The sequence below is a fragment of the Notothenia rossii genome (genome assembly GCF_949606895.1).
Source record: "Notothenia rossii genome assembly, chromosome: 9".
In the NCBI taxonomy this organism is placed as follows: domain Eukaryota; kingdom Metazoa; phylum Chordata; class Actinopteri; order Perciformes; family Nototheniidae; genus Notothenia; species Notothenia rossii.
Window position 1 is genome coordinate 73895140 of NC_136907.1, and position 144179 is coordinate 74039318.

General features: G+C 40.6%; 6 protein-coding genes across 19 annotated transcripts in view; 3 read left to right on the forward strand and 3 right to left on the reverse strand.

Annotated features, from left to right (window-relative positions):
* Nucleotides 1-8688: 8688 nt before the first annotated feature.
* Nucleotides 8689-72037, forward strand: LOC307020181 (zinc finger E-box-binding homeobox 1-like). 6 transcript variants are annotated; one of them, XM_079651385.1, is made up of 10 exons: nt 8728-8820; nt 10235-10431; nt 21328-21489; nt 50374-50556; nt 61311-61499; nt 62748-62950; nt 64373-64499; nt 64777-66548; nt 67153-67327; nt 68777-72037. In XM_079651385.1, the coding sequence occupies exons 3-10, from the start codon at nt 21474-21476 to the stop codon at nt 69514-69516; spliced, it is 3405 nt and encodes a 1134-aa protein (XP_079507511.1). In that variant the 5' UTR covers nt 8728-8820; nt 10235-10431; nt 21328-21473; the 3' UTR covers nt 69517-72037. The 6 variants fall into 6 exon arrangements, with proteins under 6 accessions (XP_079507507.1, XP_079507508.1, XP_079507509.1 ...); XM_079651383.1 differs by lacking the exon at nt 10235-10431 and having other exon boundaries at nt 8695-8820; XM_079651386.1 differs by lacking the exon at nt 10235-10431 and having other exon boundaries at nt 8695-8820; nt 21328-21469.
* A 7484-nt stretch (nt 72038-79521) lies between these two features.
* LOC307020187 (tripartite motif-containing protein 16-like) lies at nt 79522-82289 on the reverse strand. Its single transcript, XM_079651392.1, has one exon. The coding sequence runs from the start codon at nt 82209-82211 to the stop codon at nt 80547-80549; it is 1665 nt and encodes a 554-aa protein (XP_079507518.1). The 5' UTR covers nt 82212-82289; the 3' UTR covers nt 79522-80546.
* An 11007-nt stretch (nt 82290-93296) lies between these two features.
* LOC307020198 (uncharacterized protein) lies at nt 93297-112496 on the reverse strand. Of its 9 annotated transcripts, none has more exons than XR_013802791.1 (6): nt 111777-112114; nt 110423-110488; nt 106205-106270; nt 102909-103049; nt 101519-101584; nt 93297-96995 (listed from the first exon to the last, which is right to left on the reverse strand). XR_013802791.1 is itself a non-coding variant. In XM_079651410.1 (6 exons), the coding sequence occupies exons 1-5, from the start codon at nt 111828-111830 to the stop codon at nt 100312-100314; spliced, it is 276 nt and encodes a 91-aa protein (XP_079507536.1). In that variant the 5' UTR covers nt 111831-112114; the 3' UTR covers nt 93297-96995; nt 99344-100311. The 9 variants fall into 9 exon arrangements, 6 of the variants coding, with proteins under 6 accessions (XP_079507536.1, XP_079507532.1, XP_079507531.1 ...); XM_079651410.1 differs by lacking the exon at nt 102909-103049 and adding an exon at nt 99344-100335; XR_013802790.1 differs by lacking the exons at nt 102909-103049; nt 106205-106270 and adding an exon at nt 99344-100335 and having other exon boundaries at nt 111777-112117.
* A 3992-nt stretch (nt 112497-116488) lies between these two features.
* On the forward strand, nt 116489-129257 carry cryz (crystallin, zeta (quinone reductase)). The gene is made up of 8 exons (XM_079651412.1): nt 116489-116726; nt 118726-118878; nt 120054-120217; nt 121015-121066; nt 125065-125214; nt 125844-125945; nt 127305-127400; nt 128668-129257. The coding sequence occupies exons 1-8, from the start codon at nt 116622-116624 to the stop codon at nt 128827-128829; spliced, it is 984 nt and encodes a 327-aa protein (XP_079507538.1). The 5' UTR covers nt 116489-116621; the 3' UTR covers nt 128830-129257.
* Nucleotides 129258-136818: 7561 nt separating this feature from the next.
* On the forward strand, nt 136819-139041 carry LOC307020191 (tripartite motif-containing protein 16-like). Its single transcript, XM_079651395.1, has one exon. It carries the CDS (start codon nt 136850-136852, stop codon nt 138164-138166), a length of 1317 nt encoding a protein of 438 aa, XP_079507521.1. The 5' UTR covers nt 136819-136849; the 3' UTR covers nt 138167-139041.
* A 4715-nt stretch (nt 139042-143756) lies between these two features.
* Nucleotides 143757-144179, reverse strand: part of LOC307020186 (tripartite motif-containing protein 16-like) — a 2497-nt gene continuing 2074 nt past the window's right edge. Inside the window, exon 1 of the mRNA XM_079651391.1 lies at nt 143757-144179. This exon is cut by the window's right edge and continues 2074 nt beyond it. The gene's annotated coding sequence lies outside the window, so the exon portion shown is untranslated.

A 144179-nucleotide genomic window follows, 5' to 3' on the forward strand; every position in this document is an offset into this window, starting at 1 on the left:
AATGAAATATGGCCCACAAATGAAACGTGTGCTTGTCGTATATTGTACTTCTTAACTATAAATGTGAAAATATATTACACAGTAGTATTCATGTGTAAGACCAATTTTCAAATAAATTCAGTCAATTAAAGTTGGAAACGTTTTCTAACAAATCTTAGCTAATAAGAAAAAAGCACAATTACTTATTTAACATGCTTGAAATACACCCCTCATGTTCCCTCTTACTATAATCAATCAATCAATCAATCAATCAATCAATCAATCAATCAATCAATCAATCTGAGGCTTCTGTTTTAAGGGATGAGCTGCTAACACTCACAAGCATCATTTACATACATTTGTTTGATTTTGCTGACTTATGCTTATGAAGCAATGTACCTCTAGTGAGTGGCCCAGCCCTTCGTATATTTTTCTGTATGTGGCCCTTGGTGAAAAAAGTTTGGACACCCCAGCTCTGTGACATGTCTCCATGCTTTAATGTTCAAAAAGCTCTTTATTTGTCTCATACTGCCTCTTCTGCAGCACCTCTTTTCACCCTCTGTCTGAAACCAGAGCCCAGTCTGCTCTGATTGGTTAGAATAGAATATCTTTATTGTCATCACGTATCAGTGTAACGAAATACAGTTGGCATCTCTCACTGCAGTACATAAATAAGAACACATCCATAAAAGCAGAGACAGTTAGCTGGCCGGCTCTGTTGTGATTGGTCAACCGCTTAGAGATATCCCGCCCATTGGCTCCCTCTGGAGTCAACACAGGGATTTGAGCCTTTGTGGACCATTTACATGCACTAAAACCTATAATGCACTACCGGAAAGGGAAAACCCCAAAAAGCAGAATAGGGCCCCTTTAAACAAGTCAAATGTTTACATCTTGACATCTGCAGGTTAAAGTAAGTGAGGGAAAGGTTGTGGTCAGAGGAACAACAGGTATGAGGTATATGAGGTATGATTACAAGGCTTGAAAACTTGACTTAATGTACTTAGTTAATTTTAGATTTCTCTGCTTTGTGTCCCCAATTCATATTCTAAAGAAACAATCTGAAGCGGAAGTCAGTGTGTTTACGACTTACTGAGTGTTTTATCTTGTGATGAGCGGTTGTGTACATTTTAAGGTCAAGAAGGTGAGGAACCACTGCACTACAGGAAGCAGAGTTTCCTAGCATTAGGCTCAAAATGGACACTGTGGTAATAAGGTCAGCGGGGTCTGTAAGCAGGAGGCTTTTGTTCCATATGGAGTTGGGGGTGGGCCTTAGTCATGTGACTTCCATGTGTCCGGAGCTGCACTGCTGCAACAAATGAGGTCAGCCTCCAGGTATGGGCTCAAACAGCAGGCAGCGCCTCAGGACTAGCACACACACACACACACACACACACACACACACACACACACACACACACACACACACACACACACACACACACACACACACACACACACACACACACACACACACACACACACACACACACACACACACACACACACACACACGCAGGCATGCAATGAAAACACACGTCTATGCATGAATACAGGCTTGCATACACACAGTGTGTCTGGTCCCAGTGGAGATGAGGAGATGCAGGATGACATCAGTCGCTCCTGCATGTGACTCATTACAGTGGCTGATAAAGGCTCATCCACTATCACTGCACAGGGAGGGAGCTAACAGGCTATCTCTGCACACATCACCTGAACTGGACATGGAGGTATTGATCAGCGGTGTGATGTGAGGAGACTGATGGTCACTGCACAGGAAATTAATGTTGTGCAAGAGGAAAGGGGGTGGGGGAGGTGATGGTGCGTCATTCACAGTGAGGTGTTGATTTGTTTGGTGGGTGGGTGAACATTTCGTATGTCTTTGTATATCTGTGTGGTTTCTATTCTTGAAGGAAATACTAATATCAGTAACCTTTTTTTGTTCACTATGATGAACAAAAGAAACAAGCTGACAGATACAGCAACAAATGTAACCAGGTTATATGGATTCAATTGGAGAAATGAAGCCACACTAGCTTTCCTTTTGAGTAATGTTCATTCCTTATTCCCTGTTTAGTTATTGGGCACCACTTCCGGCGCTTACATGCACAACAACCTATATAACACACTACAGGAAAGACCCCTTCAAAAAAATCAAATAAAAGGCAAACAAGTTCCATAGGACTGCAGAGTTGGGTGAGTTATATCTTTCTGCAATATAAACAGCTCGCATAACAATGAATACAATGTTTAGTTTAAGGATATGGTAAAGCCAGTTAAGTTATGGGTCATGTGAGGCAGACTTTATATTTAAGATATGACAAAACATGTTTAAACATTGTTATTTCATCCAAAGAAATGTGTCCGATTGTTTATTTGAATAAACTAATGTGCATGTTAGGAGTTTCCTCTTGTTACCTTTTACCTGCTTTTGCAGACTGTTATCACACACAAACACACACACACACAAACACACACACACACATGCACACAAACACACACGCACACACACACACATACCACGTGTACATCACTTCAGGGGACATTACATTGACTTACATGCATTTCCTGGAGACTTATCCTAACCTTAACCATAACCAACACATGCCTAAACCTAACCCTAAGCCTAACCAAGTCTTCACCCTAAAATGAATGACTCCCCACACGCACACGCACACGCACACGCACACGCACACCAGGTACAGTGGTCAGCTGAATGACCCCTGGTTTACCTGTCTGCAAGGCAAACAAAACACAACATCCCTGCAGACTTTGCCCCCTCTTATCTCAGGTGACAGGATGAAATGAAACTCCGATCGAACAGTCTCAATCAATGAGTAATCATTAAAACAGTACTTTGCATGGTAGGAAACCAGCTTTTGGAACTACCTAAGGTTGTTTTTATTGTATTAGACAGACTTGTGAGTCACCTTCTTAGTCACCAATTCAGCCAGATCAGTGTTTAAAGCTTTTAAAACTGATCTGAAGCTAAAAAACAAACCCCTTTATTAACTTTGTCTTAAATTAAACATTCGCAGCAGAGAGTTTCCTTTATGCCAGGTGCATGCCCTTCTCTTTATTCATAATGCCATGCAACGTATCATTAATGGGGAGGGTGACACGGAGAGAGGATGAATTACCTGCTCTCTCCTCCTGCGTTATAAACCCAATGTGAGGACTCACCATTATCAGCTCCCCAGCCTCTCATACCGACAAGTGATTTGTGCCGCATTACTCATCCTGACACAAAATTACATTATTCATCTGTTAGCCACAGCCTCTCTGAGCTCAACTACAGAACAATAGAGCTCAAGCTAATTGATTTGTTGGGAGGATATGTTACTTGTTTGGGCAGATTAACATATCTGACACAGAGCGATACTGTACCTTTGTACCTTGCTTGTTCTAGCTGTAACTTACCGATTGACAAATCCAAGTAAAAGACTGAGACCCGTGCAAACACGCTACAACGGCCCACAATACTTACAGGAGAAACACGCAGCACTTTCAAAAACAATGTGCAAATACATAAACATAAATCTGTCAAAACAGATGCAAATGAAGAAACATCTTCACTAACTTCACAACACATGCGCAGCGTTTAGAAAACATTCACCAACTTGACGAAACATACGCACACTAAACACAAGTAAATAAAAAAACTCTAAGAAGCTCGGAAAGAACGGAAACAGGGACACTCAAAATGTCTGCACACAGCTCGGACAAGTTTCAGTGTTGGTGTTTTTAAGCCCCTTGCGCGATTTTTTATTTTGAAGTGTTTTGTTTATGCAGCGCTTGTAGTAAACCTTGCGCATGTTTCGTCAAGTTGGTGAAGACGTTTCTTCATTCGCATGGGTTTTGACATATTTGTGTATTTTTGATTACATCATTTTTTTAAGTGCTGCGTGTTTCGCCTGATCGGGCCGTGTTTGCATCGGTCGGCCACCGTGCTTCCCCCATGTGCGCCTCTTCACTGTCATCTGTATTTGAGAGCCAGACTACCAAAAAATAAATATCTAAAAAACAGGTCTCAGTGCAGCAAAATCCTTTCATCTACACTTACAGGTTTAGGGGTTAAATCCCCTGTATATCTCAGTCAGATCCATAGATTCAGTCTTACGCTAGAACCCCTACCTGACGCATGACAAAGAAACCGCTGAGGGAGGAATAAAGGGGCTTTTAGCCCGAGGGGTCACCTCTTCTTCAAAGAACAATGCTCATTGGCTGACAGCTTACTGAGAAGGATTTTCCATCTGAAATACAAATTCACTTACAAAAGAGGTGGAACAAATCCCTCTGAGCACAATATTCATGTCAATACCGAATTAGCATTAAATAATGACCTCCATTTCCTCTTTTGCTTCACGGGCAGCAGGGCAGCTGAGGCCTGTAGAGACGAGGCAATGCAGCGGGACTCCCCAGATAGGACAGGACTTTCCTTCATATCCTGCCAGTGGGAGATTCAATTAAAGCATTACAGAGGTGGAGGTGGGGGTGGAAGTAGAGTCGGAGGTATGGGGGTCAGTTCAAGCTGATAGGTGGATTGTCTTTCCACAAAATAATGTGTGTAGAGGCTGAGGGGAGAAAGATTCAAATGCTTTATTGTCATATGCACAAAAGTCGCAGGGCTTCTACTACAATGCAAAAATACAATATACCTAGACATACAAATCGTGCAAGAGAACGGTGTAAGAGGCAGAGTGATGCAAGTAAAATGCATATAAGCAGAATATATACTGGTAAAATATAGTAAGATAACACAATATCAGAGTATAAGATGAAATACTTATTCAATAATGTTATTTCTTTAGCATAGTCGTGTACTTATCTGATTTTTATTTTATTAACGTGTGCTTGCCTCTTCATTTTATATGTTAGTCTACTGACTTTATTTTTGGCTTGTTGTATTGCACCACATGTTTTCCATCACTCATGTTGTCACCTAGAGTCAGACGACTGGAAACAGTGAAGCCTTTTTTAACTAAATGCTTTAAATCTCAAGCTTTCTGTTTCGTCCCGTGTTCCTCCTCACAGTGTCGGGGTATGAGAGGAGTGCAGTTGGCTTTGAGACGCTGCAGCAGCACCTGGTGTGTCTGAACTGGAAACCTGATCACCAGCAGGTACAAGAATAGCTCGACGGGACCGTTAAAGGCCACTCCCTGACCTGCTGTGAACTGTCATTGAACTTCTGTTCCTGCTGAGGACCAACTCCTGCTCAGTGTGGGCGACGTCTATGTACACTTTTTGATTAAATCGTCTTGACATTTTGATAACAGATAGATTTGAACATGTTGCATTTAACAGTGTTACGCCGCGTCCACACGGAAGTGTGCGTTGACGCTTGCCGGCGGGCGTGTCTGAAGCTCGACCAACAACCAATCACTTGAATCTCCCGCCCCGGACACACAAGCACACAGTTTGATTGGCTAGAGCTTGTACTGGCATATGATTTGATTGGCTGACGCTTCCGTCGAAGCTTGAAAAGTTGAACTTTTCTCTACTTTTGAAGCGAGCAACAGAGGCAAAGCGAAGCGACAGAACCACAATGCAATTCGGCAAAGCGTGACGTCACCCCATTCAAAGTGAATGGGAAGCAGCATTGAAGCTTCAACGCACGCCGCTGTGTGGACGGGCCGTCAGGGACCAAGCAGTAAGGCAACGGGACACTGGAGTTGTTACAGAAACTGGGTTTTGGACTACCCAAAAAACATTATAAACTGCAAGATTAATAACTAGGCCTATAAAAAGGTCAACCGGAAATACCTCTAATAAATAGCACAGCAACTTAACAGGTGTTAACTCAACCAACCGACCTGCCACAGTTACAAAACAAGGAACATATAGAGAACCGCAGTGACTCGTCCTAAAACCCGGAAGTAAGTTAGCAGTTTTACCACTGCCGGTTCCTTCGACAAAAAGCAATGGGATTTTGGAAAATAGCTGGAAATAAGGTCTGTGTTTGAAACAAATTGAAGAGACAGATCACGTTTTGTTCTACGACATTAAATACATCAGCAGTGACCCCACTGGTGATTTATGAAGAGTTGACGTGTCTGAAAAACGATGGTTGTTACCAAGTGGCTGAATAGGACTACAGAAGTTGTCGAGGCCGTTGTACGTCATTACGCCGAACACGTAAACACTCCTGCTAAGTTAGTTTGCCCTGTTCTGCTTGAAAGCAAGTACCTGCCTCCTGCAAACTGTTAAAACAAACGCTTCAACTTGTGCAATTTTGAATCTGTACATTTTTAATATGGATCTTAAGTTGGCGTGACGTTGAAGCAGCGACCCTGCTGTAGTTCATTTATAGTATAACGTTAGCATTTTGCTTCTGGCGACTAGATTTATGATTAGAAAATTATAAAAGTAGGGTAGACATGTGGATGTTATCCGGCTGAACAAAACGTGATCCATCTCTTAAATGTGTCTCAACCACAGACCTTATTTTTCCAGCTATTTTCCAAAATCCTATGGAGAAATTGTATTGGTTTTTGACGAAGGAACCGGAAGGAGTTTACTTCCGGGTTTTAGGTCACTGCGGTTCTCCATATAGAGGCTTGGTCAAACCAAACAGAAAACAAGGGGTAATCAAGACTATCAGAACAAACCCAAATCCCCCTTTGACATGGAAGCATGTGTTTTGTCCCAATTTGTCCCAATTGGCTCCTTGCAGTTTTTAACAGTCCTCTGCCCTCAGCCACGCCCCTTTACTGAACCAGGAAGTAACCTCACCCAACGACAACGGTAACTCAAAGACAAAGAAAGTCATTAATACAAACAAACACTTGAGTTAGCTGTGCTAGAATGTGTGACAATATATAAATGATAATATATATCTACTATAATATATAATTGTACTGCAACTGAAATTAAGAAAGAACTACTGGAGGTGAAGTGCAGTTTAATTGTTTTACCAGGCGTGACTGTGGCCGTCTCAAACAGACATCAAATGCAATTTGCATCTAAATAATGGTGATAATCCAAAAAACAGAGTAACCCCCCTGCTGCATAATGACAAATTTTATTTATATGTATTTTACTATACTATACTTCACTATACTGCACTATATACTATACTTTATTGTAATATACTGTACTATGCTATACTATACACTATACTGTAATTTATTTTATGTTATACTATACTAGACTATAGTGTACTATACTATATTTCTGTATGCTGTAGCTTCTATACTTGCTATACTATACTACTAATGCAAGGCCTATATTTCATCCGATGCAGATTCCTTTGCTTTCACGTTAAAACATATATCTTCATACACACACATATAAATACATATCTTTGTTAATACATATATGAATATATTTCTTCATTCATATATGTGTATCTAGGAGACATTTTGTCTAAAGACTAATTTCACTTTTAATGCTTTTTATGTATTTTTCTATTAATCCTTCTGGACACATAAAAGCAGCATTAGTACTATTATTAATTAATCATTGAATAAGTTAATGAATAAAAAACATCTACCTCGAATGGAATACTTGTACATTTCATTTTCATTTAATACCCTTTGGTATTTTTTACGTTGTATAATAGCTGCTTTAAAGAAAGCCTCCTCAATGAGATTATGTCACATTGACATTTAAATGGCCCTTCAGCTCTACTCTCATACTCATCTCTACATTTCGCCCCGTGGAGAGAAACCTCTCTGTAATATTTTCCATTTCTGCAGATGTCATGAGGAGCAGAGACAGTCACTGTCAATAACACTATTAGAGTAATCTATGAAATAAGTCATTCTGCATAATGTGTTTACTTTTGGTACTCTAAGTATACATGAAGCTAGGAGGAGTTTTACTTATAAAAAGGTATTTCACCTGTAGAATTTGCTGAATTGACTGCTTCGTCAATACTGTTATATGCTCATTTACTTTCTTTATAATGCATACTTATTTACCAAAGATGTAAACGTATCTAAAATTAAACAGTGATGTGAAGTAACTAAGTACATTTACTCAAGTACTGCACTTTAGTAAAATTTTGAGATACTAGTAGTTTTGTATTTAATGTTGTTGCTACTTCGTACCTCTATTCAATTACAATTCAGAGGTAAATCGTATACTCCACAGCATTTATTTAATACCTTTAGTTACTTTGCAAATTTGGATTAATGATGAAATGTAATCAACACTTAAATCAGACATTAGTTAACTTACACCTGGAGTAAATTCACAAGCTACCCTGCAGTATACAAAGTCATTAAAACTAGCTGCATCTTTACCAGCTTTGATAACACTTTAATGATCAATAATTACAAATAAAACATATTTAATATAATATTTCAAAAGTGCCCATTCTGCACAATGAGTACTTTCACTTAAGTATATGTTCGTGCTAAAACTTGAGTACTTTTACTTGAGTAACATTTGCAATGCAGCACTTTTACTTGTTACAAAGTATTCCTACACTCTTTTACTCAAGTATAAGCTATGAGCACTTCTTCCACCTCTGTATTTAATGTATTCGTGAGCTTGTGTCCCGGGACGTCCCTGACAGGGCGGGAGGACCACAGTTTGGAAACAACACACACCCATGTGCGGCCAGTAGGAGGGGCCACGTGTTGAGGTGTTTTCAGAAGGTGATGCCGTAAAGGCGGACGAGTGTGTCGCAAACCAGGTGTTTTTGCGGGGAGAAGGTGATGTCGTAAAGCGGACAGGGGAAGGGAGGGGTGAGGAAGAGGAGGGGGGAGACAGCAGGAGGAGGGAGGAGGGAGGAGGTGACTAGCGAGCGGCTGCGCTTCAGACTCAGCGAGAGGATCATGGCGGATGGCCCCAGGTGTAAGCGCAGAAAACAGGCTAACCCGAAGAGGAGCAGCGGTAAGTAAAAAACTCCTGCCTAATCTTTGCTGGGTGATCCATGCGGGCGAATGGAGAGCTTTTCACTCGGTTAACTACTTCTGGTGACTTTTGGGGAGTGAGTTGGACCACGTTTCGAGGAGTTTTGTGCAGTATTATATCCCAGGGTGGTGGTGTACCGTTATACCTGGCTGCTGGCTGCTCTCTCCGCCTAGCGGTGCATGCATGGCTGACAAGAGTGAACCGTTATCCGGCACTTATAATAACCCCAAGGAGCGCTTGGTACTTGTATTATTAGTTTACTTCACTTTTCCTATCTTTGTTTCTCTACTTTTCGGCCACTTTTGCAGCACTTGGCGGCAGGTTGCGGGGCTTTACGAATAACAACGTGGCCCGTTAGAGTGCAGTTTGTACTTTAGTGCGTTTTTTTTTAGGGCGAGGTTGTTGCTGCTCGCTCGGCCCCGGACGCTGCAGTTTGTCCCTCCTGGTCAGTATAGTTCACTTTATCTGTTTGTTTTGATGGCCGGATGGTGGATGCATGGGATTATTTGCATGGGGTTTGGTTCTATGCTGCTGCTGATGGCAAAGAGATGGGATGTTTATTTTATCTCCACTTCACCCCTCCCTGCCACAACTGCAGCACCACATGTTCCCTTAGTTAAGGTAAGAGTACAAAATCATATTATTAACCTTGCTCAAGTAGTTTTTTTGGTCAAATATATCTTTATGCATGCATTTCCTCATTGCCTGCACCAGTTTAGCTTCAATAATTACATGTTGTTGTTGTTGTTTAGCGTGAGTTTTCTTTGATTGTCTTGCAAATCGCTCCTATTGCACATGTGCTGCTGTTTCTTTTTGCACCTGTTAATTCGGGATATCAATGCTGAAGATTAATGTTGTTTGCTGCATTTTGGTCATTATAAGCAATGCTTTTGGTTTTGTTTATCAGCATAGCTTTCGATTTTGCCTTACAAAACGATGGACTTTTAGTATATATATTTGTCTGTCAGTGTTGGCATTATCGGATCCTATTTTGTTGTATTTGTATCGGCTGTAATATAGTTGTAATAACATCACCTACAGGGAGTAGTTATTATAAGAATGATTTCAGAATAGGTGTTGCGGAGTCTGAACATCTTTTCACACCATAAACTATTTTTTAAATCCACCTGCGATGAAGTAAAGATATAAAAATATAATCTAGGCGTGGTTTTTGTACATTTACACAACCCTTTTTAACAAGAGACCCTCATTGGTCGGTTCCTTACCTGTGCTCCCCCTCTGACATCGTATGAGCCAATAAAAAAAGTAAAGGGATATATTTATATATTTGTACACACCGTTATGAGGCATAATGTGTGTGAGCCGAGGGGCTGGAAAGCACCTTTTTTTTCTCCTTCTGACGACACGACGGTGACTCTGTGCGTCCGTACAGGAGCCATCATCATCATCATCATCCTCATCATCATGTTTACCTGAACGCGGATAACGGGGCTGACAAACGGCCTAGAAATAAACAGAAATAACACCTGCGGCTCTCGATCGTTACCGGAAGAGGATTTGCTCGCCGTTCCCTAAAGCCTCTGTCTCGGTAGGAGCCAGGAAAACCGCTCCAAATGTCAACTTGTGCAGGTAGAGATGATTTTTGTGTAGTTTTTCTCCGTGTGTGCCATGCCAGCTTCGCATGGACGCTCGCCTGGTTTTATTCTCGCGGGATTTATCTCCTCGACACACATTTCTGACCCACTTGTGCACGTTTTATCTCCGCTTTTATGCTTTTTTTCTTATTGTGTATGGATTGGTTGTATGGTTCCTGCAGCTCGTGTGAGTCTGCACGCGCAATGCTTGGTGCACAAGGTGGTTATTCCTGTGCTATTCCTCCACAATAACAGTGCTTAAAGGGCTCACCGTCAAACCTCTCGTTTCCATCTATTGTGTTGCGGTAATTCGTTATACAATTTCCTGAGCGGTGTGCGGAAGGGAATGGCGGTCAGTACCATTACTGCAGTGAAGGCGGGGTTGCTGTTTTTTTTTTTTTCCTGGACCGGAGACAGCCAGGTACGCAAGGTGATGCAACACCTATAAAGGTGTATTAAAACCGAATTCTCCGTGATATCCTTGCAAAGTATACGCCTCACATGCTCGATAGGAATATTCCTGAGAGTGACGGTTTGTTAATTTCCCCCCAAAATACCATGATGTTGTGAAAGGAGCGTGTCCGTGTAACGGGGCACAATCAAGATGGCAAAAGGTGCTGTGATTCAGTGCGCACCGCTTTCATCTTCTGCAAGTGAAAACTCCCTTCTGTTCGTTTCCTTCTACACCTGCCTCAATTCAATCATGTTTTTTATTTACTTATTATTTTCCATCCACATGACACAGACTCCTCGCTCACAGCCTATCCTGTAATTTTCAAAATAGCTCATGTGCCCAACATTAGCCTGGCTGTGCTAAGGTACCATGACCTCCAGTCTGTCATCACCATTATGTGGCAAACAGCTGCTATTATAATCTACTCTACCGTCCCAAAAGCTGCTGGAGATCCTACACACTTTCTATTCTATTACTAATAACACGTTTTCACTTTGTGCAATGTTTGGAAAGTGAGAAAACATACTGTAGGAAGGACCTTTTGTAAGAATAATACATTTTACTTGACATATTTTAATGCTTCTAGTCACCATGCAGCCAAATCTCCTAATTAATATCTTATTCCCCAATAACTGTCATCTTCTCTTAATTATTGAGTCATCATGTTGTCTATAAAATATCAGATGATGGGGAAAAATGCCTAATATTTATATATTACAAAGAAAAGCAACCTGTCCTATATTGATTTTCAAAGAAAGCTAATTATCTTCCTACATTTATTTACTTAGCTTTCTTCCTACTTACATATCTGGGGCCCAACCCCTTTCCACATTTACATTGTTAGCTGAAACGTGTTTTAACATAATGGCTAAATGTGTAGACATTATTAGACATTACAAATATTACACATACTTGTAAAGCTTTCCCCAAATTACAGCACATTAACCACATTAATTCATTAAATAAGAAAGACAGACAGCGGGACAATACAAGGTTAAACATTTGTTTTTATCTAGAACGCTGTGTGTGAAGGGCACTCTGACTAACATACTTTTTGGGTCCAAACCACAGTGTCAACGTTTTACATGCATTTTATTTTCTAGTTTAGTTTCACTTTGCACAATTATGTTTTAGTAAACCAGACCTGTTAACAAATCATCAGGTATTGTTATCAGACGGATTACGAAATCTGCTAGTTAGAGGCTAAAAAACACATCTAGATTAAACATTATTCATTCTTTCTGCTGAATATTTGTATCATGCATGCACAGTGCCAATCAGGTGTTGACACCAATCTCCTAACACCTATAATACCTTTTGTTCTGGACTCCGATACTATATCATCTCATTCATATTGAGCCACACTGCAGTGAAATTAAGAGGTGACTGAGACACATATTCAGGTGTCTTAGTGTTGTTTTTGTGTGCCACCCAAGTCTAAATGGCAGTGTCCTCCCATATCTAAACGCCTTCCCTCACCTGTCTGCATGTTATTGATAGATGCAGTCAGTTAGCTTTACTCCACCTCTTTACAGAGATGATTTCCCTCCAGGCAGACACTGTAAACATGCTGCTATGAAAGCCCAGTAAAGGATGAGTGTCATGGAGCTATAGGTCTGCAGAGACCCTCAGCAACCTTCACCAGACTAAACACTTTCCACACATCATGCATGATTAGAGTGAGTGGTAGCAGGATGCGCAGTACTTATAAAACTGTTATTCCTTTGTTTTTTAAGTAATGCTTGTATGGAAATCCTCGCGGAGGGGAAGTCGTGGATCTGTTTTTATTCTCAGTGCTTGATGAACTTGTTTTTAGCTCCACCTCATGTTGGTCGTCCGCAGTAAATGGCAGGTGTCGGCCCTCCATGCGCCGCCTGTTGCTGTTGCCACTTTGGTCACGGCTTCGTCATCCAACGCCTTTCCTCTTGCTTTAAAGTTCCCCATGTTTGTGTATGTGTGTGTAGGAGTGCGCACTCAGCTGGGCTGTAATCTTACACTGCAATTTAGGGACTACAGGAATGCAGCCTGGTGTTAACATACCTTGACAGGATAAACACAGCGGCTTACAGCCTGCCAGGCCTTCAGCAGTGCCTGTCCCCCGACCTAATATGGTTTTGGTAAAAGATCTGATTCAGATTACTTTATTGTCCGTTAATGAACATAACATGGACATTTGTGTTAGGACTGTAGAGTTGTCATAAGTCAGGACATTAAGTCCCATGTGGAATTATCTTTAGTTATCCATGTGGAGTTATCTTTGGTTATTCAGAGTCACTAAAAGTTGCCTTGTTTGTAATCTTGAGGTCTAAAAAACATGTTGAATGCATTTCCTTCGACATGCAAAGATTCGTTTTCGAAATCTTGCATTGTTTAGATTTAATGTACACTATAAGTGTTCTTCTTTTCTGCCTTTGCTGTCCCTTTGCTGCTGATCTTGGCATCTTACAGCCACTTCTATCAGTTGAATAGTGTGAAACCCCTGGCAAGAATGTATATTGCCTGTGTACAATTACAAAACAGGGATCTGCTGATATAGCTCCCTAGCCTTACAGAAGGGCAAAACATCCACAGGAAACCTTAAAGTGTCCCTGTTTTGGTACCAATTACTGTTCTGGAGCTAATGCTGTGCTAAAAATAATTATAGCGTTGCATAACAATGCTCTAGCCGAGCAAATTGCAGATTTACATTTGGTTATATTATATGGAGTATTCTCACTGGTCGGGACATCAACAGACAAGTGTTTACCAACGACTCGGTTCACTCATTGCTGTTTTATATAACTTTCATCAAGTCAGAGAAATTGATATGAAAGTGCTTTGAATGGCAGTTTTAAAGGAACGCTCTCTTCTCTTTGGTGATAGTCTCTTTGATCAGCTTGCTGTTGTTTGATGCAACAAGATGAGTAGCATTTCCTCTGTATGCCGGGTTTCATTCAGCTCCCCTCTGTAGATGCTGTAATGCTCTATTATTGCTCTGCATGTTGTACAAGCAAGCTTAGCATCATCTTATAAGGACTATCGCTCTTCGACTGAGCGTACTGCTTCATATCAAGACATAATGTGGGCGTCTTGAAGGGTAAAATATAAATACTTTAGCCTGTCTTATTGGTTTGATCTCTGAATGGATGAACCAGTTTCTTAGGGTCACCCTTAGGTGCTCTATTTGCAGCTGTTGTGCCGCAGAGGAGTCGTGTGAGCGTCCTGCCTCTGAGGTATTATTCAGCATTTATGTGAAGCCAACAGGTTTCCGCCATCGGCTGGTTCACTCTGGTACACTCATGAGATTATTCTGATAACAAAGAATAGATGCTAGTCATCACATTTAGCAAATGCTAGGAAGCAGAATCTAACACAGGATTATGCTTATTAATAGCCAAATGTATTTTTTACATGACTGCTCATTCTTGAATTAGGTGTTTTGTTTCTGGTGTAATGTGAATCTATGTATGCACAAGTGAAGCGTTGTTGTGTATTAGTGAGAGGGCCGAGGGAAATGGTCCTGAGTGCTATTAGTGGTGGTGGTCAACAGTAGCTGTTAATTGATCCATGACCAGTGGTCATTCATGTTACTTTCTCCTTGTGCTGAAGAGCCTGGGGCTGTGTGTGTGTGTGTGTGTGTGTGTGTGTGTGTGTGTGTGTGTGTGTGTGTGTGTGTGTGTGTGTGTGTGTGTGTGTGTGTGTGTGTGTGTGTGTGTGTGTGTGTGTGTGTGTGTGTGTGTGTGTGTGTGTGTGTGTGTGTGTGTGTGTGTGTGTGTGTGTGTGTGTGTGTGTGTGTGTGTGTGTGTGTGTGTGTGTGTTTCCCTTGCACAAATAGGCCTGTGGAATGACAAAGCACTACAGGATGTCTTTAGCGAGTCAGCATTAACCCCTCCCATCGCCTTCTACGGTCCAGAGGGGGAGGTGCGTCCGAGCTACTGATGCTGCTGCTGTGATTAATGGAGCAGTGTGTGTGTGTGCGTTAGTGAGAGTGTGTGTGTTGTGTGTGTTTGCATCAAGGTGGGAAACTGCTACTTTCCTCCAGGCTTTGCATAACAACAGAGGCCTGCTTGTTTGGATTTACATGCATTAACACGGTGGCTGTTAGGGAAAATCAGGGCTCCTGCTGATGCTGTTGCATTTTAAATGCATGACGTCGGGCGATAAAGGCACCTTGGAACATGAAGCGTGAAAATTTGAGGCAGGTGAACCAAAACAGCCTAATAAAAGCATACAAGCACATTTGAAACATGATTAAACAATACAGCCTCTAGCAGGTTAAACAAAAATAAATAACGCACTCAGAGCCTGGATTATTTTATCCATCATGCACTACACAGCAAGCTTTGGCATGATTCAACTATTCGTAACTGAAAGTGATATTTAATTAAACAAAGATGAAGAAAACCGTATCAATTTAACATGTCTGATGGATTTTAAAGGCCGAAGCGGAGAGTTTGTCAGTATAGAGACACAGTGACATAGATTTTCACAGCACTAATAGACTTTGTTACACCAGCAGCCACACTCACTTCAGAAACTAAACCACATATTCCGAAAGTAGCCCTCATCCAATTAGTGAAAACAGCAGCCTGCTGAGGCGTGCTTGTTGTTGTGCAGGTGTGATTTGCCTCTGCTACTCATGAACACTCAACATGGGAACTATTTTTAGTCGAGGTGGAAGGGAAATGGTTTGCTGCCCTCTGATTTGATACGAAACTGAGAGCAACCAATATTATCGTACAGGCCGCTCTGCAGCGAGGAGCCCGACATCGGAAACATACGTCGCTAAAAGCTAAGTGGCTTTTGAAACTAAAAGTATAAGTTGTCTTACCACCAGTGTTGACAACAGAGGTTTAGAGGAATACACAATCCCCCCCAAACAAAGCCACACAGCCTCCCAGTCCTGCACAGAGAGGTCAGAGGTCAAAGGAGCAGCCCTGGAGCTTCAACACCACATGTGCTGAGGAACTCTGTGACAAGGAGATGCTCAGCAGAGTTTCAGAATGTGGCATATTTTATCAGAGAGCTGCGTAAAGAACAAATGCATCTAAGTTCAACAGTTTCCCAAATTGATAAAATGGTCTATCTAAACCGGCTAATCCAATGATAAGAAACCATAGAAAGCTTTGTGTGCATCGAATCACACACAACAATGAAAGCTAACTGTGTCTTTATGGCAAATGTTCCTTTTTCAAATATAAATCTACAATTTTGTACATTTTAATCATTAGTAAACGAAAGGTCAAGGGCCAGCATGAGCACACCTAAATCAATTAAGAACACTTTAATTGTGCAAAGTTTACAACACCAGAATAGAAGTACAAACATAACAGCAGCTGGATTTTGAAGACATTGAAAAAATATTGTTACCCAATACAATAACAAATATTAGAGATAATGTCAAACCACAAGACAGAGTGCTTATTGTCTGTGCTTTCTGGTTGATTAGAGAACAACATGGCTGCCTGTTTGTTGCTATGAATCAATGAAATGCATTCAGAGTGTATAGCCGCTTCGCCCAAAGAGTTGTGTAAAAGATCCACTTTCTGTAAAGTCTGCCATGGTAGATTAAATAATATCACAGCAAAGCCAAATCCTCCTTTTTAACTCACAATGCCGTTTAAAATTGAGAGTTTGCCACGGCCACCTACGCTCGAAAGAAAGCCAAATGTGGAAGCAGAACTGAAATGTACCTCCAGTGCCACTCGTGCCTAAAATCTCAGAGGAACTGCCAAACTCGTATTTTTCTTCGAGGCGGCCTATCCCATTTCCACAAGTAACCTGCTCTGCTGTTGCCTCTCATCATTCCCATTCTACCACCTGAATATTCATGTTGTTCGAGAGGCTCCCCCTGAGAAGCTAACAGCTAACACTTCAATCGACAATGTGGCGCTAAGCAAGGCTGAGCTGTGAAGACTGCCGTTTATTCTGCTGCTGACCACCATCACACCTCACACCTTGCATGTGTGTGTGTGTGTGTGTGTGTGTGTGTGTGTGTGTGTGTGTGTGTGTGTGTGTGTGTGTGTGTGTGTGTGTGTGTGTGTGTGTGTGTGTGTGTGTGTGTGTGTGTGTGTGTGTGTGTGTGTGTGTGTGTGTGTGTGTGTGTGTGTGTGTGTGTGTGTGTGTGTGTGTGTGTGTGTGTGTGTGTGTGTGGGTGTGTGTGTGTGTGTGTGTGTGTGTGTGTGGGGGGTGTGTGTGTGGGTGTGTGTGTGTGGGTGTGTGTGTGTGGGTGTGTGACATGTGTTAAAACCTCCATATGTGTGCATTCGCGTTAGTATTTAATGACTTGTGAGATTGTGTGTGCACATCTCTCTGTATATTTTGCACATTACTGTTCATCGCTATCAATTTCAAAATCTGAAATTCTAGTTTTTTGTAATATTCGTACTTTAGTTTTTGTGTATTTATATTTTATGTAAAAAAAACTCTTAATTTAGTTTTTAACATTTGTTCTTTTTTTCAGGAATCAGAAGTCCTTTATTTCTGATTTTTTTTTAATAGTTTTTATATGAATTTTTTTGCTCCTTTTTGCACAAAATGATTCCTCTTACTTGTGATTACCATTATACTCCAAATTAAAATCCTTTTATGTGTACTTGGCTAATAAACCTGATTCTTATTCTGATGCAGGCCAGAGTGTGTGAAAAGAAAGAGTCCCATTCAAAGTCCTGTGTGTGTGGGAGAGGGGGAACGCTCTTTCACACCCAGCCGGTGGGAAACTCCTCTCCCTCTCCTTTGGTGGTACAATTTGCATATCCTGCCATCCTCCATTCTCTTTTTTCTCCTGCCGCCTGAGAGGCAGAACAGAGGAACTCAGTGGAAACGCAGCCCGAAGCTGCTGCCTGCGGATGTCGTACTGCAGAGACTAAGTCGAGCCCTAATCCTGCGCATGTTGGTCATTGAAGTGCCGCTCGCCTGTGATAGGCTACTCGCTTTCATTCGCTTCCATAAAAATTGGGACACATCTCAAAGGTAAACCGGGAAAAAAACAGATGTAGAAAAAAGCTGCAACCGAGAAAGGAGCGGAAAATGAAACAATTTAAAATAAAAGGAAAAAGTACTTAGCTAAAGCCCAGTGTCACATAGCTCTAGTTTTTATTTTAGAAATAGTTTCTTCAGGCATTCAGTGCCTTTATTGAAGAGTTGAGGGAGACAGAGGGGAAGTGAGTGAGCAATAATATACCCTATCTTAGTTGCTGTAGTGAAATATTATTATTCATCCTTGTAAAAAGCCATGTCTATATTCACTTAAAGAACACAACTGAGCTTTAACAACCACAATGTACACAGAGAACAATTAATGACAACTATATGGCGATCAATAAAGGTCCATGTCATCTATGTTGATAATCAGTTCATCTTTTTAACCCTTGGATGCCCTTAGAGTGACTGGACCCCACACTCTTCCATAAGTGGGTCAAAAAGGACCCGTATTAGAATAATATGTGTTTTATGCCATTTTTGTCATTTTGGTTAAGAAAAATCACTTGTATAATATTTAGTATTATGTTTTGTTCACTAGAAATATTTTATATTTAAGTTTTCACTATTTTTTTTTTTTAATTTTTGACCCACTTATGGAAGCTTGGGGAAGTAATACAAAAACTAAAATTTCTTAAAATGTAAATTTAAAATGTGAATGGCATGATATCCAAAACATGTTTTTTGAGGAATAGCTGGAATATGAAATGATAATTGTTTTTAATTACAAAGATACTTCAAGAAAACCACCTCACCGGGTCCAAAAAGACCCATTTATGCATCTAAGGGTTAAGCAAAAATAAAAATTATAAATCCTTAATATTTTTATTTTTCTTCTTTTCTGGTCTTAACTAATAGAACATTGACTATTTGGGGTTTTGGTGTTTAGTAGAAGTTCTGAAGATATCATATTGGGCATGAGGCGACTAAAATGGGTGTTTTCTGACTATTTATAAACCTAAAATGAATTGATTAATCGAGAAAAAATGATTATTAGTTGCAATCAAATTCTCTTGAGGGTTAAATCTACTAGGTCTAGGTAATAGGTCATTCTACGTATTTCTAATACTGGTGAAAAATGTGCAACAAAATAGAGAGTGGACCCACAAATGTAAATACTTGTCACTTAAAGGAAATTCATCTTTAGTTACTTGAACTTTCAAATAAGTTTGAACAATTCTCTGGTTGGATTTCTTCAGTGTGTGCTGTCTCTGCCAGGATATTCTTCGAACCGCTTCTTAATCTAAAATAGCACAGAATACAGTAATGGAAAATCTTTCTTTAGGCCTGTTCCATGACATATCCATTTTAGAGCGTACCCTGCTCGAATGCCTCTTCACGGGAACACGATTATTTTCATTGGAACATTATGTATTCAAATAACTGAAAGAACCACAGCGGGTTATTTATCCTGATTCTACATTACATTACTTTAGCAAACCAAAGCTATATAAAACCGCGGTCGAGACCAAAGGATTCTTCAGAGAGTGCACATTATTTATGATTGAATGATGCTTAAAAAAGAAAGGTACGAGGCAAACTCCCAGCATCCCTCAGTGGTCTCAGGAGACATAAATCAGGAGGTGGACAGGTGGGTTATGAGGCTTCTGGACTCTCTAAAGACCCACCAGAGACTTCAATGGGCACAGCAGCAGCGGGACAGGTGGGGGGGGGGAATATAACATGAGATTAGAAGCACAGTAGAGTGATTTATTCTCCCCTTTAACACTGTAAATACTCCAATCGGATTATAAAATGAGGAGAGTGACTCAGAAATTGCAGTTTTTTAATTAAAATATCTGAAAGAATGAACATTTGGACAGAAGTGATAATATATAGCATGTTGCACTATAGAAAGAGGTCTAATAACCACACTCTGCCAGAATTATAAACCTGATACTTATACATTAAATCAACCCACACCCTCTCTGCTGGGTTATGTTGTGGTAAGTCTTTCCTTACTCAGGTCTTTTTAACAATTACCCATTCAAAGATACAAGCCTTTTCTCCTCGTTAGCATGCTGAGCGCTGCGTTTTTGTTACATACTTGATTGTTTCCTCCCACTGACACTTTACTGGAGCCCAACCAAAATGGATCTCTGACCAGGTGTGTTTCCATGCTTTCTCATCCAAGTCTTTACAACTCATTAAAGTCACATCTCAGGGGAAATGGGAAGCTGATTACTTTTACGCAGTTAAAGAAGAAGATACTATCGTGTGTTTCTGTTTTCCCAAGGAGCGTAAACTAAATAATTGACTAATAATTTCTAAAAACATCTGCATTAAGTTCAATCTTTGTCTACTGACTCATTTCCCTTTGCTCACTGACTATGCATTCTTCTTTTTTACACCAGTGGTAGTTGCAACAGGTTTTTGCTCGTTGCTAATTTATCAGCTTCTTGATAGCTCAAGCTTCTTGTATCATTTCATTTTTCAGCATGTTGGGAGCTTTTTATAATACAAACATAAATTAGTAAAGAAAATAATCCATACATTAAACAATAGGGATGTAACAATACCAAAAACTCACGGTATACGATAACATCGCGATATTAAAAAAAAAAGTGAATTTTTTTTTTATTTAATTTTTTTTACATTTTTAGTAGGATAGTAGTATTTTAAAGTGTCAACAATATAATAATCAGACCCGGCAATAGAATAAATCAAGTTTCACTTTAGTTTTTCAAGTAACTCAACTCTAACTCACTCACTCAGAATCATCAAGGTTATCTTTTAGGAATATGAGCATGTCCACATTTCGAGGTAGAAGCTGGGATGTTTGGGCGTTTACAATATCCCCTGCTGTGGAAAAAACTCTCTTGCTTGGTACTGATGTTGCTGGGACAGAGAGATATGCTTTGGCCGTGGGTAAAACTGCTTTGTCTCTCCACCACTTCAAAAACAATACAGTGTTTGCCAAGAAGGTGAGGCTTATTGACAGGGCAAGATATAAATATACTGTTGGTACTTGTCAATGTCTCTAGGTATGTACATGTAGACCTGTAAATACGATGTCCTTTTGTGTTATCTGTTGTTCTATGTTCATGTTGTAACCTACTTGCTGCCATGTTGGACAGGTCTCCCTTGAAAAAGAGATTGATGATCTCAATGGGACCATCTGGTTAAATAAAGGTTTAAAAAAAAAAGAAGAAAATAAATTATTTTTAAAAAAGAAAAAAAATCGCGGTAGATTTTGTCAGTCTCCCGACGGTATTGACACATTTATTTATCGCGATATTCGATATATCGTTACATCCCTATTAAACAATAATGAAATGATTGATAAGTGCACGGTCAACTGTACTGGCTCCTGATTGGTTTAAACATGTTTCATTCAGTTTGCTCACTTTTTAATAGATGTTTCCTGCTGTCGACTGACATTGTCCTGACTGTAGAGAGTGTTTTTACCGTTGTGATGTCAAACATTCTGTCAATAGGTTTCTCTGTATTTATAGTGATATTGTATTTGTTTCATAGTTTGAAAGAGACAGAGCTGCTGCCTCTCTGTTGCCGGGCGGACGGAGAGTGAACCCATCGAAATGGAACAGAGGATTTGATTAGAAGCTGAGGAAAGACGAGCAGTGTGTCTCCATCCTGTGTCCTGTGGGCTCCACGCAGAGTAAATGAAGGCGAAGGATGGTGAATGAAGCTTGTAAAAAAGGCTACTTGCTCACAAACAAAAAATATGCGGGTGTTTTCAGAAGCTTTAATAAACTGTCAGCGTAGATTTCAATGTGTTTGTTGATGCAGGAGAGCATTAGGAGTCGCCCTTTTTAAGCTAACTCACGGTCCAGTGAAAGAAAAGAGCTGCAGAGGCTGGAAAAAAAGGGAGTGTTGTTATTGAATTACAGGTGATGGCTGCTAATTGGAGCCTCCAGACGTTGTGTGTTTATTTGTGTGTGTGTGTGTGTGTGTGTGTGTGTGTGTGTGTGTGTGTGTGTGTGTGTGTGTGTGTGTGTGTGTGTGTGTGTGTGTGTGTGTGTGTGTGTGTGTGTGTGTGTGTGTGTGTGTGTGTGTGTGTGTGTGTGTGTGTGTGTGTGTGTGTGTGTGTGTGTGTGTGTGTGTGTGTGTGTGTGTGTGTGTGTGTGTGTGTGTGTGTGTGTGTGTGTGTGTGTGTGTGTGTGTGTGTGTCTGGCTCGGGGGATGCACAGTTGATGAAGCTGTTAGGGTAAAGTGCGGGGCCCCAGTGCTCCCAGAGTGCTGTGCTTCAGAGTCTGTCCTGTCCCTGCGGAGGAGCGCTAATGGAGGCCACCCAGCCCTGATGAATTACACCCAGGCTGGATGGACGGATGGAGGGCGATGCTGCTGTAATTGAGGCGGCTGCTGAGCCACAAGAGTGCAACGTTTTTGATGAGCTGTAGGCATGAAGCAACACATTTGAACCGAAGCAGTGACAATGGTTAGCACCACTCCGATGTGGGCAGGGCCTCAAAGTCACCACTGAACACATGCTATTCTACTATCACAGATTCATGTGACAAAACAAAACTTATTATTGTAGAAAGGTTTGTCATCTGATCTCTAGGAACATCCTCTGTTGTACTTTACAGTTGAAGTGCTTGTTTAGAATAACTAGCAGTAATAGTTCAAGTTATTCTTAAAATATATCCAAATATGAACTGGTTCCAGGTTCTCAAATATCCAACAACTGCTGTTGACTGAATATAATACCCCAGGTTTAAAATTCTTCATCGGCCCACCCCTTAGCCAATCACGTACAATGTGTTGTAACGCAATAGGAGTGTGACTTAGTGATGTCACTTTGTTCCAGAAGTAAGCAAAGGAGTCCAATGGCGACGGGCTGAGTGTGTGGAAGAGAACATTTGAGCCTTTGCAGACCATTTACATGCACAGAAACCCTTAGAACACACTACTGGAAAGGGAGATCACCCACAAATATTAAATAGTAGGGCCCCTTTATAAAATGTTCATGCCTATTTTGAGACTTTTGGTTCATACTTTTTGGTTGAATCCTGATAGTGAATACCTGGAGCTCTCTTTTTCCTGGTAGTGTTTTGGCACGAAAGTTTTTTTTCTACAGGGTTCAAATTACGTTCACATTTTTGTTTTGGTTTAGTTTCCTTGTGTAGTTAAGATCTGAAACTATATATCCCTTTGTTGATTAACATACAGCAAATCCAGCTTATTAATTATAAGCATTCTCTGTTTTTCTTTGCTTTATGCGGCAGTTAATTTGTTTAATTTAGCTTTTAGACTGTTATCAAAGGAGACAAGATATTGAAAACATCATGTGGGTTGTAGGAAATTGACAATCATTTCATAGCCCACACAATTAGTAGATTGATGAATAAAGTAACAAGCAGATTAGATACAAATGAGCTTGATCACTAGTTGCATGGGCAGTGCATATGACTAATGACTAATGGGATAAAAACAATAATATATTGTCACATTCAATGATCTTTCCCTCTGTTATTGTTACTCCTGAGTGCTCAGGATCCCTGCTGTCCCTGAAGATGCTGCTTATCCACTTTGGTGATTTTGCTGATCAAAGCATTTGTTGCATCTGTGTTGGGCTGCAGTGTGATAGTAGAGGTGCCAGCTGTTCGTCTACAGGAGACTTGGACACACTGCGGGCTTCTCATCGTTTTGTTACTGTGTTTGTGCTGCTGGAGGGATTCTGGCTCCCTCTGCCTTCACTGAGGGAAACCTGTGGGGTAAAGACACCTGTGTGTTTACTGTCCATCTGTGTGAGAGCATCAAAGCAGAAAGACCAACTGCAATACTAGCTTTTGATACAAATATATAAATGCAGAGTATGTGCGATCCAAGTGTGAGGCCTATTATTTAAGATTTACGAGACTGAATTGTCATTGTGTGAGTTTGTGATTGTGTGGCTTGTTTTAAGGAGGTGTGTGTGTGTGTGTGTGTGTGTGTATGTGTGTGTGTGTGTGTGTACGGGGTTCCTCTGATATAGTGCCGACTTTTTGTGTACTTAATTAAAAAATAAACTGCTCTTTCGTCACCTGCCCTTTAGCTGACACTATTTATCCAAAGCTACTTACAATGAGTGCAAACATCCATGAAGATCCATACCTAGAACAGCAAGAAACATGCAAGGACACAAGCTTTAAAAATTAACCAAACAATGTGAATTCCTGGTGCATTAGAAATAGACCAAACCGTTTAAGTATTAAAACATTGTTAACGTTAGTTTTAATAGCCACGGTGCAGTTGAAGCAGGCAGGTTTTCAGCCTGCAAGAAGATGTGTATACTTTCAGCTGTCCTGATATCATCTTTACTATCCGCTGTGAAGTACAAACATCAAATGTCAAACCAGATAAACAACCACATTACAGTTTATTTTAACAGCTTACAGAGAAGATTAGATAGCATTCAGAGCAATGAGAGAAAGTTGTGTCTATGGGTGGTAACCTGATTTCATTGTTTCAGGCTGACATTAGAGAAATACCTCTTCTTGCCATTGACCTGGTTCATTTTAAGATTTTGACCTTGGTATTTAAACATCGAGGTAAAGCTACATCTCTCCACATTAGCGGTTGACTTTTGGAAACTAGAAGTCAGTGAAGTCGATGGGCAAAAAGTTTAATTTCCTGCCTTCATCAGGTATGTAACCTAAGCAGAAGTTTGGCTGAGCTGCAGTTTTCCTTTTTGGGTTATCGGTGTAACAGATTTGGCACAGGTGCAGCTCCGAGGCTGCAGCTTTTACATCTTGCCGGGGTTTCATCATGCAGCAGGCATCTTAATGTGAGCTCAGAGATACTTAGAGTTAATCTCACCAACCTGTAGCCGTGTGGAGGCTCATTAGTCCCCAGTCTCTCTGCCTCTTAAAGTCCAACAAAACAGCTTCTTTCTCAGCAAAAGACCAGCAGATTGTATTCTGTGTACACCAAACTTCAAGATTTGGGTGAAAAATCTTTACAAATCAAAAACGTTTTACAGTTCTGAATGGTGTCACAAGTGAGTGTGGTAAATACTTTTTTTAATACAGCAAGTTAATAATGTAATGTTCAAGGCAGAACTGCGAGTGTACAGCATGCACATACCAGAGTAATGTTGTATAACATCTTCAAAAGAAGGCAACAAAGCAAAGTTTGAACCTATTTTAGATTAAATTACTGGCAGTAATACTACCAGTTTATTGGTCTTTAACAATGTGACAAACTATAATACTTAAACAATACGTTCTTTAATTGATTGGTCAATTGACAGATAATGAATCAGTTACTACTTTGCTACAGGATATCGCAACAGAAACAAGCAATGTTTGAGATTTCATATACAGTACTTTGTTTCGGAGAAGATCTAATGGACGTTTTTTACTAACTATTTTATAGACCAAAACAGACATGTGTGAACGAGCTCTTAAAGTAAATTGATGCTGATATGGAAACAGGTAAAACAAATTATTTTAAATGGTATATCAGGAATATTTGGGACTAAAATGTTCCTTCTTTGTTATATTTTACTTCTTTATCGGAAGAACTGTTTCTTTGCCACTCAATCCATGTAAAGACAGGTCTAGGTTATTTATATGCATTTATCCGTCATCAGTTTTGTATAGCAACAAAACACTTACATACAGATGGAAACAAACAGAAAGAGGCAGAGAAGTCAAGGTTTTGCTGCTAGTGTGTGTGTGTGTGTGTGTGTGTGTGTGTGTGTGTGTGTGTGTGTGTGTGTGTGTGTGTGTGTGTGTGTGTGTGTGTGTGTGTGTGTGTGTGTGTGTGTGTGTGTGTCCTTCACAGTGTAGCAGGTGTGCCTGGGCTTCAGTCCCATTACAAGTCTCATAAATACCACCTGACACTGTTACAGCAGGCAGGCTGCGATATAAAATCCTCCTCCTGTGGCGTGAGCACGCAGCCTTTCAGCACAATTATATTATAGCACACTTCAGGGGAGGAAAGCTACACCCCTGCCCAGAACCTCTTAACACACCAAGCTGGCCTGAGCACATGCTTTCTCTCAAGCTGTGTCTTATCACTTCCAATGTGTGCTGTTTTTTAAAAGGGGCCATATTATGCTCATCTCAGGTTCATATCAGTGTTTAGTGTCTCTCCAGGGACATGTCTCCATGCTTTAATGTTCAAAAAGCTATTTATTTTTCTCATACTGCCTGTGCTACAGCACCTCTTTTCACCCTCTGTCTGAAACCAGAGCCCAGTCTGCTCTGATTGGTTAGCTGGCCGGCTCTGATGCGATTTGTCAACCGCTTAGAAATGCCCCGCCCCTTAACCAATCACATACAATGAGTTGGAGCGCTAGCCAATAGAAGCGCACGTGTTACATAGTGATGTCATTATGTTCTGGAAGTAAACAAAGGAGTCAAATGGAGACCTATATAACACAATACAGGAAAGAGAAAACCCAAGAAGCAGATTAGGGCCCCTTTACATTTCATTTGCTGTGACAATCCTGTTTTCTTAAAAGGAGATTGTGTAATTTGACTTGCATTGACCTAGCTGCTATATGTATATGGGCTATATATAAACATGAGAGCCTTTAACCATGGCCAAAACAGACACACTGTCTCTTAAATACACACACACACACACACACACATACACACACACACACACACACACACACACACACACACACACACACACACACACACACACACACCCACACTTTCAGAAAAATTAAGTGTGCATCAATTTTCTTGGTTCAGTCGTAAAAAAAAAAAAATGAAGGCAGAGGTTTAATGGAGTTTAATCCTTTTTTCTTGGTACTAGTGAATATGCTGCATTTTCAGCTTGAAGGCGTTGGACTGAAAGTATTTGTCTGGCATTCAGATACACCTGTGCCGTGTTTTCCTGTTTAGCCTCTCTGCTGTCTCGCCTCCGTGACATTTCAGTCGACCGGCGATCTGAGCGTGCTTGACATTTTGCTAAACTGCGCTCGGAAAGGTTCCTGCCTGTCCCTGTGTTTTCCTTCCCCTCCTCCCTGCATTGTGTGACTGGGTAAACAGGCATACACACACACACACACACACACACACACACACACACACACACACAGTGAAACACATGCGTACATCCTCTCCGACTGCCTATACATCTGGGGAGTTTGCTTTGTACGCCTGCAGGTTTTGGATTAGGCCTTTGTCTTTCCTGCCTACAACGCACAATGCAACCTTGAGTCGTTGATGTTTTCCCTAAACACACCTGTAAAGAAAAAGTAGGTTAGCATCTCATTATGCTCTCTAAACAGGTCATTTTTTTCTCAGTCTCTATATTGAAGTTGTCGATTGCTGAGTGCAGACACATTTGAAGTTGCACAAATGCACCAAATAGGCCTGTTTGATCTGTTTGATCAAGATAATCTAAGACCCCTACAGCGCTGTGAAGACAAAAACGTTTACTGCTTATACCAAACCCACTGCTTTCGAGTTCGGGGAAAATATCACGTCTGTGTTGTGAAGATTGAGTTATGAGAGAAACTAAAAGAATATGAGGTTTGTCCTTAAGTTAGTTCTGAGTAACAAAGCTTTATGCAGGAAGGAACAAAGCACTCTGTCACTTCTGCCATGTCAAGATAGAAATCCCCTGTGACTTGACTTGACTTGTATAATGTCAAGTGTACGCCAAATAGTGTCAACTTGATGCGATGTGATGTCAGCTTCTATGAGTGGTGCAGTGATGACGTCATTTTGTAGGCTTACCTGGCAGATGGCATCGCAAGGGCTCTCAACAAAATGTCCCTATTGGATTTCCATGTATTACAGAAAGTAAGCTCTGTGGCAAACACACATTTATAATATCAATCTATAATCTTCACATATTAACACCACTTTAGGATTGTTGAAGCGTAAAAGCAATCACCCGAAGTAAAACGCGATACGTTTAGCTATAAAGGAACAATATCACGTTCACATGGCTGCACATCACCACCGCTAAGCTAAAGGCGGCTAATGTTTGGTGCGATGACGTTAAGCCGTTTATTTAATTACTTGTTTGCAACCCACGTTTTTATGACACTTAAACGAAATTCACAAGTGGGTTATTTACTGATGAATATTAGGTCGTTGAAATTCTCTTAACAACAGATCTTATTCCAGGCCTCTAACCAATAAATATTTCTTTTAAATCATCATTTCCAGTTTTAGGACTTATTCGTGCACCACTCTATTTTTAATAACAGAATTTCCACAACACCTGTAGCTGTGCGTCCTCCATTAACCCCAGAGGGTCAGTTTGAACTTTGAATCCAACGTCTGAGAGCATATGGAGAACCTTGCTCTGGTTCTGTGCCACTCAGACGAGTCTCTCCTGCTCGGTGGTGCCCGGGCACACACTCATATCCCAGCGTGACGCTCCCATCGTTGACAGACTTACAAAGCGAGCTCGCTGGCCGTCAGACATCCAGACGGCAGCAGCATGGTCTTCATTTACCGAGGAAAAGAAGCGCCATGCCAGCCGGGGCCACGTGCCAGAGAGAGACCTGCAGAGCTGCCACCACCGCTGCCAAATCCTGACATACAGGAGATAGGCCGTTTGTGCTGGTGTGCCAAACATACAGCGGTGTAATTAAATGGTAGGATTTAAGATGATGGGATAGTGTGAAGTATCCTGCTGGATCCGAAGATTAAGATATTGTTATTGAGCAAAGAAGGCTCACCACCTGTGTTCTCATTGTGATGTGATAGTTGGCTGTTTACTGGTTTTATGGCTGCACGATTTGGAAAAGCGTGATTCATTTGACTGGTATGCCATTACGATATCGGAGCGATTGATCATTTTTGCCTCAGTATTTTTATTTTTTTAGGATTTGTAACAAACATACATGTTTTTTGTTAAACCTGTAACATATTCCTACAATTTGTAGGCCGGGATATCTCTGCTGCTCTATACTTACTATAAAATAACACATATCTAGCTTGTTACAAACGTTTTGCTTCCGGGCTATGTGAATAGTCCATAATGCAATATCTATACAATTTATATTAATAATAGTCCGGTTTGGTTTCTTAATGTAGATTTCTATAGTACAAACTCCACCCTGCCCTTAAGGAATATGCATAATGTGTCTCCAAGCGTGTATCCAAAGGTTGAAGAAGTACTTAGACCTACCCTAAAAGTAGTAATACTAGATTGTAAAAATACTCATTCTGCATTTAAAATCTTAATATAGTAAAAGTGCAAAAGTATTAGTATCAAAATATAGTTAACATGCCGAAAGAAAAAGTAAATATTGTGCGTAATGGCCCATTGCCGAAGTTAAGTACAGATACCTCAAAATTGTTCAGTACTTGAGTAAATGTACTTTGTTACATACTGTGTGTGTGTGTGTGTGTGTGTGTGTGTGTGTGTGTGTGTGTGTGTCTAGGCTCATATCTCATTGATAAAAGTGTGTCTTTATCTTCAAAGCAAACACTTTGACTGATGTTACCTTACAGCTGACCTCAGTTCTCCAGACTGCGGGGTCAGCGGTGTTATCCAAGAGTGTTTTTGACGGCAGCAGACTGTTCTCCAGCTTGTTCACCCCAGATGCTCTGGGCAGATCCAAAGCAGGCTTACCTTCTTTAGTGTTAAACTCAGTTTAGCGTAGCGTAGCCAAGTGAAGCATAGCTCAGATACTCAAACTGCTCACGGCGATACACTCTTCCCCCACAGGCTAGCTTGTGTTGCAGAGACAGCTATCTCTAACACAGCTAAACACACTTGTCATGTTTTCCACATCACAACGCTCAGATTTTTCTGATGCTAAGCAGCTCTTTATGCCCGGTGGAAGTTCTCCAACCTTTTTCCCAAGGAGTTTACTGCCAGAGAATGTGTGTGATATGAATACTGAGCAGGTGAGACTAGGAGCAAACTGTTTGCTGGTAGTGAGTGTAAGATCAGGACCACAGCAGTGCAGCGGTACCTGCTGAGGCATTAATCAGCCACACAGAGAGTGTTATTGATAAGATGGAAGTGTTTGTATCCTGTTTGAATCTTACTGTGACCAATGTAAGGGAGAGGAGAGATTATTTCTGCTGGCAGGACATTAAAGCAGGTTTTCAGGCCGAAATTAGAGACATATTTTCTTCAAGAACGCTTCTTAAAACAGGCAAATAAAAAACCCCACTATTGGCTCAAGTGAAACCAACCTTACATTTGAATTACATTTCTGATATATCGCGGAAAACATTTATTTGTGAGGAATAAACAGAAAACATCTGACTTTTAATGAAAGAGGAATGATTTGTAAATGGTCACATGACTGATATCAGGCATCAACAATTCAAACAGTGGTCTTGTCTCCACAGGGAACGGAGATATGGTAAACACGTTGAGTTTATTGATTGGGTGTATGATTAGCTGAATGCTTCTACATGATTGCATAAACAAAACAGTGAAAGAGAAAGCAAAGTCAAATGGATACTAAATTAATCCTTGTGCAAATTGAAAATACACCATGAATTGCAACTAAAGCATGTATTGGAAATCAGGGTGTGGATTGAAACACAAGATGTGCTGGAGGTAACAGAAGCCTGCACTTTAGCTGTCTTCTCATCGCCTCAAAGATCCATCTCTCCCACTATGTTTCATGATAATCATTATATTAGAAATGAGTTTTAAGGCTGGAGCAGGCAAGGTGAATCTCAGGGAGTAGAAAGACTGTTATTTGGGATTAACGGCTTAATATGTGAACCTGAATGACATTTCCAAACGATAACCCCAACAGTCTTGAAAGTAAAGGTCAGCGGAGACAATATTAAGTACAATCAGTGGTTCCCTCAACAATTTCACTAACAGCAAAGAGTCCAACGTTCCTGGTGGCTTTTCAAGCATGTCCTCCAGTAACTTCTATGATCCTTGGGTTTTTCTCTCAGCACCCAATGATGAAGCACTGCTAAATATAAAGGATCTTAACCTTGTTGCACCTACCAAAGATCAACCCCCACTTGCAGGATAGAGCGACAGGAAAGATGGAAAACAGAGAAAAGGTTGCGTTAAAGGTCACAGAGCAGCTCTGAACCCAAAGCACGTGGAGAGGGCATGGACAGATCCTTCCTGTCACTCTGCTTTGTGATATTGTTCAATCTAATATTTGATGGATGTCCATTAGAAATCCTACCTCGTGCACACGGAGGTCACAGGGTCAGGCACAGCCTCTCTGGAACACACAAGGATTTACTGTCAAGGACGCTTCAGCAGGTTGGCTGAGTCTAACCCAGCTGTTTGGGTTTAAGAGTAGTCCATCAAACCCCTGCAAGCCATGCAAAGTGGTCCTGAAACCAGGCTGCATTATTCATTATTCGCTGATTTATCAATGAACTATTTGCTCTATTAGAGCTGAAACAATTAGTCGATTAGCCGATCCGAAAGGGAAAGTATTTTGATCAAATATCAGTCTTTACCCAGTCACTGTCTCTTCTGTGTGACGATTTGCTGCCTTTCTTGGTCTTATCGTCCTTATTTTTCATGGTTGATGGACAAAAGACTATTTGATGACATCTTACACTTTAGGAAACGTTTAAGAGCATTGTTAAAAAAAAATGTAGAACAAACAATTAAAGGCGGGGTAGGTAAGTTTGAGAAACCGGCTCGAGACACACTTGTTGTTATATTCCATGGAATGCTTTTAAAATCCCGAAAGCAATGAATATCTGAAGTGCTGTGACAAAAAATCCATAAAAAAATGTCATCTGTGGAAGCCATAGTACTGTAAAAAAAACAACCAATCATCTGAGCCGGCCCGGCTAAAGTAACTGGATGGCCTACCTGCCTGTCAGCCTTCCATCTGTGCACAAACTTATCTCGTGCCCTCATTGGTCATGTGCGCGTTCGTGTGTGTTGGAGGAGGGGCTCCGTAAGGAAGTCTGAAGGAAGTGGCAGATTTTTCCGGCTGTGTATTTTCAAATTCTTGCGCACTCAAGCTGGTTTCTCCAAAATGACATACCCCACCTTTAATCAAGATAATGTTTTGCTACCGAAACTAAAAGTAGTTGTCAAATCCCATATCGACATGTTTTTCATAACTTGTCTTATCCAAACAAGAGTCTTAAACCCTTTAGGAGATGCAGACGACCAGCACACCTTTACATTTTTTGGACAGGTGATTGTTTTGGTTAATTTTAGCTTGAACCTTTGACTACAATCAATCCCCAAAATTAAGTAGCAGATATATTTCCTGGCAGTCTACAATTCAATTTATTGTCAAATCATTTCAGCTTTACTGAAAACACTTTATGCTGCTGTTTCTAGTTCTTCTAATGGTCAACAGTATCTGACAACAGACAATAAGCTCATCTGTCGTGCTACAGCAGCACTATTTTAAGAATAACAATCACTTGAATGACTAAGTTTGTAAAAGGAGGTAGGTAATTTGCCCAGGAGAGGTGTATTCACAGTAGGCCAGTATAAACAGACACAGTAATGTCTGTATTTAAAATAAAGCATGGTTGGCTGGATCTGCAAAACCGATGCATGTTGTTCACCATGGAGCCGGTCTGGATCTTCCCTGCTCAAACTGTATACAAATGCAGCAATTATATGATATTTATTTAACCAAAACCCTGCTGAGTGGTACATAATATATTCCCTATGTAATTACACGTTCTCAGCTTCCATTTTCTCATGTCTTTTCATACAAACGGAAAGTATTGTGTTAATGACGAGGAAAGTTTACTCAGCACTCAAGCTTAGCAGATACAGCCCACTTCAAATTCAAACACTCTCGGACACATTCAGACCTGGAAACAGCCCAGTGTAATCACACTCTTCAGCTTTTTCCACAAACTGAGAACTACAGGGAAGCATATTCCCCGCTAAAGAAAGGCATGAAGAAGTTTAAAAAGACGTGGAAGTGCTGTCAAAAATAGTACAAAAGAAAATGGTGTCATCTGCATAGAAGGTCATTCCTGTAGTACTGCTTTACACGCATGTTTTGATGATTTATTACAACCAGATATGAACGGCCCATCGTCATCCACTTCTCTCTGAATATTCTTTTTCTTGTGAATGTGAATTCTCAATAGAAGAATGCCGCTGACAGCCCAGAGATGCACCTGACAGACTTGGCGATTAGGACAGGATTTTCCACGCTGTGGCTGGGAATGTGAAAGCAGTTGGAAAAACCACCTTGCTGAGAAACAACTGGGTCAAATACAATTGCTGGGCATCCAAAACACAGTGATGACCTAGATCTGCTCCCACCAAGAAGCTGTCACTCCAGCAGAACAACAGAGGGTCCCAAAAGGCTGCAAAAACAAATAACAAATCCCCAGAACCTCCGCTGCTTTATAAAAGATTCACCCGCTGCATGTCGCTCGTTTCTTGTTTGTTTTGGGGATTATAATGCGCACAGTCTGTGAACGCCTGGGAAAGTGTTGCGTAGGCACGTTGCTCAGGAATCTGAGGCGAGATAATAAGCCGGTGACAGGACTTCCTGCTCCAGATGTGCAGCGTGTCTGACAGATGCCGGAGAGATGTCTGTTTTTATGGGGACATTTTAAGAACTTAGTTAACTTTCACATAACGATTGATGATTGATCTGGGTTAGGTTAAAAGAGAAGAGTATCTGTATCTAGTCATCAACAACACATCTAGCTGTATTGGTACAATCTGTAATCATTTAGTTTGGAAAGTGAAACAAACTTGCATGGACTGTGTTTGAGACGAGGGCCTTTTTACTGTGATGTGAAATTCGTCTGGCTTGAGAGGGTCGTTAAAGTTCTTTGAGAATAGATAAAAAGAGCTGAGACCTTTTCTGATAATTGATTTATCATTTCTTCTTTGTTCATTTTGTATTTTTTCGAGCTGAAATACCAACGATTTGCTGATTGCAGCCTCTCAAAAGTGAGAGTTTATTTTTGTCTAATACGACCGTAAGCTCAATATCTCTGGGTTTTAAATTGTTTTATGACTAAATACTTGGCTGAAGATCCAGGAGGCAACATTTCGGATCATTGGAAGATAGATACATCAATCTTTAGCATGAACACGGACACAACTGTTCGTCACAGGACTGTGCAATTAGAATTAATATATTCATAAAGAACTAAGTTATATAACACTGATATATATATTTGCATGTGAGTTAACAGCCTTGTGTTGATCTGGCCTTGTGTTGATCTGGCCTTGTGTTGATCTGGTCTGGTGTTGATCTGGTCTTGTGTTGATCTGGCCTTGTGTTGATCTGGTCTTGTGTTGATCTGGTCTTGTGTTGATCTGGTCTTGTGTTGATCTGGCCTTCGGTTGATCTGGCCTTGTGTTGATCTGGTCTTGTGTTGATCGGGCCTTGTGTTGATCTGGCCTTGTATTGATCGGGCCTTGTGTTGATCTGGTCTTGTGTTGATCTGGTCTTGTGTTGATCGGGTCTTGTGTTGATCTGGCCTTGTGTTGATCGGGTCTTGTGTTGATCGGGTCTTGTGTTGATCTGGTCTTGTGTTGATCTGGTCTTGTTTTGATCTGGTCTTGTGTTGATCTGGCCTTGTATTGATCTGGTCTTGTATTGATCGGGCCTTGTGTTGATCTGGCCTTGTGTTGATCGGGTCTTGTGTTGATCGGGTCTTGTGTTGATCTGGTCTTGTGTTGATCTGGTCTTATTTTGATCTGGTCTTGTGTTGATCTGGTCTTGTGTTGATCTGGTCTTGTGTTGATCTGGTCTTGTATTGATCGGGCCTTGTGTTGATCTGGTCTTGTGTTGATCTGGCCTTGTGTTGATCTGGCCTTGTGTTGATCTGGTCTTGTGTTGATCTGGTCTTGTGTTGATCTGGTCTTGTGTTGATCGGGCCTTGTGTTGATCGGGCCTTGTGTTGATCGGGTCTTGTGTTGATCTGGTCTTGTGTTGATCTGGCCTTGTGTTGATCTGGCCTTGTGTTGATCTGGCCTTGTGTTGATCGGGTCTTGTGTTGATCTGGTCTTGTGTTGATCTGGCCTTGTGTTGATCTGGCCTTGTGTTGATCTGGCCTTGTGTTGATCGGGTCTTGTGTTGATCTGGTCTTGTGTTGATCTGGCCTTGTGTTGATCTGGCCTTGTGTTGATCTGGTCTTGTGTTGATCTGGTCTTGTGTTGATCTGGCCTTGTGTTGATCTGGCCTTGTGTTGATCGGGTCTTGTGTTGATCTGGTCTTGTGTTGATCTGGCCTTGTGTTGATCTGGTCTTGTGTTGATCTGGCCTTGTGTTGATCTGGCCTTGTGTTGATCTGGCCTTGTGTTGATCTGGCCTTGTGTTGATCTGGTCTTGTGTTGATCTGGCCTTGTGTTGATCTGGCCTTGTGTTGATCGGGTCTTGTGTTGATCTGGTCTTGTGTTGATCTGGCCTTGTGTTGATCTGGCCTTGTGTTGATCTGGCCTTGTGTTGATCTGGTCTTGTGTTGATCTGGTCTTGTGTTGATCTGGCCTTGTGTTGATCTGGTCTTGTGTTGATCTGGTCTTGTGTTGATCTGGTCTTGTGTTGATCTGGTCTTGTGTTGATCTGGTCTTGTGTTGAGGCTCTCTCTTGCTCAGGGTGGTAGTTTGATACCTGTGTGGTGAAGCTGCTTCTGGTATACCGTTTGTCCCACCCATACTCTTCTGTAAACAGTTACCCAAAAGCAATGCTCTCTGTTTAATATTTGAAACTGGGGATTACTTGTTACTTAAACACAGTGTGATTCAAAGTTTGAGACAGTGGTGGGAATTTGGCAGACCAAATACAACATCTAATGCTCCTGGGCTGAAGACTGCTTCTGCTGCTCTATAAACTGATTATTATTCAAATGAATGGATTCAGCAGCAGCTCAAACTCTGCGCATTCATTTCAACAAGATAGCTGCTGTGCTTTCTTCTCTCCTCTAGTGTGTCATGTGGTTAAAGGCCATGTGCTCAGAGTTTCTCCTTCCCCCCAGTGACCTCTCCTCCCCCTCTTCCTCCCCTCTCCATGCTCCAGTCTATGCTCGTTCCCAGTCAATGGGCACCACTGGTCGGGGAGTGACCTTTCCGACCTCTTTAGCGCTGGTTGGTGCAGCATGGTTGTGGGCTTGGCTGCACTCTCTCCCCTCTGGTCTTAAATTCAAACATGGCCGTCACTTTCTTTATAGTAGGTAATTACCACTTGTCTCATTAACTTGCCTAGCAGGACGTTGTGTTTTCTGTTTGGTTGGTTCGTGTGTTTATCGGTCTGCCAGCAGGATATCAGAAAAAGAAAAAGAACAGATACAAATACAGGTAAAGTACCGGATTAATGAGCAGTATCGTTAAGAGTAGGAGTACCGTTAACATGTTAATTCTATTTTATTCACTTATTTATCAATCGGACCATCCGAAGCTGTGTGCACTACCTGCTGGTCGAAACTGTCAGACCTTTTAATCTGTGTTTTTAATATGTCTCTTTTCGAAGCACTCGCTGGAGCAGTGACTATAAATCTCGTTGTATTCTGTACAATGACAATAAAAGCTTTTGAAATTTGAATTGAATTTGTTAGCCTAACAATCACTAATCATTAGGGATATCAAATTCAGAGGAGCTTTAATGGCATAAGATAAGATAACATGAGAAGTACTTTATTGATCCCAATTTGGGACATTTTTGCCAAATTTCAAATATCAAAAACATATATCAAATGTCAAAAACATAGTGTTGCCAAAGCAATGCGTAACAACAACCAATAGAAAATAGAAAATAAGAACACTAAGCATGTTAACGATACATGTGGCACGACAGCAACACATTAAACATACATGCCAACTATAACATGTAATATATATAAAGTAAGATACAAACATACTATGAGCTAACCATCATTAGCATATTGAGAACATCTTTAAATGCAAGGGTTTGGTTTGTGCATTTCAGAAACTCTGGTTTTGCTGCAGTCTCTGAGTATGGAATATTAGTATACAATGATGTAATGGGAGATAACTATGGTATTCCTCCAAAAAAGCTCAGACAAAGATGTAGAGTAAGCAAAAATGATGTGCTGACAGCCGAACACTGCAATGGGACATTCATTATTTACAGGCTATGGGTTCTGTTATGGCCTCTAACAGGCAGCGTGTCTCTAAATGTGTCAAATAAAGGTTGAACTTCACTACACTGTGAGGAGGGCTAGTCTTAGCCCACAGGCTGCAGACTGTAATGCTGGTGCAACAGCGAGAGGCAGGGAACAGGGAAATGAGTGTGGAGAAGGTGTTTACCGTGAGGCGTGCAGCGCATACACTGCACTCTATTTGTGCTCATAATTAAATCAAAGAGTCACATGCAGGTGATGTATGGATAATATATAGCCTGTCACGAGTCTAGGCACCGTGGCAGAGCAGTGCAACACACACACACACACACACACACACACACACACACACACACACACACACACACACACACACACACACACACACACACACACACACAATCAGTTAGTTAGCAAGCCAACAAGATTTACTGTCTAAATCTTGAGTCTTGTGTCAGCCAAAGTGGAGGCTGACATAAAAATGGAATTACAAAAAAAATAGAGAATAAAGAAAGTGCTAGTATTGCAGTTTCTCTTGGCACACACACACACACACACACACACACACACACACACACACACACACACACACACACACACACACACACACACACACACACACACACACACACACACACACACACACACACACACACACACACACACACACACACACACACACACACACACACACACACACACACACACACACACACACAGTTATCCTGTCTCCCTGAGTAACAGTTGGGCTTCTCTTAGTAAATCGAATCAGTTGCTCCCGGTCTTGGGTGGCCCCTGGCATGGAAACTCGAGCTATCAGATTGATTTCTCTCTCTCTCTCTCTCTCTCTCTCTCTCTCTCTCTCTCTCCCTCTCCCTCTCCCTCTCTCTCTCCCTCTCCCTCTCCCTCTCCCTCTCCCTCTCCCTCTCTCTCTCTCTCTCTCTCTCTCTCTCTCTCTCTCTCTCTCTCTCTCTCTCTCTCTCTCTCTCTCTCTCTCTCTCGCCGTCGGCCTCCCCCCGGGCTCGACCTAGTGTTTCAGGGACGGTCTGACCAGTCGACTGCCTCCTGCAGAGATGAAAGCTGGGAAGGTTGCTAACCGGCTGACGGAGCCTCCTCTCTCTGACTCACATGTGTCACAAGCAGTGCGTCTAGCTGTCACTCTCTCACTGTGACTGTGGCTGTTATTCTGTATCTGTCAGTGTCTTCTGGGCTTATGTAACCTCCAGAGTCCTTTATCCTCACGGGTCTGCTTCAGGGACATGTAGGAAAAACGGGGTCAGACCAACTCCTCTTAATCGCTTAAAGGCAGCCCTGAGACAGCACACATTTGCACACACACGTTACCTCCTTGAGCTATTTTCTGCCTGACTTCAGGTCCTGCCCTCAAACCAGCCCTCTATCAGACTCTCGTTATAGACACGTTTCCCCAAAAAACGGCCTCTTGGTCCTCAGGCTGTTTGTCAAACTGCAGGGAAGTAAGGCGTCAGGCAGACTACATCACTGTGATTTGCCGATAGCCTCTTACTCATTGAAGCAAGAACCAGCAGAGACCCTTAAAGATACACTGTTTTGTCTCTGTGTTTTTAAAGTCCTGAGACTTAAATTAAGTATGAGTGGTCTGTTTATTTATTTAGTGGTGTATGTTTTTGCTGTGTGTATCTGGCTAAATTACGTGTAGCATGTAGCTGAGATGCTTGAAAATATATTGGTTACAGTGCGTTTTTGTTGTTGTTTGTCCTTTGTGATAATAAACTGGTTTCTCAGACAAAACAAGACGAGTGAAGAATTCCCATTGACCTTTTTAAAACATTACATGGTTATAAAAATGCTTTAGGAGTTTAGTTAGTTAGTTTTAGTTACTGCTATGCCTGTCATCTTTGCTCTATGTGTTTGTGTTGTCTCCTGGGTTCTGCAGTGCCCGGAGTCTGTCTTTTTATTTTTTTTCTCCCAAACCCCATCCCCTCAGGAAGCCTTTGCCTCCTGTCAGGTCATCATTGTAAATAAGAATTTGTTCTTAATTGATTTTCCTGGATAAATAAAGGTTCTACTACTACTACTACTACTACTAGTTTCGACAGCACCAATATTAAAGCTTTAAAAAAAACGCCCATCCTTAGTTACTAGTGTCTTTAACAAAACAAAAAGAGATTGTATCACTGTTCTTTAGGTTTCCTTAACAAAAACATTGAAAATGCAATGATGGCAGAGAGATATACACACAGGTGAAGAGTGGTTTTGTGTCCTAGTAGTGGATCAACTCCTTTCTCACTTCTGATTCACGTCTAGGAAATGAGCAGCCCCAGGAAACCCCCCTGCTGCCAGTCCAGTTCTTAGAAATGCATGTGAGGAGAAACAGAAGTACTCACTTCAATATAAAGAGTACCGGACAACCATTACACACCGTGTGTGTGAGGAACAGAGCACGCAGGCATTTAATCACATAACCTGCACCGTCATACTCACTCATAAACTCCCTCCCACTCACACTGAGACACACACACACACACGCACACACACACACGCACACACACACACACACACAGGCTCATCCTCACTCACATAAGCACTGTGTCTGGGCGTTTCCACATCTACCTTCGCCACAGTGGCTGCAGAGGATACTGTACACTGTAGCCTACATTTCATTCACAATACAAAAGATGCATTACTCTTCTGCATCAGGAGGACACACACTTGCTGTACACTAATCTTCTCTGCTAGAGGCCATCCATAGCAGCTCTGCACCTGGATTAAAGCGGTTTAAACAGTAATCTGTCATGGATGATTTATGGTGTTCGGCTACTGTCTGTACACTGAAATCTCTGCGTTTTACCCCCTTGTGGCAATTAAAGTGTGAAGCTGTAAACACAGGAGGACAAGGTCATTGCTAATGGGACGGCTGCACACAATTCATTATTTCAAAATGAACTTCATTCGTTTTTAAAAGAATAATCAACATACTTTAAGTCTGGAATACATTAGAACATAGTGAACAAGTAGCCCTGTTATGCTTTTTGGATTTGTCCCTTTCCTGTAGTGTGTTACGGTACGTCCACACAGCAGCTTTGAACAAATCTTGAAAATCTTGGAGCTGGGCGTGTCTGAGAGCTTGGGGATTTTTAGCGACCAACAACCAATCACATGAATCTCCCGCCCCCGAAATACAAAGCAAAAAACCCCAGGGATTTTATGCGAGCAATATATATATATATGTATATATTTATAAACTCCCCAGACAGGCGAAAACCTACCAGTTTCACCCACTGTCTCTGCCACCTCCCTCCATGCCTGGTTCCTCCGGTTTGTATCCCGGTAAATAGTTCTGGTCGTAAAGAACCGGTTGATTTGCTACCCTAATTGTAATATGAGGAAATGAACTGCGGTCTGGCTTTCCCAGCTTACACGTGGTTTGATTGGCTAGCGCTTGTACTTTCAGATTTGCATAAACGGGATTTGATTGGCTGACGCTTCCAGCTCAGCTTCAAAAGTTGAACATTGCTCAACTTTTGATTCCTGAAAATCCTAGAAATCTTCGCTTCCCCACAATGCAGTTCGGCGAAAAGCGAGGCAAAGTGACGTCATCCCCATTCAAAGTCAATGGGCAGAGAAGCGTTGGAAGATTTTTTTAAGCTGCTGTGTGGACGTAGCGTTATTTAAGTTTTTAGGCATGTAAATGGTCTGCAAAGTCCCTTGTGTTCCCTCTCCCCCTCGTGATACGCCTTAATTAGACTCCTTTGTTTACTTCAGGAACATAGTGACATCACTATGTAACACTCGCATTTCTATTGGCTTGCGCTCTAACACATTGTATGTGATAGGCTAAGGGGCCGGACATCTCAGCATTGATGAGAAAAATAAGGAGCTTTTTGAACATTAAAGCATGGAGACATGTCACAGTAGGGACACAGAGTACTAAAATTCAGCATTATAGGGCCCCTTTAAATTCACCAGACTCCATGCTGGCCTTTTGACCCACATCCTAATATAATGAAATATATGAAATAGAGGAAATCATCTTCTAAATTCAGATTTTCCGCGGGTGAGTGTCTCACATTTTTAAATAGATTGTAACCAGTCAAATATTTCCAGTTTCCTCTTATTTTTTATTATGAATCCCCACCATCAATACAAAGCTGATCATAAGACACTCGTTTTTGGAGTGAATGCTGAACATTTAGTAAAGCAGAGTAGTATGAGAGTGGAGGACGGGGTACAGAGAGATCGACAGGAGGAGGGAAGGTAAACAGGAAGTGACCACTCACCACGTTAACACCCCCCACTTCCCTATATGTCATTTCCTCTCTGTGTGGCCTATGAGTGCTCAGGTTAAATGTGGCACCAAGAGAGTGAGAAGCAGAGGTGTGTGTGTGATCTGACATGTTTCATTAGCCTCTGATAAGTGGGTCGAAGCTGTGTTTATAATGTATGTCTATGCGAATGTGTGTGGGATTGAAATCCTAACAGTGTTAGCGTGTGACCCAGTTGTTGTCAGAGAGAGTTAAATCCTGCTGATCCTACACTTCTGTTTACACAGTCACGTGTGGGGACTCACTTCGCTTATGTGGACAAATTGGAGGTCCCCATGAGGGGAATCATTAATTTTAGGGTGAAGACTTGGTTAGGGTTAGGGTTAGGATTAGGATTAGGGTAAGGGTTAGGCATGTGTTGGTTATGGTTAAGGTTAGGATAAGACTCCAGGAAATGCATGTAAGTCAATGTAATGTCCCCTGAAGTGGTGTGTGTGTGTGTGTGTGTGTGTGTGTGTGTGTGTGTGTGTGTGTGTGTGTGTGTGTGTGTGTGTGTGTGTGTGTGTGTGTGTGTGTGTGTGTGTGTGTGTGTGTGTGTGTGTGTGTGTGTGTGTGTGTGTGTGTGTGTGTGTGTGTGTGTGTGTGTGTGTGTGTGTGTGTGTGTATTTTGAGGCAGGTAGGAAAAATTCAGAGTGGCAGATAAATGTCAAAGATGCATCGAGTCTGCAGATCGCTTTTCAGTTTCAGTTTCAGCCCGGAGTTGTAGAAAGAATAGAGCTGGACAACATAACTATATAGAGTCAAATCTACATATATGTGTGTATCGTATCAAGCTTGTGGCAAGAAGACAGATGATTTGGCGTTATGTGGGGCCAGCTTTCTCTAAATAAGGCACTCGATTTGCGTCTTTTCACAGCGCCCAGGTCTAAAACGTTGGTGTTAATCGTAATTAGTTATCTCTTCAACTTCAAACCCGACTCTAATGAGATTTAATGAGATGGAAGGATATTCATATAAAAATGTGGCCCTGAGCAGCTCTAATCCATACCTCCTAACCCTTTAGTGTTTACATGACCCACTGATGAACTCCCGTTGGTCTCACAGAAGAGGTGCCGGCAAAACAGTCGCTTTTTTTTCTTCCAGGCAGCTATAACAGTACTGAGAACGTTATGTAATACTCCGGTGTACCCCCACCCCCCGCCCAGCATGACTCATTACACACACACACACACACACACACATACACACACGCATTCTTCCTCATTTACCTGACGCATATTATCACTCTGAAAATGTAGTGTTCTTATAAACTTTAAAAGACATCCCGGATATTCACGGTTGAATTTTTAATTAATTAATTTTTTTTATCATCTTGATTTTAGATTTACATATTCAGTTACTTAGTAGATGAATATTATAATGTTCATTTGTTTTACTTTCATGGTTAAAGCACTCAAGAAACGTGCATTAACACTTCCATTAGTCACACTTAAAGGAGCCCTGTATTCTAATTCTCAGCTTCTATATTTGTATTTAGTGCCTCTATCTTTACATATGACACACACACACATCCAGTTAGGTACATTTCTGAGCTGAATGAACACATGCAGTTCTTCAACACAACTTGGTGTCAGTGGTTTCTCAGGTGAAGTGTGAGTCACGCCCTCGTCAGCTTGCAGTAAACCAAAGCTTTTGGGAAATGACATCAGCCCCAGTGTTAGACCACCCGCTACCTGTAAGTCACCTCATAGCGTCCGGGAAGTTTTAAAATGATGTCAGAGTCACTTTCCTTGCTTTTAAGAGCAGCTTGTAAGAAACTCTGCCAGAGACGATTTCCATGAATTACCTTTTGGAAACATTCAAATGCACTCTGAGAAAAGGACTGCTGGCACAATGTCACATGTAGTGGATACTCTAAGAGTTATGATTCACCTGAGAGGGGCCGTGTTGAATTTGAGTCTGCCGCTGTATGCCTACTCTCTGCATGGTGTATGTTTTATGTAGACATGAAAGTTTGATTAAGTTTGAATGATAAAGTTTTGCTTTTTCCTATATTACATGAGCTTCCCCAGTTAGATGGCAGAATCTTGTGCGGTCGATTGATAACACCGAGTGCTGGTTTACTTGGATATGATATTTAACAGCCTGTGCAGCATCTTGAGTTACTGTCAAGGAGCTGTATTCTCAGGTAAATATATTTCGTTTTATTTAGACACCAATGGATAGTAAGTGATCAGATGAAAGGTTACTGGCCTGAAATAATGTTTGTTCCCATTCTCACCACTGAGGTATGCGGCAGCCCATTATGTTTAACTTAGATGAAGAATTTTGATATCTGAAATGAACCTTAAGACGGATGATGGTACTATGGGCCAAAACACCAGTGACTAAATGGGACCACTGATCGTCATCCTGCTGACCATTAGCTGCCTTTAGCTTAGCGTTGGTGACGTGAAGTCATACGGCTCTAATGAAGTCCGTCTGAAGTGTTAGCTTTTACGTACGTTGCGTGCATTTACAAAAAATACTTCATCACTGCACCTCTCTATAATTAGTCACCTTCAGGTTTACTTTAGTTCCTACTATTGTCTGCTGAAGGGTCAACCCTGCAAAGAGAGAGAAGGAGAGAGAGAGACAGGGGTCTGATGAGGTCTGATTGAGCACCTGGGCCGAGCAGGAAGCAGCTGGAGAGTCATGATTACTGTGGACACACACACAAACACACACACACACACACACACACACATACACACACACACAAAACACACTTAATACCTGAAACATGTCAGGCTTCAGTGACTTACCAGGCTGAATTATAAAGATTAACTGTACAGTTATTAATCACACACATGCCCACTTAGATTTTCTCTCTTTCTCTTTTACTGTAACACACACAGATACACACACACACACACACACACACACACACACACACACACACACACACACACACACACACACACACACACACACACACACACATGGCAGATGCTCTGTGTCTTCAGGAGGAGGACGGGGGGAGTCCCTGGCCTCTGGCTTACGTTGCTGGCGGCAACAGGAGGGGCTTTCCTGTGTGTATGGAGATTATGCATTTATAGCTCTGCAGTGTGTGTGCTGGTCCAGAGGTTGCTGGCTGTATTAAGGCGAGATGGACATGGAAACCCGGTGCAATGTGCCAGGGAAGTATGCGACCACACCCCCCTCCCCTGTCTGCGCAGATGACGCAGTCTTACCTCATGTTGACTTTCAACAGAAACCTCAGAAATATGACTCAGGGCTTCATAGTCTACAGTCCTGCAAGCCATATTTTTAACCCGGAAGGTACTCAAAGGTGGAGGCATAATTAACACGAAAAAATTATGACTGCAGAACGATTTTATGGTTCATGTAAAATGTTCATGTCTTCACTTCGTAATCTTAAGAAGAGCTGCAACTTAAGATCATTTAATGATGTATTCATCTGTTGATTGCTTTAAATAGTCTTATCTATGGTAAGAAAATGCACAATAAAATATCCCCTAATTTGGATTGGCTGTGTTTGACTAACAGTCCACAACCTGTTCAGCTTACTGTCATACTGTATATCTATATATGTTACTGTTAAGGGAAAGAGTAGCTCCCATAACAGGTTCTAAAAATATGATGGAGGGGAAAATGTCTGACTCGTTAAGAGGGCCGACTCTGCAGCTGCTCACCATGTTAAAGTCTGGTCACATCTAGTAGCAGACAGAAAGCGATGTTCACACACACACACACACACACACACACACACACACACACACACACACACACACACACACACACACACACACACGTACACCACACACACATACACCACACACACACATACATACATACAGTACACCACACACACACACACACACACACACACACACACACACACACACACACACACACACACACACACACACACACACACACACACACACACACACACACACACACACACACACACACACACACACACACACACACACACATACACATACACCACACACACACACACACACACACACACACACATACACCACACACACATACACCAAACACACACACAGTGGTGTAATTGTCTGTTAGGGGCTTGGCAGATGTCCCGTGCTGCACAGCTGCACCGGGTCAATACATGCACAGTCACAGACAAAACACACACGCACGCACGCACACACACACACTAGCTGTGGTCGTGTCATGCTGTGTGATGTTTTGCTCACACGTTTTTCTATGGTCGGGACTTTTCATTAACGCATCATAAAAAAGGAGTTACTTCATTCATGTTGAGAATAATGATTGTTTGCTCAGCCGTAGGAGGTAATAATTACAAAGTGTTTGAGTAACGATTGATGGTGATGAGTTTGAACCTATTTATTAGTTATCTTGTATTGCTACTGATTTCAAATGTATCCAAAGCCAAGTGGATTGATGAGAATAAACGTGCAAGTGAGATTGCTCCAGAGATGTCAGTTTGTCATCCACCACTTTGATTCAATCTTAAACATTTTAAAGGGCCATATTTCAGATTTAGATTTGTATGTTGTGCCTCTACTGCGAGATGTTTACATGCTTTAATGTTCAAAACGTTCTCAAAGTAAAACAAAAATGGAAAACCTGAAAATCACAAAGTATGGTTTGTAGAGCTTTCACTGTGGATGCACCATGCAGTGAAATGCATTAATACAGCTACTTTTACCTTGTCTATTTACTCCTTGTATACTGTATTTACTGTATTTATTTATAGAAGTCTATTTATAGCTTGTCCTCTCTCCCACCCCCTCTTCTCGTTGCACAGCAGCCGACCTGTGACTCAGAAACCATGTGGTCGAGTCAGGGTTGTGTACGCGCATAATTTCCCCCTCCAGGGTCACGTGTCCTGATGTGGGTCTGCGTATTTCTTATATAACAGAAACTCCTTTTCCCCTCATTGAAAGGTTAAAGCAAGACACAGAGTTCAGTGGATACAACAACAAAAAGAACAGAGATTTTTGGTACCTGTTGTAGATGTTATTGGAGACTTTTTGATTCATGATGAAAATGCGACACAGAACAAATTCATAAATTAAAGTGGCACAAATCCAGTTAGTAATCAGAAGGAAACTCAGAAGAAATATTAGTTTGGAGGAATAATGAAGGGACCTGTTATGAAACAGATTGTTAATTAAAGTGATAGATGGCAAGACGGGAGGAATGCTACAGTCTAGACATTTCTCTTCCTCTCTTAGCTGGCCTCCTCTCTACAGATCTCCAGATGAAGGATTAACAGTTCACTTGACTCATTGTCTGGGTGATGTGTTCAGACCAAGCTCCCAAACTCTCTGGATCCAAACACACACACACACACACACACACACACACACACACACACACACACACACACACACACACACACACACACACACACACACACACACAGGGAGGTTGTGTTAGGACTTTTATGTATGGAGGTATATACAAGGATGCAGATTAAAGGAACTTGGGAGAAATACATAATAATAAAGGGGCCATATTCTGCTCATGTTCAGGTGTATATCAGTATGTAGTGTCTCCACTGGGACATGTCTCCATGCTTTAATGTTCAAAAATCTCTTTATTTCTCTCATACTGCCTGTGCTGCAGCACCTCTTTTCACCCTCTGTCTGAAACCAGAGCCCAGTCTGCTCTGATTGGTTAGCTGGCCGGCTCTGTTGTGACTTGTCAACCGCTTAGAGATGTCCCGCCCCCTTAGCCTATCACGTACAATGTGTCGAAGCCAGCGTTTCCGCCAGGGGGGCGTCTTGCCGTCATTTGACTTCGCCCTGAACGCGAGCCGAGGGCGTCCAACAAATATTAATAATTCGAGAGAAGATTGAGATTTTTTATCGCTTGAAATTACGAAAAGGAAAAAGGACAAGGACAACCCTCTGTTGGAGGGGCAACGGAGTCTGGTGGGATTATTTTCGGAGTATTGAAGATCGTTACACCGACATCGAAGGTGCCTGCTACAGGACAACACGGAACGTGCACGATTTGGACGCGATGAGCGGGGGAGTTTTAGTGGAGCACGCTGCGTGAGCTGCGAGCACCAGAGCCTCGCAGCGGCAAAACTGAGGCTCCGTGGTAAACTGTGGTAACATGAAGAGCCGTTAGGGAGCCGAAACAGCCGGCGCTTTAAGAGAGCCGAGCCAAATGATCCGGCTCACTAACGTAAAAAGACAGTATCTATAATGGACAGCTCAAGTCAAAATTCAAAACCACACCCCCCCCCCCCCCCCCCCCGCTCTCGGGGTGGACGACCTCTCAGCCCTGGCGGAAACACTGGTCGGAGCTCTAGCCAATAGAAGGGTGAGTGTTACATAGTGATGTCACTATGTTATCTAAGTAAACAAAGGAGTCCAATGGAGGTGTTTCAGGCAGGGTGGGATGTGTTCACTGTCATGTGTTGTTACTTATCTTATCACTTATAGTTTGTGAGAGAAACCACCTCTGGAGGGATTCTCTGGGAGTTTAGCCTTTGCAGAGCATGTACATGCACAGAAACTTAGATAACACGACAGGAAAGAGAAACCCCCTAAAAGCATAATAGGGCCCCTTTAACCCCCCGATGACCAACAGTGTGTGAATGAAAGTCCCCGGAGCAGATGGCACCTTGTGGGGTAGTCTCTGCCTCTGTGAATGTGTGAAAGGGAACACAGGAAGTAAAAGACAGAACCAGAACGCACAGAAATAACTTCAGTCCAGTCTACAGAAAGTCTGGGGGCAGAGGCTCTCAGAGACACACTGTTTGTTGTTTACATCACATGTATTAGGAGGAAGCACTTCTCTTTTCCTCTTTCCTACTCTGCTCAGCAGTGCCCCCTGTCTGTTGTAATGATAACTGCACATGATGAAGATCTAACCTCAATCTGTCCTCTTATCTGTTGATTTTATATCTGTATATCCATCATTATTGTGATTCATGTTAATCATTCATATCTGTCCTATCCTGTGTTTCTCCCTTATTGCTGTCGCTGCTAAAACACCTGACGGGAACACAAGAGTTTAATCCTATCTTTTTAATTTCAAACAGCAAACTAAGTGTTTCTCTCCATCCTCTGGCTTATAAATGAAATCACAAACTAGATCTCCTGCATACAGACATATTACTCTCTCTCTGCTCCAGCCTCTTACATCGATCCAGACATGCATCGTTCCAAACACACACACACACACACACACACACACACACACACACACACACACACACACACACACACACACACACACACACACACACACACACACACACACACACACACACACACACACACACACACACACACACACACACCCACACACACACACACTTTTGAATTCCAAGCTCTGCACTCGTCTGTCTGGATCATTGACAGCATTTGTCTCCCTGAAGCTCCTCATCACTTCTGGTAGTGTGTGTGTGTGTGTGTGTGTGTGTGTGTGTGTGTGTGTGTGTGTGTGTGTGTGTGTGTGTGTGTGTGTGTGTGTGTGTGTGTGTGTGTGTGTGTGTGTGTGTGTGTGTGTGTGTGTGTGTGTGTGTGTGTGTGTGTGTGTGTGTGTGTGTGTGTGTGTGTGTGTGTGTGTGTGTGTGTGTGTGTGTGTGTGTGTGTGTGTGTGTGTGTGCACCTGTCACCATTGAACAAACAACCCAAGCTTTCTTCCTCATTAGGCGTCTTCAGCACCTCCACCAAGACGCACAGCCACCCTGCTGTAGAGAGGCGCACACACACACACACACACACATTTGTACACACTCACACATACATATATACAGTATACTCACTTGTGCACACACACAAGTGTAAGTGCACAAATGCTGACGGTGAAAAAGCAATTAAATACCTACAGCATGGTGCTCATCGTCACTTACATCCCTGTGTAACTCTCAGGACACACATAGAACACACACACACACACACACACACACACACACACACACACACACACACACATGAATAATGGTGCTAACATCCTGTTGGTTTTTCACTCTGAGCTGTTGTTAGAAGCTCATGGACTGCAGCACAGTGTAAATAGATTTGCTTTCTGAGGCTGAAGGAAAATGAGTGTACTGTACCTCCAGTCACAAGTCGACTGAGGTGAGGAAGTTTGGAGCAAATGATAGCAGAGAACGTCAGATGTGTTTCGCAGTTGAAACAGTTTTGATTGTGGCTAGTTAATTGGGTTTTGAGATGTCAATTTGATTTTGTTCCTACACAGTTTCCTCTTTTGCATACAAAATAAAAGTGTGACTACGACTGTGAAACATGTATTTTTCTGTGATTTCAAAACGCAGTCTTCTTTCTTTGGTTCAAATATAATAATACACAAGATACGGGGTCCGTGCCTCATGTAATCTGATGCAGCAGGAGTGTTTTCTGATCCATGGTGGCCTTCAGTCCTGCTTGGCGTAGGTGGGCTAATTGAGGCCGTGTTGTGCTGCGTTTTGCAGATCCACCTTTCTCTAATTGGTTAGCAGGGTTATGTTTAAGCTTGTAGCTCAGGTGCGGGGGTCTCGCCTTGAAGACATTTCCATAAAGATAAACACAACGTTATGGCTTTCATGTTCGACACATTTTTACTGTAACATTTGCAGTGGCAGGCTCAAATGGCTGGTGTTGTATATACCTATTACGGCGTTTACGAGTGGCTTTAAATTAGAGAGTAAGATCCCACAATGCCTATTTTACATTAATTAGCTAAATGACATGGACCTCATTGTGTATTCTTAAAATGTCAGTAAGTTAAGCATGTTTTTTTTTATGTCCTGAGATGCCACCGATGCTAGAAATGTATAAAGGAGAGACACTTCGGGCTCTAATCAGACTCAACAGAACCACGTTGCTTTGCTTTCCCCCTGCAGCTCAGATGCTGATCACACTGATGTCCTGCTTGTCAGTAATTGCAGTTAATTGCCTATATTCTGTAACCCAGATGTAAATCAGACACTGATTACAGCAGCAGGGGGCTTCTCCCTCTCAACACTGGGAATCAGAATGAACGCTACACAGCGCATCCACCCCATAATGCACATCATGTGACCAACATATTGTTATTTTTTTATATAGTGAGAGTCATGTTCATCCCTCTGAATATTGTACACATCTCTGCACAGCCCTCCACTTATATTGGAGGGCTTATATTATTTTTTTATTTTCTTTTGTAAATAAAGATTTTGTGTAAAACTTGTCTTTATTTTTTTTCTCTTTTTTATTCCTTATATATTTTTGAACTTCTCTTACATCTCATTTTCTTATGTTGTTTATTTTTCATATGGTTATGGTTTTCATACACCAAGTAAATTGCTTGTAACGTACCTGTGTAATTTGTGTTACAAGTTAGATCATCTTCCGTCTCTGTGTGTCTTCTCCGCAGTGACAGAATTCAACGATGGCGGATTGGAGGCCAGTTCAGACTCTGATGACGAGGACAAGCTGCACATCGTGGAGGAGGAAGGCCTGCTGGAGACAGAGGCCCCCCCCGCTGAAGGGGCCAAAACGCACGGCGGCCATGACTACGCCACAAAAGTATTACCCCACAACGGCTCCCTGAACGGAGGTGAGACGCCATCACACAAACACGGCCATTGTTGGTTCATCAGATAGATAGAAAATTCACATTAGTGGCAAATATATGCAAATTCACAATAGAAAGGACATCACTAGAGTAGATAATACAAAATATAACGAAAATATAGAATGAATTGAGTGCTTGACAATATACAGTCTCAATAACAGGAATATATATAAATAAGCTACAGACACATATTGGAATTGGATTATAAATACATTACAATTGTGCAAAGTAGCTGCAAATTACAGTTGTTTCCATTTCCAGCAGAGTTGCACCATTTGTAGTAAAAAAAATCCACATTTGCAGTAAAAAGACATGAATGTTGACTTGAGATATTTGTGAAATAACAATTTAATGAGTTTTCTAATTAGCACTGCCGGGACTTTTAGTGGCTGAGGGGAGCTGAGTCGGCTAAACTGAGTCTTGTTTGTCGGTGCAGACAGATTTTTATTCGCACTGCATGTCCACCTGCAGATGATCAGGTTCAGTCCTGCAGGCCTGCATTACGTCGGCCTTATTTAACTCGCCATATCAATACATTTCCTGCTGTCCTTCCTCCTTTTCTGCCCATTTACATTAGATTACATTAGATGCATTTAGCTGACGCTTTTATCCAAAGCGATTTACAATAAGTGCGTTCGACCAACAAAGTACAAACTTGAAGAAAACAGAATCATAAGTACATCAGGTTTCATAGAGCCAAACATTTCAAGTGCTACTCAACTGCTTTAGATAAGCCAGCCCTTTATTAGTATGTAAGTGCTTTGTTAGTAATTCTATCTCTCGAAGTGGAGTCGAAAGAGATGAGTTTTCAGTCTGCGCCGGAAGATGTGTAAGCTATCTGCTATCCTGATTTCAATGGGGAGCTCATTCCACCATTTTGGAGCCAGGATAGCATTTATATATATTTATAGCTTCAGAAGTGTCACCAGCTGCAGGACGTGCAGTTTTTGGACAGTTTGATCTCCGTGTTTCTTCCTTGAATTCACTTCAATGGAATAGGATTCATAGCAGGAGGATATGCTGGTGAACGGGTGGTTGTTAGTATCTCTGTCTTGATTTTTATATAAAGAGTTGACATGTAGTTTAATATTTCATGTATTCAAGGTTTCAGGTTTTCTCTTTTTTGTTTACCTTCGGTTAACCTGTGGAAACACCCTGACATCTTACTAATAGCCACTTACATGAAGAATGGAGAAAGGAGGGAGAAATGCAGGGAGAAGTGAGAGACATGTTTTAAGTCTGTGTTTTCTCATTTGAGACAGTTTGAGAAAAGCTCTTTCAAACTCTAAACCTCAAGATAACCAAAGAGTAAGACAGTTTGCAGGATCAGCACACTTTCCAAAACATGACTCACCTCAACATGCGAGCCAAACAACACCACCAGATTGAATAGGCAGGAGCCGAACCAGCAGGGTCTGATTGGCTTGTGTTTACGCCGCTTCTCAATGGCCTTTTAATCCTCGATTCCCCGCAAACAGCTCAGCCTACGCTAGCATCTGCCTTCATCTCAACAGCAGTCAGTTACAGCCAAGCAGGAAATACTAAAACCATGGAGACGGCGAGAATGTGACACTGAGAGATATTGCTCTCAAGTCTGGTTTCATTGTTTCTGGATAAGGCCTTACATGGTGTGAGCAGGGCTCTCTTTCACTGTCTCCCTCTCTTTGCTTTCCTTTCGTCTCTTTGTATTCTTCTCGCGCTGCCTTTGTTTCCTTGTTTTCCTCTCTTCTTCTTCTTGTTTTCTTCCACTGCTCAGAATCCAACTACAGATTTGGCCTGGAAGCCTCTCCTCAGTGTTTGAAGGTGGTGCTCCGACTTTGGGTATTATTAGCCCTTAATTATGCACAGAGGGTTTGCTGAGCTTGTTGTTGTTCGGTAACATTAGCATCGCTGTTTTGGCTTTTTTTAAACAAACTAACTTCTCTAACTTTTTAGGCATTACCCTCTCTTTGCTCTAGCATGTATACAGTGCATTCAGCTGTTCAATGACATTAGTCAATGCCCTTACTTACTGGCAGACTGTAGCTGATAAGTAACACAGCATGACGGATAACACACACGCACATGAAACGCCTCCATTGGCCTCCTTTGTTAACTTCCAGTACAAAGTTACATCACTATGTAACACTTGCGCTTCTATTGGCTAGTGCTCCAACACATTGTACGTGATAGGCTAAACGGCGGGACATCTCTAAGCAGTTGACCAATCACAACAGAGCCGGCCAGCTAACCAATCAGAGCAGACTGGGCTCTGGTTTCAGACAGAGGGTGAAAAGAGGTGCTGCAGCACAGGCAGTATGAGACAAATAAAGAGCTTTTTGAACATTAGAGTATGGAGACATGTCCCAGTAGAGCAGTGGTTGCGTTAGACTTTTTCGTTGTCCGTCATTTTGACGGACAGGATCGTAAAATGTCCATCATAATCCATTATTACCCGTCATTTTATTTTTCATGTTTTAATGATGAGATGAGACATATTTAATATTTATGTTTGGGTACTGAGCAGCAAATGTTCATTCATTCATTTTTTGTAATGATTCATACAGAGCTTTTAAGGGCATGGAGAAAAACAAAGATGAACAGAGACACCGACCCTGTGGTCACTTTTCATGTCAATACGAACATGAATGATTTATTTTTTCCTGGACTGGCAGCAAAGGAGAGGGGGGCAGAGGCCGCTAAAAACACCACGACCATTGTGCCTAAACAGGCAAATACGAACAATGCCATCGTTTTAAATGAGACAATTTCAATCAGAATATGAACAAAACATTTACAAGAACAATTCAATTGACCTGCTGTAGCCTAGCCTGAACGCTGATTTCTGAATCGTCGTGCACCCTCAAACTAATCCGTTACTCATCTTAGCTTTTCTACAGATGTCGCTGAACATTCTGTCATCTTCCCTCCTCAGCCACTTAAACTCTTGCTCCCACTGAACCCGGTACTCCCGCTTGAACTCCTTGCCACTTACTTGCCCCTCTGCCGCTGGCTGAACGTTATCAGTTTTAGTCTTACTGGCTTGTCCTTCCTCCTCCACCACATCAATCCCTCTTTTATCACCTCGTTTATCCACACCATCACAATTACTGGGTTTATTAAAAAAGCTTTGGACGATCAGCTGCCGTGTCATTTTGTGATTGCTAAAGCCGGTTAAACAACAAGGTAATCAACGAGGTCAAAAACAAGACTAGACAATAGCTACTTCATATACACACACTCGCCACCAACTGGACAGGGGTGTGAATGACTACATAATAGTTACATACTGCAGTACAGTAGATCGCCCTCAGTCTACCTGGCCACTAAGGATGTAATATAATGTGGGCCGCTGGTGGACATTTTGGCGCTGTTCCGAGTTGTGTTCTAATCTGTCAAAATGATGGACTGCTTTCAGATTTTTCCGTCATTGTTAAAAAAAAAACGTCATTGACGGAAAATATTCGGTTAACGCGACCTCTGCAGTAGAGACACAAATATACTAATATGAATCTGAAAATGAGCAGAATAGGTCCTCTTTAAACAGATTTGCCAATATGAAACTCTGGTGATGAGTGAGGTACAAATCGTGTGGTTAAAATATAAGAGAAATTAAATTCAAAAGTCATGAAAGCAATGCCTTCCAGGTACTTCAGCATGAGATAACCAGATATATGTGTATGTTTTGAAAAGACAAAAAAACTAGCTGGTCCTTTTGGTTTTTGTCAACAAAGATCTTTTTATTTGTATAGTACATTGTTTATGATTTTCTATGCTGAATGACATATTCCAACATAAAATATATTACATCATTAGTATACGGAAGATCTAAAGTAGTGCCAGTAATAGCATGGTATTGTTGCTATCAGTACTCTTGGTGCAAAATGGTGAGGCTTGAGAAGAATGTGCAGTGTTGAGCAGAAATCAGTGAAAGCAGTGTTTCTCAACCCTCACTATCATCTGCCTCTCAAAGGGAAGTACATGCTCTGCACAGACCAACACTTTCTGCTCAGAAAATGAAGGTGTAGTTCACGAAATTCAGAGAATCTGACATTTTTGAGTCATTGAGTGTATCAGTGATGGCATATGTACATTTCCCCAAGTACTGTAGTATTATTTTGACATATTTGTCCTTTATTTGAGTTTTTCCATTTCATACTTCTTCTTACATACTCAGAGGAAGATATTGTGCTTGTTCCTCCCCTTTATTTATCTAACACTCATAGTTAGTAGTTACCTTTTAATAGTGGTGAACCGTCAGGGCCTTCAAGGTATTCAGAGAATTCCCTGGAGCACTCAGCGGCGGGTGTGTGTGTCTACAGAAGGTCCAGTTGTGATAGACACGGTTCGCCACTGCCTTTTAATATAAAATACATGATATAATGATCTCATATGATGGAATTTGGTACTAACAATAAACCCTGCATTTTCTGTCAAAAACTTGCTCCACAAACTAAACATTAAATATACTCTTAAATGTGATTTAAAAAACAAGGTAATATAACCATCTATAATAATGCAATACTTTTAAAGAGACATTTACTGTTATGGACCGAGACACAGGACGTAGGACCCAAAAGCAGGACTCGAAGACAGTTGTCCAAAAATAGAATGTTCTTTAATAACAAAACTTAAATCGTACTTTCAAAAAATAGAAAGTAGTTAAATAGCTAGTGGTGCACGATAATTATCGGCCCGATAATTATCGGTCCGATATTAGGAATTATGACGTCATCCCGATAAACCCGATAAAAGTATTAATAGCTCCGATAATATACAATATATTTTTGGGGTAAAAAAAAAGAAGAAAATACTGCGGTGTGGGTGGATTGGGATGAGGGGCGCTTGTTTTTCACTCGGCTCCTCCCGTTTTGCCAGTACTGTGGTATTAGTGGTTTAGGAAGAGAGGAGTTTTTCACAAATCCAGCGCTCCCTAACTCATGCCTGGCTGTGACGTAAAAGGTGTGCGGCCGTGAAGCCAGGACAGTAAACAAACATGTCGTCGGTAGTATGACTATTGTATTGTATGGGACTATTTTAAAGTTTCAGAGTTAGATAGTTCGCTTGCTATTTGTATTTACAAATGCAATGCAGAAGTTCCACGAGGAGGGAAAAAGGCAACGAGCTATAATACCTCCAACCTGATTAGTCACCTGAAACATCGCCATCGCTACGATGGTGTGTTAAAAGCGTACGAAGACGCCTGCGCTGCTAAACTAGCGACGAATCCAAAGCCAGCTGCAAAGGCACCGGGGCTTTTACCTATCGATGGATAGACGGAATATGGACCACTCATTGTTCAGGGAAACACATTGTCATTGACATTGACTGATTGACTCAATTATATTTATTTGGGAAAATAAATATGGTCACTTTGAAGAGTCAAAACTGTTCTTGGCTTTGTTTTGTTCATAGTAGTAATGCTCATGTCATTTGCTCACTACTAGTCTTTTTTTTACCACCAGGTGTGCAAAAACTACAGGTACATTTAATATATATATATATTATATTATTATCGGTTATCAGTATCGGTCTTGAGAAGCAGGAAGTTATCGTTATCGGTATCGGTTTCAAAAAACCAATATTGTGCATCCCTATAAATAGCCAAAGCTAAGTTGTACAGCAACACAAAAACTCACTTGGCAAAAGGTCTAAATCTCAAGGTAGGTATCAGGAGTCAAAAAGGCCCAGGTTGTCACGACATGAAACATAACGAACTGACAAAGGAACAAAGAAACACTAGGGCTATATATAGGTGAGGGGGATGGGCACAGGTGAAAACTATCAGGGCAGGGCCAAGCAATCTCAAGGGCGGGAAACACACAAAGGCAGGAAATGTGGGATCTGGAATGAGAGGAAAGATTACTTTCAAAATAAAAACAGGAAGTGGCCAGATCAAAACACAAAACTAGAGTAAAAACAGAACTAAACCTAACATATCTGTCGAGTCACAACATTTACTTACATGGTACTTTTACTTTTGTACATTTAACGGATAAATCTCCTGTACTTTATATTATTCTGAAACGGGCCATTTCGTAGAACTTTTTCTACATTTCGATAAGTAAACATTTGAAGTCAGGATTTTAAGACCATTTTATTTTACTTGAGGAAAGGATCCGAGCACTTCTTCCACCTCTGACCTGGCTTGAGTCATGCATAATGGCATTACCTGTTGTTTTACAGCTGCAACTGCAGTTTCTCTAGAAAACATTAACAGCCCAGGGCGGAGTAACGTCTTCAGTGTGTTTGTGAGCGAGCGAGATACTGCAGTGTTGAAGGAAAAAGTCATGAAATGCTGCTGTGGAGCCACGTCGGGAACCCTTTAAAGTCTTCGCCTGAAATGTTTTGGATTGTCTCAACTTTCACTCCCTTCTTTCCTCTGGTGAGAGATTAGTGTTCGCTGCTCGCCCTGCAGTCTGGGCCGCACTGCAGCTCCAATCCATCCCGCCTTATAAATTCACCACGGACTCACAGTGACAGGTTCTGGCAAGGTATAAGAGTGTGTTGCTCTGTGTGTGTGTGTGTGTGTGTGTGTGTGTGTGTGTGTGTGTGTGTGTGTGTGTGTGTGTGTGTGTGTGTGTGTGTGTGTGTGTGTGTGTGTGTGTGTGTGTGTGTGTGTGTGTGTATCTATCTGGGTGTGTGTATCTGGGTGTGAGCCTTTCCGTGCAAATGTGTCCCATTGAGTGTGTATGTGAGTGAGTGCACCACATGATTTCCTGTTTTCATTCCAGTCTGATATCCCACATGTGTGTCCTGGACGTCATTACTGCGCAGCTTTTTGTGAGGCATTAAGTGTAATTGTAGAGTGTGGTGGGAAAATATGCAAAGGGGTGTATCAGATTGAGGGTGGGGGGGGGGGGGGCGGGGTTGATGGAGGGAAATGAAGCAAGTAAAGGAGGGAGGTGAGGGGCAAAAATGAAGGAAAGGCAATGGAAGGGATTTAAATGAAGGTGCGCAGACAAATGAAGAAGTTACAAGAGACAAGTAGGAAAGAGTGAGAAGTTTGCAAGATGGAGGACAACAACATAAAGGGGGGAGTCAGGTAACAAGATCCAGAGCAAACCTAAATCATGTTCTAATTGTCGGTCCATACTAATTAGGGCTACATGATATATCGTGTCATGACGATAATCGTGATATGCGCATGCGCAATATTCACATCGTAGGATGTGACGATCAGAGATGGGGTCGTTACAAAAAAAATGTAATATTACTTTTTTTTTTAAAGTAATATATTACACTACTTCGTTACTCTCTACATAAAGTAACTCGTTACTTTACTCGTTACTTTACTCGCCGAGCACGTACGAACTGCGCATGCGTGAGTGGCAATAACTCTCTTTACCAGCAGGCGGCGGTTGTGTGTATTCGTCATTCAAAACAGGCAACAACCGGAAGACAGAATAAGAACAGACTACGTGATATAAACAAAACACAAATAGCGTGTGCGTTAGCTTCACCTTAGCATGTGTTCTTTGCAGGTGTTTGTTAGGTTTGACAAGGTGTTTACAGCAGTGGATAACAGCTTCTGGCCTGGACACAGTTTGCACCTCACCGTCACATTCCTGTCTATTATTCGGACGAACTCAAAATAATGGGCATACCTCCACCTCTCGAAAGTTATCGCTGACTCAGCCATGTTTATGCAGCACTGCACGTGGAGATGTGGACGTGCAAGTCGCGCAGATTACGTATATAAACCTGCGGCGGAAACCCCTCTTGTCTGTCAGTGTGATTATGACTGATTTTAGTAAGTAACGAAGTAACGTGTGTCGGGGCAATGCTAGTAACCCTAGTGTGATTACTGAATTATTACAGTTATGCCTTGTAACGCGTTACACCCAACTCTGGTGACGATTAAAAAAAAAAAAAATCTTCATTTTTTTTTTTTTTTTTAGGACTTGCGATATTAAGTAGGCAAATTAACTCAAACATGTCATGTTACAATTATTTTGCTGCTTGCTACAAAAGGAAAACTAGCGCGGCTCTCATGTCCGCAGGGGTACTTGAGTGAGCGACATGCAGGCTCTGCATGCACAGCAAACCACCATTCACAATCAAATCTCCAAAGCAAACGGACCCGGTGATTAAAGGTAAAAACACTGAATAAAGTAGTTTCATGTGTTTCTCCAGGGCAGTTTGGCGCTGCTAACCGAGCTAGCTCAGCTTGTTGCTCTGATAACTTAAGATCCAGACGTCCATGACTAAAATCCTTCATCCGGTTAAATATGGTTTAAAAAAATACCAATTGTATAGCATTAAAGTTCAAGAAACTGTCTTTTCTTCAATTCCTGTATGTTTTCATATCGCAATATATATCGCAGGGGGAAAAAATCGCAATGTCAGTTTTTTCCAATATCGTGCAGCCCTAATACTAGTGTACTTGTACTCGGGTTGTTTTTTGTGAAGATATCTGTCCAAATGAAATGCCTTAACAATTGGAAAAGAGCTAAATCTCTTATTTTTTACCCTATTTCTGATGGCAAACAACACAACGATTGATCACAGCTCAGACATACAAAGCGCAAGAAAAATAACCTCTGTTTGTGTGAAAAATCATGGAGGGATTTCTCAAGGGGGCTGAAAACGTTTCGCTGTTCCAGCTTTTCATTAATAAAGATTTGCTTTTTTTGTTTTGTGAGATTGTAAACTAAATATCAGTGGACTGTTTTTCAGACAGTAAACAGCTCTGTGAAGTCGTCATTTGGTCTTCAGGATATTATTATTGGTCTTTGGGAAAGGCATTTATAATTAAACAAGTGGTTATAAGAGGAAGGGGGATGAGTAGCGAGAAAGAAGCATGGTGACAGTTAGATGAGTCTCTGGGGGGGGGGGGAGATTTGGAAAGCTTTTGGATGAGATCATGGGAAGTTCTGTGTCTTTAAAATCAAGCTTTACAGGGTTCGGCCTGGTCACGCCTCTCCTTAACACACACACACACACACACACACACACACACACACACACACACACACACACACACACACACACACACACACACACACACAGCTGCACCTGTCCCTGACAAGGCTCAGCAGGAAGAGGCCTTTGCCTGCATTTAAATTGCTTGTTCTCCATGGCAACGCTGGTCGATGTTTAACCTCACTTCTTGTGCTTATTCATGTTTTCACACACAGAACGGGAAGAAACGTCTCTACTAACTGCTGTTATATATCATTAGCTAAAACAACAAGGCAACAGACGCCATCGACTACAAGTGGTGACGTTCTGATCCAACTGTAGGAGCTTTAGACTCATAACTAAAACTCCTTGTGTGACACGCTATACTGTGTGGATAAGATACCGTTCGTTTTGTTGCTTTAATGAAGAGTCTCAATTCCAGTTGCTGCATAATACAGTCCATTTGTTGTGTTTGTGTGCCTCATAAAAGCAGAGCGAGTCCATATATTCTTAAAGTACTTACAAACACTTGCGCTTTGCCGATCGAAAATATGCCTTACCGGGGTTAAACACACTCAATCCTGTGACATGACACAGCTTAAATACCTGTTCCTAGGTAACAGGACAGCGCCACCCTATGGCACACACAGTGAATAACACACAATTGGTACGGCTTAAACCCAAACATGACAAACCATGGTGAACTTGGCTCTTACACCAACAAATAATGAATACTTATACGGTACATTCAAAACAAGGTGCTGTGCATATACAAAGCAAACGTCAAAAATGTAAGATGTCAAACTGAAAGTATAATTGGAGGTATCGACTTTCCAAATGTACAAGGTATGGATTCACTATTCCTCCTCTTTTTTTTCTTTCTGAAATGCTATTTGGAAAGAAAACTAAATAACTTCTAAGATCTAGCTTTCTGCACATAACAGCTTCTACTTGAACGGAAGTTTTTGTTATTGTTCCTTTAACCTAAGTAATATTGCACTCAAAAGGATCAGGGGAGCAAGCTGTGATTTAAGTGGTTTATTTCTTGTGTGATTTTTCAGATGTTTGCACTTGGTTTTGTACAGAAACGGGATCAAGAAGAGACGTGAGCTCTGAGTCATTTAAAGTGATGGTCCTTTCAGCTTCCTCTCAGCGTTCCTCATTCACAGGTTTTGGCCTCTTTTGGAGGTGTGAAGAGCTTTAAATATTTGGCCAATATCTAGCTATTACATGTTACTTGTTAGACGCTTTTATCCAAAGCCACTTACATACTCAAAACTGTGGACAATCCTCACAGGAGCAATTTGGGGTGAAGTGTCTCGGGGACACAACAACATGCTGACTGCAGTGGGGTTTGAACCTGTGACCCCCTGATCCCAACACCAACGCTCTATCCACTGCGCCACACGCCTCCCTAGCTATCAACAGTTGTTTGTGATTCATCTCTTTTTATTCCATCCTGTTCACTTCAGACATATTTCAGAAAATAGGGAGACACCAGGACTATTGAATAGCTCCTTCAGAGCCATTTGGTTCATTTTCAAATAAACAAAAAATGTTCTCAACCTTTGGGGGAAAGGTGTGTTCTCCAGGCATTGCTTTGTAAAGAGTTTAAGAGAGGGTTTAAGAGAGGGAACATGCTCATAACAAGACCCTGAGGCGCTCTCTAGTGGTGCTTCTGCAAAACAACATCACATTCAGCGGCTGATTCAGTCATCACTACAGAGGCAGTTTTGTAAATATCTACAGTATCAGATGGATGGAGACTTTTTGTCACCGGTCAAGAAGTCCTTCACCCTGCTCCACTGCATAAACCCACTCCTCAAACCTTTTTTTTATGTGTATGTTTTTAGTGAAGGAGGAGTATGTGTCCGAAGAGGAGGACGACGACGAGGAGGAGGAAGAGGAGGAGGAGGAAGAGGACGCTGAAAAGGACTCTCTAGTGGATGATATCCTCCAGCAGGGAGACACCCCCGTCATCTTTCCTGAAGCCCCCGAGGATGAGCAGAGCCCGGGAGAGACAGGAGGCGCCGATGAAAACGGTAACATTTAAAAACACATCTCTGTTTACTCACTCAACTTCAAAGATCAGCAAAGTCCAGATCCTGCACTCCACCACTCGTAGCTAATGCTACATTAGCAGCTTTTAAAGCCAAGTTTAAGGCGACTAACGTTAGAGAATATCATGAGGACACACAACTCGCCACTCACAACCTAAAATAGCTCCAGACTGTCAATCAATCATTCAATCAAATTGTATTTATATAGCCTAATATCACAAATTACACATTTGTCTCAGGGGGCTTTTCACTCTGTAGAGAATACGACACCCCCTTTCCTTAGACCCTTGCATCATACAAGGAAAAGCCCTCAAAGAAATCCCAAGTTTAATGGGTAAAAAATGGTAGAAACCTCGAGAGAGAAACAGAGGAGGGATCCCTCTCCCTATAAATTAAAAAGATAATACATTTACAACATAGACAGTCCAAATGTTAGAAAAGATAATGTGTCCGTATTTAAAAGCAAATGAAGATGCATCCTGTCAACAATCTTCTGGGTGCCGCCAAAAGTAGTTAGGTGGACATCAGGCGGGACCACAGCAACAAGCACAGCCACGACTCATGATCATGACTTTAACCTTTTAATACTGACAACCTGCCAGGTGAGAGACGCTCAAACTCCGGGGAAGCCGAGTTAGTAACATGCTTGTCGTCTGTTTCAAAAGGAACAGAAAAGTGGGACACAGCCACCCCTTAGAAACTGTTGGGAAAATACTGAATGTACTCTTCCAATATGAGATCAGAGTAACACATGATAACAAAGGTATCCCAACTGTAGCTGTGTACACGACAGGATGTGTGATTACCTAGAAGAGCATCAGGACTGTTTGAGGCATATGATAGCTATGTGATTAACATGATGATTCAGCCTCTATGGAGAGAGACATGTGACAAGCATGATCATTTCTGACGTGGAGCTAATCTGAAGTAAACATTGAATACTGCTTTCTATTCCTCCATCTTGTGACTGTGTAACTCCCTCTCTTGTATATCATGTGAAGGACACTGTTCAGGAACTAGTTGATGCTCTGTATGTGATGACTACTTCCATTCTTGCAAGGATATAATAAATACATGTATCCTGATATTGAAGCTCAAGCCGGTGACGAGTGATATTTTTCTAACAGAAACTTTCAAAGAAACGATCTAAAAAAACACTTTTGATGAAGCAAGGTGTAAGTCAGATGATTGATGGCAGAATTGAACCTCTCCTTGTTGCCTCCCTCCCAGGCACCCCAGACTCCTTCTCCCAGTTGCACACTTGCCCCTACTGCTCACGGGGCTACAAGCGCAACGCCTCGCTGAAGGAGCACATCAAGTATCGCCACGAGACCAGCGAGGACAACTACAGCTGCTCGCACTGCAGCTACACCTTCACCTACCGCTCGCAGCTGGAGAGGCACATGATCCACCACCGGGGCCCCAAGGATCAGGTAACATCAGAGAATGTTACTATACTTTTTATTATTTCTAATATTTTTTTATGTTATTTTGTATGTGTGCACCATGACATTAAGTCAGATTCCTCGCACGTGTTACCCTACCGGTACCACTTTACAATAAGACTACCCTTATAAAGGATTCATAAAGGGTTTATAATTAGGTTGAAAACACTTTATTAATCATTAAGAACCATTTATAAACCAGTTCTAACATAGTTTTCAGACATCAACAGAGGCTCACTATTTGGCAAGATGACTAAGCCTTATATTTGGCTACCTAGCTTACTTCGTCTTCTTCATCAGCCAGCATCCTTGGTATCTGTTGTTCACAGAGTTGATTCTCCCCCTTCCATCTTGATGTTTCTTGGCATCTCTTTATGACCATTTATTTACTTGTTACTAACATGTATAGTTGCCAAAAGGGAGCCTTATTGTAAAGTGTAAAACACATTAATGAGTTACTACCATTTCTAATAAGGCTTATCAGTACAGATAAATGTGGGCTCACTATTTGGCAAGCCACCGGTCACAGTTGCCCTGTTTATCTCATGTCTTATAAAAGCTTATTAATGATTTATAAAGTGTTCACAACCTATTCGTAAACCGTTTATAAGGTTAGTCTTACTGTAAAGTGGTACCGTTTATTTTTCCCTGGAAATCTTATATTATGGATTGTTTATTTTTATTTAATTTTTTTTGTATTCAGATTACAAGTTTTTACTATTATATCTGCTTTACTTAGACCTTATACTTTGAATTTCCAATTTATATTCATTACTATTAGCTATGTTTAAAGGGAGATTTGGTTTTGTAACTGCTGGTCACCTCACAAAATAATCTACGTTAATATTATTATTTTGAGTATTGGTATTAACATTAAAGTACAGCTTCTCCATCTGCAAGTACAGTCAAAAACAAAAATGTCAAATAGAGGGTTTGTTCATGCAGTGTACCGCCAGTATTTCACTGCTCTATATAAATATTCAATAAAAATATGAAAAAAAAAAGAAAAACAATATCAAAAAGATAATCAATGTTCCTTTTAAACTGACATACAGTTAAAATGAATAAAATCTAAAGGTCAAAGCTTTTACCACTCTCTTACATTTGATTCTTTACCCCCATGAATGCTCTTGCTAACAATTGACAAATTAAGACTCTTTCTATGTTACGGACACATCTGGTCACATAAAACTTCTTTACTGCTTTTTATATATATCTTTATACATCCTTATAGTCCTCATAGTGTGAAGACATCAGTTTGTTTATATCCGTCACATGTTTATATTTACATCCTACTTAAATATCACTGCTTGTTTTGCACTTCTGGTTAGATGCTAACTGCATTTCGTTGTCATGGTACTTAGTACTCTGTGCAACGATAATAAAGTTGAATTGAATCTAATATTACAGCGCCACGTTTCCCAGTCGACAGGTGGAACAGGAGGAACAGGTGGAACCCGCAAGTTCAAGTGTACCGAATGTTCCAAGGCATTCAAGTACAAGCACCACCTGAAGGAGCACCTGCGCATTCACAGCGGTGAGCTGCCACTCTCTCTACTTCACTTAAACGTCACCTATTGTGCAAAGTACACTTTTTCATGTCTTTTATACATGCATACTGTATGTCCCCCAATATGTGTTAAGAGATTGGGAAAGTTTCAGGAAAGAAGACCCCCTCTCTTTTTGTCCTGATCCATTTATATAAAAATATCTGAAAATGAGCTGATCAGATTTGGCCATTTTGTGAATCAAAAACATTTTAGTTTTGATAAAGCACATTTTTTAAACAAAGATTCTCTGTCTGCCCCTGTTAGGTGAGAAACCTTACGAATGCTCCAACTGCAAGAAGCGATTCTCCCACTCAGGCTCCTACAGCTCCCACATCAGCAGTAAGAAGTGTGTAGGTGCAGCACCCCCCAATGGCGTCGCTCGTACCTCGATCAAATCCCCCCCACCCACCACCCAGACAACGCCCATCGTAATTGCTCCAGCGCGCAACATTCTTAAAGAGAAGACTGAAAGCAAACCCCTCCAGGAGCAGCTGCCCATCACCCAGATCAAATCTGAACCTGTGGAGTACGAGTGCAAGCCTGTGACGGCGGCAACGGCAACTTCAGCCACTGCCAACGGGGGGACGGAGCAGCCTGCTCCAGTTACTACCCTGCCCCCGGGGGTGGCTATGGTCGTACCCACAGTGGGCCTCATGTCGCCCATCAGCATCAATCTGAACGACTTGCAGAATGTGCTCAAAGTGGCGATGGACGGGAACGTGCTCAGGCAGGTGCTGGGGACAGCTAACGGGCTGGTGACGCAGGGGAAGCATGGAATTGTACTCCAGCAGCCCCAGCATCAGATCATCAGTCTGCCGGCCTTTGTGGATCATGACGGCACCACGAAGATCATCATCAACTACAGCATCAGCCCTGCAGCCGCCACCACTGCCACTACCCAGCCTGCATCGCTTTTTGCCAAAACCAATCCTGCTCTCCTTCCCACTATCATCACTGCTGCAGCCCCCACCCCCACCAGGACAGATAGGCCTTCAACCCCAGAGGTGACCGACCTCTCCATTGTTAAAAGAGAGCCAGAATCAGTGGCCATCACAGACATGGAGACAGAGGCAGTCAAACAGACAGAAATTACATCAACGATCCGATCAAATCAAAGGCCAAAAGTCAGCAGCATCAGTACATGTTTACTCTGCGATGACTGTCCCGACAACCTGGAGGCGTTACACCTCCTTCAGCACCGTAAAGCAGCCAATGGGGAGGCTGTTGACTCGGCTGCTTTGGACCCCTCGTTCGCTGCTCTGCTGAGCGAGGCGGGGGTCACGCTTGAGGAGCCGCCTGTGGACGATCTCCTCTCACTCCTCAAGACGTACTTCGCCTCCGATGCCAACCCCAGCGACAAGGAGCTGACAAAGATCTCAGAGTCTGTCCGTATTCCCGTTGATGTGGTCAAAAAGTGGTTTGTAAAGATGAACTTTGGGAAAAATGCGTGCAAATATGGAAATAAAACCACAGCAGTTTCAACAAAGACTCAAACCATGAATTCGATCTCAGAGGATCAGAATGGAGAGGCAGAGAACGACAGCTCCAAAGAAACATCCAACCAAGCCTCATCACAATCTGGCAACTCTTCTCCATCAGACTCTTCACCACTAAGCCTCAACACCGGGGACCTCGTCATCGTTAAGAGCGAGCCAGAAGACCCAGATGTCCCGGACTCCCAGGCCGAGCCGCTCGACCTCTCCCTCCCTAAACATATCGCCGCAGCATTAGAAACGAGCGGGACTCCTGTCAAGCTGCAGGAACATCCTCTGAACCTAACCTGCCTGAGGAAGGAGCAGCTAGAGGGGCGGACCATCTACATCACCACACCTCAGAGCGGAGGATCTGTCAACCTCATCACTGCCGCACAGCTGCCCACATTAGTAGCCATCGCCAGTCAGGGCACGATGGGCTGTCTCAGCGCCATCAACACCACCACAAAACGCACCATCCTCATCCCACAACTCACCTACACCTACGCCACTACGGCCGGCAACGCCACTGGAGCCAAGACTGTCGTGCTCAACGGCCATAAGGTTGGTAGTGTTAAGATAAGATGAAATACGATTGACCTTTATTAATCCGCGTGGGGAAATTCAGTAGTTTAACAGCAACAGGGTAAGAATGGAAATCAGGACAGCACAGATTCACACAGATTAATGCAATTAAAGATAAAATGAAAGATAAAAATACAATTATAAAATAACTATAAAATAAGAAATTAATTATATTAAAATGAACATATTGGGTCATATATACATATTAGATATATTGACTTTTTTTTTAATTTAAAACAAACATTATTATTAAACATTATATGTTGTATCTGTACCACTACCACTAATCTGACCACAGATCAGTTCTGCAAAGACAACTTAGTCGTAGAAAAGCCTTAACATTCATGACCTACCGGAGAATCCATTTAAACAGGAATCCTAATTTGCTCCTGTGGGTATTGTTCACAGTATTCACTGTTACATGTCTGATATGTGTAATATGTAATGCGATCTAATAAATGTAATGAATTATTATTATTATTATTAACTCTAAACTAATTATGGTCAGTTTAACTTTATGCCCCTACACATGGCGATTGATAACGTGACCACACTGATCAATTTAATTTTCGTCCATACACAGCTGGAAAAGAAAGTGGACAGCGGGTCGGACGGCGTCTCCACAGTGGAGGAGCAGAATGACTCCGATTCACTGATGAAGAAGCGACGGCTGGAAAACGGCTTCTACCCATGTGACCTTTGCTCCAAAGTCTTCCAGAAGGGCAGCTCCCTGCTCAGGCACAAATATGAACACACAGGTATGTCTTAACATTAAAAGTTGGCTCACACATGGTCACTAAATATACTCAAATGTCAAGATTATGAGATTCAGGGTGGGACAGACAATCAAAAGTAGGTCAAGTGATTTGAAACAATGGGTCAGAGAACAGGAGAGTAGCAGGGAACATCAGGCTGAAGGTATCGGAGCTGAACATGGACAAAGTAAGAAACATCAGGCTGAATCATAGCAGCTGGTAGCGGCTGGGAAGCAGACTGGAGGCGAGCAGATGCCAGGCTCTGAAACTCAAGGGGAATTGTCCGGATTTAAGGCTGACTGCTGAAGGTCGGGTTGAAGGATTGAAGCTAGCTGAAAATAATATAGACCAGCGGTTCCCAACCTGTGGGAGGCATTGCAAGTGGGCCGCCAAATAATTTGCAAAACATTAGGATTTGTGTGGAAACATTTTCCTTATTACGTTTTTTTATTTTATTTGAACCTCCTTTGCTTTCTCTCTCTTGATCCTCCTTAGTAACGGTCATTACAGTCCTTGACGGCGGTCTGTTCTACTGGATTAACAACATGTCACATGTTCTGAATTGACCAATCAGTACTTTATTTAGCCTCCATGTTGTTTATGGTTGAATGCGGGACGCGAACATTTTTTAGATTCTTAAGTGGGCCTTGAGTTTAAAAGGGTTGGGAACCGCTGATATAGACACTAACTTACTAGTTCGACTAAGTCTAGTTTCATTTATTCGTTTTCTGTTTTCCTTTTTAGCCCAAAGATATTTCTAGTTCTCAAACCTGTGACTTTACATTTTACATCATCTCTCATTAGATGGTATACTTTTTATGGGACAGCTGGCCTGTAAATATAGCAGCTCAGAAGGATCTCAGTATTTATCAAGATGAGACCCTTGAGGTGAATTAACCCGATCCCTCAAGCTCCAACTACTACAATGGAATGTGTTTTTTATTAAAGTCTGTGAACAGTTATCTGGGTGCCACACTACTGTGCATAGGTGTTGGTTCAGGCATGACGTCGTCCACATAAACACAAACCACAGACAACTTCACACGCCCTGTCTAACAAACGGTTCTTAAGGGCATTGTTTTACTGACTGACTTACTGTGCCAGCTTTCATTTAAAGAATGAAAAACACTCTTGCTTACCTGCATCCTGAAGAACTTAACACTCCTTTGTCACTTTAGCAAAGATGGAGAATGGTTCTTTAACCAGCATGACTCTTATCTTTATGTAAAATTGTAAATTATTACAGGCTTATTTACCATAAAGCAGTGGCTCCAAACTTTTCTGGCTTGAATGCTCTTAAAACTTGACCCCTTGTCATCTGTTGAAAATTGAGGCGGCTTCTCTCCGTATATATGCCATAAATCACTTTATAGCGACTTTAATCTGACTAGTCTGTGTTATTTTGCAGGCATAGGCAGTTTGAGTCTGACTCTTTTTTTCTATCATCTGCAGGAAAACGGCCCCATGAGTGCAACATCTGCGAGAAGGCCTTCAAACACAAACACCACCTGATCGAACACTCGAGGCTGCACTCCGGGGAGAAACCCTATCAGTGCGACAAGTGCGGGAAGCGTTTCTCTCACTCCGGATCGTACTCCCAGCACATGAACCACCGCTACTCCTACTGCAAGAAGGACGGTCCAGACACCGGCTCCGGTGCGGGGCCACGCAGCGTTCAGTCGGAGCTCGGCAGCCCCGGCACCGGACTGCAATCGGACAGCCGGACCACGACCCCGCCCTCCCAACTGGACTCAGACGAGAGGGAGAGCGAGGAAGAGGAGGACGACGATGATGAGGCCATCTGTATGGACGACATCCGGGTCGTGCAGGTGGATGACGGCGAGTGCGAGATCTACGAGGGTAACTTTGACGATACCGAGGACGAGGACGAGGAGGAAGAGGGAGAGGAGATTGTGGAGGGAGAGGAGATTGTGGAGGGAGACATGACAGAAGAGGAAGAGGCGGAAGGAGAGAAGACGGGCAAGGAGCTTGCGTGTGATGTGATGGAGATCGAGGTCGGGGACCATCACATGGACGACGAAGAGATGGAGGAAACAACCGAAGAAAAGGAGGAAGCAGCAAGTGAGGATATAGAGGAAAGTGCCGACTGTGAAGCAAATACGGACAAAAGCGTCAGGGAGGGGTCAGAGAGCGCCGAACCCGCAGACGAAGTGGTGACAGACGCCAAATAAAGGAGAGAGAAATGTCTTGGGGACAGCTCGAATGCCTAGGTTACTGAAGTCGAGTTATCTAAGACAAAACCGCAGAAAAATCCACAAAGTCACGGCGGTTGCCTGATCTTAACGGTCCACTACTGTGTACAAAAACCCAGGTGTGCCTGAACTTGAAAAAAGTAAAACAGTGACTTTTTTTTTCTTGTGGAAATGAAATATCAGTGTTAAAAATTGTTTATAGAAGTAGAGATTTGAAACTCACCCATCAACTTGTTAGACGTGTTACTGAACATCCCAGGTTGTTTTATTGTTTGTTTGTTTTTCATTTGGTCAGTGTTACTAATCTTGTTTTTCTTTGAAACCATTTTAACCTGTAAAGATGAGAAAGATTTCTATAACTTTTTATTGCCAATGAAGTTTCCTAAAATCAGTATTTTATTGAGTTCTACGAACAAAAACCTCTGCACTACAGTATTCCTGGTTTACCTACGGATACATGCCTCATGCATTGTATGCCCTTCAGTGTTATATACGTACACTAGCTAGCGAGATGTTGTTTGTGTTAGTGTTTGTCTTTGCTAGCTAGCATTACTTTTGTTTTCAGTTTGACTGTTAGCCTTAAGGAAAACAAAGTATTATTGGGGAGGGTTGTGGGCGGGATGGGGAGTCTCGGAGGAGAAGGTGGCTTCCGTATGCCATAACCAAATGTTTCCTATCAGGGAAGGTGGAGTCACGACCTTAAAGCCAGCATCAGGCGCTCATGTTTAGCAACCCGGCGCAGCCTGAAATGGGTGGAGTCTCCAGGTGAAGATTGAAAGGCAGCCTCCACCTCGATTGGCTCAGCTGCGGTTCCAAAAACACATGCGCCCACTCTTACCGAGCTTCTCCTTATTTCTGAGTCAGTGTTTCAGTGTTACTAGCTTATATATGAATTCATACTGTATGTGAAGGAACAGGGCTGTTCCCTGCTCCACCCCAATGCCTCCAGCCTTATGCAAGACCTGTGTGCTGTTAAAAGTGCCATTGAACAGTGTTATCATTTTCTTTCCTCACACATGTAGCCAGTATTATGTCCCTCTGTTACTTACACAAGACCCATATTGACTAATGTTTGGCGACTTGCACAGAACAGCTGATTTGTCACAATTGCTAAAATATACTTCCTTGTGAAATGAATTGAAATATTTTAGGGCCTTAAGGAGAATTGTGGATGACACATGAAAACTTGGCAACAGTATTAGGGTTTTAACTAACTTCAAGTGACATTTATATTGGATTTATTAACACGTTCTTTTTAATAAAGTTACAGAAAATAGTTTAAAGAGCCCAAGATGCAGTCTTCAGATGTCTTATTTTTGCCGGAAAGTAATGTTAACATTTAAATATATTAACTTTACAGTTATATAAAACGACAAAAGCAGCAAATCATCACATGAGACAAGCTGGCTATCAATCGATGAGTTTACTAAAATCTTATAATATGTGGAAAAGCTTGAGAAATACAGTCCAGACTGACCTAACCTGTGGATATAAAATACCTTGTAAATTTGATATAATCAGTTGATGTTTAAAGCTTTTTTTTTAAAGAATATGTTGGACTTATGTCACAAGTCAGTTTAAATATGTTTACATAAATATACAAAACCATTAGTGGTTAAAATGAAGGATTTTTAAATTCAGCCAAACGTGTGCACTTGTATTCAGATGGTTAAAAATAAGAAGGAAAAGCTGTCCCGCACTTCAGGTAACAAACGTTAGTGAATGTGATCTCTGACAAAAAGTGTTTTCAGTTGCTTTTACCGAACAGTGTTTATAATATTTGTCTGTTTTAATTTCTTTATTTTTTCATGTGTGTCCTCTGTATGTTTTTCTTTTTTTTTCAACAATGGCAGTATTAGAACCCTTTTCACAGATAAAAATAAATGTACCCGTTTAGTTTTTAGAAAAACTTTTTATATTTATGTGTCTTATTTTTATATTTTCTTTTATGGTTATTTATTACACATTGTAGTGTACATTACTGTAGTTTGAATTGATACAATAATATATTTTAGTATGAAAAACAATCTCAAGACAAACTAAAAAAAAAAAGCCCACAATGTGCTTCTGGGAGCTGACGTTTGTTCTAACAAAAGACAAAAAAAACATGAGAAAACTTGTATTCTGTAAACATGACTTCTGTTTTAAGCTTAAGAAAAAAGACGAATGAAATGAGAAATAGAAACTGTTACATGTGCATCCGCGCTTTGCGTCGTTCTGAAGCTACTGAATTCTGAACTCTGTGATTTTAAAAGCATGAGTCGTTGCCGTTTTAATGAAGGATCTTGTTATGAAGCCTCCCTTTTTATTTCGAAAGCCAAATTAAGATTGTCCCGCCACAATGTTTTTCTGTTCTGTGCCAACTTGTTCCATTGTACTGTCGAAGGCTGCATACCGTTTGTTCTCACCCTTTGTAAATCCACTGTCTTTTTTGTATTGTTTATATTTTAGTTTTGCTCCATTTTTATGACTCCCCATCACAATAAAATATAAGAAAGTATTTCCGAGTTACTTCTTTCCCTTTGCACTTGGTATTTAAGCAATTTTCCACAAGGCTGCAATGTTATATATAAGGATGTGATAACAAGCAGTTACTCATTCTTGGGAGTCGGGAGGGCTTATAATTTATTCCGGCAAATTACCAAGACCTACTAATTGACCTAACAGAAGATATTGAGTCTATGTAAGTTTACTGCTTGGCTCAGATCCACCAACGGCAAGATCTCACCTCTATTAACTCCTGGAGAACCAGTTTCAATTAACTGCTGTTTCAATTCAGACGACCCGCTAAATCTGTTTAAGCGATCCCGAACGATTTTGATATCAGTAATGAGGTGTGGCCCTACCTAAGTGTGAGTGTGGCAGTGTGCAATATTACCTTTTAAGCAGGAGAGGAGAGCGCAGATGTCTTTTAAGTTGTCCCAATCCAAAAGGTGGGATCAGTTTATTTGAAGAAAAATTGGTCCACACTTATACAGGGTTTCTACCTTCTCTCGTTACAACATGACAATCTTACAAAACATATGCTGTGATCATGCTCTAATATGAAACCTCAATTCACAGTTTTACATTTATTACACTAAATTGCAACTTCAACTGCCCAATTCAGTTGTGACATTTAAAATCATCTGACAGAATTTAGAGGCATCTCTCATAAATGAGCGGTGATAATACAAAGCACGTTCAAACTTTCATTCAACAAATCAATTCACATCAATTCCACACCTATTCCCGCATGAATTCGGAGGAATTTCCTCACAGGTGGTAGGGTGCTAAACTTTCAACGCACATCAATTCATTCCGCATTCAACAAAGAAATTCACTCCGCATTCAACAAAGATATTCAAGCGATATTTACCAAGTTTGAGCGAACCTTACCAAGGCAAACCCCAGCTCTCCAGGGAGAGAGCTTTACCGGGAGAGAGCACACCAGGGGAACCCCCCCTTCTCTCTCTCTCTCTCTCTTGAGTTTGTTCCCTCTCTGCTCGTGTTTTTATGCTTGAAACAGGACAGAAAAACCTAGACACCTCCTCCATACCCATATTTGTGGAAATTGGGCATGGCCTCTGATGTACAGGACTAGACTTGTCCAGACATATTCTATGGCTATGGCATAAGACACACCTTTTTGGGGGCTCAGTCTTTCTCCAAAAAGTCAGGAGCCCCCCCCCCCCTGTTCACTGCTGTGGGGAAAGAGGGAAGAAACGGTCTCCTCTCTCTTATCAGACGCCCATAAACCATAATAAGCCCTACACACTCAACTTAACAAACCACTTGTGTTTTGTTTATACTGTAAATATAGAAAATCATAAAATATGAAGCATTTTCATAGTGGGTTATACAAGAATAGAATTGATTATATTTGATTATAACTAACTTTCGTTTTAAGTATTCAACATAATATGGAGATCTCAACACATCCTTGGAAATCGGACATAACCTACTTCATTTTTTATGTCAATTTTGAGCACGTTGGCCGTTATTCCCCGGGTGTCTCATGCAGCAACACTGACACCAGGTCGGTGGTCGGCATCAAAAAGAAAGTTGGCCTCAAAAAGCAAGAGGTAAGAGAAATTACATATGATCATGGTTGTGAAGTGGTTGGACCAGCAGCAAATGTATCTGAAAAAGTTAGACAATGTGTATATATATATATATCTATATCTGTCTGTCTGTCTGTCTGTCTGTCTCTAAAGCCCTCCATTTATATGTTTGAGCTCTAAAATGAGCCCATTATATGTTATTGAGAAAAGACCCAGAGGAATGCTTTTGTTAAAGGTCCCATGTCATGGCCATTTCTACTGATCATAATTCCATTGTTGAGGTCTACTAGAATAGATTTATATTATGCAATTTTCCAAAATCACATTGGTTTCTCATAAAGCCTCTCTGTATAGTATGTGTATTCACTCTCTGTCCTAAACGGCTTGTTGGAGATCCCTATGAGCCCAGTGTGCTCTGATTGGTCGGGACGTTGCGAGGCTCGCTACTGCTCGCTACTGCTCGCTACTGCTCGCTACTGCTGCGAGCTGCTGCGAGGAGCGGACAGGTTTCCGTGTCGGCGATACAGCGAGACACAGCGAAACTCAGCACACGCAAACACTCACAGCCGAAGTAAAAACAATAAGTGTGGCTTGATATTGAGTAAGAAAACGGTTTATAACGCTGTGAGACTGGGTCTTCGGAGAGCATTTCTCCGCGACCCCAACCCGTCTAATACCAGCATTCAGGGAGCTCTATGCAAGTCAATGGGGACTCCCTGTTAGTTCGCCAAGGGATCCTGGTGTGTGAGGTGCTCCGCAAAAATCAACAAAAATTACTAATAATTTAAGGTAATTTTTGTGGATTTGGGTATTCACACGTGACGTCAGAGAACCCAGGAAACAAACAATGGAAAATGAGAAATCTCCAACGAGGCGTTCTGGGGCAGCATAGACAGACAATAATCGTGGCTTGATATTGAGTAAAAACATGTTTTTATGAACCCCACAGCTTCCGGTTATCCAAGACCCGAATGGACAAAAAGACGTGCTGCAGGCACGAAACATACTACCAATAGAAATACATTGCTTTTAAAATTGTTCTTGTGACACAAAAAAAAGGGGGAAATTGTGTTGGTGAACACGAATCAATAGATTAAATGTCGTGACTATAACACGAAATGCCATGAGACTGGGTTGCAATCTGATCAAAAGACTTGTTCAATGGCATTACAACGAGAAAAACCGCTGCTGAATCGGTTAATCCATAGGTTGATAATGTTTCTGTGGAACTGAAAAAATTATTTATAATCCATAATTCCATTTTTATGTAAAAATCAGAGAGTAAAAGTTAGCTGCTAATGGTAGCCACCAGAGTTATCGCAGTTTGCGGTTTTTGCTATGCGTCAGTCTCACACACACACATTACCAAATAAGGAGTATGTGGGAGTTCCCCTCGATTCCATTGGCTCTGACAAAGAGATGTCAATCAGCAAAATCGAGCAAGGGGGGCCAGAGATATGGAAAATCCACCCAAATGACCCCAGAATTGTTGCTAAATCTCTCTAAAAAGGTCAAATTTAACTTGTTTTGCATCAATCTTGATACAGGGTACTTATTATATGTTTTAGTTTGGATTCCTAAAGCTTTTAGTCTACCATCAAGGGTGGTTTTCAGTATATGTAAAAAAAAATTGGACAGACACAAAACATTTACATTTTTTTGCTGTGTTCAATCTGAATTTACTTTAAAATAAAAACATCTATATTGATTCTGACACATCTACATCCAACTCACAGATGTAACCTTGCTTTGAGAAAAAATATTACTAATTTAACCCTTTTAGAAGGGAAGATATGGTCATTTGTTCTGGGAATGTCATTTTCGAGCCTGAGATCTGAAAAACAGGCTCGGGGCTTAACAGTTAAGGAAAAACAAAGTAAAAGTATACAATATATATCACAAGATGCTCTAAATATCGTAAAGTGTATCAAAACTGTGTTTTTCTACAACCGTTACAACCTGCTTGATGCAATATATTAACTATATAATGTCATACTGTATATTTAATTATGTATATCGCATATGGAGAATGTTTTTTTGTACTTTGAGTGTAGTGGCTGTCCGCACTTTGTCAGCAGAATATACCATGCATCTGTGTTGAACTGTAATTCTTATGAACTTTTTAACAGGAATGAAATCGCTTGTCCCAAATAAAACCACTAGATGGCAGTGGAGGTCTGACCTGTTGCTTTTGTTAGCTTCAGGTTTGTACTGACAACCCTGTCTTGAAGAAGTACTCCAATGTTTCAGACCTTAATGGATTATTACTAAAGAAAGACGCCAACTGCCTTTTTTCAAAGAAGTGCTTTAGTTTAAATATGAAAGTGCCTGGATTACAATAAAAGAAGAGCCATCATTTGTTTGGAGAAAGTGCTTAAGTGGTACATTTTACATGCCTGAGCCTTTTCTTTAAGTTGTTGATGTTTAAGTTAAGAATAAACTTTAAAGTTGGTGTTAAAAGCCCCCTTTATGATGTTTAGGGTTTTCCCTTTCATGTGTTTTATAGGTTTGTCTGCAAAGGCTAAACTCCCAAAGTTGTGCCTGTCTCTCCTCCAGTGTTGGTATCAGCAGTAGGGGGCGCCAAAGAGAATTGTAAACTTGCAGTGACTTCTAGTCAAGTAAAAATGATCCTTGACTTATTAAAGGTGATATTTACCTGCTGTTTGTTCGTATATAAGTAAATTAACACCCATTACTATAAAGTTGTGAACTTAATATGAACACACACATTAATGTCATGAGATGAGCTTGGTATTTGTTAATGTTTAATCTCATGTAAGACTGTTAGAAGTTTATGACATAGAGTCCTGAGTGCTAAATGTTAAATATGAATACAGAGACTCTTTCTCTTGGTTTATAAAGTCCACTCCTTCCTCATCCATTCAGCACATAAACTAAAACATAACTTAGTGACTTTTTATTTATTTAAATCAGACAGAGATATACAGGCTGACCAAATAACGTCTCCTTTAATTGATCTTTTTGTGTATCATGTAACCCTCTAAAACACACTTGGTGAACTTACAGGTGTTTCCACTTGTGTTGTAAGTACATTTAGTCCTCAGAAGATGGCTTATCTAACTATTTGATTGACACTTCAGGGTGAGGAAGCTCCCTCTCAGTTCATGGATTTATTGTCATGTGACTCCAGCTACGCCTAACTTCAACCTGACGACTGGTTTAACCGGCCAGAGGAGTAGAAAACATTCTTCCTCTCTAAATAAATATCTCAAGAGTCCCTGCAGTACAGTCTGTAGCTTTGAGAAAGGCCTGCATGGATCTTGAAAAAGTATTAGCCTTAAGTCCAGCTGCTTCCCGCCTAATGGCATCAATTCTATTTTTGCACAAACTAAACTAAAACTTTATTCTTGTGAACTGGAAAGTAAGAAAGGCCAACTGTTTCCAGTGAAATGGAGGACTGTCTAACCTTAAAGGGGCACTGATATGCTTATTTTCAGGTTCATATTTCTATTTAGTGTCCCTGTCCCTATTGCAGTGTTTCTCGAAGTGGGGGGCGCAGAGGCACGACAGGAAAAAATTGTATGACTAAAAATAAATAAATAATTAAATTGAGATAACACGCTACTACAGGAAAGGGAAAACCCCAAAAAGCATAATAGGGCCCTTTTTAGTTTTAATAGCTTAGTAGCACACAGACAGGTTACTTAAATTCAGCCTCTAGGTTAACTAAACTAAGGTTGTTTTATTTTACATTATATCACTGTGGACACGTTTCTACCCTTCTGGCAGTGAGAGTTATTATAAACTGTGGACATGAGCTTTATTATGCAGTCCGACCGGTTGACCTACTTCTTTGGTTTTGGTAGTCATAGCAGAGCCAGCAAGACAAAACAAGAGTTATAAAAAAGGGCTGCAATTTAGATCAAAAGGGGCGAGGCTACATGGGGCGATAGGCATGGAAGAAGCTGACTCCTCCCTGTCAGTTCTTTAGAAGGGAGAAAACAGGTCATGAGTTACAGTAAAGTCATTCCTGAACTCTAATAATCTCTGCCGCTCCCCTTTGTAATACAAAATAGTAAAATAATCTATTGCACCCATGGTGTTCACTCTGGGCATCAATGTTGACGCCTGGGGTGAGTATTGTGAGTCTAATCTAGAGATCACATCAGGAGTAAGGAGAAAACTAAATAATAATTAAAGTGTATTGCATGCATGCTCCTATGGTTCAATTGGAACAAATGCATTAAATAATTTAACTTGAATTGTATACCTCTCCACACCTTATCCTTTTTGTGTGAGCATTGTCTTTGTACTGTACTACATTCTTTCTTTTTATGTTTGTAATTAAACATTTATAATTTAATCTAAATTATTAAAAAAGATAATGGCATGCATGGGGATTTATGTTTGAGAATGAAGGCTCCATATTAACTTTGTTTTAAAATATTACATTACACTTTGTTTGGACAGGGAAACGACTAGACCACCACAAATTAGGGATTTTCAAAACACATGACTTTCCTGAAATGAAACAGAACATGTTGCCTTGGATCATTTTAAAGGGATACATGATAAATGTACTCCGACAAAGATGTTCACCTTCAGCAACATACACAGCGATTTCCTCTCACAGCACCATGGAAAAGTGAAAGTAACCAGAGAGGAGTGATGATTGGTTAACACGGGGTAACATTTCAGGGTAAGCCAATCAGAGCCAGAGTTGGGCGGGTCTTGCCTGATGGGGAAAATACACACACGAACACTTGCTAATGCTAACATACGCACACACGCACACACACACACACACACACACACACACACACACACACACACACACACACACACACACACACACACACACACACACACACACACACACACACACACAATGGCAGATGCGAGTATCAGCGAGAGCAGCAGCGCATTTGCAACTTGGAAATATAACCACTATTTTCAACTTGTGGGGATAAAGGACGCAAAACATATTACGGTTAAATGTAAACTGTGTGCAGGACAGAAAGCATTGTCCACTTGATCTTCTACAATAAGATGCCTGTCAACATTTTTAAACATATCTTTTGTGTTTTATTGTTCCACTACATTTCATAATGGCAATTGCAACAGTGATGGGGAGTTGTCTTTTCTCTTACTGTGCCACAGAACAACACAAAAACGTGTATTTTGTTATTATTTTTAAAGTAAAGTAACTTGTTACTAGTTACTTTTATAATTTACTAACTAATAAAGTAACTAGTAACTGCAAACCACACGCCTCCTCTGGAGCGAAACAAAGCACTAACCCCGTCAAAGCTGTAATAACTGGCAGTAATTAAAGCTCATTTCACGGCGCTGCAGTTTGTGAAGCTGCGCGCCTCGAGCTATTCGTCACAATGAGGTTGGACGCTGAGGAGCACAGCACACCTGTCAATCAAAGCACGACCTCTCTGGCAGTGTTGGAAGCAGTACTCAGTTCATTTACTTAAGAACAATCACAAACACTATAAAGATGAAATTAAGGTATAACAAGTAAAAGTATTCATTCTGCATAATGACCCGTTTCATAATAGTAAAATGTACTAGTACATTCAAGTATTATCAGCTAGGTGTACTTCAAGTAAAACGACTCAATATGCAGAATGTCTCTTTTCACACTATTATTACGGAAGAAAAAATACAAACACTATCAAGATGTATTTAAATTACAAAAAGTAAAAGTAATCTAATAATTCTCACAGTATTATTATGGTTATTGTTTTATCCTGTTTTATACATATAAGAGCATTTTAATATTGTAGTTGGTAACTGTGGACGAAATGTAAACATTGTGTAGATAATAAGTAGTACTGCATTATACCATATATCACTGAGCATATATGTGTTATTATGTGTGCAAAGCAACTGTGAGTTTTCCATCAGCGATGTGTGGCACCCATAGACTGTATATATAAAATGTTGGCACCGTGGAAATAATACAACATCCTTTGTTTATATTTGAAAAATCCAAAACCTTTATTAATATCTAAGCATTTAATTTGATCACATCCCATCAGTAAAGTCTGTTCAATGGCTCTTGTTCAATGATTTCATTAACAGATTCACTTCATCCACACAATCAGAATCTCAGCTATTTAAAACAGGATAAGAAACGATTGACTTTTTGATTATTATCATGATATTTACAGTTTTATAAAACATCATAGTAGTTAAAGGTGGGGTAGGTCATTTTGGAGAAACCAGCTCGAGTGCGCTAGAATTTGAAAATACACAGCCGGAATAAATCTGCCACTTCCTTACTGAGCCCCTCCTCCAGCACACACGAACGTGCATGACCAATGAGGGCACGAGATAAGTGTGTGGACAGATGGAAAGCTGACAGGCAGGTATAGGCCATCCAGTTACTTTAGCCGGGCCGGCAAAAATGATTGGTCGTGCTTTTTACAGTACTACGGCTTCCAAAGATGATTTTTTTTAATGAATTTTTTGTCAAAGCACTTCAGATATTCATTGCTATCGGGATGTTAAGAGCATTCCATGGAATATAACAAAAAGTGTATCTCGAGTCGGTTTCTCAAACTTACCTACCCCACCTTTAATGTGTAAAACAACAACCACAGCAGCAACAATAATATTTAATCAGTCAAAAATAATTTATGTAATTATAAATGTGTCTTTTTTTTGTACAGAGTAGTGAGAATAAAATGTCTTTATTCAACAAATATTTAGAGTAAAGTTTACATTTCAATGCAGAGAAATATGAGTCGAGGTTAACAGAAATCCTCCTGAGCAGTGACAGCCTCCATGGCTAAACAGAAACAGGAAGGAGCGCCGCCTAAAGAAACTCCAACATCTACAGAACAACTCATGAGAAGATGTTAAAGCACATCCCATAATGTTTGATTGACAGCTGATCTCTGTGCAGTGAAGACATGAACACTCAGCTCTCAGCAACAATGATGGACACACAATGAGTTTAAGAAGTAGAAGAGTTCCTCAAATGACTTCAGGCTATTTCAGTTTACAAAACTCAGCTGTGGTACCTTCACCAGGAAGCCAAACTCCAGCATGTAGCGGCTGAGTGAATGTGGTCTGGACTCTGTGGAGGAGAGTCATGGTTTCAGAGACGCTGTAGAAGGACAGAATACCTGCTCTGTGATCCAGGTACACTCCTACTCTGGACGAGCGAGGACCTGAGACGGAAGTGATGATTCTGTTGTAACGAAATGAATAACTGTTTTGGAAACAATCTAAGGACCAAGATTTTTCATTGAGTCCAAATACACATTCACCCCCTGCTCTGCTGATATTCTTGTATGCGACTGCAACGCGAACTCCTCCCCCTCTCCACTCCACCTCCCAGTAACAACGTCCAGTCAGACTCTCTCTACTCAGGGCCTGAGAATAATTAGTGAATCTGTCTGGATGACTAGAATAAGACTGTTGTTGTTTCATGTTTGTTGCTTTTCTGCTCCCCTCAGATAATAACAGCTGTGTGTATGCTGTGTTTGGATCCAGAGTGATCTCCTGTGAATATTTTAAGAACCCAGCTCTGGTGGTGGGCTCTGCTGCTGACAGTAAAACATCCTCTTCAGTCGGTGAGACGTTTGTCCATTCCTCTCTCAGGACGTCCTGTAGTTTGTCTCTGACTGCTGACAGGGCCGCCGTCACGTCCTCAAAGTAGCTCAGAGGACGGATGTTGATGCTGGAGGAGTGTGTAGCTTCACTGAGGGCTGGCAGTGAGGAGGGGTAGCTGAGCAGAAACTGGTTGTGATCCTCTGTGTGAGAGAGCAGCTTCAGCTCAGCGTCTCTCCTCTTCAGCTCAGAGATCTCCTGCTCCAGCTTCTCCTGGAGCTCTCTGACTCGACTCACTTCTCTCTTCTGCTGGGATCTGAGCTGCTGCTTCACATCAGAGCTTCTTTTCTCCATGAGACGGATCAGCTCAGTGAACATCTTCTCACTGTCCTCCACTGCTTTATCAGCAGAGCCATTGACGGCCTCCACCTCCTGCTGAAGCAGCTTCACCTCCTTCTCTCCGTCCTGGATTCTCTGCTGGATGTTTAGTCGACTCCCCTCCAGCTCTCTCTGCCTCTCAGTCCTCTCTGCTGCAGCTGACACCGTGTCGTGGCCTTTGTGTTCGTCCACAGAGCAGAGAGAACAGATACTCTGCTGATCAGTGCGGCAGAACATCTTCATCACCTCGTCGTGACGAGAGCAGATGTTCTCCTGGAGCTTCTTGGAGGGCTCCACCAGCTTGTGTTTCTTAAAGACATGTAATTCATAATGTCCCTGGAGGTGTTTCTCACAATAAGAGGCCAAACACGCGAGGCACGACTTACAGGCTCTCAGTTTTCTCCCAGTACAGACATCACAGGCCACATCTCCAGCTCCAGCATAGCAGAGATCAGCAGGAGCAGCTTGGAGTCCAGTCTTCTTCAGCTCCTCCACTAAAGCTGCTAACATGGTGTTCTTCAGCAGGACAGGCCTCGGTGTGAAGCTCTGCCTGCACTGAGGGCAGCTGTGGATCTTCTTCTCATCCTCTCCATCCCAGAAGCCTTTAATACACTTCATGCAGTAGCTGTGTCCACAGGGAATAGCCACCGGATCCTTCAGTAGATCCAGACAGATGGAACAAGAGAAGGTTTCCCGGTCCAGCTGAACTCCTTTCTGCGCCATTTCTCCTCTCAGTGGCAGCGAGTGTCTGAGTCTCACTTCCTGAAACCTGAAACTATGAGCTGTGATCTGAACAGCATGTGTGTGTGAGCAGTGAATGTGGCCTATCAGCTCATACTTTACCCACATGCTGGTTACACCCATCCTCCTCAGTGTGGATCTAAGGGGAGGAACCAGGAAATACAGAGTGGAGCTGGCTGTGTCTGAGAGCAGGAAGAAGAGGGAGGGCTTATCAAACTCTGACTCATTCCAGGAGGAGGAGCAGCACTGACACTCTGAACTTTTTCCTCATTTACAAACGGAATTTAAATATATTAACTTTACAGTTATATAAAATGACAAAAGCAGCAAATCATCACACAGGACAAGCTGGATATCAATCGATGAGTTTACTAAAATCTTATAATATGTGGAAAAGTTTGAGAAATACAGTCCAGACTGACCTAACCTGTGGATATAAAATACCTTGTAAATTTGATATAATCAGTTGATGTTTAAAGCTTTTTTTTTAAAGAATATGTTGGACTTATGTCACAAGTCAGTTTAAATATGTTTACATAAATATACAAAACCATTAGTGATTAAAATGAAGGATTTTTATATTCAGCCAAACGTGTGCACTTGTATTCAGATGGTTAAAAATAAGAAGGAAGAGTTGTGGCAAGCTGTCCCGCACTTCAGGTAACAAACGTTAGTGAATGTGGTCTCTGACAAAAAATGTTTTCAGTTGCTTTTACCGAACAGTGTTTATAATATTTGTCTGTTTTAATTTCTTTGTTTTTTCATGTGTGTTTTTAATCTTTTTTCAACAATGGCAGTATTAGAACCCTTTTCACAGATTAAAAAAAATGTACCGGTTTATTTTTTCGAAAAACTTTTTATATTTATATTATATTTTCTTTTATGGTTATTTATTACACATTGTAGTGTACATTACTGTAGTTTGAATTGATACAATAATATATTTTAGTATGAAAAACAATCTCAAGACAAACTAAATGTGCTTCTGGGAGCTGACGTTTGTTCTAACAAAAAACAAAAAAAACATGAGAAAACTTGTATTCTGTAAACATGACTTCTGTTTTAAGCTTAAGAAAAAAGACAGGAATGAAATGAGAAATAGAAACTGTTACATGTGCATCCGCGCTTTGCGTCGTACTGAAGCTACTGAATTCTGAACTCTGTGATTTTAAAAGCATGAGTCGTTGCCGTTTTAATGAAGGATCTTGTTATGAAGCCTCCCTTTTTATTTCGAAAGCCAAATTAAGATTGTCCCGCCACAATGTTTTTCTGTTCTGTGCCAACTTGTTCCATTGTACTGTCGAAGGCTGCATACCGTTTGTTCTCACCCTTTGTAAATCCACTGTCTTTTTTGTATTGTTTATATTTTAGTTTTGCTCCATTTTTATGACTCCCCATCACAATAAAATATAAGAAAGTATTTCCGAATTACTTCTTCAATATTCCACAAGGCTGCGATGTTATATTTAAGGATGGACGGACGGACATGTGATAACAAGCAGTTACTCATCCTTAGAAATCTGACATAACCTACTTCATCTTTTATGTCAATTTTGAGCATGTGGGCCTTTATTCCCCTGGTGTCTCATGCAACAACACTGACGCCAGGTCGGTGGCCGGCATCAAACAGGAAGTTGACCTCAAAAAGCAAGAGGTAAGAGAAATGACATATGATCATGGTTGAAGATATAACATTTATTTTTGAATACAATTAATTAAACCAGTATTAGATCATGGCTGTGAAGTGGTTGGACCAGCAGCAAATGTATCTGAAAAAGTTAGACAATGTATCTATATATCTATATCTGTCTGTCTGTCTCTAAAGCACCTCCATTTATATATTTGAGCTAAAAAATGAGCCCATTATATTATTGAGAAAAGACCCCGAGGAATGTTTTTGTTAAAGGTCCCATGTCATGGCCATTTCTACTGATCATATTTCCATTGTTGAGGTGTACTAGAATAGATTTAAATTGTGTAATTTTCCAAAATCACATTGGTTTCTCATACAGCATCTCTGTATAGTATGTGTATTCACTCTCTGTCCTAAACGGCTTGTTGGAGCCCCCCACCCCCCCCCCCCCAGGATTGGTCGGGACGTTGCGAGGCTCGCTACTGCTCGCCGCTGCTGCGAGGAGCGGACATGTTTCCGGGTCGGCGATACAGCCAGACACAGCGAAACTCATCCCGAGCACACACAAACACTCACAGCCGAAGTAAAAACAATAAGTGTGGCTTGATATCGAGTAAGGAAACGGTTTATAACGCTGTGAGACTGGGTCTACGGAGAGCATTTCTCCACGACCCCAACTCGTCTATTACCAGCATTCAGGGAGCTCTATGCAAGTTAATGGGGACTCCCTGTTAGCTAGCCAAGGGATCCTGGTGTGTGAGGTGCTCCGCGGATTGGTCCATTTGGGTCAATCCGGTCATTTGTTGTTGATTTGGGTATTCACACGCTACAGAACCCAGGAAGCAAACAATGGAAAATGAGAAATGTCCAACGAGGCGTTCTGGGGCAGCATAGACAGGTCTTCTCTGTGTTAGAGTTTTACTCGCTACAGGGTGTACTTTGAGGGTTTTTGACTCTGCAGACCGTTTACATGCATAAAAACCTTCATAACACACAAGGGGACGGGTAATAACCGGAAAAGCATGACATGGGCCCTTTAACCTCTTAATAGGGCCCCTTTAAAACCAGTGTTTAAACCAACTCAGGTCATGGGATGGTTTAAACACATACATTTTAATATCCCTTCAATCTGTCACAAAAGTAGTAAATTCCATATATTTATTTAAAAGTAACACATATCGTCAGCTTGCCCCTCTAACATCCTGTGCATGAGCCTGGTCAATAAAGTATCAAAGAACAAGGATAGTGGTGTTTCAATAAAACAAGGTAGAACCGGTTCCTGTTGCAGCAAAATATGGAGAAAAGGCTCAGTACCTCCAATCAGAGCAGAGTCAGTCCGCATGGCATTGACTAAAGGTTGACCTGAACCCACTGACCCAGACTGGTCTACAGCAGAGGAAGAAGACAGAGAAGATGTTTAAAAAAAAGGACACCAAGAAAGAGAAAAAGAAGATGTCAAAGAGTGAGAAAGAAATGCAGACATGATATGAAGGAGAGTAAAGAGACATGAGGGGACATTAAGGAATACATGGATCAGAACAGAAAAAGGAAAACATCATCATTCAAAGTAGATGACTGGAGGAGAACCAGCCCAGAGGAAACAGTAACCCCAAGAGAAAGCTCTCCCCACGGAGCAAATAATGAAAGCATTGATGTCTCTGTCATAACTGTGGGATTATTGAGCAGGAAATATTTTACAGCTATTTCTTGTTATGTTTGTCATTAAACATTTATAATTTAATCTAAATTATTATGTTTGAGAATGCAGGCTCCATATTAACTGTGTGCCCTTTGTTTTAAAATGTTATATTACACTTTGTTTGGGCAGGTAAACGACTAGACCTCCACAAATTAGGGATTTTCAATAGGGGGAGACCAGGGACAGTTGCAACATGGGTCGGTTGTAACACCTTCAATATCTCCAATCACAAACAAGCTAGAGTGATGAAACTCACTCTGCACATGCGCAGTTAGATGGTAAGATCGTTGAGAAAAAAAGGAGCCACGTTTGAATTTCTCACGTAACATATCAGCAAAAGTGTGTTTCTGAGGTAAAATATTAACTAAAATGATATGATGTATTTTTTTTTGATACTGTCTTGAGTTCAAATGTCTAGGAATCCAAACTAGTATTATTAGAATCACTGTTTTGTAAGCTACAAATATAACTAGCTAAATATGGGCCAAGCTAGCAATCAGGCAGGTTCACAGGGGGTTAAAAATTACTGGTGGTCCTGGGACAGTTGTAACGGGACAGTTGTAACATGGCACATTTACAATGATGGCTCATTTGCTTGAATGATCAATTGTTCATTCAAGCATACAGTTGTATTGTTGATTGGTGGGCATTGTCCCTGTAAAAATAAACAGAATCAAATACTGTACAGTAGGCCTAAAGTGTTTGTGTGTGTGTGTTTACAGTATGCCAAATGTCAGAAAGAGGAAGACAGACAGGGGAGTGCCACTTGCTCTGCTGCAGAGGGCCTCAAATGAAGTTGAGAAGGGCAAATCAGTCAGGGAAGTGGCAAAGTCTCTGGATATATGCCATGTGACCCTGTACCGGTTCCATACAAAGAGGCTGAGGTTGGAGAGTCAGGGATCACAAACACCCCCAAGAGTAGGCTACTGGACACCAAAGAAGGTGTTCTCAACAGAGCAGGAGATGCTTTTGAGAGACTATCTGATGGAGGCAGCTGATTTATATTATGGTCTCAGCTCAAAGGATAGGTCTACATAATTAAGGTAGAAGCAGCTCTCAGAGAACAGTTTAATCCTTCACAGAGGATGATGCTGTGTGTGTTATCTGTTATCCTGTTCATTGTTGGATGTGTGAAACCACATTAAAATCTTGTTGCCTTAGAATTTGACAGCTTTCCCTATTTGTTGTCATGTAGTAGTGTGAACAAAGGTAACCGTTATTAACATGTTACAACCGTCCCTGGCATGTGTTACAACTGTCCCTGTACACAAGGACGGTTGTAACAGTTGAGTTAAAAAAAAAAAATACATTTTCCAACCTGTACTTATTTCATAAAAACATCTTAAATACATTGTTTCAGTAGCTGACATATTGATAATGTATAATATAGCAAAATGGCTATCCTATTGTAAATGTTTTTTTACTTATTGGGGAAAAACCCAAAAAGTGTTGCAACTGTCCCTGGTCTCCTCATGACTCTCCTGAAATGAAACAGAACATGTTGCCTTGGATAATTTTAAAGGGATACATGATAAATGTACTCCTACAAAGATGTACACCTTCAGCAACATATTCAGCTCCTCTACAAACCACACGCCTCCTCTGGAGCGAAACAAAGTACTAACCCCGTCAGAGCTGTAATAACTGGCAGTAATTAAAGCTCATTTCACGGCGCTGCAGTTTGTGAAGCTGCGCGCCTCGAGCTATTCGTCACAATGAGGTTGGATGCTGAGGAGCACAGCACACCTGTCAATCAAAGCACGACCTCTCTGGCAGTGTTGGAAGCAGTACTCAGTTCCTTTCCTTAAGAACAATCACAAACACTATAAAGATGTACTTAAAGCATAACAAGTAAAAGTATTCATTCTGCATAATGAACCGTTTCATAATAGTAAAATGTACACAAGTATTATCAGCTAGGTGTACTTCAAGTAAAACGACTCAATATGCAGAATGTGTCTTTTCACACTATTGTAGCGACCCTGCAGTGCTGAACTGGGAGAGACTCACAAGGGGATTGTTGGGGGGAAGACGTTGCCCTAGTTAGCCGGATAGGGCGGGGAGAAAAAGGGGGTGGGGTTTACAAGTGACCGGAAGAGGGTCAAGCTACGGCGGGAGAGCTAGTGAGGAATCCTGAGAGAGCTAAGAGACAATACCGCTACCTATCTTTGTTGTTTTGGGCAGTCTTCCAACCCCGGGGTTTAGTCTGTTTGTAGGGTAATAAAACCCGGATAAATTACAGCCATCGTGTCCTCCTCATTTAAGTAGTTAGCCACCCGTGCGGCGGAGCCGCGAACGCTACACTATTATTACGGTAGAAAAAATACAAACACTATTGAGATGTATTTAAATTACAAAAAGTAATCTAATAATTCTCACAGTATTATTATGGTCATTGTTTTATCCTGTTTTATACATATAAGAGCATTTTAATATTGTAGTTGGTAACTGTGGACGAAATGTAGACACTGTGTAGATAATAAGTAGTACTGCATTATACCATATCACTGAGCATATACTCTATGTGTTATTATGTGTACAAAGCAACTGTGAGTTTTCCATCAGCGATGTGTGGCACCATGGAAATAATACAACAACATTCTTTGTTTATATTTGAAAAATCCCAAATATCTAAACATTTAATTTGATCACATCCCATTAGTAAAGTCTGTTCAATGACTCTTGTTCAATGATTTCATGATCAGATTCAATTCATCCACACAATTAGAATCTCAGCTATTTAAAACAGAATAAGAAATGATTTACTTGTTGATTATTATCATGATATTTACAGTTTTATAAAACATCATAGTAGTTAATGTGTAAAACAACAACCACAGTAAGTCTGCAATACATTTTTTTAATAATATAAACAAATCCCACACAAATAGTCTTGAATATCGAAAGGAGAATAAAAAACGATTCACTTATTTATTATGATCCTGACAGTAAGTAATATCATTTGAATTACTTTATGATCTAATACATTTTTAAAACATCTGGGTACCTCGTTACTTAATATGGGCAGCAACAATCATATTTAATCTGTCAAAATAAAACATGTAATTATAAATGTGTATTTTTGTTTTACAGAGAAGTGAGAATAAAATATCTACATTCAACAAATATTTAGAGCAACGTTTACATTTCCATGCAGAGAAATATGAGTCGAGGTTAACAGAAATCCTCCTGAGCAGTGACAGCCTCCATGGCTAAACAGACACAGGAAGGAGCACCACCTAAAGAAACTCAAACATCTACAGAACAACTCATGAGAAGATGTTAAAGCACATCCCATAATGTTTGATTGACAGCTGATCTCTGTGCAGTGAAGACATGAACAATCAGCTCTCAGCAACAATGATGGACACACAATGAGTTTAAGAAGTAGAAGAGTTCCTCAAATGAATTCAGGCTATTTCAGTTGACAAAACTCAGCTGTGGCTCCATAACCATAAAGCCAAACTCCAGCATGTAGCGGCTGAGTGAATGTGGTCTGGACTCTGTGGAGGAGAGTCATGGTTTCAGAGATGCTAAAGAAGGACAGAATACCTGCTCTGTGATCCAGGTACACTCCTACTCTGGAGGACAGAGGACCTGAGACGGGAGTGTGGATACTGTTGTAATAAAATGAATAACTGTTTTGATTACAAATGAACGCCCAATATTTGTCATTGTTTCCCAATAGACTTTCATTCCCTGCTCTGCTGATATTCTTGCATGCGACTGCTACATAAACTCCTCCCCCTATCCACTCCACCTCCCAGTAACAATGTCCAGTCAGACTCTCTCTACTCAGGACCTGATGATAACCAGTGAATCTGTCTGGGTGACTAGAATAAGACTGATGTTGTTTCATGAATGTTGTTTTTCAACCCCCCCTCAGATAATAACAGCAGTATGTTTGCTGTGTTTGGATCCAGCGTGATCTCCTGTGAATATTTTAAGAACCCAGCTCTGGTGGTGGGCTCTGCTGCTGACAGTAAAACATCCACTTCAGTCAGTGAGACGTTTGTCCATTCCTCTCTCAGGACGTCCTGTAGTTTATCTCTGACTGCTGACAGGGCCACCGTCACGTCCTCAAAGTAGCTCAGAGGACGGATGTTGATGCTGGATGAGTGTGTAGGTTCACTGCAGCGAGTGTCTGAGTTTCACTTCCTGAGAGCTGAAACTATGTGACCTGTGATCTGAACAGCATGTGTGTGTGCAGTGAATGTGGCCTATCAGCTCTTGGACTTTACCCACATGTTGGTTACACCAGTCCTCCTCAGTGTGGATCTGAAGGGGAGGAACCAGAAAATACAGAGTGGAGCTGGCTGTGTCTGAGAGCAGGAAGAAGAGGGAGGGCTTATCAAACTCTGATTCATTCCAGGAGGAGCAGCGCTGACACTCTGAACTGTTTCCTCATTTACAAACGGATCCTTGCTTACTACCTGCTCACAACAGCTTTTAGTTTTAAAATATGTATTTGCACCTTAGATGAAGGCTCCTTATCTCTGTAACTCCTTGATCCAGTACTTTTAATTTCTGTTTGCTTCTCTTACAGGCTGAAAACAGATGACTGACGATAGGGTGAAGTACGTTTAACCCAAGAGTTAAACACTATTAAAACCTCCCAGATCCAAACAAGCAATTTGAGCAGTGGCGGCTGGTGGAAATTATTTTTGGTGGGGCTATGGAAATAGGGACCAAACCATACTAGGGCGGTCCGGGGGGATCCTCCCCCGGAAGACATTTTTGAGAAATGACCCCTTAAATTATTACTTCTGGTGATGTTAGAGGGGGGGGGGGGATAAATTGAGGCTTAAAAATATGAAATAATCCATCATCTTCAGTGTGGTTAGCTATGAATCTTCCAAAACTGTGCAACAGTAGAGTAGGCCCACACAAACTGCAGAACACTGGTGCTTTGGGAACACTCAAATGATTTAATTCCCATTTAAAATCAGGATACTAAATACGAACTGTGTGTGTGTGTGTGTGTGTGTGTGTGTGTGTGTGTGTGTGTGTGTGTGTGTGTGTGTGTGTGTGTGTGTCATACTTGCCAGCCCTTCCGATTTTCGCGGGAGACTCCCGATTTCATTGCCCTCTCCCGGTTTCCTCCCGGGGTCATATCAGATTTGCTCACGACTGTTTCCACTCTGACTTTAATACAGCTACACCATTGTTTGGTTTCCATGGTAGCGCGTCTCTTTAGCAGCGTGCGCAACTCAAAGTTTGAGAGGGTGAGGAAGAAAACTGAACAAGAATCGACAACTCCACCCTATGCTCACTCCTTTCCTGTAAAATACAGGTCCAGCCCACACATATGCTCCATGGTGCCACAGGCATTGCCCTTACAACTACAATAAGCATGTAAATGTTAATCTACAGCTCCGGCGATCCACTAGCACCGGAGTCTCCACCTGCAGACGCAGCCATCCTCGACAACTACTGTAGCGTCACCTTGGATACGAGTCTAAACAACTCACAGACACACAGGCCAGGGCGCTGACAGGGCACCCTTTGAGCATCAGATCTGACGACGCTAATTGGCTGAAATTATGTTTCGGCGGCATAGTATACAGATAGCAACAGTCAGCTTGTTGGCTGCTGCTGCTCTGGCTGAGGGCTGCTTTCTACCGCCCGGACGAGAGAGGGTAATGAAACACGCTTTGGCCAGGCAGGAAACATGTGATTTATCAATAACTTTAGACATTGTAAAACAATTTTAAACGAGATTTTATTGTAGATTATACATTTTACTGATACCAACTATATAATATTTACCTTGTTCATTAAAAAAAAAATATATATATATATTTCTTTTTAAATATATATTTTTATTTATTTTTAATTTTTAATGACAAACATGAGGGAAGAGGGGGGGCGGTGCCCCTAGCACCCCCATGGGCCGGCCGCCACTGAATTTGAGATACACAGATATGAACTTAATGATTTAATTATTGGACCAGAAATAGGCTGAAATAACAGTGTGTGTGTGTGTGTGTGTGTGTGTGTGTGTGTGTGTGTGTGTGTGTGTGTGTGTGTGTGTGTGTGTGTGTGTGTGTGTGTATGTGTGTGTGTCTGTGTTTGTTTGTCGTGCTGAATGAGTTTGCTGGCTGTCATTAAAGCAAGTACATGAATAAAAAGTTACAGTGCAGTTTAAGATATGAATAGTTCAATTAAAAGCAGCGGAAAAAAAAAAAGTCTTCAGCCTGGATTTAAAAGTAGTAAGAGTTGCAGCGGACCTGTAGGTTTCTGGGAGTTTGTTCCAGATATTTGGAGCATAATAACTGAACGCTGCTCTATCATGTTTAGTTCTGACTCTGGGGACAGAAAGCTGACCAGTCCCTGAAGACCTGAGAGAACTGGGTGGTTCATAATTTAGCAGTAGATCATAAATGTATTTAGTGCCTAAACCATTCAGTGCTTTATAAACCAGCAGCAGTATTTTGAAATCTATTCTTTGACACACAGGAAGCCAGTGTAAAGACTTCAGAACAGGTGTGACGTGATCCACTTTCTTAGTGTTAGTGAGGACTCGAGCAGCAGCATTCTGAATCAGCTGCAGCTTTCGAATAGATTTTTTAGTGAGACCTGTAAAGGCACCATTACAGTAGTCGAGTCTACTGAAGATAAAAGCATGGAGAAGTTTCTCCAAATCCTGCTGTGACATTAGTCCTTTAATTAGTTCTTTAGGTGATAGTAGGCTGATTTAGTAATTGTTTTAATGTGACTGTTTTCAGCTCAGAGTCCATGACTACACCTAGATCTCTGGCTTTATCTGTTGTTTTGAACATTGCAGACTGAAGCTCAGCGCTAAACGTTCTGCCTTGACTCCAAAAACCATTACCTCAGTTTTGTGTTTGTTTAATTGGAGAAAGTTTTGACACATGCACTCATTGATTTGTTCAATGCACTTACTCAGTGTTTTAATTGGGGAATAGTCTCCTGGTGAAATTGTTATGTACATTTGTGTGTCATCCGCATAGCTATGGTAACTTATTTTGTTGTTTTTCATTATCTGAGCCAGTGGTAGCATGTAGATGTTAAAGAGAAGAGGCCCCAAGATGGAGCCTTGAAGTACCCCACATGTCAAATTTGTCAACTCAGATTTGTATTTACCTATAGAAACAAAGTTGTTTCTGTCCCTTAAATAGGATTCAAACCAATTTAGAACTGTTGATGAAAGTCCCAACTGGTTTTCCAGTCGGTCTAGTAATATGTTGTGGTCAACAGTGTCAAACGCAGCACTGAGATCTAATAATACTAACACTGAAGTTCTGCCACTGTCTCTGTTTAAGTGGATGTCATTGAAGACCTTTACAAGTGCAGTCTCAGTGCTGTGGTTTGGGCGAAATCCTGACTGGAACACACCCAAACAGTTATTTAAATGCAAGATATTACTCAACTGTTGAACAACTACTTTTTCAATGATTTTGCTCTAATGAAGGTTATTATTCTCAAGCGCTTCAAGGCCACAGAGCTGATTTGGCAGACTATGTTGAAACTACTCCTCCTCACACAAAGTTGAACTTCCATATTCTGATAACCATTATACTTTTTACAGCTCAAGGACACAGGTGTCTAATAGCAATATGAGACATCCGTGTGAAAGCAGATTTCTGAGGCATTCTGCCCGCCCTATCTTGTATATAAGCTTTGCCTTTCTGTGACTATTGCGCACACTCCTGCAGACTACTCTGTGAGACCTGTACCTTTGAAGCTTCAAATAAATAACCAACCAATGCTGTTTGCTTTCACCAGTTTATTATTGATTACTCTCATTGTACATCTTTACAGTATTGACGAGTTTAAAATATCCACAACGCCAGTCACTTCCTTTACCTTAGTTGGAGCAATGGCATCTTTAACATTTAACATTTCTGAATTAAAATGATCTACTAGCTCATTTACTGAGATGTTAGCAGGGGCAAGTGTGGAAGAAAAATTCTGAGTAAACATTTCCCTAGTATTTTCAGTTAAATATCGCTTTGTGGTTACCTCTTTTTGAACTTTTTTGTGAACAGAAATATAGCTCTCAAAGAAAACACAAGAATGATCAGAGAGCGCAACATCAGTCAACACAACCTTAGAGATATTCAGACCCTTTGAGATATTTAAGTCCAGACTGTGCCCCTTATTGTGCGTGGGCTCCGTCACATGCTGAGTCAGTCCATAGTTATCAAGAACACAAAAAAGTTATGTAGCCCCTCTTTCCTGGGGGTTGTCAACATGGATGTTAAAATCACCAACAATGACTAGACGGTCAAAGTCAATACACACTGTTAGAGCCAGTACTTTGATTTTATAAGAAAGGCCACCTAATTGTGACGTCTGTAGTCAACGCACTATAAAGGACTACAATTCCCACGGCGCCTGTGCTAAAGCCACAGTGATGGGCAACCTGTTGAGAGAGACGCCGTCGAGGAACAGTTTTTAACCATACCGTACACGTACATACAAATCATACAAGTACCCTTTAAGTTATGAAGTTACAAGCATTATTAAGTTAGAACTGTCTGTTTAAGGCGTCTAGTGGCTTGATGGAAAGACAAGGAAGGAAACCACGACACACACGATAGACAGAAGTTCAGTAAAGTCATCAAAAAAGTTTGCACAAAAAAAAGAAAAAAGCAACTCAAATATTTCCATTAAACCAACATTTGGAATACAAACTATTCAGTGAAAGTCACGCACATGAAGCAAATACTGTGTTGGGCAACAAACATTCTGAACTTGATGCTCACAAAAATTGCAATTGCATACATAACAGATAATTGAATAGCAAGTATAATACACACAGACGATATTAAGAAATGTATGTAAAAGATCAAAACGTTTTTTTTAATATAATGTCTCAACATATGTAGGACTTTTCAGATGTTTCAAACAGGAACATTTAAATACATTTCATTTTTTAAGGAGTTAATTAAATCCCTTCTCTTTTGTAAACTTGCAGAGGGCTGTGGGAGATTTAAAGATGGCCTTTAGGAAACTACTCCCACATTTTTGTATTCAAATTGATAAATATAGATTTTTAATATTAAATCTAAATGGAAAAGTTTAAACTCGCCATTTGAAGTAAACTCAAACAGTGTCAGGATTTGAAAAGTAAAAGAGTTTGCAACACTGATGAGTTAACTTTATTTATTCTATTGAAAATCAATAACAGCTAGAAAGAAACCTTGATTCATGATTAAGAATTATGAGTCAAAGCATATCTATGTTGAAACATTTAATGAAAAAACAAGATACATGTGCACAGCTTCAGATATTAAAGCAGACGGCAAAAAACACGCAGTCATGAGAAAACAAAATAAATGAGAAAAACTAAATAGAGAATTTAAAATAATTCCCACAAAGGACAAAAACAAAGTTAGTCGTAGAAGAATTAAGTGACATCTGCCACATTCATAGGAAGAACAAAAATGAGGCTACTTAATTACAGTGATAGGAAAAACTGCAGCAAAATGCAATACATATAGTAGTAGACAATATATTGAAAACTTCTGATCAAAAGTTTAAGACCATAGCCTTAAAAAGTAAAAATCTGCGCAAATATGTGGCTTTCATGTCAGGCATTCAAACTGTCATGACCTCCTGATGGCAAAAGGCTTTCTGTCTTTGAATGTGGCACAATTGTGGATAATAAAAGTCAAGTGGTAGACCCCAAAAACATTTCAGCTGCGCCGAAATGATCCTATGGGCTTTCCGTAAAGACACAGGCCAAAACTCCACCCAAATTAAGGCCATTACAGATCTGTTTTTAATTTTTTTACCACGACACTAAGTAAAAATTCCTTGTCCACGTCAATATACATTGTAATAAACCTGTTTCTGATTCTGATAAGACGGCATCAGGGAGAGAAGGGCTTGAAGAACAAAAAAAGTTTTCGAATGCTACATCTCCTTACGCGCCAACAAACTTGCCCGTCTGGAATTTGCAATGGAGCATACAAAATGGGACATTGAACCGTGGAAGGATTCGTAACCATGATTGTCCTGATGGCTTCCAACTTTAGGAGAATCCATTATGATATGGGGTCCTTCTTCCTTCAATGGTGGTGACTGGGTCTTTCAACCGAAAAACAACCCCCTGATTAAGGACTTCTTCCAGGAGAATAACGTCCCTCTTCTGTACTATCCTGATCTATATGTGATTGAGCACGTTTGGGGATGGAAGGCAAGGGAAGTTTCCAAAAGCGGACGTCAGTTCCAGAGCGTGGATGCCCTTCGTGAAGCACCATATGGAGCAACTTTTCCAAAATCCGCCTGGAAACACTTGCATCAAGCTCTCCTAAATAAATGTTTGAAGTTATCAACAACACTGGCGGGGTAACTCATTACTGGGTTTATTTTTTACACTTTAATTAAAAATGTGTTGGCTATTGTCTTACATTTTTCATGCGCTGGTGATCAGCCTGTTTGAGTTTGAATTCAGGTTTCAATAAATTGCCTACTTTCTCTTTTGGTTTCTTGCTACTGTTTCTTGTTTTTGCATTTTAAAGCTCTACTTACAACCTGGTGATGATCCACCAGTACGAAATGGGAATTCTGGTAATTTCTCGACCCCGTTTTCAGATTTTCATTCAGCAGTGTATAACAATACAGCTATCAGGGCATTGGGAGAAGTAACAGCTGGCTTGGCTCTCAAAGTTATTCAAAACTAAGCAATGGGAGTGCACTTGTGGCCTTTAAGTGTACCACCTTGTGCAAAGGCTTTCCCACATTGTTCACAGCTGTATGGTTTCTCTCCGGTGTGAATGCGAAAATGTTTTTTTAGATCACCTGATGCAGTGAACGTTTTCCCACACTCTTCACACCAGTATGGTTTCTCTCCTGTGTGAATACGACGATGGACTGTGAGTTTACTTGATGTAGTGAACGTTTTCCCGCATTCTTCACAACAGTATGGTTTCTCTCCTGTGTGAATACGATGATGGACTTTGAGTTTACTTGATGTAGAGAAAGTTTTCCCACACTCTTCACACCAGTATGGTTTCTCTCCCGTGTGAATACGACGATGGATTGTGAGTTTACTTGAAGTAGTGAAAGATTTCCCACACTCCTCACAGCTGTGTGGTTTTTCTCCAGTGTGGATTCGCTGGTGGGTTAGAAGGTGACCTTTCTCAGTAAAGTGTTTGCCACACTGTTTACAGCTGTAGGGTTTCTCTCCAGTATGAATGCGCTGATGAGATGAAAGGTTGCCTTTCATAGCAAAGGTTTTCCCACATTGGTCACAGCTGTATGGTTTCTCTCCAGTGTGAATACGATAATGTGACTGAAGTTCACCCGGCGTATTGAAAGTGTTGCCACATTGGTCACAGCTGTACGGTTTCTCTCCAGTGTTAATGCATTGATGAATCTTTAAAGTATTAGATGATGAGAAGGATTTGTTACACTGGTCACAGATGTGAGGTTTGGTTTGCTTTCTTCTTCTTCTCCGTTCCTAAAATATAAAGCGAGAGACAAAGAGTTAGTGAGAGGCCGTCGTGCAGAGATCTACAAAGATGAAACAAGCCCATTTGATTTTATATGACCAAATCATACTTAAAGGTGGGGTAGGTAAGTTTGAGAAACCGGCTCGAGATACACTTTTTGTTATATTCCATGGAATGCTCTTAACATCCCGATAGCAATGAAAATCTTAAATGCTTTGACAAAAAATCCATCAAAAAAAGTCACCTGTGGATGCCGTAGTACTGTAAAAAGCACGACCAACAATTTTAGCCGGCCCGGCTAAAATAACTGGATGGCCTACCTGCCTGTCAGCCTTCCATCTGTGCACAAACGTATCTCGTGCCCTTATTAGTCATGTGCTCGTTCGTGTGTGTTGGAGGAGGGGCTCTGTAAGGAGGTGGGAGATTTTTTCCGGCTGTGTATTTTCAAATTCTAGCGCACTCGAGCTGGTTTCTCCACCTTTAATCAAATTTGATGTTTTCTTTTATTTCAAAGACTTTTCAGATTTTTGTATTTCTTTCTGAATTTAATTTAAATCAGATTTTTCTCCAAATTTGTTACATTTTTCAGAAGTGATTTTTCGTAATATGGACTTTTTTCATAATTGTGACTTTTTTTATAATATTGTATATTTTTTCATTATACATTTATTTTCATAATACTGACTTTTTCCCCATAACTGTAATTGTTGTACTTCAGAAGTCAGAATTCTGACTTTTTTTTTATTTGATTATGAATACATTTTTGATTATTTTATATTAACATGTTTCATTTTAAATGTTTCCAAACTCTTAAGATTCCGATTTTTTCTGAATTATAATTTTGATAATTTGGACTTTTAAAACAAAAATCTGAATATTGACATTTTTATCAGAATTGTATGCATACTATTTCCATTTTATGCTACTTCTACTCCAATACAGCTCAGAGGTAAATGGTGTGATTTTACTCCACTACTGTATTTAATACCTTTAGTTACTTTACAGATTTGGATTAATGATGTGAAACATAATCAAGTCTTAAATCAAGCTTTAGTTACACCTGGAGTAAATTCACAAGCTACCCTGTAGTATACAAAGTCATTCAAACTAGCTGCACCTTTACCAGCTTTGATAACACTTTAATGACCAATAATGATAAAACATATCCTATATATTATTCTGATATTGTATTTCTTTTTCATAATACATTTATTTTCAGAATCCTTACTTTTCCTCAGAATTCTGACTTTTTCTGAATTTGATTATTCTAAACATTTCAATCAATCAATCAATCAATCAATCAATCAATCAATCAATCAATCAATGTTTATGTATATAGCCCAATATCACAAATGTTACATTTGTCTCAGTGGACTTCACAGTTTGTACAGAATATCAGTATGACAATACGACACCCTCTGTCCTTAGACCCTCACATCGTACAAGGAAAAACTTCCGGAGAAAACCCACAGTTTAAAGGGGAACATTTGTAATCTTTTCTATATTTACATGTTTTAGAACTACAAATGTTTTCAATATTGAGATTTGTCCAAACTCTTATAAGAATCTAAATGATTCTGAATTATAATTTTGACTTTAAAAACAAAAACTCGGCTTCCGGTTTGGCGAATGGTGGAGTAAGCTGCTAGTCGGAAGAGCTCTGTCACAATTTAACATTTACTTGTCTTTGCCCCGTCTTGTTTCCCATCTAAACTTGCAAGATGGGTGTGTGTGTGTGTCAGTATGTAGTGTCTCTACTTTAAAGGGTCCTCTCCTACTGATGTTCAGGTGTATATCAGTGTGTAGTGTCTCTTCTTTTAAAAATATTACAGGAGCTGGCAAACAAAAACAGTATGCCTGAGCCATTGTTACTTTGGAATGTCCTTGGGGTTTTCATATTGTGATGACGGGAGGAGAGGCTACCGGCATCTGGAAGAGTGACTTTGACTTGGTGTCGACTACACGCGTTTTTTCATGGGGAAGAAGACCAAGAAAAGCGACAACAATGAGAGCAACGGCGGAGACGAGGAGGACTGTGGGATAGCATCGCAAGCTAGCAACAACTCCGCACATGCCGAGGTCGGCAACCCGACGCTGTCTCTCTATGACATACAGAAGCCACTCACCGGCATGGAAGAGCGTATTACCGGAAGCTTGACAGCACAAATAACATCCAACCACGCAGCTATAATCAGGCACGATGAGACAATCCAGGCCATTGAAAATTAACGACTTCCATGGAAGAATAACTACAGTGGAGTCTCCACTGGTTGATATACTGCAGGAGAACAAACAACTGAAGCTGACGACCTTGAAAACAGATCCAGGAGGTGTAATATTTGTATAACAGGTATACCTGAGCGAGCTGAGGGTTGCCCGTCCAACTACTTCCATTGAATCCTTTCTGGCTGAAATATTCGGCCCAACGCGTTTCCTCGCCAATTGACTGTGGATAGAGCGCACCGGCTGGCCGTCCAGAGGAGACAAGACGGCGCACCGCGTCCCTTCATAGCCAGCATTCACCACTTCCAGATGAAACAAAGAGTAATGCAGCTTGCCCGGCAGAAGGATCCCCGGATGTACATAGGCGCAGAGATTCACATATATGCGGATTACATTGCAGAAGTAGCCAGGAAGAGAGCCGCATTTACCCCCATCGAGTCCCCGCTGAGACTGCGGTCAAGCCAGCCTCCATTTGGGAAAACACAGTCAAGCCAGCCCGCATGTGCTATTGCGGTGCGCGAATATCATATGCATTACGGTAAAGTCCTGGAAAAGCTGCCTTCAAAATAAAAGCGCTTACTCGGTCAATAACAAATACACCTAAATAACATGCCAAACGAAAAAGGGGCAGTTTCCCTGCTTCTCGTAGTTTCCTTGCATCCCTCCATGCTTCAGAAGTGTAATAGATGCTGTGTGTAAATCAAAGAGATAATACATTTTACAGCGTAGGTAGACCGCATGACAAATAAAGAAGTGTAATGTAAACATTTACATGATTATTATGATTATTTAATATATAAAGACTATATATTATTGAATTACAAGATAAGATATACTTTATTTGATCTAAAATATTGATGTGTTCACAGTGGCGGCTGGTGGAAAATATTTTTGGTGGGGCTATGGAAATGGTGACAAAAACGTGTGTGTGTGTGTGTGTGTGTGTGTGTGTGTGTGTCATACTTGCCAACCCTCCCGATTTTCGCGGGACACTCCCGCATTTCTCCCGATTTCTGACAAAATCAGATTTACTCACGACTGTTTCCACTCTGACTTTAATACAGCTACACCATTGTTTGGTTTCCATGGTAGCGCGTCTCTTTAGCAGCGCGCGCAACTCAAAGTCTGAGAGGGTGAGGAAGATGAAAACTGAACAAGAATCGACAACTCGACCCTCTGATCACTCCTTTCCTGTAAAATACAGGTCCAGCCCACACATATGCTCCATGGTGCCACAGGCATTGCCCTTACAACTACAATAAGCATGCAAATGTTAATCTACAGCTCCGGCGATCCACTAGCACCGGAGTCTACCTGACGCAGCCATCCCCTACTGTAGCGTCACCTTGGATAGGAGTCTAAACAACTCACAGACACACAGGCCAGGGCGCTGAAAGGGCGCCCTTTGAGCATCAGATCTGACGATGCTGATTGGCTAAAATTATGTTTCTGCTGCATAGTTTACAGATAGCAACAGTCAGGTTGTTGGCTGCAGCTGCTCTGGCTGAGGGCTCCTTTCTACCGCCCGGACGAGAGAGGGTAATGATACACGCTGCGGCCAGGCAGGAAACATGTGACTTATCAGTAACTTTAGACATCGTAAAACAATTTTAAACAACATTTTATTGTAGATTATACATTTTACTGATACCAACTATATAATATTTACCTTGTTCTTTAAAAATAAAAATAAAAAATATATATTTTTGGGAAATATATATTTTTATTTATTTTTTATTTGTAATGACAATCAAACATGTGGGAAGAGGGGGGGCGGCGCCCCTAGCGCCCCTATGGGCCGGCCGCCAGTGTGTGTTCAAATGCTCTTCTAAACAAAACTGAAAGTCCATGAAAAGTTGTCTTTCTGTATTTGTGAATGAAGCGCCATCTCCTGGTTAAATCCTGAAATTGAAAATCTGGCAACGCCCTCTTGAAAAATAGTGGGAGGGCTTAACATTCCCAGACGCTGGTCTTACGGCCCGTCTACACTACAGGCATGAAAAAATCTTGAAGCTGGGCGTGTCTGAAGCTTGGCGATTTTTTGCGATCAACCAATCACATGAATCTCCCGCCCCCGACATACAAAGCAATAGCAATGTTAAAACGAAGTAAACTGGATATAAACTCTCCAAACAGGCGAAAAAACTATCAGTTTCACCCACTGTCTCTGCCACCTCCCCTGACAATGCTCAAGTTTGTTTTTCTCATTAAATAAAAGTACAGGTTTAAAATCCTCATATAAAATAAATGTACCCCAGTGTAATGGATAACAGTGTTAGGAATATATTGTGATGAAGTGAACACTGACCGTAGTTCTGGGGGTCTCTTTGTTCTCCTCCATGTTGCTCTCAGTGCTCCTTCTCCTGCTGTGTCTCTGAAATCAGTATTAACACGACGGTCAACACAAAACCAATCTACAGCTAAGAAGTAGCTTAACAGCAGAGGTGGGAAGTACATTTACTCAAGTACTGTACTTAAGTACAACTAGAGAGGTACTTGAACTTTACTTGAGTATTTACATTGTATGCTACTTTTACTCCACTACAGTTCAGAGGTAAATGGTGTAAGTTTACCCCACTACTGTATTTAATACCTTTAGTTACTATACAGATTTGGATGAATGATGTGAAATATAATCAAGTGTTAAATCTGAATTTAGTTCCACCTGGAGTAAATCCACAAGCTACCCTGCAGAATACAAAGTCATTGAAACTAGCTGCACCTTTACCAGCTTTGAGAACACTTTAATGATCAATCATTATAAAACATATCATATATATTATTCTGAAATGGACCAATCTGCATAATAACTACTTTTACTTTTGCTATGTTAATGATAATTTTGTTTATTATTACTTTGACCATATTTAGATGCTACTTTTACTCAAGTACAAGATCTATACTTCTCCCACCTCTGAAATACAGCATTTGTCTACGGTGGTGAAATCTCGTTTACTTTTTTGACTAAACACCTCTCAGTGCAAGATACTGTATATAAGACAAACCTTCATATACTATAGTACCAGCAGTACAAGTACAGCCTTATGTTTAGCCTCATGCTGAAATTGCAGTAAAAGTAGGCCTACTCAGTATTATAGTAAAAGTGCTAAGTATTATCAGTAGTCAAAGTCAGCTTTATTGTCAAGAATTCTACATGTGTTATACAGAACATTTGAAATACCGTTTCTCGCAATCCCAGTGTGACATATAACAAGATACAAACAGGGCCTAGATAAAAAGGGGTATAAACTAAGTAATAGTAGTAATAAGTCAAAGGTAATAATATATTTAAAAATACAATCAACAGAACATGAATGTGACATTAGTGCAAGTATTCCTTAGAGCAAAAAATAACAGTTGCAAAAGTACTCAGTATTATTAGTAGTCAAAATACTCAGTATTATCAATAGTACATGTATGTAGTTTTATAGTAAATAACTAAATATTATCAGTTTTAAAGTACACAGTATTATGTATCTGGTATTATAGTAAAAGTAGTCAGTATTATCAGTACTAAAAGTAGGCAGTATTATGAGTAGTAAAAGTATTTGGTATTATAGTAAAAGTAGTCAGTATTATCAGTACTAAAAGTACTCAGTATTATGAGTAGTAAAAGTACTCGGTATTATAGTAAAAGTAATCAGTATTATATCAGTTCTAAAAGTACTCAGTATTATCAGTAGCCTACTTAGTATTACCCGGTGTTTCTGCTCCTCGTTGTTCTTCAGTTTGTTGATGTTCACCGACTAGCATTAACCACCTAGCATGAACCAGCTAACAGCAGATAACCCGGGTGAAGAGGTGGAATTGTTCTAAAGCTCATCTCGTCTCTTCTTCTCCTGAGAGAAACGGGTTATATTCTATAACATGATAGATATATTAATGAAAACTGATAGAGACTCCGACTGCTGGATGTTTTACCAGAACTGGAGACTGCCTGAGATCATGGTAGAGAGAAGAAGTACCCGGATGTGGGCCCACAGTGCATGCGCAGGAGAGTTTTCCTTTAAGCCCCGCCTCCTATCTCCCACTCTCTGGGGCCCTTTCTCACTTGCCTTATTTTTCATTTCCTCGCTCCTCGGTCTCACCGAAAGTTGATTTGTCTGCGCCATCTTGAGTAGCGTCCCAATGGCATTATTTTTGCCGGAGGACAGAGGAGCGATAATGGAGGAACTATAATTGAGGAACCACCAGACCATCCTCCGATGAAATCCTCAGACACTCGCCCCGCCCCCTTACTGTGTATCGCTCACTGATTGGACGATGCAGTGCATGCACTGATCTGATGCTTCTTGACACGAGAGCAGTTTCCCAGCGGAGTGAAGAAAATACATGAACCTCACGGGAGTCACTCCTCAGTTTAGGCTGTGTTTTGTTTCAATTCATGTATCATTTAGTTACAAATAGCCTATGTGATATATCAGAACAACAAAGTGGTCAAAAATATTTTTATTCATTTTTTGGAAACATTTTCATGGTCGCTTTTTTCGTTTTACATTTTCATTTATTGTCATTTCCATTCAGTCAGCCATTAAGTGCTATTTAAAATGTTAATTTGCTACATATCCAAACAAACAAAGTGTGCAATCCAATGAATGTTAATCTAACTGGGTTTTGATAGATAACATATCTATTTTTCTTTTCTGAATTATTTGTATTTATTTTGTGCACTCGAATCAATATTAATCAAACTGTTTGTTTATACATTTTAAGAATGGCGTTTATCTTTTTTGAGAATTAGTTCTTATTTTATTTTATTTATTTGGGTCTACAACAGATGATACAAATGTTTGTGTCAGTAAATGTGTACTAACAGAGGCGGGGGTGTGTGTAGAAATAACAGGGACAGAGCTGGCTGCTGTCAGACGATCAGCTGTGCAGCGTCATCACAAACGGACGTCGCTTCACGTGACGCTCCGGAGGAAAGGACGTCCCATTGCTCTTAAAACTAATTTCCCTGCTTCTCGTGGTTTCCTTGCGTCCCTATATGCTTCAGTATTGTAATATATGCCGTGTGTAAATCGAAGAGATAATACATTTTACAGCGTAGGTAGACCGCATGACAAATAAAGAAGTGTAATGTAAACATTTACATGATTATTATGATTATTTAATATATAAAGACTATATATTATTGAATTACAAGATAAGATATACTTTATTTGATCTAAAATATTGATGTGTTCAAATGCTCTTCTAAACAAAACTGAAAGTCCATGAAAAGTTGTCTTTCTGTATTTGTGAATGAAGCGCCATCTCCTGGTTAAATCCTGAAATTGAAAATCTGGCAACGCCCTCTTGAAAAATAGTGCGAGGGCTTAACATTCCCAGACGCTGGTCTTAGGCAGGTAGCTGGCAGGTAGCAGGCAGGACGCTGTAAACTGGAGTCCTATCGGGAGTGCTACATCTGTATGGCAACACTCCTTGAACATGCGCGCGCTATGTGAGAATCTGCCTTGGTACAAAGTAGCAGTGAAAACATGGTACAGAGTTTCATTGATTTGGGCATTCTCTCAATAAGCAAGTGGAATGGATTTGATAGTGAAGCACTTACACAGCGCTCTACAAAGTGCGGCGAGTGGATGGACCGATTCACGGACTTTCAGCATAGTAAAAGTGGGGGGGTCTAAACTAATCATTTGAAAAAGTGGGGGGGACTTGTCCCACCCTCATAATATGGCTGCGACGCCCTAGTTCAAACTGCATCCACCAAACAATATGATTTATCTCGACCTCCCCAAAATAACCAAAATCTGACACGGTGTCAAATGTTTATTTTAGCTGTTCTGTCGTCTTTTCCTGCGATCTTCTTCAGTCAGTGAAATTTGTATATTAATACGTGGCGTTTCTTTGACTATTTATCGGCAAACATGGGCAACCTTCCCACGTGAATCCTACGCAAGGCTTTATAAATGAGGCCCATAAACATCAGCAGGAGAGGACTCTTTGAAGTAGAGACACTACATACTGATATACACCTGAACATCAGCAGGAGAGAACTCTTTAAAGTGGAGACACTACATACTGATATACACCTGAACATCAGCAGGAGAGAACTATTTGAAGTAGAGACACTACATACTGATATACAGCTGAACATCAGCAGGAGAGGACTCTTTAAAGTGGAGACACTACATACTGATATACACCTGAACATCAGCAGGAGAGAACTATTTGAAGTAGAGACACTACATACTGATATACACCTGAACATCAGCAGGAGAGAACTATTTGAAGTAGAGACACTACATACTGATATACACCTGAACATCAGCAGGAGAGGACTCTTTAAAGTGGAGACACTACATACTGATATACACCTGCACATCAGCAGGAGGGAACTCTTTAAAGTGGAGACACTACATACTGATATACACCTGAACATCAGCAGGAGAGAACTATTTGAAGTAGAGACACTACATACTGATATACACCTGAACATCAGCAGGAGAGAACTATTTGAAGTAGAGACACTACATACTGATATACAGCTGAACATCAGCAGGAGAGGACTCTTTAAAGTGGAGACACTACATACTGATATACACCTGAACATCAGCAGGAGAGAACTATTTGAAGTAGAGACACTACATACTGATATACACCTGAACATCAGCAGGAGAGAACTATTTGAAGTAGAGACACTACATACTGATATACACCTGAACATCAGCAGGAGAGGACTCTTTAAAGTGGAGACACTACATACTGATATACACCTGCACATCAGCAGGAGAGGACTCTTTAAAGTGGAGACACTACATACTGATATACACCTGAACATCAGCAGGAGAGGACTCTTTAAAGTGGAGACACTACATACTGATATACACCTGAACCCATATCTAAATGTAAGAGAATAAACCCGACAATGCTCAAGTTTGTTTTTCTCATTAAATAAAAGTACAGGTTTAAAATCCTCATATAAAATAAATGTACCCCAGTGTAATGGATAACAGTGTTCGGAATATATTGTGATGAAGTGAACACTGACCGTAGTTCTGGGGGTCTCTTTGTTCTCCTCCATGTTGGTCTCAGTGCTCCTTCTCCTGCTGTGTCTCTGAAATCAGTATTAACACGACGGTCAACACAAAACCAATCTACAGCTAAGAAGTAGCTTAACAGCAGAGGTGGGAAGTATATTTACTCAAGTACTGTACTTAAGTACAACTAGAGAGGTACTTGTACTTTACTTGAGTATTTACATTGTATGCTACTTTTACTCCACTACAGTTCAGAGGTAAATGGTGTAAGTTTACCCCACTACTGTATTTAATACCATAAGTTACTATACAGATTTGGATGAATGATGTGAAATATAATCAAGTGTTAAATCAGACTTTAGTTCCACCTGGAGTAAATCCACAAGCTACCCTGCAGTATACAAAGTCATTGAAACTAGCTGCACCTTTACCAGCTTTGAGAACACTTTAATGATCAATCATTATAAAACATATCATATATATTATTCTGAAATGGACCAATCTGCATAATAACTACTTTTACTTTTGCTATGTTAATGATAATTTTGTTTATTATTACTTTGACTATATTTAGATGCTACTTTTACTCAAGTACAAGATCTATACTTCTCCCACCTCTGAAATACAGCATTTGTGTACAGTGGTGAAATCTCGTTGACTTTTTTGACTAAACACCTCTCAGTGCAAGATACTGTATATAAGACAAACATTCATATACTATAGTACCAGCAGTACAAGTACAGCCTTATGTTTAGCCTCATGCTGAAATTGCAGTAAAAGTAGGCCTACTCAGTATTATAGTAAAAGTGCTAAGTATTATCAGTAGTCAAAGTCAGCTTTATTGTCAAGAATTCTACATGTGTTATTCAGAACATTTGAAATACCGTTTCTCGCAATCCCACAGTGTGACATATAACAAGATACAAACAGGGCCTAGATAAAAAGGGGTATAAACTAAGTAATAGTAGTAATAAGTCAAAGGTAATAATATATTTAAAAAACACAATCAACAGAACATGAATGTGACATTAGTGCAAGTATTCCTTAGAGCAAAAAATAACAGTTGCAAAAGTACTCAGTATTATTAGTAGTCAAAAAACTCAGTATTATCAATAGTACATGTATGTAGTTTTATAGTAAATAACTAAATATTATCAGTTTTAAAGTACACAGTATTATAGTAAAAATACTCGGTATTATAGTAAAAGTAGTCAGTATTATCAGTACTAAAAGTACTCAGTATTATGAGTAGTAAAAGTACTTGGTATTATAGTAAAAGTAATCAGTATTATATCAGTTCTAAAAGTACTCAGTATTATCAGTAGCCTACTCAGTATTACCCGGTGTTTCTGCTCCTCGTTGTTCTTCAGTTTGTTGATGTTCACCGACTAGCATTAACCACCTAACATGAACCAGCTAACAGCAGATAAGGACCCGGGTGAAGAGGTGGAATTGTTCTAAAGCTCATCTCTTCTCCTCCTGAGAGAAACGGGTTATATTCTATAACATAATAGATATATTAATGAAAACTGATAGAGACTCCGACTGCTGGATGTTTTACCAGAACTGGAGACTGCCTGAGATCATGGTAGAGAGCAGAAGTACCCTGATGTGGGCCCACAGTGCATGCGCAGTAGAGTTTTCCTTTAAGACCCGCCTCCCATCTCCCGCTCTCCGGGGCCCTTTCTCACTTCTCTTATTTTTCATTTCCTCTCTCCTCGGTCTCGGTCCCACCGGAATAGCTTGAGTAGCGTCCCCATGGCCTTATTTTTGCCGGGGGACAGAGGAGCGATAATGGAGGAACTATAATTGAGGAACCACCAGACCATCCTCCGATGAAATCCTCAGACACTCGCCCCGCCCCCTTACTGTGTATCGCTCACTGATTGGACGATGCAGTGCATGCACTGATCTGATGCTTCTTGACATGAGAGCCGTTTCCCAGCGGAGTGAAGAAAATACATGAACCTCACGGGAGTCACTCCTCAGTTTAGGCTGTGTTTTGTTTCAATTCATGTATCATTTAGTTACAAATAGCCTATGTGATATATCAGAACAACAAAGTGGTCAAAAATCTTTTTATTCATTTTTTGGAAACATTTTCATGATCGCTTTTTTCGTTTTACATTTTCATTTATTGTCATTTCCATTCAGTCAGCCATTAAGTGCTATTTAAAATGTTAATTTGCTACATATCCAAACAAACAAACAAAGTGTGCAATCCAATGAATGTTAATCTAACTGGGTTTTGATAGATAACATATCTCTTTTTCTTCTCTGAATTATTTTATTTATTTTGTGCACTCGAATCAATATTAATCAAACTGTTTGTTTATACATTTTAAGAATGGCGTTTATCTTTTTTGAGAATTAGTTCTTATTTTATTTTATTTATTTGGGTCTACAACAGATGATACAAATGTTTGTGTCAGTAAATGTGTACTAACAGAGGCGGGGGTGTGTGTGAAAATAACGGGGACAGAGCTGGCTGCTGTCAGACGATCAGCTGTGCAGCGTCATCACAAACGGACGTCGCTTCACGTGACGCTCCGGAGGAAAGGACGTCCCATTGCTCTTAAAACTAATTTCCCTGCTTCTCGTGGTTTCCTTGCGTCCCTATATGCTTCAGTATTGTAATATATTCCGTGTGTAAATCGAAGAGATAATACATTTTACAGCGTAGGTAGACCGCATGACAAATAAAGAAGTGTGATGTAAACATTTACATGATTATTATGATTATTTAATATATAAAGACTATATATTATTGAAATTACAAGATTAGATATACTTTATTTGATCTAAAATATTGATGTGTTCAAATGCTCTTCTAAACAAAACTGAAAGTCCATGAAAAGTTGTCTTTCTGTATTTGTGAATGAAGCGCCATCTCCTGGTTAAATCCTGAAATTGAAAATCTGGCAACGCCCTCTTGAAAAATAGTGCGAGGGCTTAACATTCCCAGACGCTGGTCTTAGGCAGGTAGCTGGCAGGTAGCAGGCAGGACGCTGTAAACTGGAGTCCTATCGGGAGTGCTACATCTGTATGGCAACACTCCTTGAACATGCGCGCGCTATGTGAGAATCTGCCTTGGTACAAAGTAGCAGTGAAAACATGGTACAGAGTTTCATTGATTTGGGCATTCTCTCAATAAGCAAGTGGAATGGATTTGATAGTGAAGCACTTACACAGCGCTCTACAAAGTGCGGCGAGTGGATGGACCGATTCACGGACTTTCAGCATAGTAAAAGTGGGGGGGTCTAAACTAATCATTTGAAAAAGTGGGGGGGACTTGTCCCACCCTCATAATATGGCTGCGACGCCCTAGTTCAAACTGCATCCACCAAACAATATGATTTATCTCGACCTCCCCAAAATAACCAAAATCTGACACGGTGTCAAATGTTTATTTTAGCTGTTCTGTCGTCTTTTCCTGCGATCTTCTTCAGTCAGTGAAATTTGTATATTAATACGTGGCGTTTCTTTGACTATTTATCGGCAAACATGGGCAACCTTCCCACGTGAATCCTACGCAAGGCTTTATAAATGAGGCCCATAAACATCAGCAGGAGAAGACTCTTTGAAGTAGAGACACTACATACTGATATACACCTGAACATCAGCAGGAGGGAACTCTTTAAAGTGGAGACACTACATACTGATATACACCTGAACATCAGCAGGAGAGAACTATTTGAAGTAGAGACACTACATACTGATATACAGCTGAACATCAGCAGGAGAGGACTCTTTAAAGTGGAGACACTACATACTGATATACACCTGAACATCAGCAGGAGAGAACTATTTGAAGTAGAGACACTACATACTGATATACACCTGAACATCAGCAGGAGAGAACTATTTGAAGTAGAGACACTACATACTGATATACACCTGAACATCAGCAGGAGAGGACTCTTTAAAGTGGAGACACTACATACTGATATACACCTGCACATCAGCAGGAGAGGACTCTTTAAATTGGAGACACTACATACTGATATACACCTGAACATCAGCAGGAGAGGACTCTTTAAAGTGGAGACACTACATACTGATATACACCTGAACCCATATCTAAATGTAAGAGAATAAACCCGACAATGCTCAAGTTTGTTTTTCTCATTAAATAAAAGTACAGGTTTAAAATCCTCATATAAAATAAATGTACCCCAGTGTAATGGATAACAGTGTTCGGAATATATTGTGATGAAGTGAACACTGACCGTAGTTCTGGGGGTCTCTTTGTTCTCCTCCATGTTGGTCTCAGTGCTCCTTCTCCTGCTGTGTCTCTGAAATCAGTATTAACACGACGGTCAACACAAAACCAATCTACAGCTAAGAAGTAGCTTAACAGCAGAGGTGGGAAGTATATTTACTCAAGTACTGTACTTAAGTACAACTAGAGAGGTACTTGTACTTTACTTGAGTATTTACATTGTATGCTACTTTTACTCCACTACAGTTCAGAGGTAAATGGTGTAAGTTTACCCCACTACTGTATTTAATACCATAAGTTACTATACAGATGTGGATGAATGATGTGAAATATAATCAAGTGTTAAATCAGACTTTAGTTCCACCTGGAGTAAATCCACAAGCTACCCTGCAGTATACAAAGTCATTGAAACTAGCTGCACCTTTACCAGCTTTGAGAACACTTTAATGATCAATCATTATAAAACATATCATATATATTATTCTGAAATGGACCAATCTGCATAATAACTACTTTTACTTTTGCTATGTTAATGATAATTTTGTTTATTATTACTTTGACTATATTTAGATGCTACTTTTACTCAAGTACAAGATCTATACTTCTCCCACCTCTGAAATACAGCATTTGTCTACGGTGGTGAAATCTCGTTGACTTTTTTGACTAAACACCTCTCAGTGCAAGATACTGTATATAAGACAAACATTCATATACTATAGTACCAGCAGTACAAGTACAGCCTTATGTTTAGCCTCATGCTGAAATTGCAGTAAAAGTAGGCCTACTCAGTATTATAGTAAAAGTGCTAAGTATTATCAGTAGTCAAAGTCAGCTTTATTGTCAAGAATTCTACATGTGTTATACAGAACATTTGAAATACCGTTTCTCGCAATCCCAGTGTGACATATAACAAGATACAAACAGGGCCTAGATAAAAAGGGGTATAAACTAAGTAATAGTAGTAATAAGTAAAAGGTAATAATATATTTAAAAATACAATCAACAGAACATGAATGTGACATTAGTGCAAGTATTCCTTAGAGCAAAACAGTACAGTTGCAAAAGTACTCAGTATTATTAGTAGTCCAAATACTCAGTATTATCAATAGTACATGTACGTAAAAAAATAAAATAAAAAAATTAACGTAGTTTTATCGTAAAATAACTAAATATTATCAGTTTTAAAGTACACAGTATTATAGTAAAAGTACTCGGTATTATAGTAAAAGTACTCAGTATTATCAGTAGTAAAAGTACTCAGTATTATGAGTAGTAAAAGTACTCGGTATTATAGTAAAAGTAATCAGTATTATATCAGTTCTAAAAGTACTCAGTATTATCAGTAGCCTACTCAGTATTACCCGGTGTTTCTGCTCCTCGTATTCTTCAGTTTGTTGATGTTCACCGACTAGCATTAACCACCTAGCATGAACCAGCTAACAGCAGATAAGGACCCGGGTGAAGAGGTGGAATGGTTTTAAAGCTCATCTCGTCTCTTCTTCTCCTGAGAGAAACGGGTTATATTCTATAACATAATAGATATATTAATGAAAACTGATAGAGACTCCGACTGCTGGATGTTTTACCGAAACTGGAGACTACCTGAGATCATGGTAGAGAGCAGAAGTACCCCATGGCCTTATTTTTGCCGGGGGACAGAGGAGGGTTATGGCTAGAAAGGATCCGTCTTGTGTAAATATGACGTCACGTTCTCGTTGTAACTCTCGTTGTAATCGGAGCGGCTCGGAAACACAAACATCATGCAACATACACATGCATGCAGCAGCAATATTAATAGAGAAACATCAGACATAATAGTAAAACACTGAAAGGGAACATTTTATTGCACCAGGATTTATCATGGGACTTTTAATGCGACAACGTTGACTTGCCTGTGAATAAAAAATAAACCATAGTGTTGGTGATCTACAGTGTTGTCATTCTACTTTGAACAGCAAGACTGCTAACACCCTATTTCAACAATCACACTCACTGTAATTTACATTAAGTTAGTTTAGCTTCTCACCATCATTTGCTGTGGCCCACTGATGTTAACGATCGTAACTGAAAGGCTGCCTGCCAAAAGTAAACATTCAGCCATGTGACTTGCAAACTCTCGCGAGCGTTTTACACAAGACGGATCCTTTCTAGCCATAACCACAGAGGAGCGAGGAGCGATAATGGGGTTATGGCTAGAAAGGATCCGTAAAAATAGAATGACAACACTGTAGATCACCAACGCTATGGTTTATTTTTTATTCACAGGCAAGTCAACGCTGTCGCATTAAAAGTCCCAAGATAGCTCCTGGTGCAATACAATGTTCCCTTTCAGTGTTTTACTATTATGTCTGATGTTTCTCTATTAATATTGCTGCTGCATGCATGTGTATGTTGCATGATGTTTGTGTTTCCGAGCCTCTCCGATTACAACGAGAGTTACAACGAGAACGTGACGTCATATTTACACAAGACGGATCCTTTCTAGCCATAACCGGTGTATAGCGTTCATGGCAGCAGCAGAATCAAACCTTAAAAAACTGGATGTGCTACAAGCTCAGGCCCTGAGAATTTGTCGTGGAGCTTTTAAAACATCTCCAGTATCAGCAATACAGGTGGAAATGGGAGAAATGCCTTTAAGGATAAGAAGAGTGAAGTTAATGTTGGCATACTGGGTAAACCTTCAGGGGCATAGTGATAGTCATCCTGTGAAAAGTATTTTTGAAAGACTGCTGGGAGCACAATGAGTCACATTTAACACGTTTTGGATGGATTGGCGATGTTAAAGCAAGTATAGGTTTGAATCAAATACAGTATTGCCCCACAGTTCTAATCTCTTCCATTCCACCCTGGTTATTCCCATTGCCAAGGGTAGACCTCAATATACAAAGGGAGTTAAAGGAAAAGAAAGAACTGCCGGTATGGCACTGCGGTCAAGCCAGCCGTCTTTCACTTTTGCGTGGTCAAACCAGCCGCCCCTGTATTTTGAGTGCGCGATTAGTTACAGGTTTACGGTAATGCATTAAAACAACCCTGGGAAGCTGTTGTAATTGACTGAAGTGACTTTCGAATACATTTTCGAATACATAAGTACATACATACATAAGTAGTTTATGAAACTGCCAGTTTTGTACTTAGTACTTCTTAGAGTACTTGCAAACATAATATGAAGTAGCCTACTTTTACTGTGTACTTTTCAGTAATTTGAGTTTCAAAGTCCCCCCCAGAGAACAAGAATGAGCATTTTTGTCTAACTTTGGTGTGGGATAAAAAGCATTTCTTCCATAAGTAGTTTATGAAACTGGCAGTTTTATAAACTACTTATGGAAGAAATGCTTTTTATCCCACACCAAAGTTAGACAAAAATGCTCATTCTTGTTCTCTGGGGGGGGCTTTGAAACTCAAATTACTGAAAAGTACACAGTAAAAGTACTTCATATTTTGTTTGCAAGTACTCTAAGAAGTACTAAGTACAAAACTGGCAGTTTCATAAACTACTTATGGAAGAAATGCTTTTTATCCCACACCAAAGTTAGACAAAAATGCTCATTCTTGTTCTCTGGGGGGGACTTTGAAACTCAAATTACTGAAAAGTACACAGTAAAAGTACTTCATATTATGTTTGCAAGTAGTCTAAGAAGTACTAAGTACAAAACTGGCAGTTTCATAAACTACTTATGTATGTATGTACTTATGTATTCGAAAATGTATTCGAAAGTCACTTCAGTCAATTACAACAGCTTCCCAGGGCTGTTTTAATGCATTACCGTAAACCTGTAACTAATCGCGCACTCAAAATACAGGGGCGGCTGGTTTGACCACGCAAAAGTGAAAGACGGCTGGCTTGACCGCAGTAGTATGGCGCATAGTCCAGAATTATTTTGCAAGATATCACTCAGACTCAACAATCATATTTACAGACGGCTCCAAAGATCCAGAGACAGGGCGTGCAGGGGCAGCAGTTTATATCCCAGTGAGTAATACACATATAAAGAAAAGGGTAACAGACCATTTGTCAGTATACACAAAAGAGTTATTGGCATTGGTGTTGTCATTGAAATGGAGAGGGGAAAGAAATACATAATAGTGTAATTGCATCTGACAGCTTTTCAGCATTATCAAGTATACGATCAGGCAGATCTTCATTTAGAATGGACATAAGAAATGAAATATTTCTGATTTTATATCAAATGCAAATCAAAAGGCATAGCAACTCGTTTCATCTGGGTTCCTGCTCATGTTGGTGTGGAGGGTAATGAACAGAGGCCTGTACTACGAAGCTGGATTTTCCTAACCTGGATATGTTTGAGTTAGACGGTTGGCCTAATCCAAAACATACGCGCTGTCGCTAAACTGTACTACGACGCTGGTTATCAAGTGGATCGCTCAAGCCAGCCGTGTCCTATCTAGTTAGGTGCGCGTTCACATGAAAGGGGTGGTATCTGGAGCATTCGACCAATCACAAACATGGAGAAGTACTGACAGCGCAGCGTCATACTTCCCGAATGAAAAGTCAACTATAATATTAGTTAAATATGAAGAAGTTAAACTTTAAACATCCATGACTTAAACACTTTATCCAGGATAAAAGCCACATAGCTGCACCTGCAAGGTGAATACAGCTGGTAAAATAAAAAATGTTTGAATGCGTACATTAACAGGTTTATGATATCACTGCCCCGTCCAAGACACGAGTGGATCTGACTTTAATTACATTGACTCTAGTGTTTCGTCAACTTAATGTGTTGCTTAAAATAATACTTCTGCATACAGTATGTCACACTGTGAGTGTTGCACGGCCAGCTACGGCTCAGCTGACTCAGATAAGGAAACATATGATACATTATGATGTTATATGATGTGATATGAATGATAATGGGACACATCGACGTCTGCACTCACAGTGCCGCGGACTGTAGGCAACGTAATGTTACTTTGATCCGGTTACTTATGTTGTGGCAGATATTCAATTAAGCTTTCTTAACATAATAATATAATAGTTATAATAGTCAGATTGCTCTGAAGATGGGAGGTGATGTTCTATTCATTTTCACGTTCACACAGTCGGTGATTTTGGTCGGCCGTCTTTCCTGCAACGGCGGCTTAAACTGTATTTCCTCCGCACACTGAGCTCTGATTGGTCAGCAGGCGTGGTGCTTTCGCTGAGTTGATCTCTTATCCTGGAACCTATCCTGCTTCGGAGCAAAGACTAGGTTCCAAGCTAAGTCACCATGGAGATCTAGCCCGCTAAAAAGTGAACCAGCTTCGTAGTACCGGAAATCCCAGAAGTTATCTTGCTAAACGAAAATCCCCAGGTTGGCCGCACAGCATAAGTTACCATGGAGATCTAGCCCGCTAAAAAGAGAACCAGCGTCGTAGGACCAGAAACCCAGAGTTTTCCCTGAAGTTAGCCGGCTAAGCGAAAATCCTGCTTCGTAGTATACCCCCTAGGCCTCTGGTGGATAGTCTGGCTACAAAGACTCAGAATTATGAACATAGACTTAGAAGTTCCACTTAGCAAAGCGGAGGCTAAAACATTCATACAGAAATATGCACAAACAACATGTCAAGAACATTGGGACCTTAATGATACAGGAAGACATCTTTATCAAATTCAAAGGTATGTGGGGGATGGAAGGAAGGTGTGGTTTAAAATAAGGGAGGAAAATGTCATTTCTCGGATGAGAATAGGTCATACAGGTCTCAATCATACTTTAAGTATAATAGGAAAGCATCCAACCGGAAAGTGTATACACTGTAGCCAGCCAGAAACTGTTGAGCATGTTTTACTGCTTTGCAGGAAATATAGTAGGCTACTCAGAGAAATGTGCTTTTCCAGACACTGAAGAAAGCACAATTCCATGACTTGTCGCTATCAGGGCTGTTAGGGAAAACATCAGGCAATATGTATTGTGAGATTATTACGTTTCTAAGATAAATTGATCAATTTAAAATAATCTAGAGTTTTGGTTCTTTATTTTATTTAGTTTCTTTTGTTTATTGTTTTCTGCATAGTCTTTTGTCCACACTCCAGTTCAGTTGGTGGCGGTAATGCACCTACAAGTTGGTTTGCCAACCGCCAATAAACACTAAAGAAGAAGAAGAAAAAGAAGAAGTATACAGTAGGCCTACTCTAATAAGCTCCGAGGTGTTAAGGACTGGGACGGCTGTCTTTAAAGTGTGTATACCCGTCTGTGTGTGTGTGCAGTATGTCGGCCTGCAGGCTGATGAGAGCCATCTCAGTGCGGGAGTTCGGGGCCCCGTCAGTCCTCAGGCTGACCGAGCTGCCCGTCCCTCAGCCCGGACCCGGACAGGTGAGACAGCTGCAGGGGGAAACCCGGGGAAACACACCTGCACACACACACCTTATTCTGTAAAAGTAACATAATCTGCTTGAAACTACACTGTTGTTCTGGAGTTGATGAAACACTATCTGTATGCAAACAGACTCAACGTTACTGCTCAGCATGCTTCTGTTGGGTTTAAAGGTCCCATTGCATCACACAGTGCTTCCCCTTTACTCCACAAAATGTCAGAGGAAAATTGTGTACTTTTACTCCATTACATTTATTTAATACCGTTTCTTTGCAGATTTGGATTAATGATATATGGAACAATCTGCACAATGACTACGGTACTTTTACTTTTCGTACTCAAAGTAAGATTTTGACTGCAGGACTTTTATTCATAACAGAGTATTCCTGCTCTTTGGTAATTTTTTCTTTTTTTACTGAAGTACAAGATCTTCTCCCACCTCTGGCCATGTATGTGTTTCTGTGTGAATGCACTGCATTAATGCACACTGTAATGTATATCTGGTTTATGGTGCATTGCCTATACAATGACAAAAAGTCAACAAAGTGCACCGTCCATACAAACGTTTTTTGGTGGGGCTATGGAAATGGTGACCACCAAACCATAATAATAATTATGACTTCTGTTGATGTTAGAGGGGGGGGGGGAAATTGAGGCTTAAAAATATGAGATAATCCATAATCTTCAGTGTGGTTAGCTATGAATCTTCCAAAACTTCCAAATACCTTGTCCTGGACACAGTTTTACAGTATAAACTGTGCAACAGTACAGTAGGCCCACACAAACTGCAGAACACTGGTGCTTTGGGAACACTCAAATGATGTAATTCCCATTTAAAATCAGGAGGCTAAATACGGTGTGTGTGTGTGTGTGTGTGTGTGTGTGTGTGTGTGTGTGTGTGTGTGTGTGTGTGTGTGTGTGTGTGTGTGTGTGTGTGTGTGTGTGTGTGTGTGTGTGTGTGTGTGTGTGTGTGTGTGTGTGTGTGTGTTTCCGGAAACCCCGCCCACTGTTAGTGATACAGCCAATGTGTATAACTACTATAAAGCCAAATGTGAAACTGCCGACGGCTACTCCCCTGGCCACGCCCCCTTGGTAAAATTTCATTGACAGAATAGAGCCAGGCTATCTCCCAGATACCCACGACTTTACAACAGAGGAGGTGGATGCAGTTCTGGCTTCTCTTCCTAATAACAAGGCTAGTGGATCTGATGGGGTCATCTATGAGATGCTGAGAGCTACCAAGCCCACGTCAACACAGACACTCACACACATCTTCAATGCCTGCTTGATCAATGAGAAGGTGCCTGCTTCATGGAAAGGGGCCCTCATTCACAGGATACCAAAAAAGGAAAATGTCCCAGATGATCCTTCCACTTGGTGTGACATTTCACTATTGCCCCCTGTATACAAAGTCTTTATGAAGTGCCTACTCACCCGCATCTTACCCTGGCTGGTGGACACAGGGATTCTTTCCCCCCATCAGAAAGCATATATCATCATCATATATATGTGTGTGTGTGTGTGTGTGTGTGTGTGTGTGTGTGTGTGTGTGTGTGTGTGTGTGTGTGTGTGTGTGTGTGTGTGTGTGTGTGTGTGTGTGTGTGTGTGTGTGTGTGTGTGTGTGTGTGTGTGTGTGTGTGTGTGTGTGTGTGTGTGTGTGTGTGTGTGTGTGTGTGTGTGTGTGTGTGTGTGTGTGTCTTGCCAACCCTCAAAGTCTGAGAGGGTTTCATCCTCTTCTGGATGAATGGGCAAGAATTCCCATAGACACACTCAAACATCTTGTAGAAAGCCTTCACAGAAGAGTGGAAGCTGTTATAGCTGCAAAGGGGGGACCAACTTCATATTAATGCCTAAGAATGTGGAATAGGATGTCATAAAAGCTCCTGTAGGTGTAATGTGTGGGTTGCCCAATTATTTTGTCTATATAGTGTATGTATGTCTAAGATCTGTCACATGTTTTCAGCTGTTGTGTCTCTCCTCACTGTCTCTCTGCTGCAGGTGTTGATCCGTGTCCACGCCTGTGGAGTGAACCCTGTGGAAACCTACATCCGGGCAGGGACATACCCCCGTAAGCCCCCCCTGCCCTACACACCGGGGACAGACGTGGCCGGGGTGGTGGACAGTGTTGGAGAAGGAGTCACTGCAGTTAAGGTCTGTGTTAAAAACAGATTCAATGGTGGATACATTTCATATTTACTTCATTTTGTTTATTGATATTGCATCCTTAGCAAAATATAATGTAAATAAATACAATTATTTGAGTAGAAATGTTTAATAGATAATAAACTAGCTGAAAAAGATTTAGTCTAAAATAAAAGAAGAATGTATGGATGACAAATGAGTGTAAATAGTGTATGCACTAAAGAAAATGGGTGTAGGCCATAGACTATGATTAGGAAAGGAAAGTATTGCCTGCACACAAATGAATTAAAATATTTTTATCCAAGCTGGATCTGCTTCATGTGCTACAGTGTGTCAAACATGAACACATCATGGATGAGAACCACCTTCAAAGAGCTACAGCCCCACTCCATTAGCCCATGTTGGCTAATGCTAGATAGGACTGCTCATTATTTTATGAAAATAAATCGTTGCCCTATAAAATGTCTGTAAACAGTGAAAAATGCCCAACTCCAAGGGCATCTCCCAATGTCCAAGGTGATGTCATAAAATGTCTTGTTCCATCAGCCTTATCTCCAAATATATTATTTTCTGAATGATATAAAACGGAGTAAATCCGATCATCTATATTTTTAAGATGCTTAAAATAGTATTATGTCAATCAGAGCTTGGAGTGGTTTTGGACCAAAAGCATTTAAAGGTCGGTCATTGTGTTCTAACATTCGGTTAAAAGTGGGGTAGGTAATTCACTTCAGAAACACTTTTTGTTATATTCCATGGAATGCTCTTAACATCCCGATAGCAATGAATACATTAAATGCTTTGACAATAAATACATAAAAAAATGTCACCTATGGATGCCGTAGTACTGTAAAAAGCACGACCAATCATTTTAGCCGGCCCAGCTAAAGTAACTGGATGGCCTACCTGCCTGTCAGCCTTCCATCTGTGCACAAACTTATCTCGTGCCCTCATTAGTCATGTGCTCGTTCGTGTCTGTTGGAGGAGGGGCTTAGTAAGGAAGGGGCAGAATTTTTCCGGTTGTGTATTTTCAAATTCTAGCACACTCGAGCTGCCATGGTTTCTCCAAAATTACCTACCCCACCTTTAACCTAAAGAAAATGTGTTTGAATTGAAGGCTGAGGTAGGAGAGTTAAATGCTCCTGGTGGATGTACAGTGAATCCAAGTTCTGTGTGATGTGCAGGCAGGAGAGCGTGTGTTCACCACAGCCACAGAGTCTGGAGGCTATGCAGAGTTCAGTGTAGCAGCGGAGCAGTGTGTCCACAGACTGCCCGACGCGCTGCACTTCACCCAGGGTGCAGCCATCGGGGTCCCTTACTTCACCGCCTACAGAGCTCTGGTTCACAAGTAAGCCCTGCAGCGCTGTGGCCCTGGCTGCTGGGTCTGGCTCTCACCCTGCATCACTTTTAGCTGATGACATGTTCTTTTGAAGTCCTTCAACTGCATCGTTTCTACACATCTCCAACTTCCTTACCTTAGGTCATTTCTGTGAATTCACATATTTAATTTCAAATTGTTCATTTCCGTGATGTGATAAACTCTGAAACGTTTTCGGAAGTTTATAACTCTTTTTGACCCCATCTTTAAACCCTGATATTTCAAGATATATATGTTATGTTCTGTCAAATGTTAGCAGGAATATAAGTTGCCACACAATTATGATTGTTATGATAATCATGACATTAAAGGAGCCCTATTATTCTCATTTTCAGGTTCATATTTGTATAGGACTGAGGGGATACAGAGAGGAGGTCTGATTAAAGACTCCTGTGGAACTACACTTTTATTTCATAGACGTTAGGACTGCAGGATTTGGAAACAATTACACATTTTGATTATTTTAAAGGGGGCCTATTCTGCAAATTTTGCTGCATACTTTGACAGTTTGATCAGAATTCCAAACAGAGATTAACAGTGTGTTGAAGACTATTGGGAGCACTTGGGGGACGCAGAGCAGCAGGCGATCAGTCCCATGCACTTCTGTCAGGATATACACACCAGCTAGTATGAAACAAAGGATTTTGATAAGGTTACTAAATATATCTTTATGAAGCGGACTAAAGCTTTTTGGTTTTAACCTTTGTGTGGGTCTATTTGAAATGAATGAAATGTCATGTCTCTAACTGCTGTGCTGTGTGTTGCAGAGCTCACACTCAACCTGGAGAGACCGTCCTCATCCACGGAGCCAGTGGGGGGGTACGATGGTTTCTTTCCTTTAACTTTTCTTCATTTAGCTTTTTTTTCAAACTGATTTTTAATTTGTTAACACATTACAAAGAAAACAAAACAAACAAAATAAAGGTCACCAGAGGCAATGCAGCACTTCAATATGTCCTCAGCAATTAGACCTGTGTTATGATAGAAATGTACCGGGGGCAAAACGCAACATCTTGCAAGAAACAGCGTCTGAGGCAGAGTTCCCGTTAGAATATTTTTTCGCCGGTCCGTTAAAGTTTAAATCTTCCGGACTAAATGAGAAAAGTGCCGGTCAAAGGTCTTCTTTGTTATTTATTGTGCTTTAAAACAAATTGATATGATTCGATATTAAACAAACTAATTATAGTAGATGAACTATTCAAAAGTGTACAGTAACTTACACACGGGAATAATAAACGGAGCGCTCTCTCCCTCTCCTGACAGCCCGTCAGTATCATGCAGCTCGCGGACCAGTAATGAGTGACCCGACAGTAAAACTAAACACATCTATAACTAGTTACGGTAGTTTGAGAGGTAATTAAAATAGCTACATGTGATATTCTAACCTGAAGTGTGTGTTTTGTTCCGCTCACCGCTGCATGTGATCATGCAGAGCTGCGTGTCGATCGTCAGCAGCAGCTGATCTCTCTCTCCCGTCAGATTAGACTTTACTCGCGTTTACGTCCATATCGATCAGATCCAGCTAGTTCTAGCTAATGATAGGACTACCTGCTTATTAAAAGACACTAGAAATACTTTATTACTTATCGGATCTGCACAAACAAGATATCAGATTTAAAGCTGAGATTCCACAGATTCTAGAGGTATCGCGGTAGCAAAGGCAAACCCAGACAACACACCACGTAGCTTTACTGAACCAAAACGGCAAATATGTCTTACCTTTGCTGTTTTTCTGATCAAAAGTTGTGTTCAATGGCATTAAAACGTTAAAAACGCTGCTGAAGGTTAATCCAATGTGTTTGTGTCCCTTTGAAATGATTACTGATAATCCATCATAACATTTATGTCATCAAGAGTAGTTTTCATATACTCAAGTTGTAAAAAAAATCAGGGGGGATGGTGGATTTTATCATATGGGGACATCATTTTTGCTGATAACGCGCAGAGGGTGGGAGACCAACCAGCATAAAGATAATGATTATACTCCTAAAACAACATGCATGTTATGGATGTTCAGATACTCCTGTCATTGCTCTTGACCAAGGTACCTCAGAATTGGAGTCGGTCCCCGGGCTGCCATGGCACCACTTACATTTAGGGTCAAATGCAGAGGACAATTAGTGCAAAATCTTTTTTTTAACTTTAATTTAAAGGAGGGGGAGGGGATCAAAAAATGTTGTTAGAATGGAAGTCTATGGTACAAATCTTGTAGGTTAACAGTCCCAGTGTACCTTTTTGTTCAATCTGACATTATACAAAAAGTTAAAATGCACCAAAATCAATCTTTTCATTTATTATTCAGATGGATCAGCTGATGATACTAATAATAAAGTCAAATTAGTTTTTAGAACATTGAATAATAGTGTATTTTTTCAAAAAAGCATTTACTGGTATACGATCAAAACTGGTATCTAAAGGGTTACATTTGTATCTTGATTAATTAAATCATTATGTAAATTAAACACGTCATGAAAAAATATTTGAAAAATATTTTTCCGTCATCATTTTATTGCAGTTCAAAACAAATCTTTTATGTTAACATTCCCAATGTTACTTTTTTTAACAGGGCATTAAAACCTGTTGAACCCCATCGACCCGCCCCCGGCGGAAAAACGCATAATCTGCAGGAAACAGCGTCTGAGGGCTTCTTAATGTTTAATAAACTATGAATGTTTTATATCCACGTAACGGGAAGAAATTCAGCTAACTGATCATTATTTTATTTTTTTGCGTGTGACCACAAAAAAACACAAAGCTAACGCTGAGCCTCGGAGCCACGAGTGAAAAAATGGTTGCACAGAAACGTACTCATAACACCTTTATTACTTATTATAGCTGCACATCCAACATATCGAATAGCATCGTGAGAAGACACAGAATCGATAGGTATCTAGATCATCACTCCATGATAAGAATTTGTGACTTTATAAACAAAAACAGACATCACAACAGACGGCACTAGGTAGCAAACACGGCATTATGGCTTACCTTCGTCGTTGTCTGATCAAAAGTTGTCTTCAATGGCATTAAAACGATAAAAACACTGCTGAAGGTTAATCCATAGGTTAATCCAATCCAAGTCTGTGTCACTTTGAAATGATTTCTGATAATCCATCAGCAATAAATCTACTTTTAAGTTTTCAGATTTCAGAGCGTGAGACAGGTTTCGCTTCAGGCAAACTGCATGCGCCTAGCCCCCACTTCACAATGGTAACGTTGGTGTGTATGTGGAAATTTCCCTTCGATTATAGTGGCTCTAACGGTTAAAAAGAGATGTCAATCACCAAAATCGACCCATGGGTTCCAGAGAAATGGCAAAAACACCCATTTCCACCCAAATCACCCCAGAGGTGGAGTTTGTTTTGCTAAACCTCTCAGAAGGTCAAATGTCACTTGTTTTGCATCAATATGGATACAGGGTACTTATTATATGTTGTACTTTGGATTCCTAAAACTTTTAGTCTACCATCCCATCATTCAAGGGTAGTTTTCACTATAAGTAAAAAATAATCTTTGGACGGACACTATAATTTACAGTTTTTTATTATGTTCAATCTGAATTTTCTTTAAAATAAAAAACATCTATATTGATTTTGACTTTTCTACATCCAACTCACAGGTGTATCATTGCTTTGAGAAAATACATTATTAATTTACCCCTACCCTAGTCATTTATTCTGGGCATGTCATTTTCGAGCCTGAAACCTGAAAAACAGGCGTGGGGTTTAACAGGTTAAAGCTTATGCAGACTATTGTAAAAAAAAAAAAAATGGCTTGACCGATTTGGACAATTGTGGAATGGTTTTGGGGGTTATTGGGGATGCTGAATGCATTTCAAAATTCAGTATCAAAAATTGCAGTTTTAACCAGAAAGTGTCCATGTTTTTATTAATTTCATATAACCAATAGTTTCAACATCTACTCATGGTAGTCAAAATCAGCCCACCCGGAATACAAATATGGCCCCTTTCTGACTTGAACTGCCATTTTTTATCCTCAACAACCCCGACAATATCTCCAAAACTGTCCAAATCGGTCAAGCCATATTTGACTTTTTGGTCTGCATAAGCTTTAATGCTTATTAACGCAACTTATGCTAACTTTGCAAATTGCCCAACATATGCAAGTTATCATCCAGCTATTTCTATGTGATGGGGAACCCTACTATACATTTCTATCATAAGACTTTGGGCTACTCCAGATTTCTGGATTCACTATGATGACAACTAGACTGTTACACGTGTAGAGTATGTTAAGCAGGTCAATCAATCAATCAATCAATCAATCAATGTTTATTTGTATAGCCCAATATCACAAATGTTACATTTGTCTCAGTGGACTTCACAGTTTGTACAGAATATCAGTATGACAATAGGACACCCTCTGTCCTTAGACCCTCACATCGTACAAGGAAAAACTTCCAGGTCAATCCCACTTAGGAAATAAGCAAGAAGTTACAGACTCCTTGCACCAGACAGTTTTCCATGGATTATGAAAGATCCCTCTTAATGTGTAAATCCCATTTGGACGAGTACTTTTCTAATTTAACACAGAATCTCAAAGGAACAGTCTCCCATGTGAAACAAGTCATTTACAATTTTGTGTGTGTGTGTGTGTGTGTGTGTGTGTGTGTGTGTGTGTGTGTGTGTGTGTGTGTGTGTGTGTGTGTGTGTGTGTGTGTGTGTGTGTGTGTGTGTGTGTGTGTGTGTGTGTGTGTGTGTGTGTGTGTGTGTGTGTGTGTGTGTGTGTGTGTGTGTGTGTGTGTGTGTGTGTGTGTGTGTGTGTGTGTGTGTGTGTGTGTGTGTGTGTGTGTGTAGGTTGGCGTGGCAGCGTGCCAGCTGTCGCGGGCTCTGGGTCTCAGGGTGTTGGGGACGGCAGGGACCCCAGATGGGATGAAGCTGGCCCTCAACAACGGCGCTCACCTGGCCTTTAATCACAGAGAGGAGGGCTACACACACAAGATCATGGTACACACACACACACACACACATACACACACACACATGCCTAGGAACACAAAAAGGATGGGAAGCTCTTAATGTTCTTGGGCCAGCTATTTATCAGATTTGCTTTTAACCTAGGAGCCCTTTAGAACAAGTGGTGCTCACTGCAGAGCCATAATCTCGGCTCTGCAGTGAGCACCCTCTCCTCTAGAACCCTCAGGTGTCTTTTAATCATACCAGAGGTCAAAGAAAGACCCACGGTGAGGCGTCTCTTCATTATCACGGCCCGCCACTGTGGAACAGCCTCCCACAGGACCTGGACACAGGAGGGCTGCGGGAGCAAACTCAAGAGCCAGCTTTTTAATTTGGCTTTAAACTGAATTTTATTTTATTCTTATTTGATTGTAATGTTATTCCTTTTTATTATTTTTATTTGGTTGTATTATTATTGTATTCCTGTTTTATTCAGTCCTGCGTTGGTACTAGTGTTCTTTTAATCACAAAGCTATGTGTTACTCTGGTTATGGGGAGATATTATTGTTTTGTTTTTTTGTAAAGTGTGTATGTGTTTGGTTTGTAGAGCACTTTGAGTTACCTTTGTGTAGGATAAGTGCGATATAAATAAAGTTTTGATTTGTGTGTGTATGTTGCAGGAAGCCACAGAGGGCCGAGGCGTGGATGTGATATTAGAGATGCTGTCCAATGTGAACCTCAGTAAAGACCTGCAGATGATGGCCTATGGAGGGCGAGTCACTGTGAGTAGGTCTGCACCATGGCTCTAAAGAGAGAACTGGGTAAAGCGATGGAGGCGGGGCCTCGTTCATTCATGAGAGCTGCTCAGTGGCCATGAAGCCAAAATGGCCTGCCGCTCACGAGAGCTAAGCGTCACTAATGACCCGTAATGCTGCCTCTCCAGTGCAGAAGTGCCAGTATGTGCGCTATAGGGCTGCCCCCAATTAGTCGACTAAATGTTAGTCGGCGGAAAAAGTATTTGTCGACAACATTTTCATTGGTCAATTAGTTAAACCTTTTTTTTTTTTTAAAAAGCTCCATCCTTGCGCTGCATGTGCTATGAGCGTCAGCTGGAAACCCCCTCACACTTCATTCAGAGCTGTGCCTGGTCATTAAGTTAATTTGGTGTTGGGCAGGAAATCCAAAGTGTGGATCCTTCTGAGCGAGTAAAGGACGTGCAGACTACGACAGCAAAAAGTAGAGCTAGAGCCAAATGTTCCGTGTGTGTCCTCGCTGCTTGTTCACACACACAATAAGAATCCTTACCGGAGCTTCTGCTGTTCACTCCGCTGTGTCCGTGCGCCGTGACTCTCATGCGCTCTCTACATTTAATTTATATTTCAAAGTTCATTATTACAGTTTTATTTTATATTTCATGTGAAGCACAACGTACCATGATGTTATAATAACAACGCTCTTTGTCAGCCTGAAACCAAAACGATTTTGGGAGGGGAAAAAAGAATTAAAAAATATATTTATATTTAGAATCATAATATATCATGAACGTGCGACGATTAGTCGACTAATCGCCTTAATTGACGACTATTCGTCAACTACAAAAATCTTTAGTCGGGGGCAGCCCTAGTGTGCTCAGAGCATGCGCACTGGAGTTTCCCTTAAGCCTCGCCTCCGGTCTCCCGCTCTCTGTCAGTCAGATGAATGGAGAGAGAATTCCTCTGGATTCTGCTTTTAGCACGTTTGACACATTTTAAACTCTAATGATTGAAATAAGGGCAATACAACTGTTCGTACAGGCTAGTTTGTTTAGTTAAAAAACAATATCCGCAGATTTAGAGACGTCTCTTTCCCAATGTAAGTCAATCAGAAAAAGTAGAAGATAGTAAGAATCAAGGAATGGTCATAAATTCCCTTTTTTATGTATTATGTATTGATTGTAGCCTATAGCTATTGCTTGTTTTTTCACTATACAGGATGCACGTTAGTGTCAAACAGCTGAGTTAGTGAGCACTGCAAACTGGATTTTCCAGTTTCTGAGTTTCATAGGGATTTTCAAACTGTCCAGTGTTAGTACAGCTACTGTACTGTCATGTAGTTTGTTCCGGTGTGTCTCAAACTTCATCTGTTTTCCTCTTTTGTTTTAGGTGATTGGCTGCAGAGGCTCCATAGAGATCAACCCCAGAGACACCATGGCTAAAGAGAGCTGCATCATGGGAGTGGCTCTTTTCTTCGCTACACCGGTACAGAGCAGTGACATCACACAGCCATGTTTTAAAACTCATGTCCACTGCAAGCTACAGCTATAGTCCCCCATGGAACAGCTGTTTGAGTTCTACATAATCATGATTTGGAGACATGTTGCTGAGCCCGATGAAAGGATCCGAGCTTTGTTTTGGGTTGAACATGATGTCACACCTGATCACAGCTGTGACCTTACATGGGACTACTAAGAATCCTGCTTACAGTATATAGACTGCTTTCTATTTACAGCTGAGAACCAAAATACCTTTTACCAAACGTAGGTTAAAACGAGCAGAACCGTGCAGTAGAAATTAGTAAACATTTCGGAGCCTATTGATGGTATCTGGACTGTTTGAAAAAAGGAATATATAATGACATGTTTAAACACCAGTACAGGTTAGAAGTGTCCCCTTTAGGTATCGGCTCAGCTAACTCAAAAACCTTTCACTGAATGTCAGTGCAATGGAACTGACATTCAGTTATTGGTTTAAATGTACAGTTAAAGACAACATGACAACAAAAACGTATTCTGAAAACCCGACCAATGCACAGCAACAAAAAGTAAAGTAATACGAGTAAAATAATACATCAACAATATCCAAGCAAGCAACAAAACTCAGCCAAGCAATCTTGATTCTGTTTAGTTTGACACTTGGTGACCTGCAGGCAGCTAGCAGCATTAGGATATACATGTAGTACAGCATACATGACGCAGGTACACGTTAGTAACATGCTGATAGGACACAGCATACATCAGACATGCAGCACAGAGTGGAAACTATTAAAGATTGCAAATTGTTCTAACATTCCTTTATATATTTCATCATTTCCAAATGAATGCTGCCTCCTGCCTTGCTCCGTTGAAATACCTTCGTAGGATACCAGTAGTTGCTTCCTGCTGACTGCCAGCGTTGGCACAGCTCCGAGGATCATGGGAAACGAGCTGAGTTCTCATTGGTCCCTCTTCTTTAGAGAGGACCAGGACAAAATTAAAATAGGCGCTCAATGACTAAATTATAATGATCACGCCACCAAATGCAGATTCAAACTAAATCCTGTTTTGAAGATGTGAAAAGAAGAGAGTACAGGTATGTGTGTTAGAAATGTTAGGAGTAAAAGTCAAAAGTTATAAATATATTGTGGAGTAAAGTACTGATACCAGAAAAATCTACTTAAGTAAATTCCCACCTCTGTTTCTATCCTACTCGCACCTGAGAGGCTGTCACACGGTTTATTGGAACATGTCTGATGTACTTCCTGTTTCAGGCGGAGAGCCGGCAGTGTGCGGCGCTGCTGTTGGCGGGGGGGGAGGCTGGCTGGCTGCGGCCCGTCGTCGGCTCTCAGGTCCCGCTGGACCAGGCCCCCCAGGCCCACCATGATATCATCCAGTGTCCCGGGGCTACTGGGAAGATCGTCCTGACCATGTGATGAGGAGACCACCATAAAGGGGAGGGGCTTACTACATCAATGATATTATCCGGTTACATTACGCTTAAAATAATGACTGGAGATCACCTTTTGAAATGAGAACTAATGTCCTCATTTATCATTACTGCATCTTAGTAAATCATGAGCACTAGAATGTGTGGAGGATCGCTGTTTAACTTTTTAATACATCAGTTAATCATTAATGATAACATGACCTAAGAATCAACATTTCATCAGAAATGTGACTATATAATATAACAATGAGGTTTGAAAGAGTTGAGAAGATGGACACTATGAATATATTTTTTCATGAATAGTTTGACAAATGAAGTGATGAGTAAAACACATTTCTCTATTTGCTGATGTGAAAAAACAATATTTTACCAGTGGTGTAAAGTAAAGTGAAAATAAAGTATTTTTACACGGTAGTATTTTCTACTTTTACTTCAGTGAAATATCTGAGTACTTCCACCATTGAAATGTCGGAAGATGACATGGGAAGGAGCAAAGTGAACGGCTCATTTCAAACAGCACCTGTGCATCTCAGGTGACAGCCGGCTCTACTGAGCATGCTCAGAGACACACAGGTAACCTACACACACACAGTCACACAGTATCTGCTCTGCACTGCAGCAACATGACTGAGAGCTACACATCAGGGCTGTGTATTAATATGTCAGTGGATCGTACCATGTCATCAGCAGGGTTCGGACCTTCTGATCAACAGGTGAACAGCTTGTTTCAATGATCTGAAACAAATGACTGTTTGTTTAGTTGAAGTGTATCTTCAGAAAGGTAGAAGAGGATCAATATCTGTGCATGGCAGGATAACAGCTCTCTGTGTGTTTGTCAATCAGCTGTGAGTATACATAACATATCAGAATCAGAAACAGGTTTATTGCCAGGTATGGTTCGCACATACTAGGAATTTGACTTGATGTCATGGTGCATACATAAAATATAAAAAACAAGAAATCTAATATAAAACCACAAATATTTTACACCATAATAAAATACAATTAAATAGCAATACAAATGTAATAAAGCAGTAATTTACATGGAAATAGAATGCTATGAATGAATTTTAGAATATAAACTATGAAATGTGAAATAAGAATATGTGCAGAAAGGAGTATGAACATTGTGTGCATTAATGTAATGCATATAGTCTATGATGTGGCAGAGGTAAAGTGTCAGTGGGGGGCCGGGCCTTGATTAAGAGGCCGGCAGAGGAGGGGAAGAAACTGTTCAGGTATATATATAAGTATGTTTGCTCTTCTATTGAAGTATTTGAACCGTCTCATGAAAATATTTAGTCAACGCTGGGAACCACTGAACAAGAAGCTTCAAGGAATTTGATTCACAAATTGAGGTTAAAGTTCCTAATAGGTTCATTACTTGATTTGATATGTATTTTAAATCTAACACCAAAAGAGAAATGTGATGTGTAACTGGTAAGGGCCTCGAACGTGCTTCAGTGAAAGACAGGCTGATGAAATGGTTTTGGTTCATCAGTAGTGGTCCGGGGACACATAGAGGCCTCTGTTGGAGCTCCAGAGGGCCAGAGCTAGAAGAGTAAATCAATGTTCTTTTTCTCCAATTTTTCTCCAATCTTAAAAATATAAAATAAACATCCATATGACAGACATCACAATCTGTTTCAAACGTTTTTTTGGGAAGCATCATACTTTTAAACATAACCCATTTTTGCATTGGTATGTTACTTTTGAATAAAAACGACAAAATAGTCAGAGACACAAAAGCTCTTATAATAATAATAATAATAATATATATATATATATATATCTATATATATATAACAAATAAATAAAAAATAAACCAAATTATTTGTGAATTATTTTTTAAAACAGGTAAAAAACGACAGACATCATAATGTTTTCATCGCTGTTACTGTTTCCAAAGATCTGATAAGGTGTGTGTTGATCACACATATACTGACAGTGTACAGGTTACATTTATTTCATTTAATCGTTTATTTGAAGAGAGACAATGCATATTGATGAACATTTAAAACAAATAATGCTTTAAAACGTAAACATGCCGGATTTGAGCTTTGAGCTAATTTCCATCCAAAGTCTCTCACATACAACATTTAAGAACCTGACATTTATATACAGAGCAAAAATAATACATAATATGCAGAAAGAGCATGAGCAGAATATACAAGTATTTACGGCAGTACAATGTAGCAGCTACGACATATTAAGTGCAGGAGAAGATAGAAGAGCTACATAAAGTGCAAGAGGAGATACCCCTGTGTTTAAGTGAATTTAGAGGTGATTACACGTCTGTTTGTTTCTCAACCGTTCTTTGAGTTGACCTTTAAAACTGTTCAGAGCGGGACAATGAAGGCTGGATAATCAGCTCACGCATCATATAGGTGTAAGCAGGGGTAAAGTGCTATTTTTATAAGTGGATGGTGGACCTAACATCCTCTAGGGGGTTCTGGGGGCATGGTCCCACTCCCCTTTTAAAATGTATTCTTGTTTTACTGTCATAATATAGTATTTCATACCTGTTTTTGATTTATTCTCTTATTTTTGTATACCTATAATGATCATGGTGTGCCTCGGAAATAATTGTTTACATTAATCGTGACCAGACCGTTTGAGACCCATTGAGATAACTTAGACTAAAGTTAGGACTCCTCCACCTTATTGTTGAAAAAGCTCCTTAAACCCGTTAGCGTAGCTCGCTAGCACCAGAAGCTAACAACAACGATCTCCGGTACCGGTGCGCTCTCTCTCTCTCTCTCTCTCTCTCTCTCTCTCTCTCTCGCTCGCGCACGCACACAAAATGGCTCGTTCCACACACACACAGAGCCGAGCTTGAATGAAACACAGAAACCCAGACGTACTTGTACTGTAGCATATTATTTTTTGATAAATAATCTTTCAAATTATGAAAAATAATTTTGTCATAACAATTTTTCCTCCTGGTCTCTTGCGCCCCCCTGTCATGCCTCTGCGCCCCCCACTTTGAGAAACACTGCAGTAGAGACACAGAATACAATTGTGAATCCTGAACATTAGCATAATCCTGTTTTTCAGGTCTCAGGTTCGAAAATGATATTTCCAGAACAAATGACCATAACTACACTTCTAAAAGGGGAAAATGAATAATCTTTTTTCTCAAAGTAATGATAAACCTGTGAGTTGGATGTAGAAAAGTCAGAATCAATTTAGATGTTTTTTATCTATCTGAACGCTCTCAGTTTGTACGTGTCAACGATGAATCTTCCACGCAAACCAAAGTTAGCCATGGAGTGCCACAGGGGTCAGTGCTCGGACCTATTTTGTTCACATTATATATACTTCCGTTATATTATAAGGAATCATTCTGTAAACTTTCATTGTTACGCGGATGATACTCAACTATATTTATCAATCAAGCCTGATGAAATTAATCATCTAAATACAATTCAAGACTGCCTCAAGGACTTAAAAACGTGGATGACCTTACATTTTTTGATGTTAAACACGACCAAAACTGAAAATATTGTACTTGGCCCAAAGAATCTACGAAACAAATTATCTAAAGATATACTAACTATGGATGGCATTAATTTGGCCTCCAGTGAGACTGTAAGGAATCTTGGTGTTATATTTGATCAGGATTTATCCTTTAACTCCCACATAAAATCAATTTCAAGGACCGCCTACTTCCATCTACGTAACATTGCAAAAATCAGGCATATCTTGCCTCAAAACGATGCAGAGAAACTAGTCCTAGCATTTGTTACTTCAAGGCTGGATTATTATAACTCCTTATTATCAGGGTGTACCAAGAAGTCAGTCAAGTTGCTTCAGCTGATTCAAAATGCTGCAGCTCGTGTACTAACCAGAGTTAGGAAAAGGGACCACATTACTCCTGTTCTGGCTGCCTTACACTGGCTCCCTATAGAACACAGGATAGAATTTAAAATTCTTCTTCTCGCCTACAAAGCCCTTAATGGGCAGGCGCCATCTTACCTTAAATAACTCATTATACCCTACTGTCCTACTAGGGCATTGCGTTCCAAGAATGCAGGGTTGTTGGTTGTTCCTAGAGTCTCTAAAAGTACAATGGGAGCCAGAGCCGTTTCTTATCAAGCTCCACTTTTGTGGAATCAGCTTCCAGTTTGTGTTCGGAAGGCAGACACCCTATCCGTTTTTAAGAGTGCGCTTAAGACCTTCCTTTTTGATAAAGCTTATAGTTAGGGCTGATTAGATCCAGCCCCTAGTTTTGCTGCTATAGGCTTAGTTTGTCGGGGGACATCTTACTTCTTCCTTCTCTCTGTCTGTACCTATGTGCCCTCATGTTCCGATTAACCCAGCTTCCCCAAATTTCTTTCTTTTTGGTGTCTATATACGCCGGGATCCGGAGTCATGGATGATCCTGCTGTCCTGTGTCATGGATCGCGAGCCCTGGATCTTGAGTCGTGGCTGTGGTCCTGGATCATAAGTCCTGGATGGATATACTCGTGGATTCATCTTCCTATTATACACACATGCATTTCCAAACATTTGGACTACCTATGTTGCAAATTTATTTTATTTTCAATTTACACACGGCATCTATTGCACGTCTGTCCGTCCTGGGAGAGGGATCCCTCCTCTGTTGCTCTCCCTGAGGTTTCTCCCATGTTCCCCTTTAAACTGTGGGGTTTTCTCTGGAAGTGTTTCCTTGTACGATGTGAGGGTCTAAGGACAGAGGGTGTCGTATTGTCATACTGATATTCTGTACAAACTGTGAAGTCCACTGAGACAAATGTAACATTTGTGATATTGGGCTATATAAATAAACATTGATTGATTGATTGATTGATTGATTGATTGTTTGATTGATTGATTGATTGATTGATTGATTGATATTTTAAAGAAAATTCAGATTGAACATAGAAAACTATTCTTTTTTACTTATAGTGAAAACCACCCTTGGATGATGTTAGTAGACTAAAAGCTTTAGGAATCCAAAGAACAACATATAATAAGTACCCTGTATCAATATTGATGCAAAACAAGTGACATTTTACCTTTTTAGAGAGGTTTAGCAAAAACAACTCCACCTCTCGGGTCGTTTGGGTGGAAATGGGCGTATTTGCCGTTTCTCTGGAACCTATTGGTCGATTGTGATGATTGACATCTCTTTTGAACCGTTAGAGCCAATAGAATCAAAGGGGAATTTCAACATACACACACACGTTACCATTGAGAAGTGCGGGGCGGGGGGGGGCTATGCGCAGGCAGTTTGCCCAAAGTGAAACCCATTTTACGCTCTGAAATCTGAAAACTTAAAACTAGGTTTATTGCTGATGGATTATCAGAAATAATTTTAAAGTGACACAGACATATTGGATATTGGATTGGATATATGGATTAACCTTCAGCAGCGTTTTTATCGTTGTAATGCCATTGAAGACAACTTTTTATCAGACAACAACAAAGGTATTGCCATGTTTGCTACCTAATGCCACGTGTTGTGATGTCTGTTTTTGTTTCTCATGTCGCGAGTTTTGATCATGGAGTGATGATACAGATACCTATCGAATCTGTGTAATCTCACAATGCTAATCAATGGATGTGCATTTTGGATAAGTAATAAGGGTTTTATACCGTGAGTTCTGTGCTAACGCCGTTAGCATTTTTTCGCTCAGGGCTAATTCAGAGGCTCAGCGTTAGTCTTGTGTTTTTTTCTTTTGCTAAAAATGGTTCATATCATCAGAGTTTCTTCCCTTTACATGGATATTAAACATTCATAGTTTATTCAATCTTAAGAAGCCTCAGACACTGTTGCTTGCAGATGTTGTGGTTTCGGGCCCCTTTGGCATGTCCGTGGGGCTCAACAGGATAATAGGGCCCCTTTAACCTGTTAAGCACGAGAGACCCCGGTACCGGGGCCCTCCCGCAACATCTTGCAGGAAACAGTGTCTGAGGGCATGTTCATTTAATAAACTATGAATGTTTTATATCCATGTAATGGGAAGAAAGTCATCTAACTGATCATTTTAATATTTTAATAATAAACAATGCTAACGCTGAGCCTCTGAATTAGCAACGAGCGAAAAATGCTAACAGATTACTGCACCGACATTCACTCACAAAACCTTATTATTTATCTTTGCAGCACATCCACACATCATTTCACATCGTGAGATGACACAGAATCGATGGGTGCAGACATTATCACTCAATGATACGAACTCGCGACTTTATAAACAAAAACAGACATCAAAACATGTGGCGCTAGGTAGCTAAAAACGCTAACATGGCTCACTTGTGTCGTAGTCTGGTCAAAAGTGGTCTTCAATGGCATTAAAACGATAAAAATGCTGCTGAAGTTAATCCAAAGGTTAATACAATGTGTCTGTGTCCCTTTGATATGATTTCTGATAATCCATGAGCAATAAACCTGCTTTTCCGTTTCTAGATGTCAGAGCTAGAAATAGCTTCACTCTGGTGCAAAACTGCGCAAAGCCCCCACCTTTTTATTTTAGCATGTGTGTGAGTGGGGAGATTCCCCTTCGATTATATTGGCTCTAACGGTCAGAAAGAGATGTCAATCACCAAAATCGACCAATGGGTTCCAGAGAAACGGTAAAACCCCCATTTCCACCTAAATCACCTCAGAGGTGGAGTTGTTTTTGCTAAACCTCTCTAAAAAGCTCAAATGTCACTTGTTTTGCATCAATCTTGATACAGGGTACTTATTATATGTTGTTCTATGGATTCCTAAAGCTTTTAATCTACCTTACCATCATCCAAGGGTGGTTTTCACTATGAGTAAAAAATAATCGTTGGACGGACACTTTAATGTACAGTTTTTTGCTATGTTCAATCTGAATTTTCTTTAAAATAAAAAACATCTATATTGATTCTGACTTTTCTACATCCAACTCACAGGTTTATCATTACTTTGAGAAAAAAGATTATTAATGTAACCCTTTTAGAAGGGAAGATATGGTCATTTGTTCTGGGAATGTTTTTTTCGAGCCTGAGACCTGAAAAACAGGCTCAGGGCTAAACAGGTTAAAACCAGTGTTTAAGCCAACTCAGGTCATGGGATGGTTTGAACACATACATTTTAATATCCCTTGAATCTGTCACAAAAGTAGTAAATTCCATATATTTATTTAAAAGTAATGAAAATCGCCAGCTTGCCCCTCTAACATCCTGTGCATGAGCCTGGTCAATAAAGTACCAGAGAACAAGGATAGGGATTTCAATAAAACAAGGTAGAACCGGTTCCTGTTGCAGCAAAATATGGAGAAAAGGCTCAGTACCTATAATCAGAGCCGAGTCAGTCCGCATGGCATTGACTAAAGGTTGACCTGAACCCACTGACCCAGACTGGTCTACAGCAGAGGAAGAAGACAGAGAAGATATTTAAAAAAAGGACACCAAGAAAGAGAAAAAGAAGATGTCAAAGAGTGAGAAAGAAATGTAGACATGATATGAAGGAGAGTAAAGAGACATGAGGGAACATTAAGGAATACATGGATCAGAACAGAAAAAGGAAACAGATAAAGCATCATCATTCAAAGTAGATGACTGGAGGAGAACCAGCACAGAGGAAACAGTAACCCCAAGAGAAAGCTCTCCCCTCGGAGCAAATAATGAAAGCATTGATGTCTCTGTCATAACTGTGGGATTATTGAGCAGGAAATATTTTACAGCTGAAGACTTTTTTCAAATGTAGAGCAAGTTGCAAGCGAGGCTCCGTTTGTAAATGAGGAAACAGTTCAGAGTGTCAGCGCTGCTCCTCCTCCTGGAATGAGTCAGAGTTTGATAAGCCCTCCCTCTTCTTCCTGCTCTCAGACGCAGCCAGCTCCACTCTGTATTTCCTGGTTCCTCCCCTTCAGATCCACACTGAGGAGGATGGGTGTAACCAACATGTGGGTAAAGTACAAGAGCTGATAGGCCACATTCACTGCACACACACATGCTGTTCAGATCACAGCCCACATAGTTTCAGGTTTCAGGAAGTGAAACTCAGACACTCGCTGCCACTGAGAGGAGAAATGGCGCAGAAAGGAGTTCAGCTGGACCGGGAAACCTTCTCTTGTTCGATCTGTCTGGATCTACTGAAGGAACCGGTGGCTACTCCCTGTGGACACAGCTACTGCATGAAGTGTATTGAAGGCTTCTGGGATGGAGAGGATGAGAAGAAGATCCACAGCTGCCCTCAGTGTAGGCAGAGCTTCACACCGAGGCCTGTCCTGCTGAAAAACACCATGTTAGCAGCTTTAGTGGAGGAGCTGAAGAAGACTGGACTCCAAGCTGCTCCTGCTGATCTCTGCTATGCTGGAGCTGAAGATGTGGCCTGTGATGTCTGTACTGGGAGGAAACTGAGAGCCTGTAAGTCCTGCCTCGTGTGTCTTATATCTTACTGCGAGAAACACCTCCAGCGTCATTATGACGTAGCTCAATTAAAAAAACACAAGCTGGTGGAGCCCTCCAAGAAGCTCCAGGAGAACATCTGCTCTCGTCACGACGAGGTGATGAAGATGTTCTGCCGCACCGATCAGCAGTGTATCTGTTATCTCTGCTCTGTGGACGAACACAAAGGCCACGACACGGTGTCAGCTGCAGCAGAGAGGACTGAGAGGCAGAGAGAGCTGGAGAGGAGTCGACTAAACATCCAGCAGAGAATCCAGGACGGAGAGAAGGAGGTGAAGCTGCTTCAGCAGGAGGTGGAGGCCGTCAATGGCTCTGCTGATAAAGCAGTGGAGGACAGTGAGAAGATGTTCACTGAGCTGATCCGTCTCATGGAGAAAAGAAGTTCTGATGTGAAGCAGCAGCTCAGATCCCAGCAGAAGAGAGAAGTGAGTCGAGTCAGAGAGCTCCAGGAGAAGCTGGAGCAGGAGATCTCTGAGCTGAAGAGGAGAGACGCTGAGCTGAAGCTGCTGTCTCTCACAGAGGATCACAACCAGTTTCTGCTCAGCTACCCCTCCTCACTGCCAGCCCTCAGTGAAGCTACACACTCCTCCAGCATCAACATCCGTCCTCTGAGATACTTTGAGGACGTGACGGCGGCCCTGTCAGCAGTCAGAGACAAACTACAGGACGTCCTGAGAGAGGAATGGACAAACGTCTCATCGACTGAAGTGGATGTTTTACTGTCAGCAGCAGAGCCCACCACCAGAGCTGGGTTCTTAAAATATTCACAGGAGATCACTCTGGATCCAAACACAGCACACACACAGCTGTTATTATCTGAGGGGGGCAGAAAAGCAACATACATGGGACAAGAACAGTCTTATTCTAGTCATCCAGACAGATTCACTAATTATTCTCAGGTCCTGAGTAGAGAGAGTCTGACTGGACATTGTTACTAGGAGGTGGAGTATAGAGGGAGAGAAGTTTATGTAGCAGTCGCATACAAGAATATCAGCAGAGCAGGGAGCGTGAATGAATGTGGATGTGGATACAATGACAAGTCTTGGGCACTACATTGTTTCCAAAACAGTTATTCATTGTATTACAACAGTATCAAGACTCCCGTCTCAGGTCCTCAGTCCTCCAGAGTAGGAGTGTACCTGGATCACAGAGCAGGTATTCTGTCCTTCTACAGCATCTCTGAAACCATGACTCTCCTCCACAGAGTCCAGACCACATTCGCTCAGCCGCTACATGCTGGAGTTTGGGTTTATGGTGAAGGTACCACAGCTGAGTTTTGTAAACTGAAATAGCCTGAAGTCATTTGAAGAACTTTTCTACTTCTTAAACTCATTGTGTGTCCATCATTGTTGCTGAGAGCTGATCGTTCATGTCTTCACTGCACAGAGATCAGCTGTCAATCAAACATTATGGGATGTGCTTTAACATCTTCTCGTGAGTTGTTCTGTAAATGTTGGAGTTTCTTTAGGCGGCGCTCCTTCCTGTGTCTGTTTAGTCATGGAGGCTGTCACTGCTCAGGAGGATTTCTGTTAACCTCAACTGATATTTCTCTGCATGAAAATGTAAACGTTGCTCTAAATATTTGTTGAATATCGTTATTGATTTATTTGTATGTTGTTTTTTCTCTTGTAAAGCTTGAGTCTTTAGAGAGAAACCACCAGAGCTTCTTTCACTTTTAGATATTCTAACATGTTGAGTTTGTAATAAATGGTGTTTCTATTTTCAACATATGAGATGAGTGCCACATTTACATGTCTGTAAAAAATGTAATGTTTGGGTTTTTCTTGTTATTAAAAGAGTTAAGAGGACAAAAGTGAAAATCTAAGTCTTTCAATTTGTTTAATTATAAAAATAACTATAACTTAATTTTCGGAAAAAATATATTTGCATTTTCATGTAATTTATTTTATTTTTAGGATTAAGAAAAAGTAATAAATTCAGATGTTCTTTTATTTTCAGAAAAACATGTGAAAAGCTGGAACTGAATACACGTTTTTTAACCCTAACTGATGCAGTTAGTCACTTCTTTAATGTTTGTTCTTTCTGGGGTAAAGTCAAGGTTGTAACTGTTTGCAATTAAGTTGTGGGGCGCTGATCTGTTCCACTTTGTTTTAGTGTGTAGTCACTCACTGTCACATCGCTTTAAAAACGTATTCATCCGCCGCTTAGCTTTTCGTAGTCATCAATCTGTCCGGTTGAAGTTCTTCTTTTGATAATGGTGAATCGAAACACGGTGGTTCACTTGCTGTATATCATTACAAAATAAATAAAAACTCATGTCCCTGTTAAATGCCTTCAATGAATGCAAACAACTATAAAACCGGGACTATTTTCACCGGGCAGGAATATGTCATCACTACTGCCATGTTAAGAGGCCATGGAAAGTTCCAGAACAATACACATCACAACTTTACACTGTTCAGTCAAATTACAGAGCTGAGTTGAAATAATAACAACTTATGAAATTAAGTTGAAATTGCATAAATTGATATATTAAAGGTGGGGTAGGTAAGTTTGAGAAACCGGATCGAGATACACTTTTTGTTATATTCAGTTGCACTGGGGACATCACGTCTCCATAGTTAATTGAATTATGAGCCAGGATTATATATTTCCAGTGTTAGAAAGTAACTAAGTACAATTACTCAAGTATTGTAATTTAGTAAATATATTTATGCTTGTACTTCACAACATTTAAAAGAGAAATAATGTAATTTTGCTACATTTATTTAACAGATTTAGTTACTTTTCAGATTTAAAAACGTGATGAACTTGATGTACAAATTAAATTAGTGGACAAACTGTTTAAGGAACGACAAAGTAAAAGTATACACTATATATCACAAGGCGCTCTAAACATCGTAAACTGTATCAAAACTGTGTTTATCTACAACCGTTACAACCTGCTTGATGCAGCAATATTAACAATCTAATGTCATACTGTATATTTAATTATGTATATCGCATATGGAGAATTCTTTTTTTGTACTTTGAGTGTAGTGGCTGTCAGCACTTTGTCAGCAGAATATACCATGCATCTGTGTTAAACTGTAATTCTTATGGACTTTTTAACAGGAATGAAATCGCTTGTCCCAAATAAAACCAGTAGGTGGCAGTGGAGGTCTGACCTGTTGCTTTTGTTAGCTTCAGGTTTGTACTGACAACCCTGTCTTGAAGAAGTGCTCCAAGGTTTCAGACCTTAATGGATTATTACGAAAGGAAGACGCCAGCGGCCTTTTATCAAAGAAGTGCTTTAGTTTAAAATAGGAAAGTGCCTGGAATAAAATAAAAGAAGAGCCATCATTTGTTTGGAGAAAGTGCTTAAGTGGTACATTTTACATGCCTGAGGCCTGAGCCTTTTCTTTAAGTTGTTGATGTTTAAGTTAAGAAGAAACTTTAAAGTTGGTGTTAAAAGCCCCCTTTATGATTTTTGGGGTTTTCTCTTTCATGTGTTTTATAGGTTTGTCTGCAAAGGCTAAACTCTCAAAGTTGTGCCTGTCTCTCCTCCAGTGTTGGTATCAGCAGTAGGGGGCGCCAAAGGGAGTTGTAAACTTGCAGTGACTTCTAGTCAAGTAAAAATGATCCTTGACTTATTAAATGTGATATTTACCTGCTGTTTGTTCGTATATAAGTAAATTAACACCCATTGCTATAAAGTTGTGAACTTATGACGAACACACACATTAATGTCATGAGATGAGCTTGGTATTTGTTAATGTGTAATCTCATGTAAGACTGTTAGAATTTTATGACATAGAGTCCTGAGTGCTAAATGTTAAATATTAATACAGAGACTCTTTCTCTTGGTTTATAAAGTCCACTCCTTCCTCATCCATTCAGCACATAAACTAAAACATAACTTAGTGACTTTTTATTTATTTAAGTCAGACAGAGATATACAGGCTGACCAAATAACGTCTCCTTTGATTGATCTTTTTGTGTATCATGTAACCCTCTAAAACACACTTGGTGAACTTACAGGTGTTTTCACTGGTGTTGTAAGTACATTGAGTCCTCAGAAGATGGCTTATCTAACTATTTGATTGACACTTCAGGGTGAGGAAACTCCCTCAGTTCATGGATTTATTGACGTGTGAGTCCAGCTCCTAACTTCAACCACTGGTTAAACCAGCCAGAGGCGTAGAAAACATTCTTCCTCCCTAAAGACATTTTTAATGAGTCCCTGCAGTACAGTCTGTAGCTTTGAGAAAGGCCTGCATGGATCTTGAACAAGTATTAGCCTTAAGTCCAGCTGCTTCCCGCCTAATGGCATCAATTCTATTTTTGCACAAACTAAACTAAAACATTATTTTTGTGAACTGGAAAGTAAGAAAGGCCAACTGTTTCCAGTGAAATGGAGGACTGTCTAACCTTAAAGGGGCACTGATATGCTTATTTTCAGGTTCATATTTCTATTTAGTGTCCCTGTCCCTACTGGGACATGTCTCCATGCTTTAATGTTCAAAAAGCTCTTTATTTTTCTAATAACAGGTACTGAGTTACAATAAAGTAATTCCTGAACTCTAACAATCTCTGCCACTCCCCTCTGTAATAAAATAATATATTGCACCCATAGTGTTTATAGCGACAGCAGGAAACAAACAAAGTCGCTGAGAGGCTGAGGCCGGGTCTGTTTGATATATGACACGCTAAAAAAGAGTACTTGCTGAGATCAAAATTCTGTTGAATAGTAATGTAGTTTTATGAAAAAAACGCAGTGATCAGACATAGACAATGTAATAATAATAATCAGTGCAATCATAAATCTGGCGTTCAACAAAAAGTACTACAGCCCTGCATGTGACCCAAGCCAACCAACCAATTATGATCAAACAAATATCTATGGCAAATATCTATGGCTCCTCCAGTGTTCACTCTGGACATCAATGTTGACGCCTGGGGTGAGTATTGTGAGTCTAATCTAGAGAACACATAAGGAGTAAGGAGGAAACTAAATAATAATTAAAGTGTATTGCATGCATGTGCTCATGGTTAAATTGGAACAAATGCATTAAATAATTTAACACTGTAATACCTCCCCACACCTTATCCTTTTTTGTGAGCATTGTCTTTGTACTGTATTGCATTCTTTCTTGTTATGTTTGTCATTAAACATTTATAATTTAATCTAAATTATTAAAAAATATATAAAATCGTGCATGATTTATGTTTGAGAATGCAGGCTCCATATTAACTGTGTGCCTTTTGTTTTAAAATGTTATATTACACTTTATTTGGACAGGGAAACGACTAGACCTTCACAAATTTGGGATTCTCAATACTTGTGACTCTCCTGAAATGAAACGGAACATGTTGCCTTGGATCATTTTAAAGGGATGAATGATAAATGTATTCCTACAAAGATGTTCACCTTCAGCAACATATTCAGCTCCTCTACAAACCACACGCCTCCTCGAAACAAGCACAAAGCCCAAACCCCGTCAGAGATGTGATAACTGGCAGTAATTAAAGCTCATTTCACGCCACTGCGGTTTGTGAAGCTGCGTGCGTCGAGCTATTCGTCAAAATGAGTTTGGATGCTGAGGAGCACAGCACACCTGTCAATCAAAGCACGACCTCTCTGGCAGTGTTGGAAGAAGTACTAATTTATTTAAAATTATACCACATCACTCAGCATATATGTGTTATTATGTGTACAAAGCAACTGTGAGTTTTCAATCAGCGTTGTATGCAACCCGGTATCACGGCAAGACGTGAACATGTGACGATTAACCATGCTGGGGGACGTGAAGATGTCACGATTTCGTCCCTTGAAACTTGACAATGACACGGTATTGTTAACCAATGTTAACCAGTGGAGAAATACCCGGAAATGCCAAGCAAATGCTACCCCGATGTTCGATTGTTATTGTCAATATTAATATAATAAGGATTTATTTTTTAATAGTCACACTCGATTATGCCGATTTTCTTGTTGCCCCAGCTGGTCGACACCTCTTTTAGCAGAAACAAAGGCTACGTTAATGTATTAAATCGACGTTAATCCATGCGTGTGGTTGTGGAATTAACGGACGTGACGTTGTGTGATTGCGTTGCCAGGCAACAGCTTTGGTTCATGTTAATTTACAAACTCTTTAACTACAACCATAGTTATATTTAAAAACATGTTAGAAGGCCTCACAAAATACTTTAATGTCAATTTAAATTTAAATGTGAAGGAATGTGTGTACAACAAAATACTTCGGTGATAAACGAAACCGGAAACAGACGTAGGCAAAATCCTCAGGTCTATGATTGGATGGTTTAGCCGCAATGCACGCTGGGATTTGGTGTTTTTTTTGGAGTATTTCTCCACTGGTTAACATGGGTTAACACAACCGTGTAACTGTCACGTTTGAAGGAACGAAATCGTGACATCTTCACGTCTCCCAGCATGGTAAATCGTCACATGTTCACGTCTTGCCGTGATACCGGGTTGGTTGTATGGCACCGTGGAAATAATACAACAACATCCTTTGAAAAATTCCAAATCTTTATAAATATCTAAACATTTAATTTGATCACACATCCCATTAGTGAAATCTGTTAAATGACTCTTGTTCAATGATTTCATGATGAGATTCACTTCATCCACACAATCAGAATCTCAGCTTTTTAAAACAGATTAAGAAATTATTTAATTGTTGATTGTTATCATGATATTTACAGTTTTATAAAAAAACATCATAGTAGTTAATGTGTACAACAACAACCACAGTAAGTCTGCAATAAGAAAGTGTAATAATATAAATTAAAAAATCCCACACAAAGAATTTTGAATATTGACAGGAGAATAAAAAAGGATTTACTTATTGATTATGATCCTGACAGTAAGTAATATCATTTAAAAATAAACACGTTATGATTAAATACATTTTAAAAGATCTGGGTACCTCATTTGTTGCTTAATATGGGCAGCAACAATAATATTTAATCCGTGAAAATAAAACA

Coding starts and splice junctions, on each gene's coding strand:
- LOC307020181 (XM_079651381.1), top strand. CDS start 8,763: ATGGCGGATGGCCCCAGGTGTAAGCGCAGAAAACAGGCTAACCCGAAG. Junction 61,500..62,747: donor AGGAGGCGCCGATGAAAACG/GTAACATTTAAA, acceptor CCTCCCTCCCAG/GCACCCCAGACTCCTTCTCC. Junction 67,328..68,776: donor GCACAAATATGAACACACAG/GTATGTCTTAAC, acceptor TATCATCTGCAG/GAAAACGGCCCCATGAGTGC.
- LOC307020187 (XM_079651392.1), bottom strand. CDS start 82,211: ATGGCGCAGAAAGGAGTTCAGCTGGACCGGGAAACCTTCTCTTGTTCC.
- LOC307020198 (XM_079651405.1), bottom strand. CDS start 111,830: ATGCTAGTCGGTGAACATCAACAAACTGAAGAATACGAGGAGCAGAAA. Junction 101,585..106,204: donor AAGAGACCCCCAGAACTACG/GTCAGTGTTCAC, acceptor TACTGATTTCAG/AGACACAGCAGGAGAAGGAG. Junction 96,996..101,518: donor AAGAGACCCCCAGAACTACG/GTCAGTGTTCAC, acceptor TTTATATTTTAG/GAACGGAGAAGAAGAAGAAA.
- cryz (XM_079651412.1), top strand. CDS start 116,622: ATGTCGGCCTGCAGGCTGATGAGAGCCATCTCAGTGCGGGAGTTCGGG. Junction 125,215..125,843: donor GCTACACACACAAGATCATG/GTACACACACAC, acceptor TGTATGTTGCAG/GAAGCCACAGAGGGCCGAGG. Junction 127,401..128,667: donor CTCTTTTCTTCGCTACACCG/GTACAGAGCAGT, acceptor TTCCTGTTTCAG/GCGGAGAGCCGGCAGTGTGC.
- LOC307020191 (XM_079651395.1), top strand. CDS start 136,850: ATGGCGCAGAAAGGAGTTCAGCTGGACCGGGAAACCTTCTCTTGTTCG.